The sequence below is a fragment of the Anomaloglossus baeobatrachus genome, unplaced genomic scaffold (assembly GCF_048569485.1).
Source record: "Anomaloglossus baeobatrachus isolate aAnoBae1 unplaced genomic scaffold, aAnoBae1.hap1 Scaffold_2733, whole genome shotgun sequence".
Taxonomy (NCBI): Eukaryota; Metazoa; Chordata; class Amphibia; order Anura; family Aromobatidae; genus Anomaloglossus; species Anomaloglossus baeobatrachus.
In genome coordinates, this window is record NW_027442233.1 from 11,779 (window position 1) to 155,957 (window position 144,179).

The 144,179-nt window shown below is 47.8% G+C and overlaps 2 protein-coding genes and 3 long non-coding RNA genes across 5 annotated transcripts; 3 read left to right on the forward strand and 2 right to left on the reverse strand.

Annotated features, from left to right (window-relative positions):
* Nucleotides 1–10,474: 10,474 nt before the first annotated feature.
* On the reverse strand, nt 10,475–15,774 carry LOC142265222 (uncharacterized). The gene is made up of 2 exons (XM_075332275.1): nt 15,699–15,774; nt 10,475–12,144 (listed from the first exon to the last, which is right to left on the reverse strand). Exon 2 carries the CDS (start codon nt 11,912–11,914, stop codon nt 10,541–10,543), a length of 1,374 nt encoding a protein of 457 aa, XP_075188390.1. The 5' UTR covers nt 11,915–12,144; nt 15,699–15,774; the 3' UTR covers nt 10,475–10,540.
* Nucleotides 15,775–36,792: 21,018 nt separating this feature from the next.
* On the forward strand, nt 36,793–98,508 carry LOC142265226 (uncharacterized). Its single transcript, XM_075332276.1, has 5 exons — nt 36,793–36,853; nt 48,482–48,579; nt 48,776–48,866; nt 50,531–51,772; nt 95,900–98,508. Exons 1-5 carry the CDS (start codon nt 36,793–36,795, stop codon nt 96,364–96,366), a joined length of 1,959 nt encoding a protein of 652 aa, XP_075188391.1. The 3' UTR covers nt 96,367–98,508.
* Nucleotides 79,782–86,191, forward strand: LOC142265225 (uncharacterized). The gene is made up of 3 exons (XR_012731578.1): nt 79,782–79,870; nt 85,740–85,889; nt 86,019–86,191. It is a non-coding gene; the product is annotated as an uncharacterized LOC142265225 (long non-coding RNA).
* A 17,266-nt stretch (nt 98,509–115,774) lies between the features above and the next one.
* Nucleotides 115,775–117,600, forward strand: LOC142265224 (uncharacterized). Its single transcript, XR_012731577.1, has 4 exons — nt 115,775–115,980; nt 116,078–116,223; nt 116,342–116,485; nt 116,977–117,600. It is a non-coding gene; the product is annotated as an uncharacterized LOC142265224 (long non-coding RNA).
* Nucleotides 117,601–138,244: 20,644 nt separating this feature from the next.
* Nucleotides 138,245–140,866, reverse strand: LOC142265223 (uncharacterized). Its single transcript, XR_012731576.1, has 2 exons — nt 140,764–140,866; nt 138,245–138,890 (listed from the first exon to the last, which is right to left on the reverse strand). It is a non-coding gene; the product is annotated as an uncharacterized LOC142265223 (long non-coding RNA).
* Between the last annotated feature and the right edge of the window lie 3,313 nt (nt 140,867–144,179).

Sequence of the window (144,179 nt, forward strand, 5' to 3'; positions counted from 1 at the left end):
GATGCCGCTGAAGAACCCACGTTGAGATACAAACAATGGAAGGAAGAAAAGGGTTAATCTCCTGCGCTGCCAAACCAGTCCAAATGATGTAGATAAAATGTGATTTATTAGTCAATGCGTTTCAAAGCCCTCAGAGGCTTCTTCATCAGGACAATCATATACAGGTAAAAGGCACACATTTTATATATTGTGAGGTAGCACGGTCGGCTGCGCAGCAGAAGACACGGGATCCAGGCATTAAGGTTCACAGCACACGGTTTAATGTCCAAACAAAAGTCCACAGCAATATACATGTGCCTCTCAGCAGAGGACTCAGGGAGTTCTGTTCACTCCCTCACACCCGGCACACCTGCCCTCGTTCCTGTTTCCATTTAACCCTTCCTTCAGCCTGTAGGGAAACAGTATTAACCCTAGAGTGGATTTACTTTCTATCATGGAGTGAGCACAACCGGGGCGAGACATACCGGCCTTCATAGATAACCCCGGTCACAGTCTCACATACCCCCCCCTCAGTTCAAGCGTGCGGGGTTGAACTCCCGCCATCAAACACGGGCCACGGGACAAGGCATCGGCGTTGCCCTGCAACCCACCGGCCCTATGTTCAACCGTAAACCGGAAGTTCTGCAGAGAAAGGAACCACCGGGTAACCCGGGCATTCCGTTCCTTGGCGGACCTCATCCAGACCAGTGGAGAGTGATCCGTCACCAAGCGAAACTGCCGTCCCAGCAGGTAATAGCGTAGGGACTCCAAGGCCCACTTGATCGCCAGGCACTCCTTCTCCACTACGCTATAATTCCGCTCGGGAGGGGTGAGCTTCCTACTTAAGAAGGTGACGGGGTGTTCCTCCCCCTGAACCACCTGAGACAACACTGCCCCCAGGCCGACCTCTGAGGCGTCAGTCTGTACTATGAACTCCTTCCGGAAATCAGGGTGTACAAGAACGGGCTGTCCGCACAGGACCCCCTTCAGGGCCCGGAAGGAGTCCTCGGCCTGCGGAGTCCAGCGCACCATGACGGACTTCTTGCCTTTGAGAAGGTCCGTCAAGGGGGCTGATAGTCCCGCAAAATCCTTTACAAACCTCCTGTGGTACCCCACGATACCCAGGAAGGCCCTAACCTGCTTCGTGGTCAGGGGTCTAGGCCACTTCTGGATCGCCTCAACCTTGTTAATTTGGGGCTTAATCACTCCTTGGCCTATCACGTAGCCCAAGTAGCGGGCTTCCGTGAGTCCCAACGCACATTTCTTGGGATTGGCTGTCAATCCGGCTGTTCGAAGCGCGTCCACCACCGCTTGTACCTGTTCCAAGTGGGTCTGCCAATCGGAGCTGTAAATAATGATGTCATCAAAGTACGCTGATGCATACGCCTGGTGGGGTTCCAGCACTAAGTCCATCAACCTCTGGAACGTGGCCGGAGCGCCATGTAACCCAAAAGGCAAGACAACATAGTGGAAGAGACCCTCCGGCGTAACAAAAGCGGTTTTCTCCTTGGCGGACTCCGTCAGTGGCACCTGCCAGTACCCCTTGGTCAGGTCGAGCGTGGTAAAATATCGCGCCTGTCCCAACCTATCAATCAGCTCATCCACCCGGGGCATGGGGTAGAGATCGAACTTGGATATTTCGTTCAATCTCCTAAAGTCATTGCAGAACCTTAAGGAGCCATCGGGTTTTGGTATTAGGACAATCGGACTAGCCCATTCACTCCGGGATTTTTCGATGACCCCCAGGCGTAACATTGTCTTTACTTCCTCCGATATGGCTTGTCGTCGAGCCTCTGGTACCCAGTATGACTTCAGGCGTACCTTCAGGTGGGGCTCGGTGACAATATCATGTCGTATCAGACTGATCCTACCGGGCAGCTCGGAGAAGACATCGGGGTTCTGCTGAACCAACCGTCTGGCCTCTCGCCTCTGAGTCTTGGTGAGGGCTTCTCCAATCCTTACTTCCGGTTCATCCTCTCCGGAGGTCGCTGGAGCCGGAGGTGAACGACCCGAAGAGGAGGGAGATGGGGAAAAAACAGCCATCAGGCTTTCCCGTTCCTGCCAAGGTTTTAATAGGTTGACATGGTATATTTGTTCAGGTTTCCGCCTACCGGGCTGCAATACTTTATAGTTAACCACCCCGACTCTTTCCTTTATCTCGTAGGGGCCTTGCCACTGAGCCAGGAATTTACTCTCCGCCGTGGGGATTAATACCAACACCCGATCCCCGGGTTTAAAGGTCCGCACGGTGGCTTGTCTATTGTAGCGGCCGCTTTGCGCGGCCTGAGCCTCCTGTAAATGCTCCTTCACAATTGGCATGACCGCGCTTATGCGGTTCTGCATTCCTAAAATGTGTTCAATCACACTTTTATGGGGGGTGGGCTCTTGCTCCCATGTTTCCTTTGCCAGGTCCAACAATCCCCGGGGATGTCGCCCGTATAACAATTCAAAAGGCGAAAACCCCGTGGATGCCTGTGGCACCTCACGGATGGCAAACATCAAATAGGGAAGCATCATATCCCAGTCTTTCCCGTCTTTTGAAATCACCCTTTTGAGCATGGTTTTCAGGGTTTTATTGAAACGCTCAACTAAACCGTCCGTTTGAGGATGATACACAGACGTACGCAACTGCTTGATCTGGAGTAGCCGGCATAGCTCTTTGGTCACTTTAGACATGAATGGGGTCCCCTGATCCGTAAGGATCTCCTTGGGCAACCCCACCCGGCAGAACACAGCAAACAACTCCCGAGCTATAAGCTTTGCTGCAGTATGTCTGAGAGGTATCGCCTCGGGATACCGGGTGGCATAGTCAACGATCACTAGGATGTGTTGGTGCCCTCGAGCGGACTTTACGAGGGGCCCCACCAGATCCATCCCTATCCGTTCAAAAGGGACTTCTATAATGGGTAACGGTACCAACGGACTGCGAAAATGGGTCAGGGGTGCGGTAAGCTGACACTCCGGGCAGGTTTCGCAGAACCATTTTACCTCCCCAAAGACCCCGGGCCAATAGAACCTTTGCAATATTCGCTCCTGCATTTTCTTGACCCCTAGGTGGCCACTCATCAGGTGTTTATGAGCCAAGTCGAGGACCCGCCGGCGATGCGGCTGGGGCACCACCAACTGCTCTACCCCTACGCCCCGTATTTCATCTACCCGGTAGAGTAAATCCTGCTTAAGAGCGAAATGGGGGTACCTTACCTGGGCACCGGGCAGCTGTGCCACCCCGTCAATTACTGTCACCCGACTCCGGGCATGTATTAATGTAGGGTCCTGGAGTTGGGCTGTCCCAAACGTATCCGGGGACACCTCCAACTCCGGATTGTAGGGCTCAGGTCCCGGACTGACCAATATCTGAGGAGACTTAGGGGGTCCCTTCCATAAAGTCCAAAAATAGGGCAGATCCCTTCCTAGGATCACGTCATAGGGAAGAGTGTTAAGAAGTCCCACCTCATGTTGCACCTGACCGCAAGGTGCTGTGATGGTGACAATCCCCGTGGGATAGTCTCGGCGGTCCCCATGTATGCAAACCACCCCCACGGTACGTCCTGTGGCCTTTACTTTAGCCCTCAAGGTGGATCGCACCAGGGTCACTAAGCTTCCGGAATCCAACAATCCTGTAACCGGACATCCATTCACCTGTATTTGGCACAAGTGGGGCTCAGTCTCTGGGGAGACCAGGTCAGCGGTACACACCACCTGAGCATACATTGAACCCTGCCGGGTAACCCCACAATCCATGGGCTCCGTGGTGAGTGGACACTGGGCTTCCATATGTCCCACCCGCTGGCACCGCCAACATCTAATGGGGATGGAAACCCCCTTGACGGGTTGTCGTTTAGGGTACAGAACCTTCCGGACCTCCGGAATGGTGGGCACGGCCTCAGACGGGACGGTAGGGGACTCCTGCACCGTTGTCAGCGGTGGGTCCTTGGCCCTAGGCTTTGAGGGGCCGGACCGACGGGCGGTACGCAAAGTCTCAGTGTCCCGTATCAAGTCCTGCGTAGCCACATGCCGCTCTACCAGGGACACTAATTGGTCCAGGGTACTCGGGTCACCCTGTCCTACCCACCGTTGAACGGTGACGGGTAAAGTGCGCACAAAACGATCCACTACTACCCTTTCCACCATTTGCGCCGGGCTCAGAGTGACAGGCTGCAACCACTTTTTTACAAGATGCAACAAGTCATAGGCCTGGGAGCATACGGGTTTGGCTTCCTCATAGAACCACTGATTTACCCGCTGAGCCCGTACATAGGTATTCACCCCCAACCGAGCCAGTATTTCGGCTTTCAGGGTCACATAGTCAATGGCGTCCCCGGTACAGAGGTCCAGGTACGCTTTTTGGGGTTCCCCTGTCAGATAGGGCGACAATACCTCAGCCCACTGGGGGGTCGGCAGCTTTTCCAGATCGGCCACCCGCTCAAACACCGCCAGGAACGCTTCCACATCATCCCCCGGGGTCATCTTTTGCAACGCTTGTCTCACCGCTTTCCGGACGCTGCCGTCGTCACCCGGCCCCGGGGTTGTTGCTGCCGGTCCGGCACGGATCGACTTGGCCAGGAGAATCATCTGTTCTTGATGTCTTTGTTCCTGCAATTGCAAGGCTTGCTGCTGACGTGTATTGGCCTGAACCAGCTGTTCTTGGTGCCTTTTGTCCTGCATTTGCAAGGATTGCTGCTGACGTTCCAACGCCCGGAGCAGGTGTGCATTGGTCTGTTGCTGCTGTGCATTAGCCTCTTGCAGCTGTGCATTAGTCTGTTGCTGCTGCTTTAGTATGTCCTCCATGGCGTCGCCGGGTTTGGGCTGTAGTACAACCGCTCGAATCCAGGACATGTGCTACTGGGTCACCAGGGATGGATGCTTCACCTCACCGGCTGTCATGCCCGCATTCTCCACCATATGTGAGGTAGCACGGTCGGCTGCGCAGCAGAAGACACGGGATCCAGGCATTAAGGTTCACAGCACACGGTTTAATGTCCAAACAAAAGTCCACAGCAATATACATGTGCCTCTCAGCAGAGGACTCAGGGAGTTCTGTTCACTCCCTCACACCCGGCACACCTGCCCTCGTTCCTGTTTCCATTTAACCCTTCCTTCAGCCTGTAGGGAAACAGTATTAACCCTAGAGTGGATTTACTTTCTATCATGGAGTGAGCACAACCGGGGCGAGACATACCGGCCGTCATAGATAACCCCGGTCACAGTCTCACAATATATATATATATATATATATATATATATATATAGTAAATGAGGGTGGGCGGGTGTTCATAATGATCAGAGAAAAAAGAATCAAATGACATGTTACAGAAAAATAACACAAATGTATTAATAATTCTCAGAAAACCACTGTAAAGAGATACAATGTGATAAACACCAAATAAATAATATAGATAAATACAAATCAGTGGGGATCAGAACCCCAGAATAAAAAGGGAAAAAGGACGAGTGTATTTATCCATTACCCATAGGAGCCACCAGAGAAGATCGATGTTATAATCCAAATCGCTCGTAATCATGAAAAACAACATTGTGAATACAAGAGCAGAAATTAGTGCAAATACAAATTAATAGTTCTTATAAATACACATATTCGCTAAAATCAGCCATTTAGCTCCAGCAACAGCTTCTTTTCTCATTCTCCTCACTCTGAACTTGTTAATAGTAAAAAAAACAAAACCTATAGATTTGCTCGGGACAACAATATCTGATAAAAAATAATATAAAAACCACTAATTAACATCAGATAAAATGTATCAACAAACATGAAGCAAAAATAAAAAAGGGGAAAACACCATGAGGAGAGTGTATGAGAACTCCCCAAACTGTGAAGTCAGTCCCTTAGAGGTGGTATAGGAAGCAATGAGCCCAGGACCAGTGAAGGGCTACACCCGGTCAGGAGGGTGATAAAGAATAGGAACCAACGCAATTAACCCCCAGTGGTCCTCTATTCAGATAGAAAGAAAAAACAGCTCCAACACAGTAATAAAACCATCACAGCAGGAAACATTCTGGAGGAGGGAACCAAATAAAGGTAAGAGATACATAGACCCTGTGTAGCCCCTGTGTATACATCCATCATTAATCCATAAGTAGTAAGGCAGGATGATCATTGAATGCATCAGAACTGTTGTATTAATATTTAATGGGGTAGCTTGTGGAGTCAGTTGTGCACAATCACGTGGATTTAAAAGGGATAAATCTCATATGATTATCTACTGATGAAGAGAATGCAAAATCATATAAAATAAAACAAATAGTAGTACCCACCCTCAAAGAGACAGAATAAATACTATTAAGACCAATAAAAGGTAATAGTATCAAAAATAAATAGTATCTATGTATTTATTAAATTGGTTGGTAAAAATATCCATATATTGTTTAATATCATGTAATGATAAATCATTAAAAAGTTAAAAGATGTAACAATAGAATCCAGCATTCAGTCCAGGGCGGGGGAGGGACAAGAACCACTATTAGATTTCCACATGGAGAATAGATAAAGGACTTACATATATTAATTAGTTAAAATAATTAATTAAACAGATCCGTGACTTCATTCAGACCCAATGGATTCAAAGTCTTCAATTTATGGATCCAGAAAGTTTCCTTCCGATTCAAAGTCTGAATACGGTTAGGAGCTTCCACTAGGATTTACTAATTTGGGGTGATCCTGAACTTTACTGTCTTATTGAGAACCAGAGTACAATGCCTCGAGAGTCCATGGAGCAAAAACCCTTTGGCAATATTGTGCCTATGAGAATTAAGCCTCCGATGTAGGGGTTGTGTCGTCCAACCTATATACTGTTTACCACATTCACAGTCTATCAGGTAGATCATAAAACTTGATTAGCAATTGAGGTGTTGTTTAACTGGATAACCCAAAAATGTATCAACAGGCGAACAAAAAGTGTTCCTGTTGTGACAAATGGATTTGCAGCACATGCATCGCGGTCATATATTTGTATGATCCCCCTGTTCTAATAACTGGTCCACTCCTGTCACCCCCAACCTTTAACCTGCTGGGGGCCAAAAGATTGTGAAGTGTTGGTGCTCTTCTAAACATAACTGCAGGAAACCTGGGAAACATTTTACCCAATATTGGGTCATTAGTCAAAATGCCCCAGTGTTTTTGGAGAATGTTCTTTATTTTTATGCTGTCAGAACAATATGAAGTGACAAAATTGTTTCTGTGGGAATACTCACAATCAGACAGTTTTGTATGTAATTAAATCCCCCGGCTTCAATTTGCTAGAACCAACAAAAGCTTTCTTGATTATCCTTTTGGGTTATTGGTTGTCCAAACACCTCTCAGAAAGGATCTTGGACTGTCACAAAATCAGCATGCAGGGTACAATTTTTTCTTATTCGCTTAACCTGATTGGATGGTATGTTGCGCATCCATTTATAGTAGTGCCCACTATTATAGTGAACATAACTGTTAGCATCAACCTCTTTAAAAAACGTCTTGGTCAGAATGTAATTCCCATCGTGAAAAATGGTAAGATCTAGGAAGTCTACACTCAAGATTCGTGACAATTTTAAGTCCCAATTGTTGTCATCTATTGCAGATAAATATCGATATTACTGGCAGAGTTGTCCCAAATAATAAAAAGGTCATCAATGTACCATTTATATTGCACAATGTGACCTGATAAATCATTGTTAAAGATAAAAATAAACTCGAAGGTGGTCATAAACAAATTTGCATACGTAGGTGCCACTTTTGAGCCCATTGCGGTCCCTAGTGTCTGTTGGTACATGTTATCAATGAATGTGAAGTACTTATTATTTAGAATTAATGACATGCCTTGCAAAATAAACAGTTTCTGTATTGGAGGAATCCTGTCATCCGTTTCCAGAAGAAAAATCAAAGCATAATAAACCCAAATTGTCTGGAATATTAGAATAGAGAGCAGAGACATCCATGGAGAAGAAAACAAAAGAATCTTTCCATGGAATGTAATTAACCAAGCCTATAAGTTGGGTAGAATCCCTTAGATAACTGTCCATTCTATTAACATGGGGCTGCACTATATAGTCGATGTATGACGCTAAATTGGATGTTACGGAACCGATCCCTGAGGTTATCGGACGACCCGGAGGTTTGGATAAATCTTTGTGTATTTTTCTTAGATGGTAGAAAAATGCCTCAGTAGGGATAACTACCGTGAGGAATTTTTTCTCTGTCTTACGATATTAGAGACGATGGCTCCTTTAATCATGTTGTTATATTCTAAAACGGCTAGTTGATAATCCTTTTGTGTCACCCGCCGGTAATTTGTGGCTTCGGATAGGATTCTGAAAGCCTCTGCTATACAGTCTGATTTAATCTGTAGGACAGCCCCCCTTTATCTGCTGGTCTGATGATGATATCATTATTCCCTTTTAGGGAGTTTAATGCCCTCTTTTCAGATCTGGATAAGTTATAAGGAATATTTCCGCATTGGCTTTTTAACAGGTTGAAATCCTGAAGCACCATTTCACAGAATGTGTGTAAATTGTGTCTTTTACTTTCCGCAGGATAAAAATTAGAGGTCCTTCTAAGGTCAGTGTGTAAGAATTGATTGGTGACTGAATCACCTAAAAGTGCACTATTTGATGTCGCCCTACCCGCCATAATGGTATAGTGTCTCTGCAGAGTCAATTTTCTAATAGATGTCCGTAGATCGGTAAATAAATCAAATTATTTTATAATAAAAGTGGGAGAAAAAGAAAGGCCCTTATTAAGTAAAGACATTTCAGCAGTAGTAGGGTTATAATCTGAAAGATGAAATATATTATTTGTCTTATTTCAGCATCCAGCAGATGAACTTTTTTCCATTTTTATCTTTGTTTTGGCTCCAGTTCTGGTCCCTATGTAACACTTCTTCTTTTTACCGACTTGGGAGTTAGATAATTGGTTATCACATTGTTCTGACCGGGGGTGGCCTTGGGTCAAAAAAGCACCAATGTTGCAGCATTAGTGGAATTATCAATAGTGATAAGTTTATTATGATCAGGTAGTGTAGAGGATTAACCAGGGGTTGCAGTAAAATCCTCTATATTATCAGGCATGGTGAGATCAAGCAAATCAAATTAAGTATTGTTACATGTATTAGATACTAGAGGGTTAATATTTCGATCAGATGCCAGAGGCTGAAGGGCGCTTTACACGCAGCGACATCGCTAGCGATGTTGCTCGTGAAAGCACCTGCCCCCGTCGTTTGTGTGTCACAGGCAAATTGCTGCCCGTGGCGCACAATATTTCTAGGCCCCGTCAGACGTACATACTTTCCGAGTGACGTCGCTGTGGGCAGCGAACAACCTTTTCGCTAAGGGGGAAGTTCGTGCGCTGTCATAGCGACGTCACACAGCGGCCGACCAATAGAAGCGGAGGGGCGGAAAACAGTCGCATTAATGACATGCCCACCTCGTTGCCGGAGGACGCAGGTAAGCTGTTGTTCGTCGTTCCCGAGGTGTCACACGTAGCGATGTGTGCTGCCTCAGGAACGACGAACAACAAACGTCCACAACGACCAACGAGATTTTGAAAATGAACGTGTCAATGATCAACGATAAGGTATTTTTGATCGTTAACACTTGCTCGGAGCTGTTACACGCAACGACGCTAATGACGCCGGATGTGCGTCATGAATTCCGTGACCCCGACGACATATCGTTAGATATGTCGTTGCGTGTAACGGGGCCTTTAGATACAGAGTCAACTATTCCAATCTCCTTAAAGGAGCTGGAGTTAGCTGACATCAAAGAAACCACAGATCTCTCTTTCCTCAATTTATCGATTTGCATCTCAATGATAGCCAAATCCTGTTGTGTATTAGTGTTGAATTTGTCTGTATTGGTATCAAAAACCTTATTAACATCCGAGGACAGAGTATTTGCCCCCATAAGCGTTGTATTAGTAGTGATAGGAGCAATAGAAGAAATCTGTATTTTAATAACCTCAATAGAAGGAGGAAGAGATGAGTATTTCTCATGGACTGTAGGTGGGGTAGTGGTCCATACAGGAGGGGTCGCTTGGTCAATGTTTTGTGAACTATTGTCTCTCCAACACTGGCTAGCAGTGGGGAAGACACACTAGGATCAGCAGAATTTGACCTAAGGCTATGTGCGCACAGTGCGTTTTTCGCGGCGTTTTTGCGCATTTTTCGGGTGCGTTTTTGGCCTCAAAACTGCAGGACTTTGCTTCCCCAGCAAAGTCTATGAGTTTTCATTTTTGCTGTCCGCACACAGTTCTTTCCTGCGTTTTTCTGTGTTTTCCGCCCATGCAATGCATTGGAAAAACGCAGCAAAACGCAGAGATCAAAAACGCAGCAAAACGCAGCCAAAAACGCACAAAATCGCGGAAAAAACGCATGCGTTTTTTGATGCGTTTTTTCGACGCAGGTGCGTTTTTGTGCGTTTTTAGCGGCCAAAAACGCACAAAAACGCAGCGTCAAAAAGACGCAGTGTGCGAACCTAGCCTAATGCTGCTGAATTGCTGAAATCTAGTCTGCTTATATTTACTGCAAGTGAAACCCCTTGAATGGTTAGAACCACTCACGGTGGAGCCTTTTCACACAGGATTCTCCCCTTTGTGAATTTTGTGATGTCTAACAAGGTCTGATTTCTGAATAAAACATTTTTCACACTCTGAACATGAAAATGGCTTGTCCCCGGTGTGAAATCTTTGATGCCCAACAAGTTCTGATTTCCGAATAAAACATTTCCCACACTCTGAACATGAAAATGGCTTTTCCCGTGTGTGAATTTTCTTATGCGAAACAAGGTTTGATTTCTGACTAAAACCTTTCCCACACTCTGAACATGAAAATGGTTTCTCCCCTTTGTGAATTTTCTGATGTCTAACAAGGTCTGATTTCTGACTAAAACCTTTCCCACACTCTGAACATGAAAATGGCTTCTCCCCTGTGTGAATTTTCTGATGTCTAACAAGGTCTGATTTCTGACTAAAACCTTTCCCACACTCTGAACATGAAAATGGCTTCTCCCCGGTGTGAAATCTTTGATGCCCAACAAGCTCTGATTTCTGAATAAAACCTTTCCCACACTCTGAACATGAAAATGGCTTCTCCCCTATGTGAATTTTCTGATGTCTAACAAGGTCTGATTTCTGACTAAAACCTTTCCCACACTCTGAACATGAAAATGGCTTCTCCCCGGTGTGAAATCTTTGATGCCCAACAAGCTCTGCTTTCTGAATAAAACCTTTCCCACACTCTGAACATGAAAATGGCTTCTCCCCTGTGTGAATTTTCTGATGTCTAACAAGGTGTGATCTCTGAATAAAACCTTTCCCACACTCTGAACATGAAAATGGCTTCTCCCCTGTGTGAAGTCTTTGATGCCGGACAAGTTCTGATTTGCAATTAAAACATTTCCCACATTCTGAACATGAAAATGGCTTCTCTCCTGTGTGATTTTTCTGATGTGTAAAAAGGTGTGATTTCTGAATAAAACATTTCCCACACTCTGAACATGAAAATGGTTTCTCCCCTGTGTGAGATCTTTGATGCATAACAAGTTCTGATTTCCGAATAAAACATTTCCCACACTCTGAACATGAAAATGATTTCTCCCCTGTGTGAGATCTTTGATGCCTAACAAAATCTGATTTCTGGTTGAAACATTTCCCACATTCTGAACATAAAAATGGCTTCTCCCCTGTGTGAAATCTTTGATGCCGGACAAGTTCTGATTTCCAATTAAAACAATTCCCACACTCTGAACATGAAAATAGCTTCTTCCCAGTCTGATATTTTTGATAATCAATAAGGTTTGATTTTCGAGCAAAACATTTCTCACATTGAGGAAATGAAAACGGATTTTCATGTGTCTGAACTTTTTGAAGGTTAACAAGATGTGAATTCTTGGTAAAACATTTCCCACATTTTGAACATGAAAATGGTTTCTCCTTTGTATGAGCCATTTCATGTTCCACATCCCTTCCGTAAGTTTCATTTTGCGGACAATTCTGTGATAAATCGGAATTTTGGACTTGTTTGAAAAGATAAGATGATAAAGCTTTCCGAGGAAGGACTGGAGTTATATCTGGGACAGCAGCATGCTCTTCATACGTATCATGTGTGATACTTTTACCATCTGTTTTAAATTCTGAAGATACTTGATTTCCATCTGAACTCCCAATACAGTCATTGGCTAAAAATAAACACAATGTTATTATTTTTTAATGATATGATCCTGAAAGTACATTTACTTTTTAAACCAGAACATCATAAATTAAATTAGGAAAAAATGTATTCTGAATCTGTTGTCCAATTTCGACATCTAAAGGCCCCGTTACACGCAACGACATCGCTAACGAGATATCGCTGGGGTTACGGAATTCGTGACGGACATCTAGCCTCGTTATCGACGTCGTTGCGTGTGACACTTACGAGCGACCGCTAACGATCCCAAATACTCACCAAATCGTTGATTGTTGAGACGTCGTTCATTTTCAAAATATCGTTGCTCGTTCTGGATGCAGGTTGTTCGTCGTTCCTGAGGCAGCAAACATCGCTACGTGTGACACACCGGGAACGACGAACAAAAGCGTTCCTGCGTCCTCCGGCAACGAGGTGGGAGTGTCGTTCTTGCGGCTGCTCTCTGCCCCTCTGCTTCTATTGGTGGCCTGCTGTGTGACGTCGCTGACTCAACACGAACCGCCGCCTTAAAAAACAGGTTGTTTGCCGGCCACAGCGACGCCGTTAGGAAGGTAAGTTCGTGTGACGCTTACCTGCGATATTGTTCGCCCTGGCAGCGATTTACCCGTGACACACAAACGACAGGCGCGGGTGCTATCGCTAGCGACATTGCTAGCGATGTTGCAGTGTGTAACGCGGCCTTAAGAGTTACATCTTTGTTAATGCGGATCTCCCATTCCTAGCACCAGTTCTCTGGAATGTGCTACAGTAAATAATCTGATTGATTGTCACAATGTGACCACAGGATAATGAGGGACAGGAGGCTCCTATACTGTCTCTCACGCTAGGGGACCCTAAGCTATTGCTAACTTCTGCATTACCCCTGAAGATGGAGATACCAGAGTCCCATACATTACTATTCTCCTGACCAGATCTAATCTGTTATCCTCCCCAGGAAGGAAGGGGCAGTAGTATGATGGAAACACAGATTCCTACTCCACACTGATGAGGGGCAAATACCCCGAAACGGCTGTCTGTGGATGGATACCATGTTTGGCATAGGTGGTCTCCTTGACTGGAGACTGCTCTTCCCGTGGTTGTTCCTTCCCGGTGAAAGACCTGGCTAGTTTCCTGCCAGCGTTGAGACATGTGATGGTGTCTCCGCAGGCCTTCTTGCTTTGGAAACACAGATTAAGACAGACAGGACATATTGCAAACTCACAGAAATAAACAGTGAAAGACAAAAGAGAAAAGCAAGGGCAGCAATAAAAAGAGAACAACAGCAGCTCACAGCAATAATGCACAACAACTACCTGTAAGTCTGGATCACAACACCTCACCAGACCAGTATAGGTAAATTATAGCTGGCATTAATGAAATAGCCCAGCCAGCATATACAGAAAGGGAGAGAATGATACTGGCTCCCCTACAGCATGTGATCAAAGACATTAACAAGCAGCCTAGCAGAGAATAACTCTTGCTAGACTGCCCAAGCCTGTGGTTTGATGCCTGCGTCTCCCTGCGCTGCTCACAGACATCAGAGAAGTTAACATGTAGAGTACTAGAATCTATAATTTCCACAGATCCTGACGCCGCCATGACAGTTGTTAAAACCTGCAAAAATCTCCTTGTAACATTGATCCACAGCATAGACAATTTAAAGAGATTTTTTTAGAAGACTAATATAATAGTTACAGACAGATGACGGATATTTAATAGGTTTGTCCGGGATTGTAAAATTGATGGCCTTTCCTTGGGCTTTGTAACTAAAACAGGTAGCAGGGTCTTGCTGTCTGTGCAGATAAAGATTAGGGCTCTAATTCATGAATACCAGCGATGGACTTTGAAAAATGACGTCAGGGACTGGAGTGAAATCTCTCTCAAAGGGAACACCGCAGTTTGTTATGAATTAGAGAAGCGTTAGCTTCACACCCTTCTTCTCGCCAACCTACAAAAGTCGCACAATTCCAATTTACTCTCCCTTTCCCCTAATACCAGTCCTGCATGCCAGCTTGTGTCCTGGTCAGTTTAGACTCCTGCAATTAAGAGACCTTTGGTTACATCATGTCACATGACTTTGAAGTCCTCAAAGGTTCTTAAACAATCAACCTTAGAATACAACTGATAAGGTCCCTAAGAGCAGGGCCGGCGTCAGCACGCGGCATACCCGGAGAGCCGGGGGGACCCACTCGGCCTCGTCAGTTCTGGTGCCCCTTGGCCGGGGCCCCCTCGCCTTAGTTCTGCTGCCCCCGGGCCGATGTCCGGGGACCGCAGTCCTCGGCAGGAATCTGCAGCGCCGTCCCTTTAAGGCGCGCAGACTTCCTGGTTTGAACTTCATCTGTGGGCGGAGCTACCGACCGGCCTGCTCAGTCCCACAGATGAAGGAGTTGCAGTGCCAGCCAGCGACCCCCAGCACAGCGCGTCTCTCCGGCGCTGTGTGGGCCCCCTCTCCACCGCTGTGTGGGCCCCCTCTCCACCGCTGTGTGGGCCCCCTCTCCACCGCTGTGTGGGCCCCCTCTCCACAGCTGTGTGGGCCTCCTCTCCACCGTGACCTGAGCGGTATGTGCCCTCCCCGCCCCCCGATTTATGGGCCCTGGTGAGCTGTATGGGCTTCTCCCCCCTTAGGTGTATGCCCTGCCCCCCCCAGTGCTGTATGTGCTGGCCCCTGGAGCTGTGTGTGGGCCCCCAAGAGCCACGTGTGTGTCTGTATGTATGCAGCAGAGCTATGTGTGTATGTATGTAGCAGAGCTATGTGTGTATGTATGTAGCAGATTCCTGTATGTATGTAGCAGAGCTATGTATGTATGTATGTAGCAGAGCTATGTGTGTATGTATGTAGCAGAGCTATGTGTGTACGTATGTAGCAGAGCTATGTGTGTATGTATGTAGCAGAGCTATGCGTGTATGTAGCAGAGCTATGCGTGTATGTAGCAGAGCTATGCGTGTATGTAGCAGAGCTATGCGTGTATGTATGCAGCAGAGCTATGTGTGTATGTATCTAGCAGAGTTGTGTTGTGTGTGTCTGTATGCATGTATGATGTGTATCTATGTATGTCAGTGTATATGACTGTATAGATATGTCAGTTCTAGACGTATTTTTGTGAGTTTGTCTTTAAATATGTATATGTATATGTATGTGTGTGTCTGCGTGTGGATGGGGCCCACCGGGACTCTTCCGCCCAGGGCCCACAAAAACCTGGAGCCGGCCCTGCCTAAGAGAGTGGGGTTCCTGAGAAATTGCACAATTTGAGTCCTTCCAATGCTGGCCCTGACTGTAACTAGGGTTTTTTTTTTGAATAGGGCTTATAATTCAAGCATTCTCCAAAAATCCCATAAAATCGTGCTAGGTCTTATTTTCGGTGTAGGTCGTCTCTTCGGGGAAACAGGGTATTCATGAACCCTCTGCAGGTCTTTGAGTTGCCATCATAACAACATAGAGAAGGCACTAGAAACAAACAGCAGAAGAAGCAGAAGCAAAGAAAATACAGCTGAAAAACCCCAGAGCAGAAAGCCTAAAAATGCAAACACAAAATTAGTGCATAAAGTGCATGAGTAGATATCTCTTACTGGATAGAGCTGGAGGAAACACATCCTGAGGAACATCGGGATCTTCTTGTTTACAGTCCTGTGGGAGAAGAGGACGGGGACATCTCTCTGGTGTTGTCCTCTTACTGGATAGAACTGGAGGAAACACATACAGGGACTGAATTCATTCCTTACATACAGATAATTATAGGCCGTGTGTATTTAGTCCTGTCTATTACCTGGTGATGTGAGGGGCTGGGGAACCTCCATCATGACGTCCTTGTACAGATCTTTGTGTCCTTCTAAATACTCCCACTCCTCCATGGAGAAATAGACGGTGACATCCTGACACCTTATAGGAACCTGACACATACAATGATACCGTCACCCCCGATCCCTTCATAGCGTTACTGTATAATGTCCCAGCATTCCCAGCAGTGTCACCTCTCCAGTCAGCAGCTCAATCATCTTGTAGGTGAGTTCTAGGATCTTCTGGTCATTGATGTCCTCATGTATCGGGGGGTGAGGTGGAGGCCCCGTGATTGGGCTCAGGGGTCTTCCCCATCCCTCAGACACAGGGGTCTGACAGCGCTCACTAGAGGTCTTCTTCACTACTGTGTAATCCTGGTTATGGAGAGACACAGTAATAAATCTCACTCCAGACATTTCCAGAGTCCTCACCTCTCCAGTTCTGTCCATCTGTTATTCCCATAGATAAGAATGATGTAATGTGACGTCATCAGAATCTCTCACCTCTCCAGTAAGCCGGAAGAGGATCTCTAGGGTGAGGTGTAATATCCTCTCCGCCATCTTGTCCCTGTCCATATCCATCCTTCACGGGGCAATCAGGAGAATTCTCTTCTATAGAAGATCTCCACTGAGAGGATCCGATATTGTAGGGACCTGAATGGGGAGAAGATGACGATGTAACATCATAAAGAATCCGCTGTAATAATACAATTACTGGAGATAATAAGGGGAAACATATAATGAGAACATTCTGGGGGAATATTATGGTATGTGGGGCAAAAAGGGGCCGAGGACCGAGGGCAGAAAGGGGCCGAGGACCGAGGGCAGAAAGGGGCCGAGGACCGAGGGCAGAAAGGGGCCGAGGACCGAGGGCAGAATGGGGCCGAGGACTGAGGGCAGAAAAGTGCCGAGGACATAAAAGGGCCGAGGACCGAGGACCGAGGGCAGAAAGGGGCCGAGGACCAAGGGCAGAAAGGGGCCGAGGACCGAGGGCAGAAAGGAGCCGAGGACTGAGGGCAGAAAGGAGCCGAGGACTGAGGGCAGAAAGGAGCCGAGGACTGAGGGCAGAAAGGAGCCGAGGACTGAGGGCAGAAAGGGGCCGAGGACTGAGGGCAGAAAGGGGCCGAGGACTGAGGTCAGAAAGGGGCCGAGGACTGAGAGCAGAAAAAGGCCAAGGACTGAGGGCAGAAAGGGGCCGAGGACTGAGGGCAGAAAGGAGCCGAGGACTGAGGGCAGAAAGGAGCCGAGGACTGAGGGCAGAAAGGAGCCTAGGACTGAGGGCAGAAAGGGGCCGAGGACTGAGGGCAGAAAGGGGCCGAGGACTGAGGGCAGAAAGGGGCCGAGGACTGAGGGCAGAAAGGGGCCGAGGACTGAGGTCAGAAAGGGGCCGAGGACTGAGAGCAGAAAAAGGCCGAGGACTGAGGGCAGAAAGGGGACGAGGACTGAGGGCAGAAAGGAGCCAAGGACTGAGGGCAGAAAGGGGCCGAGGACTGAGGGCAGAAAGGGGCCGAGGACTGAGGGCAGAAAGGAGCCTAGGACTGAGGGCAGAAAGGGGCCGAGGACTGAGGGCAGAAAGGGGCCGAGGACTGAGGGCAGAAAGGGGCCGAGGACTGAGGGCAGAAAGGGGCCGAGGACTGAGGGCAGAAAGGGGCCGAGGACTGAGAGCAGAAAAAGGCCGAGGACTGAGGGCAGAAAGGGGACGAGGACTGAGGGCAGAAAGGAGCCAAGGACTGAGGGCAGAAAGGGGCCGAGGACTGAGGGCAGAAAGGGGCCGAGGACTGAGGGCAGAAAGGGGCCGAGGACTGAGGGCAGAAAGGGGCCGAGGACTGAGGTCAGAAAGGGGACAAGGACTGAGGGCAGAAAGGGGTCGAGGACCGAGGGCAGAAAGGGGTCGAGGACCGAGGGCAGAAAGGGGCCGAGGACTGAGGGCAGAAAGGGGCGAGGACTGAGGGCAGAAAGGGGCGAGGACTGAGGGCAGAAAGGGGCCGAGGACTGAGGGCAGAAAGGGGCCGAGGACTGAGGGCAGAAAGGGGCCGAGGACTGAAGGCAGACGGGTTTCCTCACTTCCGGCCTCTCATAGTTGGGGCGTCTGTATCTATCAGAGGAAAAGGAACAAAAACCTCACGATTCATAGAAATCAGCGAGAGAAAAATACCAAGAAAGTCTCAGAGCTGAAGGGGTTAATGCCGCCTGCCCCAGTAATGGAGACTCTGCACCTACCTCCACCTGCAGAGCCGCACACTAGATATATAATACCCTGCACCTACCTCCACCTGCAGAGCCCCACACTAGATATATAATACCCTGCACCTACCTCCACCTGCAGAGCCGCACACTAGATATATAATACCCTGCACCTACCTCCACCTGCAGAGCCGCACACTAGATATATAATACCCTGCACCTACCTCCACCTGCAGAGCCGCACACTAGATATATAATACCCTGCACCTACCTCCACCTGCAGAGCCGCACACTAGATATATAATACCCTGCACCTACCTCCACCTGCAGAGCCGCACACTAGATATATAATAACCTGCACCTACCTCCACCTGCAGAGCCGCACACTAGATATATAATAACCTGCACCTACCTCCTCCTGCAGAGCCGCACACTAGATATATAATACCCTGCACCTACCTCCACCTGCAGAGCCGCACACTAGATATATAATACCCTGCACCTACCTCCACCTGCAGAGCCGCACACTAGATATATAATACCCTGCACCTACCTCCTCCTGCAGAGCCGCACACTAGATATATAATACCCTGCACCTACCTCCTCCTGCAGAGCCGCACACTAGATATATAATACCCTGCACCTACCTCCACCTGCAGAGCCGCACACTAGATATATAATACCCTGCACCTACCTCCACCTGCAGAGCCGCGCACTAGATATATAATACCCTGCACCTACCTCCACCTGCAGAGCCGCGCACTAGATATATAATACCCTGCACCTACCTCCACCTGCAGAGCCGCGCACTAGATATATAATACCCTGCACCTACCTCCACCTGCAGAGCCGCGCACTAGATATATAATAACCTGCACCTACCTCCACCTGCAGAGCCGCACACTAGATATATAATAACCTGCACCTACCTCCACCTGCAGAGCCCCACACTAGATATATAATACCCTGCACCTACCTCCACCTGCAGAGCCGCACACTAGATATATAATACCCTGCACCTACCTCCACCTGCAGAGCCGCACAATAGATATATAATACCCTGCACCTACCTCCACCTGCAGAGCCGCACACTAGATATATAATACCCTGCACCTACCTCCACCTGCAGAGCCGCACAATAGATATATAATACCCTGCACCTACCTCCACCTGCAGAGCCGCACACTAGATATATAATACCCTGCACCTACCTCCACCTGCAGAGCCGCACACTAGATATATAATACCCTGCACCTACCTCCACCTGCAGAGCCGCACACTAGATATATAATACCCTGCCCCTACCTCCACCTGCAGAGCCGCACACTAGATATATAATACCCTGCCCCTACCTCCACCTGCAGAGCCGCACACTAGATATATAATACCCTGCACCTACCTCCACCTGCAGAGCCGCACACTAGATATATAATACCCTGCACCTACCTCCACCTGCAGAGCCGCACACCAGATATATAATACCCTGCACCTACCTCCACCTGCAGAGCCGCACACCAGATATATAATACCCTGCACCTACCTCCACCTGCAGAGCCGCACACCAGATATATAATACCCTGCACCTACCTCCACCTGCAGAGCCGCACACCAGATATATAATACCCTGCACCTACCTCCTCCTGCAGAGCCGCACACTAGATATATAATACCCTGCACCTACCTCCACCTGCAGAGCCGCACACTAGATATATAATACCCTGCACCTACCTCCACCTGCAGAGCCGCACACTAGATAAATAATACCCTGCACCTACCTCCAGCTGCAGAGCCGCACACTAGATATATAATACCCTGCACCTACCTCCACCTGCAGAGCCGCACACTAGATATATAATACCCTGCACCTACCTCCACCTGCAGAGCCGCACACTAGATATATAATACCCTGCACCTACCTCCACCTGCAGAGCCGCACACTAGATATATAATACCCTGCACCTACCTCCACCTGCAGAGCCGCACACTAGATAAATAATACCCTGCACCTACCTCCACCTGCAGAGCCGCACACTAGATATATAATACCCTGCACCTACCTCCACCTGCAGAGCCGCACACTAGATATATAATACCCTGCACCTACCTCCACCTGCAGAGCCGCGCACTAGATATATAATACCCTGCACCTACCTCCACCTGCAGAGCCGCGCACTAGATATATAATACCCTGCACCTACCTCCACCTGCAGAGCCGCACACTAGATATATAATACCCTGCACCTGCCTCCACCTGCAGAGCCGCGCACTAGATATATAATACCCTGCACCTACCTCCACCTGCAGAGCCGCACACTAGATATATAATACCCTGCACCTACCTCCACCTGCAGAGCCGCACACTAGATATATAATACCCTGCACCTACCTCCACCTGCAGAGCCGCACACTAGATATATAATACCCTGCACCTACCTCCACCTGCAGAGCCGCACACTAGATATATAATACTCTGCACCTACCTCCACCTGCAGAGCCGCACACCAGATATATAATACCCTGCACCTACCTCCACCTGCAGAGCCGCACACTAGATATATAATACCCTGCACCTACCTCCACCTGCAGAGCCGCACACTAGATATATAATACCCTGCACCTACCTCCACCTGCAGAGCCGCACACTAGATATATGGCTGCTCTGTGCTTACAGGACCTGTGATGATGTCACATGGAGGGGAGGAGTCAGGGGTCACATGATCAGCTCCTCAGTGTATGCAGGACTCTGCTGTGCTGGTTGTCATGGTGCTGGATGAGGGGAAGTTTATGTGTGGGGTCAGGAGGGGTTTACAGTGTGGATGTAGCAGAGCCGCGTGTGTACGAGGTGTACGGAGTGGAGTCGTGTGTGTACAAGGTGTACGGAGCAGAGTCGTGTGTGTACGAGGTGTACGGAGCGGAGCCGTGTGTACGAGGTGTACGGAGCGGAGCCGTGTGTGTACGAGGTGTATGGAGCGGAGCCGTGTGTGTACGAGGTGTACGGAGCGGAGCCGTGTGTGTACGAGGTGTACGGAGCGGAGCCGCGTGTGTACGAGGTGTACGGAGCGGAGCCATGTGTGAACGAGGTGTACGGAGCAGAGCCGTGTGTGTACGAGGTGTACGGAGCGGAGCCGTGTGTGTACGAGGTGTACGGAGCAGAGCCGTGTGTGTACGAGGTGTACAGAGCGGAGCCGTGTGAGTACGAGGTGTATGGAGCGGAGCCGTGTGTGTATGAGGTGTACGGAGCGGAGTCGTGTGTGTCCGAGGTGTACGGAGCGGAGCCGTGTGTGTATGAGGTGTACGGAGCGGAGCCGCGTGTGTACGAGGTGTACGGAGCGGAGCCATGTGTGAACGAGGTGTACGGAGCAGAGCCGTGTGTGTACGAGGTGTACGGAGCGGAGCCGTGTGTGTACGAGGTGTACGGAGCAGAGCCGTGTGTGTCCGAGGTGTACGGAGCGGAGCCGCGTGTGTACGAGGTGTACGGAGCGGAGCCGTGTGTGTACGAGGTGTACGGAGCGGAGCCGCGTGTGTACGAGGTGTACGGAGCGGAGCCATGTGTGAACGAGGTGTACGGAGCAGAGCCGTGTGTGTACGAGGTGTACGGAGCAGAGCCGTGTGTGTACGAGGTGTACGGAGCAGAGCCGTGTGTGTACGAGGTGTACGGAGCGGAGTCGTGTGTGTCCGAGGTGTACGGAGCAGAGTCGTGTGTGTCCGATGTGTACGGAGCGGAGCCGTGTGTGTACGAGGTGTACGGAGCGGAGCCGTGTGTGTACGAGGTGTACGGAGCGGAGCCGTGTGTGTACGAGGTGTACGGAGCGGAGCCGTGTGTGTACGAGGTGTACGGAGCGGAGCCGTGTGTGTCCGAGGTGTACGGAGCGGAGCCGTGTGTGTCCGAGGTGTACGGAGCGGAGCCGTGTGTGTCCGAGGTGTACGGAGCGGAGCCGTGTGTGTACGAGGTGTACCGAGCGGAGCCGTCCGTGTGTGTACGAGGAGTACCGAGCGGAGCCGTGTGTGTACGAGGTGTACGGAGCGGAGTCGGTGTGTGTCCGAGGTGTACGGAGCGGAGCCGTGTGTGTACGAGGTGTACGGAGCGGAGCCGTGTGTGTCCGAGGTGTACCGAGCGGAGCCGTGTGTGTACGAGGTTGTACCGAGCGGAGCCGTGTGTGTACGAGGTGTACGGAGCGGAGCCGTGTGTGTACGAGGTGTACGGAGCGGAGCCGTGTGTGTACGAGGTGTACGGAGCGGAGCCATGTGTGTCCGAGGTGTACGGAGCGGAGCCATGTGTGTCCGAGGTGTACGGGAGCGGAGCCATGTGTGTACGGAGCGGAGCCGTGTGTGTATGACGTGTTAGGGCCCTGAACTCCTGAAAGTGAGGGAATGCTCCGCTCTGTTCTGCACATGTATTTATCTATACACACGCATAGAGGTTACTGGGGACATAGACATAACTGGCAGCATTCACATTACTGGGAGGCATAGACGTTACGGGGGATAGACATTACCGGGGGGGCATACACATTATAGGGGTGGGGGCATACAGCTCTAGGGGGGCATATGCAACTCTGAAGAGCCCCTACAGCTGAGGTGGGGGGCACATACAGCTCTGGGCCCTGGTGATGCTCCTTGGACACAGCGCTGCGGCTTCACTCGCACAGCTTCGCCTATAGATGATCTTCTATGCAGTGCATGCAGTATTCAGCTGAACGCTGGGTGTAAGTGCCGAGTTTACAGGGTCGGCAGCCAAATAAGTGCAGCCTGTGGCCTGAGCACTGCGGTCCCCGAATCTCCACCCGAGGACCACAGAACTGATCACCGCCCCCTGATGACCGTGAGTGGCCCCCGGGTGTCCAGAGCCCCGGACCCTGAATGTATGGTATAGATTTATTGATGATGTATTTTGCATATGGAGGGGCTGGAGAACTATTACAATTTATGGATTACATCAATAATATATGGGATGAGGTAAACGTTCCTGCATCTTATGGTGTAACACAAATCCACTATCTAGATCCCCGGTTATTAATAATCAGGAGGGAAACTGGTTACTGACATGTATAAGAAACCCACGGAAGGAGCAGGGGTCTCCATGTCTCTAGAGCCCATTCTTATTCCAGAAGGAAAGCCATTCCCAAGCCCAAATATGTAAGAATTAAGAGAACAGTTACGGGTCCAGTTTTATGGATGATACGGGGAACAAGTTTATTAAAGGGGTGGTTCACCCATATTTTTTATTGTCTAGATCGATATTATATTGAGAAACAATGTTTCTCTCAAATACCTTGTGTTGGCAATAGTGCCTGTGAGAGGCGCTAGTGCAGACCGCTGTTCCCCGTCCAGTGACGTACCCGTCAAATGCTGCCACGTCACATCCGTGCAGCCGGCTACAGTCTTCCAGACCCTGAGCTGTGAGCGGTGTTTCACTGCTGTCACAGCCCATCTGCTCCCTCCTCACTCCTAGCACGGCTCATCTCCTACTCCCCCCTCCCTCCTAGCACAGCACGGCGCATCTCCTGCTCCCCCCCCTCCCTCCTAGCACAGCACGGCGCATCTCCTGCTCCCCCCCTCCTCCTCCCTCCTAGCACAGCACGGCGCATCTCCTACTCCCCCCTCCCTCCTAGCACAGCACGGCGCATCTCCTGCTCCCCCCCCTCCCTCCTCCCTCCTAGCACAGCACGGCGCATCTCCTGCTCCCCCCTCACTCCTCCCTCCTAGCACAGCACGGCGCATCTCCTACTCCCCTTCCTCCTAGCACAGCACGGCGCATCTCCTACTCCCCCTCCCTCCTAGCACAGCACGGCGCATCTCCTGCTCCCCCCTCCCTCCTCCCTCCTAGCACAGCACGGCGCATCTCTGCTCCCCCCTCACTCCTCCCTCCTAGCACAGCACGGCGCATCTCCTGCTCCCCCCCTCACTCCTCCCTCCTAGCACAGCACGGCGCATCTCCCTGCTCCCCCCTCCCTCCTCCCTCCTAGCACAGCACGGCGCATCTCCTGCTCCCCCCTCCCTCCTCCCTCCTAGCACAGCACGGCGCATCTCCTGCTCCCCCCCTCCCTCCTCCCTCCTAGCACAGCACGGCGCGTCTGCTGCTCCCCCCTCCCTCCTCCTAGCACAGCACGGCGCGTCTCCTGCTCCCCTCCTCCCTCCCTCCCTCCTCCCTCCTAGCACAGCACGGCGCGTCTCCTGCTCCCCCCTCCCTCCTCGCAGAACGCTGCAAGCAAGAGACGTGCTGTGAGGGAGGAGGGAGGAGGAGCAGGGAGCAGATGGGCTCAGAATGTAGCCGGCTGCCCGGATGTGACGAGGCAGCATTGGACGGGTACGTCACTGGACGGGGAGCAGCGGGTCTGCAATAGCGCCTCTCACAGGCACTATTGACAACACAAGGTATTTGAGAGAAACATTGTTTCTCAATATAATATCGATCTAGACAATAAAAAATATGGGTGAACCACCTCTTTAAGAGGTTATCCTCTGCATCTACTACACAACCCAGACAGTCTGAAGACAGCTCCAATGAATGCGAGGAGATTAGGAATAGAAAAGCTTTTGTTCTGAATTTTACTCCGATACATTGCAGAATTGATGAATTATTAAACACATTGGAACATTCTGCATCAATCACATCCTGAAATACTATTTATGCACAATTTCCTGCTGTTTTGTAATAAAACAAACTACCTACTATTCGTGATAAGCTTGTAGGGGCCGATATTGGAGCAAAAAAATGGGAAAAAAAGGACTTTTCCCTGTTTCAGTTGCTGACGATGCAACAATGTAATTAGAGGAGAATGATTCTCACATCTCCACAGTGGAAAACGTATAAAGTCCGGGCCCCTATATGTTGGTGAGACGACGCAGCATGTAGGAGCCGCATTAATGAACAGAGATGTGGGAATGTGTCGTCACCATTGTCCCTTCATTTCAAAGAAAAAAAAAATCATTTTATTTATCAACTTAAAGGGAACCTGTCAGCAGATTTGTGGCCTATAACCTGTGGCCTCCATCAGTAGTCTCTTATATACAGCATTCTAACCAGCATTATTATCAAAAATGAACATGCACTGCGTGAACATAGCCTCAGTTTTCATATATATATATATATATATATATATATATATATATATATATATATATATATATATATAATCTATATATGAAAACTAAGGCTATGTTCACACAGTGCATGTTCATTTTTGGTGCATTTTTGAGGTCACAGAGATGCACCTAAATGCAGCATTTGCTTCTCCCAGCAAAGTGAGATTTCTATTTTGCTGTCCACACTGGGCATCTTTTGTTGGCTGCAAAGAGGTTGTAGTAAGGGATTAGTAACTAGAGCAGAATAACAAACTAATCAGATTTCCAGGACACAATTGTTGCAAAAAAACTGCAATAAAATTAGATGTGGCTCTTCTGGAACAAAATTCTACCAATAAAATACATTTTCTAACATAATTTAGTAATCAGCTTAACAAAATAAAACATATAGTGGCAAAATATCTACCAAATTTATAGTAGGATGAAATCCCAGAGAAAATACTCAACCAGGGTCTAAGTTTGTTGCCAAAAGAGCCAAATCTTTAAGAGACGTTTTGTCTCCCAGGTTATTTTGCAATATATCAGCACCAAATAAAACCTGGTTACACCTAGCTGGTTTTTATAAATGTGGAGGAAATCAATGTTCAATTTGCCAAATTGCGTATGTCGCGGGCGGCGGAGCGTTGCGCTCGCTAACGCTCGGGTCTGGCGCTGCTGCTGCTGCTCGGTGGCTCGAGCGGTGGGGCCGGATCCGGGGACTCGAGCGGCGGTCCTTGCCCATGAGTGAAAAGGGGGTTGGTTTGTTTGGGGATTTAGTCCGTGACGCCACCCACGGGTTGTGGTGAAGATGGGCACCACCGCTGCTGGTGACGGGGATCCCGGGAGCGATGGCAGGGAGCAGCTGGGATGTTGTTTTCCCCCTCCATGGGTAGGGGTTGGTGGTCCCGGGGCCCAGTGGTGTGACGGGGAAGCAGGGTTGGTGAGGTGCAGGGTCGCAGGGACAGCGCGGCGCGGTGCTGGATGGCACTGGTGTACTCACTCAGCAACAGATGCACAAAGTCTCTGGTAAACCAAACGGCTGGATGGATGGGTCCCGCAGCCGGCTGCAGTGTCTCTCCCCGGACAGGGGATGGTGGCTGTCTTTCCCTGCACCTGTGTAATGTTTTGGCTCCGATGGCTTCCCAACGGTAGCCCGCTCCCCGGCGTATAGGTGCCGGAGGAGCCCGTTTTGCCCGCAGGCGCTGGCCCTTGGATCTTTAGCCTGTGGCAGTGGCTGTATATCCTCTCGGTGCGGATGGTTGCCTTCTAACGGGTCTTTGGTTGTTAGGAAACCCCTGAGGTTCCGGTCACTAACGGATTTGACCTTTGTCGGCGGCTCCAAGCCTGGTCGGGGTCCGCAAGCCCTGCCTGTGTGTGCTGGCTTCACTTTGCTCCCCGATTCGGTACCGGTGGGCCACCGCCCGACCCCGGTCCTACGGTTCCGCGTCGATTCACCTCTCCTGCAGACGACCACCACCGTCTACCAACCTTGCTGTCAGTGCCTGGGCTCCAACCCAGACACCAGCAGTAGCTCCTTTCACTTCAATTTCCTGAACTTAACTGACTACTGTTCCTGCCTCCAGGACTGTGAACTCCTCAGTGGGTGGGGCCAACCGCCTGGCTCCACCCCACCTGGTGTGGACATCAGCCCCTGGAGGGAGGCAACAAGGGTTTTGTGTCTGACTAGTGTTACTGTCTGGGGGTGGCTGGGGATGGGGGTGTGTGTGTGTCTTACCTGTGATGACCTGGCTAGTCCTGGGCGCCACACATACAAAACGCAAGGCTTTATGAATTTAAAATCAAAAGTTTCATCAATCATGAAACGACATACGTCATCTATATAATCATGTGTACCTGCTGTAATCTTTTATATGTAGGATGTACGATCAGACGGCTTAAATTAGAATGACCGAACACATTACTGACATTAGAAAAAATAAACACACTAATACAGTTAGGTCCAGAAATATTTGGACAGTGACACAAGTTTTGTTATTTTAGCTGTTTACAAAAACATGTTCAGAAATACAATTATATATATATAATATGGGCTGAAAATGCACACTCCCAGCTGCAATATGAGAGTTTTCACATCCAAATCGGAGAAAGGGTTTAGGAATCATAGCTCTGTAATGCATAGCCTCCTCTTTTTCAAGGGACCAAAAGTAATTGGACAAGGGACTCTAAGGGCTGCAATTAACTCTGAAGGCGTCTCCCTCGTTAACCTGTAATCAATGAAGTAGTTAAAAGGTCTGGGGTTGATTACAGGTGTGTGGTTTTGCATTTGGAAGCTGTTGCTGTGACCAGACAACATGCGGTCTAAGGAACTCTCAATTGAGGTGAAGCAGAACATCCTGAGGCTGAAAAAAAGAAAAAATCCATCAGAGAGATAGCAGACATGCTTGGAGTAGCAAAATCAACAGTCGGGTACATTCTGAGAAAAAAGGAATTGACTGGTGAGCTTGGGAACTCAAAAAGGCCTGGGCGTCCACGGATGACAACAGTGGTGGATGATCGCCGCATACTTTCTTTGGTGAAGAAGAACCCGTTCACAACATCAACTGAAGTCCAGAACACTCTCAGTGAAGTAGGTGTATCTGTCTCTAAGTCAACAGTAAAGAGAAGACTCCATGAAAGTAAATACAAAGGGTTCACATCTAGATGCAAACCATTCATCAATTCCAAAAATAGACAGGCCAGAGTTACATTTGCTGAAAAACACCTCATGAAGCCAGCTCAGTTCTGGAAAAGTATTCTATGGACAGATGAGACAAAGATCAACCTGTACCAGAATGATGGGAAGAAAAAAGTTTGGAGAAGAAAGGGAACAGCACATGATCCAAGGCACACCACATCCTCTGTAAAACATGGTGGAGGCAACGTGATGGCATGGGCATGCATGGCTTTCAATGGCACTGGGTCACTTGTGTTTATTGATGACATAACAGCAGACAAGAGTAGCCGGATGAATTCTGAAGTGTACCGGGATATACTTTCAGCCCAGATTCAGCCAAATGCCGCAAAGTTGATCGGATGGCGCTTCATAGTACAGATGGACAATGACCCCACACGGCTCTGCTCCGTACACCTTGTACACACACGGCTCTGCTCCGTACACCTCGTACACACGCAGCTCCGCTCCGTACACCTCGTACACACGCGGCTCCGCTCCGTACACCTCGTACACACGCGGCTCCGCTCCGTACACCTCGTACACGCGCGGCTCCGCTCCGTACACCTCGTACACGCGCGGCTCCGCTCCGTACACCTCGTACACGCGCGGCTCCGCTCCGTACACCTCGTACACGCGCGGCTCCGCTCCGTACACCTCGTACACGCGCGGCTCCGCTCCGTACACCTCGTACACGCGCGGCTCCGCTCCGTACACCTCGTACACGCGCGGCTCCGCTCCGTACACCTCGTACACGCACGGCTCCGCTCCGTACACCTCGTACACGCGCGGCTCCGCTCCGTACACCTCGTACACGCACGGCTCCGCTCCGTACACCTCGTACACACGCGGCTCCACTTCATACACCTCGTACACACGCGACTCCACTTCATACACCTCGTACACGCGCGGCTCCGCTCCGTACACCGCGTACACGCGCGGCTCCGCTCCGTACACCGCGTACACGCGCGGCTCCGCTCCGTACACCTCGTACACGCGCGGCTCCGCTCCGTACACCTCGTACACGCACGGCTCCGCTCCGTACACCTCGTACACGCACGGCTCCGCTCCGTACACCTCGTACACGCACGGCTCCGCTCCGTACACCTCGTACACGCACGGCTCCGCTCCGTACACCTCGTACACACGCGGCTCCACTTAATACACCTCGTACACACACGGCTCTGCTCCGTACACCTCGTACACACACGGCTCTGCTCCGTACACCTCGTACACACACGGCTCTGCTACATCCACACTGTAAACCCCTCCTGACCCCACACATAAACTTCCCCTCATCCAGCACCATGACAACCAGCACAGCAGAGTCCTGCATACACTGAGGAGCTGATCATGTGACCCCTGACTCCTCCCCTCCATGTGACATCATCACAGGTCCTGTAAGCACAGAGCAGCCATATATCTAGTGTGCGGCTCTGCAGGTGGAGGTAGGTGCAGGGTATTATATATCTAGTGTGCGGCTCTGCAGGTGGAGGTAGGTGCAGGGTATTATATATCTGGTGTGCGGCTCTGCAGGTGGAGGTAGGTGCAGGGTATTATATATCTAGTGTGCGGCTCTGCAGGTGGAGGTGGGTGCAGGGTATTATATATCTAGTGTGCGGCTCTGCAGGTGGAGGTAGGTGCAGGTTATTATATATCTAGTGTGCGGCTCTGCAGGTGGAGGTAGGTGCAGGGTATTATATATCTAGTGTGCGGCTCTGCAGGTGGAGGTAGGTGCAGGGTATTATATATCTAGTGTGCGGCTCTGCAGGTGGAGGTAGGTGCAGGTTATTATATATCTAGTGTGCGGCTCTGCAGGAGGAGGTAGGTGCAGGGTATTATATATCTAGTGTGCGGCTCTGCAGGAGGAGGTAGGTGCAGGGTATTATATATCTAGTGTGCGGCTCTGCAGGTGGAGGTAGGTGCAGGTTATTATATATCTAGTGTGCGGCTCTGCAGGTGGAGGTAGGTGCAGGGTATTATATATCTAGTGTGCGGCTCTGCAGGTGGAGGTAGGTGCAGGGTATTATATATCTAGTGTGCGGCTCTGCAGGTGGAGGTAGGTGCAGGGTATTATATATCTAGTGTGCGGCTCTGCAGGTGGAGGTAGGTGCAGGGTATTATATATCTAGTGTGCGGCTCTGCAGGTGGAGGTAGGTGCAGGGTATTATATATCTAGTGTGCGGCTCTGCAGGTGGAGGTAGGTGCAGGGTATTATATATCTAGTGTGCGGCTCTGCAGGTGGAGGTAGGTGCAGGGTATTATATATCTAGTGTGCGGCTCTGCAGGTGGAGGTAGGTGCAGGGTATTATATATCTAGTGTGCGGCTCTGCAGGTGGAGGTAGGTGCAGGGTATTATATATCTAGTGTGCGGCTCTGCAGGAGGAGGTAGGTGCAGGGTATTATATATCTAGTGTGCGGCTCTGCAGGTGGAGGTAGGTGCAGGGTATTATATATCTAGTGTGCGGCTCTGCAGGTGGAGGTAGGTGCAGGGTATTATATATCTAGTGTGCGGCTCTGCAGGTGGAGGTAGGTGCAGGGTATTATATATCTAGTGTGCGGCTCTGCAGGTGGAGGTAGGTGCAGGGTATTATATATCTAGTGTGCGGCTCTGCAGGTGGAGGTAGGTGCAGGGTATTATATATCTAGTGTGCGGCTCTGCAGGTGGAGGTAGGTGCAGGGTATTATATATCTAGTGTGCGGCTCTGCAGGTGGAGGTAGGTGCGGGGTATTATATATCTAGTGTGCGGCTCTGCAGGTGGAGGTAGGTGCGGGGTATTATATATCTAGTGTGCGGCTCTGCAGGTGGAGGTAGGTGCGGGGTATTATATATCTAGTGTGCGGCTCTGCAGGTGGAGGTAGGTGCGGGGTATTATATATCTAGTGTGCGGCTCTGCAGGTGGAGGTAGGTGCGGGGTATTATATATCTAGTGTGCGGCTCTGCAGGTGGAGGTAGGTGCGGGGTATTATATATCTAGTGTGCGGCTCTGCAGGTGGAGGTAGGTGCGGGGTATTATATATCTAGTGTGCGGCTTTGCAGGTGGAGGTAGGTGCAGGGTATTATATATCTAGTGTGCGGCTCTGCAGGTGGAGGTAGGTGCAGGGTATTATATATCTGGTGTGCGGCTCTGCAGGTGGAGGTAGGTGCAGGGTATTATATATCTAGTGTGCGGCTCTGCAGGTGGAGGTAGGTGCAGGGTATTATATATCTAGTGTGCGGCTCTGCAGGTGGAGGTAGGTGCAGGGTATTATATATCTGTGTGCGGCTCTGCAGGTGGAGGTAGGTGCAGGGTATTATATATCTAGTGTGCGGCTCTGCAGGTGGAGGTAGGTGCAGGGTATTATATATCTAGTGTGCGGCTCTGCAGGTGGAGGTAGGTGCAGGGTATTATATATCTAGTGTGCGGCTCTGCAGGTGGAGGTAGGTGCAAGGTATTATATATCTAGTGTGCGGCTCTGCAGGTGGAGGTAGGTGCAGGGTATTATATATCTAGTGTGCGGCTCTGCAGGTGGAGGTAGGTGCAGGGTATTATATATCTAGTATGCGGCTCTGCAGGTGGAGGCAGGTGCAGGGTATTATATATCTAATGTGCGGCTCTGCAGGTGGAGGCAGGTGCAGGGTATTATATATCTAGTGTGCGGCTCTGCAGGTGGAGGTAGGTGCAGGGTATTATATATCTAGTGTGCGGCTCTGCAGGTGGAGGTAGGTGCAGGGTATTATATATCTAGTGTGCGGCTCTGCAGGTGGAGGTAGGTGCAGGGTATTATATATCTAGTGTGCGGCTCTGCAGGTGGAGGTAGGTGCAGGGTATTATATATCTAGTGTGCGGCTCTGCAGGTGGAGGCAGGTGCAGGGTATTATATATCTAGTGTGCGGCTCTGCAGGTGGAGGCAGGTGCAGGGTATTATATATCTAGTGTGCGGCTCTGCAGGTGGAGGTAGGTGCAGGGTATTATATATCTAGTGTGCGGCTCTGCAGGTGGAGGTAGGTGCAGGGTATTATATATCTAGTGTGCGGCTCTGCAGGTGGAGGTAGGTGCAGGGTATTATATATCTAGTGTGCGGCTCTGCAGGTGGAGGTAGGTGCAGGGTATTATATATCTAGTGTGCGGCTCTGCAGGTGGAGGTAGGTGCAGGGTATTATATATCTAGTGTGCGGCTCTGCAGGTGGAGGTAGGTGCAGGGCAGGGCCGGCTCCAGGTTATTGTGGGCCCCGGGCGGAAGAGTCCCAGTGGGCCCCATCCACACGCAGACACACACATACGTACACATACATATACATATTTAAAGACAAACTCACAAAAATACGTATAGAACTGACATCAATACAGTCATATACACTGACATACATAGATACACATCATACATGCATACAGACACACACAGCTCTGCTGCATACATACACACATAGCTCTGCTGCATACATACACACATAGCTCTGCTGCATACATACACACATAGCTCTGCTATATACATACACACATAGCTCTGCTATATACATACACACATAGCTCTGCTACATACATACACACATAGCTCTGCTACATACATACACAGCTCTGCTACATACATACACATAGCTCTGCTGCATACATACACATAGCTCTGCTGCATACATACACACATAGCTCTGCTGCATACATACACAGCTCTGCTGCATACATACACAGCTCTGCTGCATACATACACAGCTCTTCTGCATACATACACACATGGCTCTGCTGCATACATACACACATGGCTCTGCTGCATACATACACACATGGCTCTGCTGCATACATACACACATGGCTCTGCTGCATACATACACACATGGCTCTGCTGCATACATACACACATGGCTCTGCTGCATACATACACACATGGCTCTGCTGCATACATACACACATGGCTCTGCTGCATACATACACACATGGCTCTGCTCCATACATACACACATGGCTCTGCTCCATACATACACACATGGCTCTGCTACATACATACACACATAGCTCTGCTACATACATACACACATAGCTCTGCTACATACATACACACATAGCTCTGCTACATACATACACACAGCTGTGCTCACCAGGGCCCATAAATCGGGGAACGGGGAGGGCACATACCGCTCAGGTCACGGTGGAGAGGGGGCCCACACAGCGCCGGAGAGAAGAGCTGTGCTGGGGGTCGCTGGCTGGCACTGCAACTCTTTCATCTGTGGGACTGAACAGGCCGGTCGGTAGCTCCGCCCACAGATGAAGTTCAAACCAGGAAGTCTGCGCGCCTTAAAGGGACGGCGCTGCAGATTCCTGCCGAGGACTGCGGTCCCCGGAACTCGGCCCGGGGGCAGCAGAACTAAGGCGAGGGGGCCCCCGGCCAAGGGGCACCAGAACTGACGAGGCCGAGTGGGCCCCCCGGCTCTCCAGGGCCCCGGCATTTGCCCGGGTATGCCGCGTGCTGACGCCGGCCCTGGTGCAGGGTCTCTGTTATTTTGGGGTCATCATTATCATTAACCCCTTCATTTCTCAGCTATTTTCACCTTTAACCAGTTCAGGACCAGTTTCCTGCTATTCCTGACCGGCTCATTTACATTCAGTTTAACCCCTTAAGAATGGAGCCAGTTTTGTACTTCATGACTCAGCCATTTTTTGAAATTCTGACTAGTGTCACTTTGACAAGTTTCGAGAGGTAACGCCAAAAAGTGGACCCCACGGTTTGTTCCCCACTTTCTCTTGAGCGCGGTGATACCCCACATGTGGTCAGAAACCTCTGTTTGGACAAATGGAAGGGCTCGGAATGAAAGGAGCAATATTAGAATTGTGTTAAGCAAATTTTCCTGAAATTGATTGCGGGTCCCATGTAGCATTTGTAGGGCCCCTAAGATAACTAAACAGCAGAAACCCCCCACAAGTGACCCCATTCTGGATACTTGACCCCTCGAGGAACTTCTCTAGATGATTTGTGAGCACTTTTAATCCCCGGAGGCTTCACAGAATTTTATAACGTTGAGTCGTGAAAATAAAAAAAAATACATTTTAACCACAAAATTGTTACTTCATCCAGATAGCTTTTACAGTGTAACCTTGGTTAACGAGAACATTCCGTGCTGAGAGTGTGCTTGTTAACCAAGTTACTCATTCAGCAAAGCAAGATTTCCTATAGGAAATCATTGCAATGCAGACAATTCATCCCACAACTTGTTAAATGTCCCATCCTGGTCACCTAGTGTGCCATTCCACACACTTACAAACACACACACACACACATATTATGCTCACCTTACCTTCCATTCCATCGCTGGCCTCCTGGATCTTGCAATTCGCAGGTACAGGCTGTGTATCGGGTAACCATCGCGACGAGGGAGGAACTTCCGCTGCCAGAGCGCTGATGTCAAAGGCAGGAGCCGCTTGCCTCTGTCTGGTCAGCGCGTTGCCTTTGAGTAGCGGCTGACAGCGGAAGTTCATCCCTCGTCGCGATGGTTACCCGATACACATCCTGTAGCGGCGAACTACAAGAACCATGAGGCTGGTGATGCAACGGAAGGTAAGGTGAGCATAATATGTGTGTGTGCATGCGTGTTTTTGTGTGTTTGTTTGTGTTTGTGCGGACGGCAAGAGCGGGTTGGATGTACGGAACCGGAGGTGTGCGCTGTGAGTATTTTGCTTGTAAGGCAAAGCTTGCTTATAAACTGAGTTACAAATGTACAGCAAGCTTTGCTCATTAAGCAAAGTACTCGCTAACTGGGTTACTTGTTCAGCGAGGTTCCACTGTATTCACAAGGGTAACAGGAAAAATGCAGCATAAAATTTATTGTGCAATATTTCCTGAGTATGCAGATACCTCATATGTGATGGAAACATGGCAGGGCTCGGAAGGGAAGGAGCGCCATTTGACTGTAAAATTTGCTGAATCATTAGAAAACTCCATGTCGCGTTTGAAGAGCCCTTGAGATACCTATACATTAGAGCTCCCCATATGTGACCCCATTCTAAAAACTAAACCCCTCAAGGATTTTATCCAGGGGTATATTGAGCATTTTGAACCCACAGGTACTTCACAGAATTTGATAACCTTAGCTCATCATATTGAAAATTTTATTTTTTTTTTAACAAAAATGTTGCTTCAGCACCCAAATTTCTCACTTTTTCAAGAGGACACACCAAAAAGTGGACCCCCACAGTTTGTTATACAAATATTTAAGAGCTCAGTGATACCCCACATGTGGCCAGAAAATCTCTGTTTGGACAAACAGGAGGGCTCGGAAGAGAAGCAGCACTATGTGAATTTTGGAAAAGTTGAAATAAATTGCGGGCACCATGTTGCATTTGCAGGGCCCCCTAAGGTACCTATACAGCAGAAACCCCTACAAGTGACCCCATTTTGGACACTAGACCACTCAAGAATTTTATTCAGGGGTATAGTGAGCAGGTAGATCACAAAAATGTTGCTATAGTGCCAAATTTCTCACTTTTAGGCTGTGTCCCCACGATTCGTTGAAATAAATAAAATAAATCTTTATTTTTATTTAGCGCTAACATATTCCGCAGCACTTTACATACATCAGGAACACTGTCCCCATTGGGGCTCACAATCTAAATTCCCTATCTGTATGACTTTGAAGTGTGGAAGGAAACCGGAGTACCCGGAGGAAACCCACGCAAACATGGGGAGAACATACAAACTCCTTACAGATGTTGTCAATGGTGGGATTCGAACCCAGGACCCCAGCGTTGCAAGACTGCAGTGCTAACCACTGAGCCACCTTGCCGCCCATACACTGCATCTAGGACGCAGTGTCAGCCATTCTGCGCAGATGCCAGTGTTGTGCACACGAGAATGCAGCTGTTCGTGCCCACAATCCGGGTTCAGGCCACTGCGGACTTTATTCTCCCTGCGAAGAACACTCTCATCTCCACAGCATAAATTGACATCCTGTGTCTCAGGAAGCCGCACCGCTGGTCAGTTTATGCTGCAGAGAAAAGAAGCACAGTGCTCAGGAGATTTCTAAACATCCCGCTACTGCGCTTGTACTGCACATCATCGCAGTCAAAACACTCTGCGGCCAAACTGCTGCAAGTCCTGATCGTGGGCACATAGCCTAATAAGCTGGGATGGATGGATGGATGGCTAGATAAATAGATGTCAAACACATATATAATGTCCCATCCCCCTTCATGTTCTAAGCTGGCACTCTTTAGTAACTTTCATGTGGCACTAAATGGTGTTTATCCTTGTATTTAGCCCCCCCAAAAAAAAAAAAACAAAACAAACAGCTAGGGTAAAGCAGACAGCTGTAGCCTGCAGACAAGCGCTGGCAGCTTCATCTTGGCTGGTAATCCAAAATGGAGGTGTCTCCATGCTGTTTTTTTTAATTACTTATAAATAATTAAAAAAAAAAGTGGGGTCCCCCCAAATTGGATTACCAACCAAGGTAAAGTGGACAGCTGTGGTCTGGTATTCTCAGGGTGGAAAAACGCATGGTTATTTGGCCCTTTCCAGCCTAAAAATAGCAGGCCGCAGCCGCCCAGAAGTGGCGCATCCGTTAGATGCGCTAATCCTGACACTTCGCACGTCTCTTCCCGTTGCCCTGGTGTGGTGGCAAATGGGGTAATAAATGGGGTTGTTGGGGTTAGGGTTAATGATGTCAATGGCGTCTTTTAGATACCCGACAGCACAAACCTAGTCAGTAGTAAAAAAAAAAAGATTCTCTCACATTCCCTCCATCAATTTTTTGAAAAGAGAAAAAAATCTGGTCCACCGTAATCCATTTTGGAGGTCCCACGACGACTCTGGACCTTCCACAATATGGGGGCACACTCAGAGAACGTATCCCCCTTTTTCTGGAAGTGCAAACCCTCCATGTGAGGAGTGTGGTTGTAGAGATGCTGCACTCACACTCCTCGGGTCCACAGCACAGCAGTGTGAGCTGCAGTAAGCTCAGTGTCACTACTAGCAGGGAGTCGGCTGAGAGACGCTCTGCACATGTGGCCAGGATCTTCTGAGAAGGAAGAGGAGGGATCGTGGGAGATCGTCACTGCAGAAGGTAAGTGGAAACCGGGGACTGACAGGGGGTGACCTGGCAGAACCTGGGGAGAACTTTGATGTCGCATCTAACATGTCAGATGCAACAGAACTCAGAGGAGGATGAGCGCAGCGTGCACGTTGGCCATTTTAAATGAGCGGGTGGGACTGGAGGGGCACTTTGGCCACTCTGGAGAACCGAGGGAGGTGACTTATCTCCCTACTGACATGATTGACTATGCCAGGTGGAAGATAAATCATTTTTTTCGGCCTCAATCGTGATCTTCAGGGTTTGCGTTATCCCCGGTAGCTGAAACCATGGAGATTTTCCGATGCTGGGGGGCGGTGTACACGTTATTTCTTGCTGCCGTTTTAAAACTGCGGATCAGAATAAGTACCTTTCTCTGCCGCCGTTTTAATCCGGAAGGCTATGTGTCCAGGGGAGAATGTTGCTGCGGATTTTTCTGCATCAAAATCCGCGGCTTTCCCGCAAAATCCGCACCTTTTCAAAGGTGCGGATTTGCCGTGGATTTACCGCAAAATTGCCGCGGATTTTGGTGCGGATTTTTTTTTTTTTTTCCCAATTCTAAAGCCAAAATCCGGATCAAAATCCGCAACAATAATTGACATGTTGCAGATTTTTCCGGATCAAAATCCGCACCAAATCCGCCGCGGAAAAATCCGCAGCATGGGCACAGCATTTCCAAAAAGCCATAGAAATGGCTGGGAAGTGCCGCTGCTGCAGATTTTCGGGAAATCCGCGGCTTTACCACGAGAAATCCGCGGCAAAATCCGCGCATTTTCCGCAGCGTGGGCACATAGCCTTAGGCTGTCAAAGGGGTTAAAGATCTGTGAAAATCTTATTCCTTGTTCGGACGTTCAACTAAATGTTGCATCTTTTCCTGTGATTTCCTCGGCTTCATTTTCTGTCGTCGTCTTTATTGTTTCTTTGCTTTCATGATCATGCTGAAGTCGGTTTCTTATTCAGCAATTTTTTTTATTTTTTTTTTAACATTTTTTAGCAACAAAAATAAAACATGACAACAATATAATCCCCTGCAGTGCGGAGCCCGGATGTAAATACACTGAAAAGCACCAAAAATGATAAAACTGGCACAAAAATGGGCATCAAAGTGGCTCCGAAGAGCGTTATAGAAAGGGTTAAATGTCCTTGGGCCACTGATCTATATAGGTAAAACCATAATAATGTGAGAATAGACTGAAATCAGAGAACAATGGCGGCTTTCCCTTTGTGATTACAAATTAATGCCAGAAACCCATTTACATCAGCCGGAAGAGAACTTTACAGAACACCAGTTACTCATTCACATCTGTAAAATTGGCGATTTGCTCACTTTGCTGCCAGTTCTGATGCCCAGAACCCATTTGGGCCGGGCTGGAGTGACCTGAATCTGATGCGAGACATCACTATATAATGGTGGTGTGAGATCAGTGACCCAAGGTCATTTAACCCTTTCATAAACACCCTTCGGTGCCCACTTTGATGCCCATTTTTGTGCCAGTTTTATAGTTTTTGTAGCTGCTGATAAGTATATTCACATCCGGGCTCCTCGCTGTATTGTACTTTATTATTGTGATTTTTTTACGTTTGTTGTTAAACCTGTAAAGAGAAAAAACAGAAAAAAATCCAAATAAGAAACAATCTTCAGCCCCGAATAAGAAACTGACCAATAAGAAACCAACTTCAGCATCGAGTTGTTATTGCTGATGTCGAGCGATACTGGTGGGAAAATGAGGGAAATGTCTGTTATTACCACATATATACCCTGCCCCCCACAGTGACTGACAGCCGCTCAGCATTAGAGCCTGCTGTCAGTCAGTGCTAAGAGCACGTATACAACCACTGATCACTGTATACTCAGCAATGACTAAAACCTCATCGGGGCCATCCCTATGACTGAAAGCCGGACACTGTCATATTATATGTCTATGACCACATGTAAATATTTCTTAGCTATTTTGTAATACTTATTATTTTGTATATATGGCTGATTTTTACCTGGTCTGGGCTAAAAACAGAGATTTGGATTCACAGTGGTATTTTCCTATTTTTCACATATTCCAATGAGGGGGGGTCAGTTCCGTATTTAAGTATTTTTAATGTCCTTCTTAGCAGTGACCACATGACATCTGTGTGCGGGGAGGAGGCACAGAGAGCTCTTTCTACCTTGAAAATAAGACCTACCCGGAAAATAAGCCCTAGTAGGATTTTTGGGGCTTTTTTTGACTATACTGTAATTGAAATATAAACCCTACTCTAAAAATAAGCCTTAAGCCTGCTTTACACGTTTCAATTAAACGTGCGATCGCATTTGCGATCGCACCCGCCCTCGTCGTTTGTGCGGTACGGGCAATTTGTTGCCCGTGTCGCACAATGCTGTAACCCCCGTCACACGTACTTACCTTCCATACGACCTCTCTGTAGGCGGCGAACATCCACTTCCTGAAGGGGGAGGGACGTTCAGCGTCACAGCGACGTCACACAGCGGCCGTCAAATAGAAGCGGAGGGGCGGAGATGAGCAGGATGTAAACATCCCGCCCACCTCCTTCCTTCAGCATTGCCGACGGCCGCAGGTAAGCTGTCTTCATCGCTCCTAGGGTGTCACACAGAGCCATGTGTGCTGCCTCGGGAATATTGAACAACCGGACGTTCAAATTTTAGAAAATGAACGACGTGTATGCAATCAACGTTTTTGCGTACAATCGCAGTGTCGCGGGCGGGGAGCAGGGTGTCAACACTGCGCTCACCCCACTGCTCGGGTCCGGCGGTTGCTGCTCTGTGGTCGCTCGAGCGGTGGGCCGGATCTCGGGGGTTCTCGACCGGCACTCCTCGCCCGTGAGTGAAAGGGGGATTTGTTGGTTGGTGGGGGATTGGATTAATGTCCGTGACGCCACCCACGGTTGTGGTGATTGAATAGACACCACCGCTGCTCTGTATGGGGATCCCGGGGAGCGATGACAGGGGGCAGCAAAGTTGTTGGTTCTCCCATCCGTGGGTAGGGGGTGGTCGTCCCGGGGCCCAGTGATGAGTTGGGGGATGAGGGATGACGGGACCGGTGCAGGGCTTGGTGGGGTGCAGGGACGCGGGGGCAGCGCTGTGCCTCATGGCACTGTGGTACTCACTCAGCCTGAGACAGTGACACAGTTCTCGGTAAAACACACGGCTGGAAAGACGGTTCCCACGGACGGCTGCTGTTGCTTTTCCCCAGTAGTTGACGGTGACTGTCCCTTTTCCTGCACCTAAGTCTATGTTGGTAGCGATGGGTTCCCACCGGTAACCCGCTCCCCGGCTTGGATATGTGCCGGAGGAGCCCCTCTTTGCCCGCAGGCGCTGGCCCTGAGAAACTGGTGCCCTGGCGGTGGCGGTGTCTCTCTCTAACGGTTGGACTGTTGCCTTCAATCGGGACTTGGTTGTTGGGAGACCCGGAGGTCCCCTTCACTGACGGATTTGGCAAATTCTCGGCGACTCCTAGCCTTGCTGGGATCCGAAAGGCCCCTGCCACTGGTGCTGGCTTCTCTTCGTATACCGCTCCGGTTCCGCCGGGCCACCACCCGACCGCGGTCCTTTCGGCAACCTCCAAGTAGCCTCTCCTGCAGACGGTCACCGCCGTCTGCTGACCTTGCTGTTCTCAGTCCGGGGCACACACCCGGACCAACTTCAGGCTTTCTCAACTGTCCCTTTCTCTTCCACCTTTACTCCTCTCTCTTGCTCCTCTACCACTTCACTCTTCACTCTTACTCTCCCTAAACTGATCTGCTGGTTTTCCCGCCTCCAGGACTGTGAACTCCTCGGTGGGTGGAGCCAACCGCCTGGCCCACCCCCTGGTGTGGACATCAGCCCCTGGAGGAAGGCAACAAGGATTTCTGTGTAGCTTTGGTGTACCTATCTGGGGTGTAGGGTGTGATGGTGTCATGACCTGTGAGCCCTGGCTTGCCCAGGGCGTCACAGCAGTCGCACGTAGGTGTCACACGCAACTACAACACTAACGATGCCGGATGTGCGTCACTTACGACGTGACCCCGCCGACACATCGTTAGATATATTGTAGCGTGTACAGCCCGCTTTAGTAGCGTTTCCATAGGGAAGTGTCCAAGCCTCTAAAAAAGTTAAAGAATACAGCAGGACTCTTCATCAAAGAAAGCAGACATCCCCAAAAGAAAGCAGACCGACCACCCAAAAACAAAAATCGAACTTACCAGACCCCAAACAATTACAGATGGCAAGTACCGATGGTGGATGGGCTCTCACACAGAGATCTGTGTCGCTGTCGGGTCCCTCACCGTTCCAGCTGTATTGCACCGCAGAGCTGTGTATACAGTGACAGAGAAGGCAGAGGCAGTAATAAACCGTCTGTGCCTTATGTAGAGATGGACGGATTTCCTCTCCTGTGCAACATGTTTGCGTATAGATGCTCTGCTATGTAATGACATTGTAGAACATCACTGCAGAGTAGGAGTCAGATGATCCCCATGTTTAACCCCTTCACCCCCGGCCGATTTTTCGGGGGTTTTTATTGTTTTTTTCGCTCCCCCTGAGAGACGTAACTTTTTTTATTTTTCAGTCAATTTTGCCATGTGGGGCTTGATTTTTTTTGCGGAACAAGTTTTACTCCTGAAACCATGAGTTTTACCATATAATTTACTGGGACACAGCAAAAAAATTCCAAATGCAGAAAAATTACAAAAAAAGTGTGATTGCACGATTGTTTTTGAGATATTTTATTCTCTGTGTGTTCACTACATAGAAAATCTGATGTGTCGCTGTGATGCCTGATGTCGGTACAAGGTCGTAGACATCAAACATGGATAGATTTACTTTTATCTAAGGGGTTAAAAAAATCAGAAGTTTCTCTAAAAAAACTGGCGCACATTTTGCGCCATTTTCTACAACCCATAGCATTCTCATGATCTATCGCCCAGTGACGGCTTATTTTTTGTGTCTCAAGCAGAAGTTTTTAATGGTACTGTTTTTTGCGCAGATACTACAGTTTGATCGCCTGTTATCGCATTTTGCAAAATTTACGGCGACCAAAATATGTAATTTTAGCATTTGGCATTCTTTTGGCACTATGTTGTTTATTAATTAGGTTAATTGATTTTATATTTTGTTAGATCAGGCATTTCTGAACGCGGCAATACCAAATGTGTGTATATTTTTAATTTTTTTAACCGTTTAATTGTCAATGGGGTGAAAGGAGCGTGATTTCAACTTATAGGTTTCGTTTTTTTTTAATTTTTGAAAACTTTTTTTTAACTTTTTTTTTTTTATTTTACTAGTTGCCCTAGGGGGCTATAAGGATCAGCAGTCTGCTTATTTATTTCTCCCGATCAGAGCAGCACCGGTCAGATTGGGAAAAATACTCATCTCCTGTATCCTGCAGTACTTGGCTGCTTGTTACAGGACCTAAGTCATGTGAGCTACAGAAGTCGTCATTAGAGATGAGCGAACCGGTCGCGGTTCGGCTCGAGGTCGGTTCGCCGAACGGAGGTCCCGTTCGAGTTCGGTTCGTCGAACGTTCGACGACCCGAATTCGAACCGCATAGGAAACTATGGCAGGCATTCACAAACACATGAAAACACCTAGAAAACACCCTCAAAGGTGTCCAAAAGGTGACAAACAACTCACAACACAACACAAACACATGGGAAAGTGACAAGGACATATACTCATGCGAAAACAAAAGAGCTGGACAAGGAAAAAGAGGAGGAGACACAGATATATGAGTATATGCAAGCAAACATCGATGCCATTACTGTGCAACTTGAGCCCTGGTCATTTTAGGCTTCCAATCTGGATAAATTGCCTGAGCTTGCCACGTACGCCTTGGGGATCTTGTCGTGTCCTGCAGCCAGTGTTCACTCGGAACCTGTCTTCAGTGCTGCTGGGGGTCTGCTGGCAGATAAGCACACGTGTCTGTCCACTGACAATGTGGACATGGCTCTCAGAGGACTTTTCTTCCCCTGGGTCATCCAGGGGACGGGAAAGGCACGCGTATTTTTGAGAGTGCTTAATGCAAAGCATTTTTTTCTTTTTCAAAAGGGGGGTCAACTGATGCCAGTCAAGTGGGGTGTGTGTGGCCCAATTAGTGGCAACGAGGGAAACTGTGGTTGGAGTCCCCTCGCTGTGTTTCTAAAAGAACCAAGATGAACAAGTCATGGCTCTCAGAGGACTTTTCTTCCCCTGGGTCATCCAGGGGACGGGAAAGGCACGCGTATTTTTGAGAGTGCTTCATGCAAAGCATCTTTTTCTTTTTCAAAAGGGGGGTCAAGTGATGCCAGTCAAGTGGGGTGTGTGTGGCCCAATTAGTGGCAACGAGGGAGACTGTGGTTGGAGTCCCCTCGCTGTGTTTGTAAAAGAACTAAGATGAACAAGTCATGGCTCTTAGAGGACTTTTCTTCCCCTGGGTCATCCAGGGGACGGGAAAGGCACGCGTATTTTTGAGAGTGCTTCATTGAAAGCATCTTTTTCTTTTTCAAAAGGGGGGTCAACTGATGCCAGTCAAGTGGGGTGTGTGTGGCCCAATTAGTGGCAACGAGGGAGACTGTGGTTGGAGTCCCCTCGCTGTGTTTTACATGATTTTCGAAGGGCATGACATGCCTAATAGGTTGAGTTTCATCATCTGCAACTTGTTGGCAACAGAAAGGCTGCCTTTACACCCTTTTGAGACCGAGGATTTTCGAGACCTTATGCCCATTGCAGTGCCCCAAAAGTTGATGGCCAGTCGTCACTCCTTCTCCAAGAAAGGCGTGCCCGCGCTACCACAGCAGGTCGCACACAACCTCACCGATTCCTTGAGAAATGCTGTGTGTGACAGGGTGCATTTCACCACAGATACTTGGACCAGTAAGCATGGACAGGAGAGTTACATGTTGCTGACTGGGCACTGGGTAACTATGGTGAGAGATGGAGAAGGGTTTGCTGTACAAGTCTTGCCGTCCCCACGACTTGTGTGTCAATCCTTCCTCTGTATGTACAAGTTCCTCCACTGCTTCTGCCTCCTTAACCTCGTGTGGGTCCTCCACCTCGGCCCAAACCCTGTGTGGTCAGGCCACCCTTCCTTGTAACTGCGCCCAAGGAATCCCACACACCTCCTTACTATGCTGGCAGCAGAGCTCAAGGCCATCAGGCAGTCAAATGTTTACTTTGAAATGTAGGGGAAATGTGAGACACTGCTGAGGAATTGTGGACGGTTAGCTCTGGAGAGTGAGACCGAGTTTCATCAATGGTTGTCTACACTCAACCAGCAGTCAGGGAAGGTCGGGTGCGACAATGATGCAAACCAGTCTGCGACCCTTCTTCAGGGCAATGTGACACACGTGCCTTGTGTGGCTCACGTGTTGAACCTGGTTGTCCAGCAATTTTTAAAACACTATCCCGGCCTACGTGGCCTTCTGCAGAGGGCACGGTGTAACGCCTGCTTGGATCGACACACTCAGATGGGCTGTAAAGGATAGGCTAGAGGCAAGCCACTCACCAAGCTGGACACCCAGAACCCTGAAACCCTTTAACCCCTATACAGTGATTTGGAATTACACAGGGCCCTAGTTGATCAATACCTGTGGAAGGCTGCAGTTCCAGAGAATAGTAGTCATGCAGGGTCAAAAACATTAATTGAGGAATAGGAACAGAATGGGATGGCCAGGACTTAATCAGAAAACAAGCAGAGGTGAAATGCGGATCGGCCAACGAGGTACATAAACAGCAAGCAGGAAAACACCTCACCAGTCATCGTCTGACCATCAATAATGAGATGACAAGTCAAAGGGGCGGGCCTCTGCAAGCCATTTGGGAGTGGCCTGGCCACATCGTCAGGACACCTGATGCCCTGTGGTCTATATGGGCCCCCCCACATCAGGGGCAGGGCCAAAGAGTTCATTACCGGACCTAGTCTCTGATGCAGTAAGTGCCTGAGCATGGTCAGTTGCATGAAATAGAGTCTCTGAAAAAAGACTATCAGCTTAAGCATGGTGTCTAGGCACAAAACAGGACTTAGACACGGCACGGAATGCAAGTACCTGTGCAAAGAGGCTTTTCACACTAAGTGTGGGAGCATGCGCTGTATCCCGAAATGGAGACTTAGCCTCAGGAATGGCACAGTCAGGCTGAGCATACTCACTAGGCGAAACACTGTAGTTAGGCTGCAGCTGGGGTAAATCGGCGCACGCATGCGCACTAGCTGCCTCTCCACACTTACACGTGGAGGAGAAATTGCTCTTCGGGTGTGGACTTGGAGATGCTGTCAATGAACAGAAGGAAAAGCTAAAGGAAGCCTCACTTTCTATCCCTCCGAATTATCAAATGCAGCAATGAATTTCCTGAGTTTGCTATAACATTAGCGTAGCAAAATGTGCATGAGGGTGTCCTGCACAGGTGCTAGAAATAGCTTGGCACCAGTGGGACAATAATGGTGATGGGCGAGGGATAAACAGCCGGCCCGCATGATCACCCCTGGCAACTGCAGCCTGGAGTGATCATGTGCTGCTGTATTCACTGCCCCCGAACATCATCATCAGTGCGGGGGGCAGTAAATCAGTACACATTACTCACCGTTCCTCTGCAGCATCACGATCTGCTCCTGTCTGTGCCGGTCAGCTGACTTGCGTGGAGACTAGCGGCGCGCATAGCGATGACGTCATCGCTGTGCGCACGTGTCCACACGCAGCCGCCGGCACAGACAGGAGGAGATTGCGATGCTGCAGGGGAACGGGGACGGCTCCACTCAGCGGCGCAGCCACTGACATAGACGGTAAGAGGAGCGGTGCTGCAGGGAGTGAGGTGAGGTAAGGTCAGTATGAACGTTTATTTTTTTTTGCCACAGGATGCGGCCATACACCAGGATAGGGGTTTATTATGAGCAGCATGGGGAGTATATGAGCAGCATGGGGAGTATATGAACAGCATGGGGAGTATATGAGCAGGATAGGGGTTTATTATGAGCAGCATGGGGAGTATATGAGCAGGATGGGGAGTATATGAGCAGGATGGGGAGTATATGAGCAGCTTGGGGAGTATATGAGCAGCTTGGGGAGTATATGAGCAGGATGGGGAGTATATGAGCAGCATGGGGAGTATATGAGCAGCATGGGGAGTATATGAGCAGCATGGGGAGTATATGAGCAGCATGGGGAGTATATGAGCAGCATGGGGAGTATATGAGCAGGATGGGGAGTATAGGAGCAGGATGGGGAGTATAGGAGCAGGATGGGGAGTATAGGAGCAGGATGGGGAGTATAGGAGCAGGATGGGGAGTATAGGAGCAGGATGGGGAGTATAGGAGCAGGATGGGGAGTATATGAGCAGGATGGGGAGTATATGAGCACCATGGGGAGTATATGAGCAGCATGGGGAGTATATGAGCAGCATGGGGAGTATATGAGCAGGCTGGGGTGTATATGAGCAGGCTGGGGTGTATATGAGCAGGCTGGGGAGTATATGAGCAGGCTGGGGAGTATATGAGCAGGCTGGGGAGTATATGAGCAGGCTGGGGAGTATATGAGCAGGCTGGGGAGTATATGAGCAGCATGGGGAGTATATGAGCAGCATGGGGAGTATATGAGCAGGCTGGGGAGTATATGAGCAGGCTGGGGAGTATATGAGCAGCTTGGGGAGTATATGAGCAGCATGGGGAGTATATGAGCAGCTTGGGGAGTATATGAGCAGCATGGGGAGTATATGAGCAGGCTGGGGGGTATATGAGCAGCATGGGGAGTAAATGAGCAGTGTAATGCTGCCACCAGGGGGAGCCAGAGCTCTGTAGCATAATACACTACACAGAACAATGAGAACCAGGAAGTGAATTCACAGCGTTCTCATGCATTACCTCAAAGCACAGCTGAGAAGCAGAGCTGCAGAGCATGCAAGGAATAGTCACACAGGCTGGGTCAAACACCGTACGGGCAGAAGCAGGACCGGAGGGACGAGCAAAAGCGGAGTCAAAGTCAGGCCAAGGTCAGTACCGTAGGAAGCAACCGAGTGGGGAAATAGGAGAGGGGACAGAGGACAGGAGGGATGACCAGGGGACAGAACACAGACAAGGGCACGGGGGCACAGGAACAGACAGATCAGGATATCACTCACAGGACCAGCAATCACAGGCAAAGCAGTGCTAAGCTTATAGCCGGCACTGATTCACTGGAAATGCCAGCTTTTAAGGCATCCAGGGTCTGGAAGTGAGGCTCGAGAGAAGGCTCCGCCCCCTAGCCATGTGGACAGGGAGGCGAACCATGACAAGCAGGCTGGGGAGTATATGAGCAGGCTGGGGGGTATATGAGCAGCATGGGGAGTATATGAGCAGCATGGGGAGTATATGAGCAGCATGGGGAGAATATGAGCAGCATGGGGAGAATATGAGCAGCATGGGGAGTATATGAGCAGCATGGGGAGTATATGAGCAGCATGGGGAGTATATGAGCAGCATGGGGAGTATATGAGCAGCATGGGGAGTATATGAGCAGCATGGGGAGTATATGAGCAGCATGGGGAGTATATGAGCAGCTTGGGGAGTATATGAGCAGCATCGGGAGTATATGGGGAGTATATGAGCAGGACATTACCCCATAACAGTGTCAGCAGCAGATCCTCGCACCATAAGTGTGTCATGACCACATTTTTTGCTTGAGCTTTTATTTTCCTATTTTCCTCCTCTAAAACCAGGGTGCGTCTTATGGTCCGGTGTGTCTTATAGTCCGAAAAATATGGTTATGTACTACTTTTATCTGTCGGTTTTACTATTTACATATCACATTTCATGTTGAATTTTTTTCCCTACCCAAATGATATCTCACTTCCCTTATTATAATAATAATAATAATAATATTTATTCATTTATATCACTTATCTCCATTAATTTTACATATCGGCTCATCTCTTTACCATTCAGGGCCTTATAATATTGGAGCCTCTCAGTGGAGATCTTCTATAGAAGAGAATTCTCCTGATTGCCCCGTGAAGGATGGATATGGACAGGGACAAGATGGCGGAGAGGATATTACACCTCACCCTAGAGATCCTCTTCCGGCTTACTGGAGAGGTGAGAGATTCTGATGACGTCACATTACATCATTCTTATCTATGGGAATAACAGATGGACAGAACTGGAGAGGTGAGGACTCTGGAAATGTCTGGAGTGAGATTTATTACTGTGTCTCTCCATAACCAGGATTACACAGTAGTGAAGAAGACCTCTAGTGAGCGCTGTCAGGCCCCTGTGTCTGAGGGATGGGGAAGACCCCTGAGCCCAATCACGGGGCCTCCACCTCACCCCCCGATACATGAGGACATCAATGACCAGAAGATCCTAGAACTCACCTACAAGATGATTGAGCTGCTGACTGGAGAGGTGACACTGCTGGGAATGCTGGGACATTATACAGTAACGCTATGAAGGGATCGGGGGTGACGGTATCCTTGTATGTGTCAGGTTCCTATAAGGTGTCAGGACGTCACCGTCTATTTCTCCATGGAGGAGTGGGAGTATTTAGAAGGACACAAAGATCTGTACAAGGACGTCATGATGGAGGATCCCCAGCCCCTCACATCACCAGGTAATAGACAGAACAAAATACACGCGGCCTATAATTATCTGTATGTAAGGAATGAATTCAGTCCCTGTATGTGTCTCCTCCAGTTCTATCCAGTAAGAGGACAACACCAGAGAGATGTCCCCGTCCTCTTCTCCCACAGGACTGTAAACAAGAAGACCCCGATGTTCCTCAGGATCATCAGGTAGATGGAGAGAAGGAGCCATGAAATCTCCCTATGATGTGTAGACGGCTGTGAAGGTCTTGTGCTCAGTCTTGTTTTATCCTTCAGTATTATATGTGTTATACTTGTGTAATGAGAGCGGTGGAGATGGCAGGATTAGAGCTGATCATAGATGGGACTTCTCCTCTGTCTTTGACTTTTACAATATTTGTTTCAGGGGGAAGATCTGCCCCATATTAATACTACAGAGACATATGTGAGGGGTGATGAGCGGAGTAAAGAGGAGATTCCTACAGATAACCGCCCAGGTGAGTAGTGACCACTAAATGCAGAGAAGTCACAGATTCTTCTCCGTCACCGGCTGTGGCTGCTTTATCAGGGTTGTAGTCCGGCCATATCAAATGGCCACCATTCTTCTGCTAGACCACCACATGCTCCTCCACCCAAAACTGTCCCCATTATTTTGGGCATTGGACGTTCTTCTGTTGTAGTGAGATCTGTATCAGCCAGATCTTAGGATGGATCCTACCTGTATCACCTGAAATTAGAAGACATTGACCCTTAGCTGCCCAGATCTTTAATCTGTAAAGCCAAATGACAGCGTACGTAGAAAGTGCAGACAACTTAGAAAATCATGGGAAGAAGAATCTAATCTGTATGGTGGACCCCTAAGAGAAAGCGGAGGGTAATGATGCTGGTGACCTCCTAGATTCTTAGTTTGGTGCCATGTTCTCCAGGTGAATAAAGATTGATTGCTCTCAGTGGGAGAAACAAAATAATAATCTTGTAGTTGATGAAGAGACCTCAGTTGTCTGGAAAGCTTGCTTTGTAACATCATTTATTTTATTTTTGCTCTCCATTAATAAGTATCATAACTACAAGATTCCTATTGTTTCTACCACTGAGAGCAATGACTCCATCTTCCTAGAATCTCGGCCTCTTATTGATAGATCTTCCTTCTCTCCCTTCTGATGAATGTGCTGATAGGGGCGTTTATATCCAAAGTTGGGCACAGGGTAACTGTAACATATGAGGGAGGTTAGAATTACCCCACAGTGGGTACATAGAGACCGGGCAGCCCACACACAGGTTTTCTAAAATTTAACACCTTCACCCCTGGGGAATTTTAGTTTTTCACCCTTTAACTTCCAAGAAGCATAGCTTTTTTATTTTTCCGTCAACATAGACATATCAGGGATTTTTTTTTTTGCCTGATGAGTTGTGCTTTTGAACTACACTATTCATTTTATCAGATAGTGTACTGAAAAATGGGGAAAAAATTCCAAGTGCAGTGAAATTGCAAAAAAAAAGTGCAATTACACGATTGTTTTTTATTTACCATGTTCATTATAAGTTCACATGTTCAGCCTCTAATGGTGAGAATAGGCCTGTGCTGAGAGGTAGCCACCAGATGCTATGCCAAAGAGTCTTTGTACTGTGTTGGCTGACCGCAGGGTTCTACGATTGGATACTGACAGTCACAGATGTGGTCGGGTGCAGACGGGATGGCTGGTGTAAGCAGGTGCAGCAGATATAGTAGGCAGAGCTGGTATAGATAGATGCAGGAGGTATGGCAGACACAGCTGGTATAGATAGATGCAGCATCTAGAGTGGATGCTAGGAAACAAACACGTGTTAACACACACAGCATACGACTCAGCAAGCAGCACGGTAACTGACAACTATCAACGCATCTCTAAGGATAGACCACATTGCCCAAGCACGTCCCATAGGGGGAGGATGCCTTAAATACCTATTACCTCTTAACCATAGGTTGGGAGGAACTTCCGGGTTAGGTGTACGCTGGCCCTTTACGAATATATGAGCGTGAGCTAAGCGCAGTCCTAGGAGACCTACCCTGGGAAAAGGTGCAGGACAGTGCGGGGACGCTGGTAACAGCGTTACAACCTATTTTATAAAATATATCTTTAAATTTGTATATATTATTGAAGATAACTTTTATTCTTGACAGATGACTGTACCAGGAGATTAGAGGCACAACTGACATCTTCAATTTTTAAATCAGATGACCTTGATATCATACAAGATATAACTGAAGTGAATGACTCTATTCCAGATATATCATCTTCCCTTTACAGCAAAGATTTATTATCTGATTTTATTAAACAAGTCCTACCTTCTGATTCATCACAGACTATTAAGAAATATAAATGTCACAAAAGCAGCATTAAAAATAAAAGTGCTCTTACAGCAAATAAGCCATTTTCAACTTCAGAATATCAAAAAATTAATAACAAAAATGACACAGAGGAGAAAAGAATTTCTTCAGAATCTGTTAGTTACCAGATAACTCACACAGGGGAAAAGCCATTTGCATGTTTAGAATGTGGGAAATGTTTTGGCAATAAATCACATTTTGTTACACATCAGAGAACTCACACAGGGGAGAAACCATATTTATGTTCAGAATGTGGGAAATGTTTTGCACATAAAACAACTCTTGTTACACATCAGAGAACTCACACAGGGGAGAAGCCTTTTTCATGTTCAGAATGCAGGAAATGTTTTGCAGATCAATCATGTTTTGTTAAACATCAGAGAACTCACACAGGGGAGAAGCCTTTTTCATGTTCAGAATGTGGGAGAAGTTTTACCCAAACATCAAGCCTTGCAAGTCACCAAAGAATTCACACAGGGGAGAAGCCTTTTTCATGTTCAGAATGTGGGAGATATTTTAACCTAAAATCAAAACTTCTTACACACCAGACAATTCACACAGGGGAGAAGCCTTTTCCATGTTCAGAATGTGGGAAATATTTTGCATATCAATCAGATCTTGTTAGACATCAGAAAACTCACACAGGGGAGAAGCCTTTTTCATGTTCAGAATGTAGGAAATGTTTTGCAAATCAATCAGGTCTTGTTAGACATCAGAGAACTCACACAGGGGAGAAGCTTTTTTCATGTTCAGAATGTGGGCGATATTTTGACCGAAAATCAAATTTTCTTAGACACCAGACAATTCACAAAGGGGAGAAGCCTTTTTCATGTTCAGAATGTGGGAAATGTTTTGCAAATCAATCAGGTCTTGTTAAACATCAGAGAACTCACACAGGGGAGAAGCCTTTTTCATGTTCAGAATGTGGGAAATGTTTTGCAGATCAATCAGATTTTGTTAGACATCAGAGAACTCACACAGGGGAGAAGCCTTTTTCATGTTCAGAGTGTGGGAGACGTTTTACACAAACATCAAGTCTTGAAAGACACAAAAGAATTCACACAGGGGAGAAACTCTTGACATAGGTAGAATGAGGGAAATATTTTGCACACAAATGGATTCTTTTTAAACATCACAAAACTTAAAAGTGTAGAAGTCATTATTATACCTAGATGGTCATAAATGTTTTACTTGAAAATTATAATTTGTTCACCTCTAAGAAAAATTCACATGGGTTACTTGAAGCCTTTTGAAGTAGAGGTAATTAAACATCTAATGCAATATTTGACCTCCCTACTATCTCCTCTTCTTGGTATTGGTGGAGAAGGTGGGGTGAATGGAATCATTTTTTTTTTTTTTTTAAATATTTCTGTTACATTCTTAGAAACCCATATCCCTTATTTAAGTCTTGCTAATTGGGAAGAGAGTGGCATTTCTAAATTGGCGGCTATTTATAGAGTCTCAGTTAACGTCCTTTTTGGAGATGGTTGAGAAATTTTGATTACATTGAAGCTGTCTTTATCAATACCTCCAAGTGAGACATCTTAGTACTAGATCTGATATTGGGTACAATTCACCTCCTCTCGATCTACATAGACTTTTTCAAAAGAGGAATATAATATTAAAGGGGTCTCAATGTTATATAGTTTTTTAAGCTCCCCATTGGAAGATGTGAAGTTGTTATACATGATAAAATGGGAGCAAGAGCTGAAAACATTCTTCCCTCAACAATGGTGGGCCGCCTCGGAATAGACTTATAGGACCTCCGCTTGTATAAATCACCTAGAACAAATTATATAAATTCATACAAGGTGGTATCTGTTTTCAGGCAAAATGGCTCTGATGAACCCTGATTACTTCCCTTTCTGTTGGACAGCTTGTCTTTAGAAAGGCTCGCTGGGGCATGTATGGTGGTCATGTCCTAAAGTTATGGTATTTTGGGAGCAGATGTTTGATCTAATTTCATCTGTAAATGGTCTTCGTGTAATTATGGATGATCCACTGGCAATCCTGAATGTAGGACTTGATAACTTCCCCATAAATGTGAAACCTGTTATTGCTGATATACTTACCTCGGCCAGACGATGTCAGGCTATAAAGTGGAAACTCCCTTCAGTTCCCTCGGTTGAGGAGCTTGTCAGGAAAATTAATCCTTATTTTCATTTTGAGTTTATACTTGCCCATAATGTAGGGAGAAGAAAATGAATTCCGAAAAATTGGGGCATTTTCATTACATGCTATTTGTCCCACGGGATTTTGATGTATTTGTATTATTGACTCCTACCTATAGAATAGACCGAATTGGTGTTCTTCCCCTTCCCCCTTTCTTTTTTTTCATCTTTTTTTTCTTTTCCTTTTTCCTTATTTTGCTTTGTGGTGGTTGTTAATATTATCGTAGTGTTACTTCGATTGTGATATGTATCGATTGTTTTGTGAAAAATTGAAATAAAATATATATTGGAAAAAAAATTCACATGTAGAGAAAATATAAATGTGACAAATTGAACAAGAAAACACAAACGTGACAGTAAAAGTAAACGAACGGAAAGCACATTAGAAGTTACATTAGAATTATACATGCAGTTTCTAATAGACGTCTGTTTTCTAAAAATCAAATAAAGCAATATTCCATGTGCATCGAACATTTCACATTGTTATATTGTTATTTTCCTATCGCCACGACAGCACCCACTTGAGAGAGGGGTCCGCCCTTCAGGATGGGAAACCTACAGATAAAAAAGGGCGGTCCCTCTCCCTCATCAGTTGTTTTCCTGTCATGATGGATCGGAACCTATAGGTACCTGGGCATCAGTAGTGTCCGTGCGGTGTCTGCGGGAATGGCGGAGTTCTGGGTCTGGAGGCACGGTCGTAGGAGCTCCCATGGTGGACTTCGCCCTCCTAGTGTTCCTGCGTTGGTTGTTTCTGGTCCGGCTGAGGGCGCCAGGGGAACCACGTCTGCGGGAGGATAAGTGCTGCTTCCCTCATGGCTACCCGGTGACTGCGCGCGGTTCCTGAAATGCGGTGCGCGGTCGGGCAAGGTGCACTCCCTACTGTGTCGCACGTGTGTCTGTACTGACACTTCCGAGTTGCACACGGCCATGCACGCGCGGGGAGGGTGACCCGGATGTGCCTGGCTGCGCACCTGCACGCTGGTTGGTCACCAAAGCTGTAACTTGGAAGTGTTTGTGAGCACTTCCGGGGTATCTGATCCGGAGGAAGAGACGCTGGAGGGGGCTGTGGGGTCCTCCATCTTAAAAATTAAGTTGAACCCTGACAGAGTGGTGCTTGCTCCAACCCTCTCCAGCTATGGACAGCATGCAATCACCCCCATCCCGGGATACTACTCTGGAACCATCCCAAGTTCCATCCAAGCGAAAGAGCAGCAGTGCAGATAGTCACTGCAGAGGTATTACTACAGGTCGCAAGAGGAAGGAGGATCATGAAAATCTCGGTTCTCAACCCTCTAGAGTCGGCCAGACAATCACCTCGTCTCCGTCTCTAGCTCCGGTATCCGTCTTTCTTGCTATGGGTGAGTGATCTTCGTGAAAGTACTCCAATAGCTAATGTCCCCCTTCTTGTCTATAACTGTGTTTAGGTACATAAGAAGTGTTCCGCCGAGCAGAAAAATAAAGAATGGCCCTTGTGTGCCCGAATATTACCCAATTCTTATCAAAAAAGACTTTGTGAGCCCTGTATCAAGCAGACTGTATGGGAAGAAGCCCCTACATCCTATCCCCAGCAGCAGATCTTAGGGAACTTATCCACACCAAAGTTCAGTCATCTTTAAAATCGTTAAAGGGGTCAAAAAAACATAGGAAACAAATTACTCGCCCCGATTCATCCTCAGCCCTTAGTTCGGAAACCAGGTCGAACGTTTCTTCCTCTGATAGTTCTTCCTTCTCAGATGAAGCAGGGAAATCGTGCTTTCCTCTGGAGTGGATGGATGGCCTTTTCAGGGCTGTTCGCTCCACCATGGGGATTCAGGATACCAAACCTACTAAGTCCACTGAGGATACTAAGTTCGCAGGATTATCCCAATAGAAATGTAAATCTTTCCCAGTGAACGATACGATTAAAGCCCTAATCAGGAAGGAGTGGCAGAAGCAGGATAATAGGGGCTTTCTTCCATCCTCTTCTAAAACACGATATCCCTTTGATGATGATGATGATGATGACCTCTCTCAATGGTGTAAAGTGCCTAAAGTGGATGTGGCAGTTGCAAAATCTTCTAAGAAATCAGCACTTCCATTTAAAGATATGGGTTTCCTGAAGGATGCCCTTGACAGGAAATCTGATACTTACCTGAAAAGAACTTGGGAAGCCTCGGCCGCAGCACTAAAGCCTGCCATTTCTGCAACTTGCACGGCTAGGTCACTGTCAATATGGGTAGACCAGTTAGAAAAGCAAATTAAATCTGGTTCTTCTAGAGAAAAGTTACTCTTGTCCATCCCACTCCTGAAGGACGCCGCGACCTACCTTGCTGACGCCTCTGCTGATTCCGTACGTTTGGCGGCCCGATCTGCGGGATCTTCTAATGCTGCTCGATCCGCACTGTGGTTAAAATCATGGAAGGGGGACACGTCTTCAAAGACAAAATTGTGCACACTGCCTTGTCAGGGTGAGTTTATTTTTGGGCCTGAGTTAGACGACATTCTCACTAAAGCTGGGTATAATAAGAAGGCGTTCCCTAACACATACTTTCCTACCTGTAGGAAATCCTACAAAAAGTGTCAAATACAGCCCATCAGGTCAGAGCGCCGGGAAAAATATGACCCTCGCACGTCAGGTTCCAAGGGTTACCTGTTTGGTGACGCATCATTCAGGGGAAAACAACATAAACAGTAACATTGACCTCCCTGTGGGAGGTAGACTCCGCTTCTACAGTACCATCTGGAAGACCATTATATGTAGCTCCTTCATCATCAATGTCATCTTTGAAGGTCTTCATTTAGAATTTACTTCCATACCTCCACAATCCTTTGTTTTAACCCCTACTAGGAAAACGTCAGAACAACATACTGCTTTAGTGACTGAAGTCCTCACTCTCTTTACAAAACGGGTCCTAGTTGAGGTCCCTGCCCATCAACGGGGCCAAGGTTTCTACTCTCCTCTTTTTCTGGTTACAAAGCCAGATGGCTCTTATAGAACAATAATCAATCTGAAAAAACTGATCCTCTCCTTAAAATATCGACCATTTAAGATGGAATCAATCCAGTCAGTCACGAAACTCCTTTTCCCCAATTGATACATGTCAGTCTTAGACTTAAAAGATGCGTACTATTACATTCCTGTCCACCCACATCATCAACAATATTTAAGGGTAGCTGTCTTGATAAATAAATCAATAAGACATTCTCAATTTGTAGCAATGCCCTTCAGAGTTTCACTGGCTCCTCGAATTTTCACAAAGATTATGGCAGAAGTCACAGCACATTTAAGGGAACGTCAGACCTTGATAATACCTTATTTAGATGATCTCCTGATAGTGGGTAAAACGGCGGGTGAACGTACAGCTTGCCTCAATCACACTATGTTTACCCTTCAACGACTTGGATGGATTCTGAATCTAAAAAAATCCAAGCTAACCCCGACCACCTTTCATTCTTTTCTAGGCATGTTACTGGACTCTCGTCAACAACGTTGTTCTCTACCAGACGAAAAAATCCAGAGAAAAATTCTACACATACAGGTCTATCCGTACATATCCCTAAGGGACGGCATGTCCTTATTAGGCTCCATGACGTCCTGTATCCCTGCAGTTCCCTGGGCACTACTCCATACCAGGACTCTACAATGGGAGGTCTTGTCGGCAGCAAAAACTCTACGTGGCGCTCTCAAGTCCAGTCTGATTCTGACCAGAGCAGCACAGGATTCCCTTGTTTGGTGGATGACAGAGACCAACCTGACCACCGGAAAACTGCGGCACATTCATCTCACCAATATAGTGACGACAGACGCCAGCCCTTGGGGGTGGGGGGCTCACTTGGGGGACACTATAGCACAAGGTCTCTGGTCTCACCATGAAAGGCACACTTCTTCCAACTTCAAGGAACTACTGGCGGTCGAACAGGCGCTAGTGCAGTTCCTTCCTCTCCTACAACAGACCCATGTTCGAATCCTCTCCGACAACCAGACAGTAGTTTCCTATATCAACCACCAGGAAGGTACACGGTCTGGTTCTCTCGTGACAACGGCTGCCAGGATTTTGACTCTCACCGGACAACGACAGAGCAGATTTTCTGAGCTGCCACACTCTCCATCAAGGGGAATGGAAATTGAACTGAGAAGTGTTTCTTCAGATTGTTCACTGGTGGGGCCGTCCAGTGATAGATTTGTTTGCCACCAAGGGAAACAAACAAATGGAGCAATTCTGTTCTCTAAACAAAACAGACAATCCGACTGTTGTAGATGCCCTGCAGCTACCCTGGACTTTCAGCCTAGCATATGCCTTTCCCCCGATGATTCTGCTTCCGGTAGTTCTCAGGAAATTCAGAGAAGAACAGGCAAGGGTCATTATGATAGCGCCCTTTTGGCCCAGGCGTTCTTGGTTCTCCCTTCTCACGAGCATGTCGGTTACAGACCCCTGGGTTCTCCCATCCAGACCGAATCTACTATCCCAAGGGCCTATCCATCATCCCCATGTCAAGGGCTTGAACTTGACTCCATGAACTTTGAAAGGGAGTTGTTAGCCGCACATGGTTTTTCCCAATAATTGATTAATACCCTTCTTCACACTACGAAACCGGTGACGACCAGACAATATAGTTGAGTCTGGAGAAAATTTCTTGAATTTTCTCCTAACTACTCTCCAGAGGTAGTTCTTATCTCATCTATATTGAAGTTTCTCCAATCTGGTCGAGACATGGATCTTTCCCTGAATACACTCAAAGCTCTAGGGGCCCTCTACAATTCTAACATAGCTGGTAATCGATGGGTCATGCATTTTGTTAAGTCATGTGAATGCAGACAGCTGGTTCATATTCCCAATCCTCCCTCTTGGGACCTCAATCTGGTGTTAGACGCCCTGACAGGGCCCCCCTTTGAGCCCCTGCAGTCAGCTTCGGATAAACTAATTTCCTTAAAAACCTGTCTGCTGGTCGCCTTAACCTCTGCTCGCCGCATTAGCAATATCCAGGCTCTATCCATTGATCCTCCGTATCTGCAGGTCTTTCCTGACAAAATTATTCTTAAAACAGACCCTACTTACTTGCCTAAGGTAGCTTCCCATTTTCACAGAAGTCAGGAGATTATTTTGCCTTCATTTTTTCCTAATCCGGTCAAACCTGAGGAATGTACCATACTTTGGATGTCCGTAACATCTTACTTGAGTACATTGCTAGAACAGCCTCCTGTAGACACCTTAGGTCTTTGTTCATATCCTTTCAAGGCCATAGGAAAGGGTGTCAGGTGACAAAAAGCACATTAGCAAGATGGGTGAGGGAGGCAATATCTCTGGCATATACAGCTAAAGAAGAACCATTGCCACATAGTGTGAGAGCTCATTCTACTCGAGCACTGGCATCTTCCTGGGCTGAGAAGGCAGATGTCTCTATCACTCACATATGTAAGGCTGCTACTTGGTCCTCGCCTTCCACATTCTATAATCACTATAAATTGGACCTACCCTCTGCTTCAGACCTTACTTTCGGAAGATCAGTTCTACAAGTGGTGGTCTCTCCCTAGGTGGCGGTATCTCTGAAAGTCTCTCAAGTGGGTGCTGTCGTGGTAATAGGAAAAGACTAAATTACTTACTGGTAATGAGATTTTTCGGAGGCCACGACAGCACCTGCACACCTCACCCTTATAAATTTACTCACCCCCTTGGTGGATGTGGTCCTTCTTGCTTCTTTTATTTTTGTGTCATACAAATCCACTGCGGTTCCTCTCACATGCTCTGAAAACCAACTGATGAGGGAGAGGGACCGCCCTTTTTTATCTGTAGGTTTCCTGTTCTGAAGGGGATGATCCCTCTCTCAAGTGGGTGCTGTCATGGACTCCGGAAAATCCCATTACCGGTAAGTAATTTAGTCTATATTCACTATATGGACAAGAGTATTGCAACCCTCCCCCAAAAATACCCAACATTCCTCCTCCCTCTTCTTCCTAACTGCCTATCTCAGCGATCTGCCATTTATTACAGTTAGGGGTACTTTACACGTTGCCACATCGCTACTGATATATCGTCGGGGTCACGTCGTTGGTGATGCACATCCGGCGTCGGTAGCGACATCGCAATGTGTAAATCCTAGGAGCGACGATGAACGAGCGTAAAAGTAAAAAATCGCTGATCTGTGTCACGTCGTTCATTTCCATAATGTCGCCCCTGCTGCTGATACAATGTTGTTTGTCGTTCCTGCAGCACCACACATCGCTGTGTGTGAAGCCGCAGGACCGACAAACCTCTCCTTACCTGCGTCCCGCCGCCAATGCGGAAGGAAGGAGGTGGGCGGGATGTTGTGTCCTGCTCATCTCCGCCCCTCCGCTTCTATTGGCCGACCGCTTCGTGACGTCACGGTGACGCCGAACGCACCTCCCCCTTGAAGGAGGGATTGTTCGGCAGTCACCGCGACGTCGCTGACAAGGTATGTGCGTGTGAAGCAGCCGTAGCGATAATGTTCGCTATGGCAGCAATCACAAGATATTGCATGTGCGACGGGGGAGGGTACTATCGCGCTCGTCCCCTTACTTTCAGCGCACAATCTCCATGTCTGAACAATGTCTGTAACTTCTCTATACTACAATAATAAACATGTTCATATTACAAATTACTATTTCCATCTACGATCCATTCCTTCTTTGTGGGAACATCTGATGTGATCGAGTTTGACAAAATAATCAGTGATTATCTATACAGAGACGCCATGTACAGAAATATTAGGTCTACAGCAACATCACATATGTTATACAGAAGAATAGCGCTGTCTCCATAGCTCTTTATACAGTGACTTATAGATCAGACAAGCTCCTCATATTTCGGCAGTTTCTATTTTCCTCAGAAGCTTTTTATATGAATAAGATCAGTGAGTCTCGTTATACCGAGTAGAGAAGCTCCAGGGTGTTATGAACCGGCGCCGCCATAGCCGCAAGCAGCCTGCTGCAGTTCCGGCTGCGCCCAGGCGCCGGCTGCCGTTCTTGGCTGTGCCTCGGGTCGTCCAGTTGGCTGCTCCTTCCACCACGTCTAAGTGTGGAGAGGCGGCTAGTGCGCATGCGTGCGCCGATTTACCCCAGCCAGAGTCTAAGCCCGTTTTTTTGCCTAGTGAGCATGCTCAGCCTGATTGTGTTATGTCTGAGACGAAGTCCTCAATTCAGGCTACTGAGCATGCTCCCACAATTAACCCTAACAGCCTCTTTGCACAGGTACTTGGACTTCGTGCTGTGTCTAAGTTCTGGGATGTGCATATTGAGCATGCTCAAACTGATAGTCTGATTTCTGAGCCTGTTGCTCAGGCTACTGAGCATGCTCAGGCACTTGATGCATCAGAGGCTAGGTCCGGTAAGGACCTCACTGAGCATGTCCGTGAGGTGGCAGGCCCTGATAGGGCAGAGAGTGTCAGGTGTCCCGATGACGTGGCAACTCCGGACTGGTTCGCAGAGGCCCGCCCCTATAATCTGGCACCTCACCATTGGTCGTCAGACGATGACTGGTGAAGTGTTTGGGGCGTGGCTGCCATGAGGTCATCAATGACGTGGCGGTTCCGGATAGGTCGCATGTGACATCACTGATGACATGGCACTCTGCTATTGGACCTTGGTGGTTCCACCCTGGGTTTGGGGCGGACCCAGGTTATAAAAGGGGCTGGAGACAACATGGAGGTGCGCAGTCTTCATTTAGAGTTCTTGGTGGCATAAGCCTTGTTGGAAGCGGTAGGTAGGGTTAGGCGAACGGTGCCTGTCACGCCAAGATTCGTGCCTCAGCACATGAGGGTCAGGCGCCGTGCTTCCTTGCTACCATTCCTGTTGTGCTAGAACAGTCCAGTGGCGTTAACTGAGCTGCGGCTGCTGCATCACCTGTTCAGTTGTGCCCCCTACGCACACAGACAGAATACCTGTTGCGTCACCTGTCCGAGTGTGCCCTCTACGCACACAGACAGTGTACCTGCTGCGCCACCTGTCCGGTTGTGCCCTCTACGCTCACGGACAGCGCACCCCAGAACCCCTGTGAAGTTAAAGGGTGTTCCTGGATTGGGTGTGTGAACCCTATTATCCTCGACTTCCCAGTCAAATGCTACTGGTGTGACTACCTGGTCTGACGTGTCCTTTACACACGTGGCCAGTCGAGTGGTGGCCAGAAACGCTAATCGGAGGACCGCTCGGCCTGACGTGTCTTACACACGTGGCCGACAGGGCGCTGTCGCAGCGGTTTTCTCGGTCAACGCTAACTGGTTACCATCCGACCTGACGTGTTGTTACGCACGTGGTCGGAGTAGCGTCCGCTCCACCGAAACGCTAACTGGGTTGTCGTCCGGTCTGACGTGTGCCTACACACGTGACCGGTTCCTTGAGTTATCTCAGAGCCATCCAGCTCTATAGTCTCCGCCTAACCCACAGGGTGCCAGCAGCTCCATTACCATCTGGAGCACGGTGGGCCCCGACTGGCGATTGGGATATATACCCCTGGTCCTAATCTGCCGGTCCCCCCGTAACACAGGGACAAAGACCTCGTCTTGTACTGACACGCTGGAAGCCCGAAGTCTCCAGCCCCGGGGCCCAGATTCTCTCATTTTTGGATCCAGTGTTTCTTTTAGAATAAATCCCCTTCTCATACCATCCTGTAGTAATGACTTTGTCAATCACGTTTTGTCGGAGGGTCGTCTGAATCCATCTAAATGTTATCAATTTATGTGTAAGAAACAATAATCGTCCTACCACAGTTTTCCCACGCGTGTCCAGTGTCAGTTCCTCTATATTCCCCTATATAAATCCTTGGTGTCTCCGACCAAACCTGCTGATTAGGATTTTACAATCGTAATAACTTTACTCCAAAAAAGTATTTATAATCCGCAGCCTGTGTATAAGATCCGCAGCCTGTCTATAAGATCAGGGTTTCATTTTAGATCACAATTACACATAATTTCTATCACACAATGATTTTTTTCTTTACACTTTTGTAACGACCGTTGCAGGTTCAGGTCTCCAAAGGAAAAGGAGGCAGAAGAAATATCTCAGGAGGTATAAATATATGGAATACAAATATAACATACAAAGGTTAGCGTGTAACACAAGGTCTGTATGAAGAAGAGACGGGGACAGCAAACATCAGAGTAATAATGTCTACCATGGGACAAAGCTATATAGACCCATCATAATATGCACATATATACACCCAGAATAAATGAAGGAAAGGTAGAAGCAGAGTGGAATATATACAGCAGTAAGGGTATGTGCGCACGTTGCTTTTTACCTGCTTTTTACCTGCTTTTTTGCTGCTTTTTCTTCTGCGCTGTTTAATGCCAAAATGGATGTGTTCTTCTATTCAAGCAAAGTCTATGGGAATTTGGGTTTCTTGTTCACACTATGTTGTTCAAAATGCTGCCTTTTTGTGGCAGAACTTTGGTCAAAAACTCAGCTTTGCAGTGCAAAACCCAAATGGCAAAAACAATTGACATGTTGCTTCTTTGAAAAGCTGAGTTTTTGACCAAAGTTCTGCCTCAAAAAGGCAGCATTTTGAACAACATAGTGTGAACAAGAAACCCAAATTCCCATAGACTTTGCTTGAATAGAAGAACACATCCATTTTGGCATTAAACAGCGCAGAAGAAAAAGCAGCAAAAAAGCAGGTAAAAAGCAGGTAAAAAGCAACGTGCGCACATACCCTAATACTAAAGTTATAGATACTTTTATGTGTATAACTATCCACTAAGTATTAGAGTATGTATAAAGTATGCAGGAGGAATAGAGAGGAGCGTACAATATACTGTATTTTTCGGACCATAAGACGCCCTTTTTTCCCCCCAAATGTTGGGGGAAAGTGGGGGCTGCGTCTAATGGTCTGAATGTAGGGCATGGCTGAGGGGAATGAGGGTGCTGCGGTGGAGCGGGTCATCGAGGGCACGAGCAGGCAGCAGCAGCGCCTGCCATGACCACATGGGCCCGCTCATTACATATGCACGCCCATCCTCCCGCCCATCTCTCAGCGCTGAAGCCAGGGCTGATAGGTGGGAGGGATGATGGGCGGGGACGCGCGCATAATTAACAGCCGGCCGTGATCACCCCTGGCAACTACAGCCTGGAGTGATCATGCTCGGCTGTATTCACTGCTCCCCGCACATCATCATCAGCGCGGGGTGCAGTAAATCAATGTACTCACCGTTCCCCTGCAGCACAGCGATGTCCTCCAGTCTGACGGCCGTGCTGTGTGGACTGGAGACTAGCGGGGCTCACAGCGATGACGTCATCACTGTGCGCACGTGTGTCTTCACAGCCGCGCCAGCAGACTGGTGGACATCGCAGTGCTGCAGGGAACGTGGCCGGCTCAACACAGCACTGCCGGCACAGACAGGAGGAGGAGCGACGCTGCGTGGAACGAGGAAAGGTGCGTGTAAACGTTTATTTATTTTTTGTGTGTGCCGCAGGATGGGGGTATATGAGCAGGATGATGGGGGTATATGAACAGGATGATGGCATATAGCAGGATGATTGGAGTATATGAACAGGATGATGGCATATAGCAGGATGATGGGGGTATATGAGCAGGATGATGGGGGTATATGAGCAGGATGATGGTGTATATAGCAGGATGGGATCACATACCAGGATGGCAGTATATAGCAAGATGGGGCTATACCAGGATGAGGGACATAAATATATACACAAGGCAGGAGGATCATTACCAGGATGGGGTATCTTAGTAGAGAATTTGGGGACATTACCCCCATAATAGTGTCAGCAACAGATCCTCGCCCCATAACAATGTGTCATGACCACATTTTTTGCTTAAAATTTTATTTTCCTATTTTCCTTCTCTAAAACCACTGTGCATCTTATGGTCCGGTGCGTCTTATAGTCCGAAAAATACGGTACTAATGTAAAGAGTCCATAGACGAAGATCTAACCATACATTGCACCAAAGAACATGGAGAGATCCCTAATCTATATGGTGTCATAGTAGTAATCCCTATAATGCAGAGTAGAAAGGCAATTTCCAGCACAATCTGTGCTGCAATAAAACCAAAGGTTTATTCCAGGGATTAAAATTTTAGCAAGATCCATTTTAAAGCCGACATGTTTCGGGCAAGGTGTGACCTTACTCATAGCACAAACAGAAAATGGAAGGACTCATTTATATACAAATATATTAAGTGTAAAAAAACCCACAGCCCAATCATTGCATAGGATGAATTGACCAATTGTACACATTCCCAACTACGTAGGGTTAACCAAACCAGGTGTTGTCACGCTGTACTCTAAGATGTACAATAGCAGTACAGCGCAGTAATGTGGGACTGCGAGGATTCCTGAAACTATCTGAGAAGGTAGTTAGCTGGTAAACCACTAGGGGGCGTAAAAGTGGAGGAAACGTATGAGCAGGGAATTCCCTAGCAGAGGTAATACTAGTCAAGCTCACCAGATGGCAGTAGAATCGTCAGAAAGCCGTGTCACAGCATGAGGTCTTGTAAGTACACAAGGGCAAAGTCTAAACATAGTCAGAGGGAAGCAAATAGTCATCATCAAACGGCAACTTCCTATACCAGTGATGGCGAACCTATGGCACGCGTGCCACCAGGGGCACGCGTGCCACCAGGGGCACGCAGAGCCCATTCTGCTGGTACGCGTGCTGTCGCCTGATCCTGCCACTTTGATCTGCTGGTGCAGTCGCGCCGGCAGATCAAAGCTGTGTTGGAGTGGAGGGACATTTCTCCTCGCTCTGACACTCCTCCTCTCCCAGGCCGCAGGTCTGTTGCCTAGGAGACGGACGAGCGTCAGTGAGCGGCGCCGGTGTAATGACGTCTTCTGGCCGCGTGGGAACTGAGGACCCAGCAGCGCGCAGCGGGGGAGCGTGTGCAGGAAGGTGAGTTATGTGTTGCTTTTTTTTTATATATATATATACTGTAACTTGTGTGCAGCTGTGCCAAGGTGGGGATGAGGGGGCCACTGCCAGCATGGGGGGAGAACATACATACCAGCATGGGGGAGAACACATGTCAGCATGGGGGGGAGAACACATGCCAGCATGGGGGGAGAACACACATGCCAACATTGGGCTGGGGAACACACATGCCAGCATGGGGGGAAGGGGAACATACATGCCAGCATGGGGGGGGGGACATGCATGCCAGAATGGGGAAAACATGCATGCCAGGATGGGGGAAAACATGCATGCCAGGATGGGGGGAAACATGCATGCCAGGATGGGGGGAAACATGCATGCCAGGATGGGGGAAACATGCATGCCAGAATGGGGAGAAACATGCATGCCAGAATAGAGGAAACATACATGCCAGGATGGGGAAAACATAGATGCCAGGATGGGTAAACAAACATGCCAGGATGGGGAAAAATGCATGCCAGGATGGAGAAACATATATGCCAAGGTGGAGGAAACATGCATGCCAGGATGGAGGAAACATGCCACGATAGGGTACATTTACCAGGAAGGGGAACATTTACCAGGATGGGGAACATGTTAAGATGGGGAATATTTACCAGGATGGGGAACATTTACCAGGAAGGGGAACATGCCAGGAAGGTGGACATTTACCAGGATGGGGTACATGCTAGGAAGGGGGACGTTTACCTGGATGGGGGTACATTAACCAGGATTGGGAACATTTACCAGGATGGAGGACATTTACCAGGAATAGGGTACATGTCAGGATGGGGGATCATTTACAAGGATGGGCAATATGTCAGGATGGGGTACATTTGCCAGCATGGGGGAACATGCCAGAATGGGGTACATTTACCAGGATGGGGAACATTTACCAGGATGAGGTATATTTACCAGGATGGGGCCATGATGGGGACAAATATACCAGAATGTAGGAAATATATATCAGGATGGGGGACATGTTTACCAAGAAATGGCCCAGGAAGGGGGACATAACTACACAATGAAAGGGAAGGGGATCAACTCGTACTTCTTTATGGGATTTCAAGATGTTCAGACTTTGAAATGTAGATGTGGATTACAGGGTGACATCTGATTGCATTCCATGCTAAAATCTCTCTCTAATATGCTGCATTTTTTTCCAGAAAGATCAATCCAACTGCTGTGGCTGGAAAGGGCAGGGGCTCAGCTTCAATGTGTGGTAAGCATACCTGAGCGTGATGCCCCCTGCTGAAGAGAAGAGAAGACTGCAAAGGTAAGATTAAAATCAATTATTTACATGATAGGATTGGTTGGCACTTTGGAAAAAAAAGAAGGATTTTTGTGTACTCACCGTAAAATCTCTTTCTCTGAGTCTTCATTGGGGGACACAGGACCATGGGTGTATGCTGTTGTGACTAGGAGGCTGACACTAAGTAGACATAAAAATAGTTAGCTCCTCCCTAGCAGTGTACACCCTGAGCCGGAGGCGGATCTATGCCAGTTTAGTGTACAAGCAGTAGTAGGAGAAACCTGAACAACCATAACTAATCAAGGTAATAAACAAGAAAACACACAGTATCTTATCTAAACCTATACTGTATATCAATATAGAAATATACAAAATATAAATAAGCCGGGTACCGAAAACAACGTGTTCCCATAAGGAACCAGTAACATCCGGCAAACTAAGAGCAACCCAATATCCAAACAGGGTGGGTGCTGTGTCCCCCAATGAAGACTCAGAGAAAGAGATTTTACGGTGAGTACACAAAAATCCTTTATTATTTCATTGGGGGACACAGGACCATGGGACGTCCAAACGCAGTCCCTGGGTGGGTAAAGGAGCAATCACACAGATTCATGACCACTCCAAAACTCTGTAAGAATGCTCGGTGCAAAATTATACCGCCTTATCAGTGTGCGACAGCCATCTGCTGTATCTTGTAAAACCCTGGGAAAGGTATGAAGGCTTGACCACGTGGCGGCTATGCGAACTTGTACGGTTGACGCTTGGCGTCTGATTGACCAAGACGCCCCAATTGCACAGGTGGAATGGCTGTTACACCCCTCGGAGGAGACCTGTCTCTAGTCCTGTAGGTCTCTGATATGGTCGGCAGGATTCAACTTGCAATGGTAGCCTATGACGCCGGCATTCCCCTCCTAGGCCCAGTAGACAGGACGAATAGGCCGTCTGAGGTGCAGAAGGGTGCGGGTCTCGAAACGTAACTCCTAAAAGATCGCACTAGATCCAGTGTAAGCCGTGACCTTTCCAAGGATCGAGTGGATGGCTGGACCGAAGGATGGAGACACAATCTCCTCATTCAGACCCTGCTTGCGGTGGGAAAGCAGGAGATGGGCGCAGATCAACCTTGTCTTGGTGGAAAAACAAGAAAAATGACCGGCATGAGAGGGCTGCCAGTGCAGACCTTCTTCTGATTGAAGTGGCTGTCACCAACAAATCTACCCTCCCGGATAGGCGTGACATTGAGGATTCCTTTTTTAGAGGTTTGAACTGGGCTAATTGAAGAGACCCTAGCACCAGATTAAGGTCCCATGGTTCTAGCGGGGAACGATCTGGCGGTGACAGAAGGGCGACTCCCTGGATGAACTTCCAGACTTGTGGCCGAGATGCTAGATTTCTCTGGAAAAAAACAGATAGACCCGACACCTGCCCTTTGAGGGTTACTAGCGAGAGACCCGTCCGTAAGCCTGACTGAGGGAAGGCCAGTAACACAGGGAGCGACAGAACCGGTGGAGATGAGTTGCCGTTGACCTCACACTATTGAAAGAAGGCCTTTCAAGTGCGGTAGTAGATGTTTGAAGACGGAGGCGTCTAAGCTCTGACCATAGTCTGTACCACCTGTGGGGTAAAGGCTGCCTGGGTTAGTAGCCAGGATTCAACAGCCGTGCGGTCAAATTGAGAACCCCTGAATCTTGAAGGGCGAGAGGACTTTGCGACAGCAGGTTCAGACGATCTGGGAGCAACCATGGGGTGTCTGAAGAACAGCGTGAGCTCTGCGAACAACGCTTGCCTGGGCCAATCCATGGCAATGAGAGTCACTGGGATGCCTTCTGCTTTGATTTCCTTGATGACTCTTGGTATCAGTGGAAACGGGGAGGATGAAGGGGAACCTGAACTGCTTCCATGGACGTATGAAAAAAACGTCGATTACTGGCGTTCGCCGGTCGTGGTAAAGGGAGGCAAACCGTGAGACTTGATTGTTGAACCGAGAGGCCATCAGGTCCACATCCGGAATCCTTCATCTGAGGCCGATCCATTCGAACGCCGCATTGCTGAGGGATCAAGCCTGCCACCAGGCCTTGCCTGCTGATGAAATCTGCTGTCCAATTCTCCACGGCGGGGAAATGTACTGTGGAAAAAACTGGAGTGATGAGGCTATGCCCACTGTAAGATCTTATTCACCTATGTCATCGCCATGACGCTCTTTGTTCCGCCCAGGTGATTGATGTATGCCACTGCTGTGGCGATGTTCGACTGGATCCTGGATGGCGATTCCTGTATGAGGGGCTGAAAATTCTGTAGGGCTCGGAGAAAGTCTCTGATCCCTAAAAAAAAATTGATAGGCAGGTGGCTCCCAAGGGAGGGCCATCGACCGTGGGCTCTGTGTTTCGGAACACCGCTCCCCAGTCAGAAGACTGGCATCGGTGGTGACTGCCTGCCAGTGTACTGGTATGGAAGACCTTCCCCTGGACCGATGAGGGCCGCTGGTCCAACATAGAAGCAAGCGGCGGGTTCCCGGAGACAATTGGGTCCTGCGATTCAAGGTGGATAGAGAAAAATTGACCCATCTGTTCGGCCGAGTCAGCTGAAGGAGACGAAGGTGGCAGCGGGCGAACGGAACCGCCTCTATTGTCGCCCCTATCCGACTGAGGATTCAACGCCTGGGAGTGACGGAGGATCTGGAGGTCTCTTCGGAGGGAGACGATCTTCACTAGCGGAAAGGACCCGCGTCTTTGGATGGTATCAAACTCCATGCCTAGACATGTAATTCCGCTGGCCGGGGTCAGAGAGGGCTCCTTCCGAATTGATGAGCTAGCCGAGTCGGGATAGGATGTCGATGGTGACCTGAACACTTAGGAGACAGTCGTCAAAAGAAGACCCCCTGATCACCAAGACGTCCCGGGACGGAATCACCAAAAATGATCTTCTGCTATTGCGAAACGCAGGAACATCTGTGCTGTTGGGAACTTCGGGATGTGTGTCCTGTATGTCCAACGATATAATTGATGCAAACTCTAATATGTAACCTGAGTCCGGCATCTCTCCGACCCAAGCGTCCGTGAACAGAGTCCGCCAGACGTGATTGGAATGAGACGGGCGCCCCCCTTCACCTGATCTACGCCCGGCGCGCGACGACCTCAAGACATCTAGCGGGGTAGTGCTGTGATCCGGATGTCGTCCTTGATGGCTGGCGTGGCTTAGAACGCCGGGAAGGGCATGTCTTGAAGGACAGAATCTTCCTGTTCCTCTGTCTTACAGGCTCTGAGTCAGATCGCCCGACAGGTGGCCACCGTAATGCTAGCCGCTTGCGCTGCGCGTTAGGCTGCTGACAGAGACGCGTAGAGCATGAACTCATCCGCTAGAGCAATCTGTTAGCAATGCTGTGAACTCCGGACTAATCGATCCCGCGCGAAGACCGCTGTTGAAGTTACCGGCCCAGGACATCATGGATCCTGCCAGTCAGATGGCGGCGAAAGCAGGAGGAGTACCGTGCCCGCTGTCTGAAGAGCTGAACGGGCAAATCTCTCTGTATTTCGATCCGTGGCGTCTCGGAGCGATGCCCTGAGCGGGAGAGACAGTACTGGGAGATGGCAGGCGGGAAACAGGAGTGTCGACCACAGGCGAGCCTGCCCATTTCTTCCTGAGAGCCCCAGGGAAGCGGTAATGTAAATCAAGCGACTTACCATTGTTGAATATCTTGATCGGTTGTCGCCTGTGCTTGCATAGAATTTCAGCAAATTGCCTGTGTGCCCGCTTAACCTGTATGGAAGAGACATGCGAGCACTGGGTAGCCACAGAGTCCGGCTGGAGCTTTCGCGTATGACTTAACGCTTAGACCAGACTATCCACCATACCTCTGACCTCGGCCGTCTGATCTGGATCCAGCAGCGCGGCTGCATCCGACTCTTCTCCTGAAAAGAGGGTCGGTCGGTTCCGAGGACGAGTGGTACTCGGGCCCTGGAGGTGATAGAGACCTCTGGGAGGCACTTGAGAGGAGGCCCAGCAGGTCCACTTCTGTGCTCCAGTAGTAGGGTCTGGATCAGACCGACTGTTGTCCAGAGCCAGCTGGACCGGGGGAGCATGGTCGGGCGTAGGGAGCGACTGCAACGCCTGCGCGATGGTCAGAGATGCCCTTGGAAGGGAGTGCACAGACTGGGACCGAGGGGTCTACCACTCCGGGGGAGGGAGCGCAGTGGAGCTCCGGTTGTCCTATAATGCTGCAGTAGCGACAGCGACGGGGATGCTGGCAATCTGCATGGCAGTTGGTCTGGGGAGCAAGCCGAGCGGGGGGCGAGGACTGGCTTAGGAGCATTTTCCTTGCAGGCTGTGCATGCAGAGTCCGCTATAAAGGGGCCCGGCTTGGATGGGTGATTAGGTTTAACCATTGCTTAGGGAACCCACTAGTGACGTTAGGGAGGAGACAGGAGATAGAGGAAAAAATAAGAAAAAAATCAGGAAAGAAGATATAGTCTGTTCCTAAGGAGGAGCAGCACTCACCCAGGTCCTGTGTCCTTCCCAGGTCAGCAGAGGTCTGAGAAAACTGCGGAGACAGCAGTGCTGAAGGAAAGCGCGGCCCTTCATTCTTTTTTTTTTTTTTTTTGGAGGGCGTGCAGGGGGAGGTAGGCCGAAGCCGGGGACTAGATTAGTGGGCGACCCGCCGGGAGTGCAGCGCTGAGCGCAAAGGAGTCTTACTTGCGTCCTGCCGGCGTCGCTGCGATCCTCGGCCCCATCTTGCCAGCTGGTGTGTTGCTGTACGCTGGGGGAGCTGGGGAAAACTGCTGAGCGCTCCTGTGCTGCAGTGACCACGATCCCCAGTCTGGGCCCAGTGTAGAAGTGAACGCTGGGGTGGCCTAGTGTTGCAGAGCGCTCCTGCGCTGCAGCTGCGATCCTCTACCTGTGTCCTATATTGCAGGGGACGCTGGGGAGGATGGGGGCGTGCCAGAGGACTGAGCTGGCTGTCTCCGGGCAGGAGAAGCGGGGGGCGTGGCCGGAAAAGTGCGCGCGCAAACGGGGGCGGAGCGCTCCGGCCGGAGGTAGGCCCGAAGCGTGGAGAAGATCCTACCTGCGTCCCGGCGGTGTCGCTCTGATCCTCGGCCCCATCCTTGCCTGCTGCGGCTGCCGGTGAGTCCAGTCTGCCCCTGGGAGACACCAGGGGATAATGCTGGGGAGCTGTGGGGAACACTGCAGAGCGCTCCTGCGCTGCAGTGACCGGATCCTCTGCCTGGGCCCAGGGTAGAAGGAAAAACGCTGGGGGAGGCCTGGTGCTGCTGAGCGCTCCTGCGCTGCAGAGCCTGCGATCCTGTCACCGGGTCCTGGATGGGGAAGCCACGGGTTGTAGAGATTCAACACCGCCTCTGTGACGCCCTGGGCAAGCCAGGGGTCACAGGTCACAACACCACACGCACCCCACATTCCCTGCAGGTACACCTAAGTCAAACAAAAATCCTTGTTGCCTTCCTCCAGGGGCTGATGTCCACACCAGGGGGGTGGGCCAGGCGGTTGGCTCCGCCCACCGAGGAGTACACAGCCCTGGAGGCGGGAAGAACCAGGCAGAACAGAGTCCAGCTAGGGAAGTGAAGGAGTAAACAGTGAAGTGGTAAAGGAGGACAGTAAGAGTGGCGACAGAAAAGAAACAGTTAAGAAAGCCTGAAGTTGGTCCGGGTGTGTGCCCCGGACTGGGACAGCAAAGTCAGCAAACGGCGGTGATAGTCTGCAGGGGGACTGTTTGGAGGTTGCTGGAAGGACCGCGGACGGGTGGTGACCCGGCGGTACTGGAGCAGTATACGAAGAACAGTCAGCACCAGGGCAGGGGCCTTTCGGATCCCGGCAAGGCTAGGAGTCGCCATAATTTGCCAAATCCGTCAGTGAAGGGGACCTCTGTCTCCTAACAACCAAGTCCCGATTGAAGGCAACAGCCCGACCGTGAAGGGGAGACACCGCCACCGCCAGGGCACCAGTTTCCCAGGGCCAGCGTCTGCGGGCAAAGTAGGGCTCCTTCGGCCCAGATTGAAGCCGAGGAGTGGGTAACCGGTGGGGACCCATCGCTACCAAGAGACTTTACATAGGTGCAGGGAAGAGACCGTCACCGCTAACTGCAGGGAACCGCAGCACCGTAACCGTCCGAGGGACCCGTCCAACCAGCCGTTTGTTTACCGAGAACTGTGTCGTGTTTACTGGCTGAGTGAGTACCTCCGTGCCGTGCGGCACAGCGCTGCCCCTGCGCCCCTGCACCTCCACAGGCCCCATACCCGCCTGTCCACCATACCAACCCCATCACTGGGCCCCGGGAGCACCAAAACCCCTACCCACGGAGGGGCAAATCAACAACTGGCTGCTCCATACCATCACTCCCGGGCTCCCCAGACAGAGCAGCGGTGGTGTTCACTTAATCACCACAACCGTGGGTGGCGTCATGGACAATAAACTTTCCCAAAACCCAATCCCCTTTCACTCACGGGCGAGGAGCGCCGCTCGAGTCCCCGGGATCCGGCCCATCGCTCGAGCCACCGAGCAGCGGCAGCAGCAGGCCGCAGCAGCCGCAGCGGCAGCCGGACCCGAGCAGTGGGAGAGCGCGGCGTCCCCTCCTCCGCCCGCGACAACTTGGCGTCACGAACAGGATCTTACCGCTCTGCCGTCTGGTAGAGGTGCGCCTTGTTACCGCCGGAGGTGTCCGGCCGAAAAATTTCAGAAGCCGCCATCTTTGGCGCGAAGAGTTCCCGCTCGAGCGTCTTCTCGAGTAGCAGAGGCGCGAAGGCCGAAACCCCGCCCCGATAGAGGAGGGGCCGGAAAGAGGCTAAGGGGGACGAAATGGCGGCTGGCCGCATGTGAGCGCGGCTATAGAAGCAGGGACGCCAGGACCCTGCGGCCATTGACTGGTTCCTGGAAGAGGCAGCTGCTAAAGATGCTGAGTCCGACCGACAACACGGTGGTCCCCGCACCTGGCCCCGCAGCGTGGGTGGAAGTCCGGACCGTCCAGCTAAGCAGCCGTCTGCAGGTCAAGATGCAGCTCCTCATGGAGGAGTGGGAGGCCGACATGGCGGAAGTGGTGGCGGCCATACGGAGACGCGAGGTGGAGGGAGTCTTGGAAGGGAGGGTAAGTGACCCACGCCCCTGTGCCCCTAGTGGGTCGGTCATCGCGGCTGAGGGACCCGGTCCATACCCGCTCGCCCTGCTACCTCACCCGCTACCCGTGTTGGCTGCTGCTGCCCCGCCACTAGGCCCGCTACCACCACCACCGGTAGCGGTACCCTGCCAATCCGCCCCGGCGGACCGACCTGCAGCAGAAGCTCGTGACCGCCCTGATCCGCTTCCATGGAAGAAGCCGAAGGCTGAAGCCGTCAGCAAAGATGCACCGGAGGCACGGCGGGGATGCAGCTGCCAGGAGGCAGAGCAGGCCATGTCACAGCGGGGTTCCTCATTACTGAAGGTGCCGGTTGTAGCCGACACGGAGGGACTCTGGCTGGGCCCGTCCCCCGCACACGCTGAACCGGAGCAAGCAGGGAGTGCTCCCGGCTGGGAGCGGCGGCAACAGCAGCTGCGCAGGGAGATCGATGCCCGAGAGGGGTGTAGGGCGGATGTGCATGCCCGCATGAAGATCCATTAATATCTCTAAGAAATGGGACGTGTCCTTGAGATACGAGGGAGTCAAGGGGATGAATGGTGAGAGGATTTTCTCTACCGTGCGGGCCAACGGAGAGAGGACCGAGTCCGTTGAAGCCACTATGGGTCTGCCAGGGGGTCGAGTGAGATGTTTGTGGACTTTCGGGAGTGTGTAGAAAACTGGGGTAATCGGATGTGGGTTGCTGAGAAAGTCCCTTAATTTCTGATCAATGACACCTCGTTCAAAGTGAAGTTGGGCTGTGGTTTTGATTAGAGAGGAAATATCTGATGTTGGATTACGGGAGACTGGTTCATAGGTAGATTCATCTGACAATTGTCCGAGGATCTCTGAAATGTAGTACTGTCGGTCAAGGACAACAATGGCTCCTCCCTTGTCTGCTGGCTTAATGATAACCGTCTGATTATCCCTCAGGTTGTTAAGAGCCCTGGATTCATCTATTGACAAGTTGTTTCTAATGTGAAATGTGCCAGAATGAATCTGTTTGTTCAAATTCTCAATGTCATGGGAAACCAACGAGACAAAGGTTTCGACCGGATGATATGATCTAGGGGGCATGAAGGAACTCTGTGATTTAAGTTGTAGGGACTTAAGTGAAAAGCAAGGGGGAGTAGCAGATGAGGCCATATCAGCATTGTTAACATGATCAACAGTATTAACATTATCAAAGTGCACTTTCAACCGTACAGATCGGAAAAAATGATCAAGCTCCTTTTGCACAGAAAAGGTATCATATGTTGGGATAGGGCTAAATGAGAGCCCTTTCTGCAGGAGCAAGTGCTCAGCAGGTGACAGGTTATACGAAGAAATGTTATAGACTAGGTTTGTATTACCTGTGACCTGGTCCATACCCGGTCCTCCCGGTAGTTGCGGTTGCCGCCTGTGCCCCCTCCTCGTCTTCTTATGGGGGGCCGTCGCTGGCCTAAAAAACCGGGCTGTTGACGCTGGGGACGGGTGTCGAAGTCCGAACTCCCGGATGATGAATAGCCTGTGTAACGAGAAGGACGTCGTGAGAAGAAGGAGGAGGACTCCCCTGAGCGCCATCTATAGACGGTCCCCTGGGAATAGTCCTCCTGATCCCTGAGAAATTTATTGCGCTTTTTTGCCTCTAGAGTCCTCCTGAAGTTGGAAATGTAATCGTCGGTTTCTTTCTTAAGTTGTTCGAGGTCTGTAACTGATAGAACTTGTTTCAATTGGGCTTCAGTTACTGAGATACTAGTAGACAGTTGGTCGACTTCTTTCTGCAGGAAGTCGATCGTTAAAGTGATGATGTCCATTGAACATTTATTTAAAATTGCTTCGAACTTGTCGCAGTATTCATTGTTGTCTGCAAAAATTGTTGGTCTTAATGTGACCCGTAGGCCCCTTGGGATACGTTTGGTCCGATGGTACTCGGCAAGAGTGGTCAGGTGGAGATCCAGGGAAGCGTGTTTCTGCAGCACCTTCTCAAGGTCCCTTTTCTTGGTTTCCTCCGCTGGTATGTTGAGAAAAGAGCAGGGCTTCGTGACCCTTGATACTATACTGTTTGTCTCATCTTCATTGTACGAAAATGTGGTGAAACTGGATTGCGACATGGGCAGATCCAAAAACGCCTTGTTGGGGAAATGAGGGAGCTAGGTCAAATAAGTTAAGTAATGAAGAAATGAAGACCTCGCTTCACCTCTTGTAGGTGCTCAGGAGGAAAATAAACTGTCATTGGAGGTTAACTCCGGCACACTACCAATTTCCCATAAGTCAAAAAATGAAGAATACAGTGGTTGGATGTCAAAATCCTTTTCTCTTATTTTATTAGTGCCAAAAATGTGAAAAAAAGTGCTGTACAATTGTCCGCCAGGAATCAACGTTTCGGCTAGCAAGCCTTCATCAGGTCGGACAGGCTGAATACATTATTTACAAGTGAAAAAACAAAACAAAAGAAAAGAAATAAATTAATTGCAATAAATGAATGCATTAATCAAAGTACAGAAGGCAAAACTGGAAAATCAGAGACCATAAGTAATGACAAAATCATAGAGACAAGGGTACAACGTATGCAATTGGAACATTGGGAATACTGCATATATAAGTACATAGAACCTATTAGATATGGTGGCAATGTAACAGGGTAGAAGTGAGACACAGGTGCTGTGGAGTGACTGCGCAGCGAACATGGTAAGGACGCTCACCTTGACTTATAATGAGATGGCAACCTGGTACATATGCAGGGTAGCTGCAGGAATACAGAGCCCTCCGTGTGGAGATAGCTAAAGGGAAAAAGTAAAAAGGGTGAGCGAAAATGCATTTGCAGAAGAAAAGCAAGGAAAGGAAGACAAGATCAGAAGGTAGTACTTGCTCTGACATACCCTGTATCAAAACAGTGAGATCCCTGGGTAATGTCAGTATGTGGGATCCTAAGAGGTTAATGGATCATGTTTTGGGAGGTCTGAAACAGAGAACATGAAACTTATCTATTAAGGTAAGAGAACGAGGAGTAACCCATTAGGTTGGGTAATATGGTATTATTCATTGATAGGTATTTCCATTAAGAAGAGGTGAAGTGTTGGTTACCTCGGTGGTCAACTGTACCTCTTGAGGGTCTCAATATACTAAGCAGGGGTGGCGACCATGTGTGTCCCAGGGAGATAGCAGCTCCTGCAGTGTGATGTCAATATCTAAGGTTCAAGCAGGGAACCAGGTTAACGTAACTACTGTTGCTATGTAAAGATAGTGGGTAGAATAAGTGAGGTGGAGTAAAATGCAATGTTACCTATTAGTTCTGGTAGTATAGCCTGGAGAAGAATCAATGCGGCTCAAAGTATATCAGTCATTAAATTATACGGAAAAAGAGCAGTTCCCGTGGTATGGAGTAAGGGTCCCAGGCTCACGTTTAGGAGTCAGGATGGTGTGCCTGATTGAGAATCTGGGGTATCAGAGGAGATAACATGGAAGGTAATATTGTCGATAGTATAGGGTAAAAAGCAAGCAAAAACGACACTAAGCAAAAAACTAGTGATGGGTAGCTCCTGAACGAGCCGGCTCTAAGAGCCGGCTCTTCATAGTGAATCATATGAGTCGGCTCCTGGCAGGGAGCCAATTGAAATGTAAAGGGCTCTTTGCCAGTTCCGTTCCACAGTTAGTCCCCTCTTGCCCCGCCACTCCCGGCAGTAGTCACTCTGGTCTTATCCAGGAGACTGAGAATGCAGCTCCTCCTGCTGCCGCACATAGCACTGACTCACAGCCCCGCCCCCTCCAATCTGTGACAAGCAAGCAGCAGTCAGGTGTGACGCCCTGGACAAGCCAGGGGTCACAGGTAACTACACCACCACACCCTACACCCCGGTTAGGCACACCTAAGCTAGACCCCAAAATCCTTGTTGCCTTCCTCCAGGGGCTGATGTTCACACCAGGGGGTGGGCCAGGTGGTTGGTCCCGCCCACCGAGGAGTTCACAGTCCTGGAGGCGGGAAAAGAGAGCAGATTAGTTTGGACAGTGAAAGTGTGAGGAGCAAGGTGGTAGTGGAACAACTAACTGACAGCGTCCGGGTGTGTGGCCCGGACAGAGACAGCAAGGTTAGCAGACGGCGGTGACCGTCTGCAGGAGTGGCCTATCAGAGTTACCGTAAGGACCGTGGACGGGCGGTGGCCCGGCGGTCCCGGACCGGTACACAAGGAGAAGCCAGCACCATTGGCAGGGGCCTTTCGGACCCCGGCAAGGCTTGAAGTCGCCGTGAATTTGCCAAATCCGTCAGTGAAGGGGACCTCCTGGGTTTCCAAACAACTAAGTCCCGATTGAAGGCAACAGTCCAACCAAGTGAGAGGGACACCACCACCGCCAAGGCATCAGTTCCTCAGGGCCAGCGCCTGCGGGCAAAGAGGGGCTCCTCCGGCCCATATCCAAGCCGGGGAGCGGGTTACCGGTGGGAACCCATTGGAACCAACAGCAGTACTAGGTGCAGGGAAAGGACAGTCACCGTTAACCTACCGGGGAAAAGCAACAGCAGCCGTCCGTGGGACCCGTCTTTCCAGCCGTGTGTTTTACCGAGAACTGTGTCATCGTCTCAGGCTGAGTGAGTACCACCGTGCCGTGCGGCACAGCGCTGCCCCCACGACCCTGCACCTCGCCAGGCCCCCGCAACCCGCCTGCCACCGTCCGTCCTTACCCCATCACCGGGCCCCGGGACAACCAACCCTACCCACGGAGGGGAGAACTAACAACACAGCTGCTCCCTGTCACCGCTCCCGGGATCCCCATACAGTGCAGTGGTGGTGTCAACCCTATCACCACAACCGTGGGTGGCGTCACGGACAATAACCAAATCCCCACCATCAATCAACCCCTTTCACTCACGGGCGAAGAGCGCTGCTCGAGTCCCCGGGATCCGGCACACTGCTCGAGCCACCACCGAGCAGCAGCCGGACTCGAGCAGTGGGAGAGCGCTGCGTCCCCTCCTCCGCCCGCGACACAGGCAGTCAGGCACTTTATTAAAGGAACACTGACATCTGGATTTAGCCTGATTCTAGTTATTTACCGCCAGCTTGTAAATCCTCGCTGAGCGAGGGAGAAACAGCGGATGTAAATGTGCGTCCCTTGTTCTCTCCCATTCACTTGAATGGAAGAGAACAAATGATCCAGCGATGCATATGGGCAGGGCAGATAAGGATCTCCTCTGCAAACATCCCATCGCTGGATCGAGCATCACTGGATCGCAGGCTCGGGTGCTGCAGCGACTGTGTAAATGCACCATTAGCTACTGAAGCTTGGAATGGTTCTGTTGTTTCTGGTGAATGACCTCCCAGCAGCCCCTGTTACATGATAGCAGTGCCAATCTGAGGGACCACCTTCATGCACAGAACTAGTCCTATACAAGGCAGTGCAGCCTCTCACATCACATCCCATTCTGCATACAATTGCCAGTAGTGTTGAGCTAATTGAATTGCACTTGTTTGATTTCTGCACTTTTTTTATCAAACATTTCTCGTTTTGTGCGGTGCTGGCAATTTCCAACACTTTGTGCGGTCCAATTTGAATGTTTAAATTAAACCGCATTGTGAATATACGCGATACTGCGGCTAAAATCGCTAATATTCGCTATTTTAGCGGCCGCATTGTGTTTATTCGCAATGTGGTTCAATACTGACCTGTACAAAAATGGCTCTCGGCTCAGGACAACTTCCATGGAAACCCATGTAAACAGTTCCATAGGTTTTTATGGAATACCAGCAGGATTGAAGCAGAATTTTTAAAATAAGTATATGGAGAATATATCTATTATAAAAAGTTCTCTTCAATTAATGGCACTTGCCCATGTGATCCTACCCCTTTACTGACATTATATTAGTGATGGCAGAAGACATTGGTCCTTGATGGGACACCAAAAAAACAGTCTTTTCCAAAACAGATAATAACAGAGGAAATAAACTGCATCCGTCCATCCAGGCTATGGCACTTAGTTTATCCAATGGGCCCTAGAGACACTTTTCGGCGCCTTCACACTTTGTGGATTTGCAGCGGAGTTTCTGCAGATCATCAGCGTGGAAATTCCATGGCATTTACAGAAGCCGACAGCGGCAATGGCTTTATCCAAAACACATTCTCACTTCATGGAAAACTTCAGAATGTGACGTGAGGTGTGAAACTGGCTTCAGCAGCGTCACTATGTGCAGAGTATCCGATATGCCACATTCATTGCAGTCAATGGACGGGGGAATTCCGCAGCAGATTCCTTCTCTAAATCCGCCTGGATGCAGAGGCCACATCTGACGCTGCAGATTTGCTGCAGACTGTTTGCAGCAGACACAGCCCACAGTGAACTCGCCACGTGTGAATGGGGCTCTACAATGTGGCGCTGAGGATTAGGAGCTTGTTGCTATTTTGCATGTTCATTTTGTGTTTGTTAAAGTTTTTACAGCAAATAATATAAAATCTGGATATTCTGGAAACTATTCTGTTTTATGTCATAAATTGGCACGTGTAGATTTTTACTAAAAGGTACAATCATGGGTTACAACATACCAGAATTTAGCTTCAAATTTAAAGCCAAAGGTAATAGGAAATGAAGAGCCGTTTCCAGAGCCAAAAGCCCGGCTCACCAAAAAACCGCATTTTACCCATCACTACTGAGGAGCTGACCATGTGACCCTGACTCCTCCCCTCCATGTGACATCATCACAGGTCCTGGAAGCACAGAGCAGCCACATGTATACTGTGCGGCTGTTACGCTAGATGCGGGGGTTGGGAAGCACCAAGCGAACAGCAAAAAGGAAGGTAACGGAAACCCTGTGTCTAGGGAAACTAAACTAGACTAAACCTACTGCTGGGCCCTGGGTCCTCACCACCATAGATAGGTTCCTCACCTCTGCCCCGAGCCGCATACCTGACCCTAGCTATAACTACTGCTGGTCCCTGGGCCCTCACCACCATAGATAGGTTCCTCACCTCTGCCCCGAGCCGGATACCTGACCCTAGCTATAACTACTGCTGGTCCCTGGGTCCTCACCACCATAGATAGGTTCCGCACCTCTGCCCCGAGCCGGATACCTGACCCTAGCTATAACTACCGCTGGTCCCTGGGCCCTCACCACCATAGATAGGTTCCTCACCTCTGCTCCGAGCCGGATACCTGACCCTAGCTATAACTACTGCTGGTCCCTGGGTCCTCACCACCATAGATAGGTTCCTCACCTCTGCCCCGAGCCGGATACCTGACCCTAGCTATAACTACTGCTGGTCCCTGGGTCCTCACCACCATAGATAGGTTCCGCACCTCTGCCCCGAGCCGGATACCTGACCCTAGCTATAACTACCGCTGGTCCCTGGGCCCTCACCACCATAGATAGGTTCCTCACCTCTGCTCCGAGCCGGATACCTGACCCTAGCTATAACTACTGCTGGTCCTGGGTGCTCACCACCATAGATAGGTTCCGCACCTCTGCCCCGAGCCGGATACCTGACCCTAGCTATAACTACTGCTGGTCCCTGGGCCCTCACCACCATAGATAGGTTCCGCACCTCTGCCCCGAGCCGGATACCTGACCCTAGATATAACTACTGCTGGTCCCTGGGCCCTCACCACCATAGATAGGTTCCTCACCTCTGCCCCGAGCCGGATACCTGACCCTAGCTATAACTACTGCTGGTCCCTGGGCCCTCACCACCATAGATAGGTTCCTCACCTCTGCCCCGAGCCGGATACCTGACCCTAGCTATAACTACTGCTGGTCCCTGGGCCCTCACCACCATAGATAGGTTCCTCACCTCTGCCCCGAGCCGGATACCTGACCCTAGCTATAACTACTGCTGGTCCCTGGGCCCTCACCACCATACATAGGTTCCTCACCTCTGCCCCGAGCCGGATACCTGACCCTAGCTATAACTACTGCTGCTCCCTGGGCCCTCACCACCATAGATAGGTTCCGCACCTCTGCCCCGAGCCGGACACCTGACCCTAGCTATAACTACTGCTGGTCCCTGGGCCCTCACCACCATAGATAGGTTCCGCACCTCTGCCCCGAGCCGGATACCTGACCCTAGCTATAACTACTGCTGGTTCCTGGGCCCTCACCACCATAGATAGGTTCCTCACCTCTGCCCCGAGCCGGATACCTGACCCTAGCTATAACTACTGCTGGTTCCTGGGCCCTCACCACCATAGATAGGTTCCTCACCTCTGCCCCGAGCCGGATACCTGACCCTAGCTATAACTACTGCTGGTCCCTGGACCCTCACCACCATAGATAGGTTCCGCACCTCTGCCCCGAGCCGGATACCTGACCCTAGCTATAACTACTGCTGGTCCCTGGACCCTCACCACCATAGATAGGTTCCGCACCTCTGCCCCGAGCCGGATACCTGACCCTAGCTATAACTACTGCTGGTCCCTGGGCCCTCACCACCATAGATAGGTTCCGCACCTCTGCCCCGAGCCGGATACCTGACCCTAGCTATAACTACTGCTGGTCCCTGGGTCCTCACCACCATAGATAGGTTCCGCACCTCTGCCCCGAGCCGGACACCTGACCCTAGATATAACTACTGCTGGTCCCTGGGCCCTCACCACCATAGATAGGTTCCTCACCTCTGCCCCGAGCCGGATACCTGACCCTAGCTATAACTACTGCTGGTCCCTGGGTCCTCACCACCATAGAGAGGTTCCGCACCTCTGCCCCGAGCCGGATACCTGACCCTAGCTATAACTACTGCTGGTCCCTGGGTCCTCACCACCATAGAGAGGTTCCGCACCTCTGCGCCGAGCCGGATACCTGACCCTAGCTATAACTACTGCTGGTCCCTGGGTCCTCACCACCATAGATAGGTTCCGCACCTCTGCCCCGAGCCGGATACCTGACCCTAGCTATAACTACTGCTGGTCCCTGGGTCCTCACCACCATAGATAGGTTCCGCACCTCTGCGCCGAGCCGGATACCTGACCCTAGCTATAACTACTGCTGGTCCCTGGGTCCTCACCACCATAGATAGGTTCCGCACCTCTGCCCCGAGCCGGATACCTGACCCTAGCTATAACTACTGCTGGTCCCTGGGCCCTCACCACCATAGATAGGTTCCTCACCTCTGCCCCGAGCCGAATACCTGACCCTAGCTATAACTACTGCTGGTCCCTGGGTCCTCACCACCATAGATAGGTTCCTCACCTCTGCGCCGAGCCGGATACCTGACCCTAGCTATAACTACTGCTGGTCCCTGGGTCCTCACCACCATAGATAGGTTCCGCACCTCTGCGCCGAGCCGGATACCTGACCCTAGCTATAACTACTGCTGGTCCCTGGGTCCTCACCACCATAGATAGGTTCCGCACCTCTGCCCCGAGCCGGATACCTGACCCTAGCTATAACTACTGCTGGTCCCTGGGTCCTCACCACCATAGATAGGTTCCGCACCTCTGCCCCGAGCCGGATACCTGACCCTAGCTATAACTACTGCTGGTCCCTGGGCCCTCACCACCATAGATAGGTTCCTCACCTCTGCCCCGAGCCGAATACCTGACCCTAGCTATAACTACTGCTGGTCCCTGGGTCCTCACCACCATAGATAGGTTCCTCACCTCTGCGCCGAGCCGGATACCTGACCCTAGCTATAACTACTGCTGGTCCCTGGGTCCTCACCACCATAGATAGGTTCCGCACCTCTGCGCCGAGCCGGATACCTGACCCTAGCTATAACTACTGCTGGTCCCTGGGTCCTCACCACCATAGATAGGTTCCTCACCTCTGCGCCGAGCCGGATACCTGACCCTAGATATAACTACTGCTGGTCCCTGGGTCCTCACCACCATAGATAGGTTCCGCACCTCTGCCCCGAGCCGGATACCTGACCCTAGCTATAACTACTGCTGGTCCCTGGGTCCTCACCACCATAGAGAGGTTCCGCACCTCTGCCCCGAGCCGGATACCTGACCCTAGCTATAACTACTGCTGGTCCCTGGGTCCTCACCACCATAGAGAGGTTCCGCACCTCTGCGCCGAGCCGGATACCTGACCCTAGCTATAACTACTGCTGGTCCCTGGGTCCTCACCACCATAGATAGGTTCCGCACCTCTGCCCCGAGCCGGATACCTGACCCTAGCTATAACTACTGCTGGTCCCTGGGTCCTCACCACCATAGATAGGTTCCGCACCTCTGCGCCGAGCCGGATACCTGACCCTAGCTATAACTACTGCTGGTCCCTGGGTCCTCACCACCATAGATAGGTTCCGCACCTCTGCCCCGAGCCGGATACCTGACCCTAGCTATAACTACTGCTGGTCCCTGGGCCCTCACCACCATAGATAGGTTCCTCACCTCTGCCCCGAGCCGAATACCTGACCCTAGCTATAACTACTGCTGGTCCCTGGGTCCTCACCACCATAGATAGGTTCCGCACCTCTGCCCCGAGCCGGATACCTGACCCTAGCTATAACTACTGCTGGTCCCTGGGCCCTCACCACCATAGATAGGTTCCTCACCTCTGCGCCGAGCCGGATACCTGACCCTAGCTATAACTACTGCTGGTCCCTGGGTCCTCACCACCATAGAGAGGTTTCGCACCTCTGCGCCGAGCCGGATACCTGACCCTAGCTATAACTACTGCTGGTCCCTGGGTCCTCACCACCATAGATAGGTTCCGCACCTCTGCGCCGAGCCGGATACCTGACCCTAGCTATAACTACTGCTGGTCCCTGGGTCCTCACCACCATAGATAGGTTCCGCACCTCTGCCCCGAGCCGGATACCTGACCCTAGCTATAACTACTGCTGGTCCCTGGGCCCTCACCACCATAGATAGGTTCCTCACCTCTGCCCCGAGCCGAATACCTGACCCTAGCTATAACTACTGCTTGTCCCTGGGTCCTCACCACCATAGATAGGTTCCTCACCTCTGCGCCGAGCCGGATACCTGACCCTAGCTATAACTACTGCTGGTCCCTGGGTCCTCACCACCATAGATAGGTTCCGCACCTCTGCGCCGAGCCGGATACCTGATCCTAGCTATAACTACTGCTGGTCCCTGGGTCCTCACCACCATAGATAGGTTCCGCACCTCTGCGCCGAGCCGGATACCTGACCCTAGATATAACTACTGCTGGTCCCTGGGTCCTCACCACCATAGATAGGTTCCGCACCTCTGCCCCGAGCCGGATACCTGACCCTAGCTATAACTACTGCGGGGTCCTCACCACCATAGATAGGTTCCTCACCTCTGCGCCGAGCCGGATACCTGACCCTAGCTATAACTACTGCTGGTCCCTGGGTCCTCACCACCATAGATAGGTTCCGCACCTCTGCGCCGAGCCGGATACCTGACCCTAGCTATAACTACTGCTGGTCCCTGGGTCCTCACCACCATAGATAGGTTCCTCACCTCTGCGCCGAGCCGGATACCTGACCCTAGATATAACTACTGCTGGTCCCTGGGCCCTCACCACCATAGATAGGTTCTGCACCTCTGCTCCGAGCCGGATACCTGACCCTAGCTATAACTACTGCGGGGCCCTAAATAGGGAAAGGGTGGGATGAACTCTTCATCAACCCCACTAAACACGACACAGGAAAATGCATGAACTACTTATCTACAGGTGACACAGGTAGAAGTTCAGCAGCGATACCACAGAGGAGTACAAGCCACCTGCTTACAACCAAGGCTTGAATGAACTAAAAATATCACCAGCATGAGTCCAAGGAAGTAACGGGTATTTATGCACCCAGACAATGCTGATGATCTGGTGTAAGGCGAGCTCCTGCTGGGTCCAAAAGGGGGAGAGAAATCCAGCAGGAAATTAATACTGACAGCAGGAACAATGGAAAGTCAGGGAGCATTCTGCGCAGCCAGATGCTGTGACCTTCTATAGCCAGAAACCACATGACTGTTACTTGTGACAGCGGCTCTGCAGGTGGAGGTGTGTGGAAATTCCCCATTATTGGTCACAGGTGACATTAACCCCTTCAGCGCTGTGACTTTCTTGGAGTTTTTCTCTCACTGATTTCTATGAATTGTGAGGTTTTTGTTCCTTTTCCTCTGATAGATACAGACACCCAAACTATGAGAGGCCGGAAGTGAGGAAACCCGTCTGCCCTCAGTCCTCAGCCCCTTTCTACCCTCGGTCCTCGGCCCCTTTGTGCCCTCGATCCTCGGCCCCTTTGTGCCCTCGATCCTCGGCCCCTTTGTGCCCTCGGTCCTCGGCCCCTTTTGTGCCCTCGGTCCTCGGCCCCTTTTGTGCCCTCGGTCCTCGGCCCCTTTTGTGCCCTCGGTCCTCGGCCCCTTTCTGCCCTCAGTCCTCGGCCCCTTTCTGCCCTCGGTCCTCGGCCCCTTTGTGCCCTCGGTCCTCGGCCCCTTTCTGCCCTCGGTCCCTTTCTGCCCTCGGTCCTCGGCTCCTTTCTGCCCTCGGTTCCTTTCTGCCCTCGGTCCTCGGCTCCTTTCTGCTCTCGGTCCTTGGCCCCTTTCTATCCTCGGTTCTCGGACCCTTTCTGTCCTCGGTTCTCGGCCCCTTTCTGCCCTCAATCTTCGGCCCCTTTTTGTCCCCCCACAGTATAATGTTCCCCCAGAATGTTCTCATTATATGTTTCCCTTTATTCTCTCCAGTAATTGTATTATTACAGCGGATTCTTTATGATGTTACATCGTCATCATCTCCCCATTCAGGTCCTTACAATATCAGATCCTCTCAGTGGAGATCTTCTATAGAAGAGAATTCTCCTGGTTGCCCCGTGAAGGATGGATATAGACAGGGACAAGATGGCGGAGAGGATATTATATCTCACCCTAGAGATCCTCTTCCGGCTTACTGGAGAGGTGAGAGATTCTGATGACGTCACATAACATCATTCTTATCTATGGGAATAACAGATGGACAGAACTGGAGAGGTGAGGACTCTGGAAATGTCTGGAGTGAGATTTATTACTGTGTCTCTCCATAACCAGGATTACACAGTAGTGAAGAAGACCTCTAGTGAACGCTGTCAGGCCCCTGTGTCTGAGGGATGGGGAAGACCCCTGAGCCCAATCACGGGGCCTCCACCTCACCCCCCAATACATGAGGACATCAATGACCAGAAGATCCTAGAACTCACCTACAAGATGATTGAGCTGCTGACTGGAGAGGTGACACTGCTGGGAATGCTGGGACATTATACAGTAACGCTATGAAGGGATCGGGGGTGACGGTATCATTGTATGTGTCAGGTTCCTATAAGGTGTCAGGACGTCACCGTCTATTTCTCCATGGAGGAGTGGGAGTATTTAGAAGGACACAAAGATCTGTACAAGGACGTCATGATGGAGGATCCCCAGCCCCTCACATCACCAGGTAATAGACAGGACTAAATACACACGGCCTATAATTATCTGTATGTAAGGAATGAATTCAGTCCCTGTATGTGTCTCCTCCAGGTCTATCAAGTAAGGGGACAACACCAGAGAGATGTCCCCGTCCTCTTCTCCCACAGGACTGTAAACAAGAAGACCCCGATGTTCCTCAGGATCATCAGGTAGATGGAGAGAAGGTGCCATGAAATCTTCCTATGATGTGTAGATGGCTGTGAAGGTCTTGTGCTCAGTCTTGTTTTATCCTCCAGTATTATATGTGTTATACTTGTGTAATGAGAGTGGTGGAGATGGCAGGATTAGAGCTGATCATAGATAGGACTTTTCCTTGTCTGTGACTTTTACAATATTTGTTTCAGGGGGAAGATCTGCCCCATATTAATACTACAGAGACATATGTGAGGGTTGATGAGCGGAGTAAATTGGAGATTCCTACAGATAACCGCCCAGGTGAGTAGTGACCACTAAATGCAGTGAAGTCACAGATTCTTCTCAGTCACCGGCTGTGACTGCTTTATCAGGGTTGTCGTCCAGCCATATTAAATGGTCACCATTCTGCTGCTAGACCACCACATGCTGCTCCACCCAAAACTGTCCCCATTATTTTGGGCATTGGACGCCCTTCTGTTGGAGTGAGATCTGTATCAGGCAGATCTTACAGGTAGGATCCACCCTACCCTGAAATTAGAAGATGTTGACCCTTTGCTGCCCAGATCTCTAATCTGTAAAAGCCAAATGACAGTGTACGCAGAATGTGCAGACAACTTAGAAATCATGGGAAGAAGTATCTAATCAGTATGGTGGACACCTATGAGAAAGCGGAGGGTAATGATGCTGGTGACATCGTAGATTCTTAGTTTGGTGCCGTGTTCACCAGGTGAATAAAGATTGATTGTTCTCATTGGGAGAAACAAAATAATAATCTTGTAGTTGATGAGACCTCAGTAGTCTGGAAAGCTTGCTTTGTAACATAATTTATTATATCTTTATCCGCCATTAATAAGTATCATAACTACAAGATTCTTATTGTTTCTCCACTGAGAGCAATGAATCCATCTTCCTAGAATCTCGGCATCTTATTGATGGATCTTCCTTCTCTCCCTTCTGATGAATGTTCTGATAGGGGCGTTTTTATCCAAAGTTCAGCACAGGGTAAAGGCCACTTCACACATAACGAGATCGCTAACGACATCGTTGTTACGTCACAGTTTCTGTGACGAAACAACGACTTCACCAGCGATCTCGTTATGTTTGACATGCACCAACGATCCGCCCCCTGCTGTGAGATCGTTGGTCGTTTCTGAATGTCCTGGGCCATTTTTGGCTTGTTGGAGTCCTGTTGGGCCGGATGGATCTGTATGTTTGACACCTACCAGCTATCTCATTAATGACCTAGATGAGAACTTAACGTGTGATACGTAGACGTGTAGTTGCGTCACCTTTTCTGCGCCCACTCTGCACCGATTAGTTGGGCAGAGAACAGTACTGCGTTCTGATTGGGTATCGCTTCATGCTTCGTTCCTTTTTGAGCCTTGCTTTGAGGATAGAACCTGCGACTACACCCAGATTCATTGGTACTTTGTTCCCGATTGCTTGCTTGCTTTTCGGATTGAAGCTGAAGTCGCAGGTTCTATCCTCAAAGCAAGGCTCAAAAAGGGACAAAGGATGAAGTGATACAAAGTTGCGTTCTAGGCCGGCCGCCTAATCAGAACGCAGTATTGGCCAGCAATCGGAGCGGAGGGGTGTGGAAAAGGCAACGCATATGCACGCCTACGTGGCTTACAGCGTCAAACACTACGCCCCTATTCGAGGTCAGAATCGTTACATAGCTGCTGTGTGACAGGGTCCCATCGACCAACGAGATTGTTATACAGGTCGCTACATCGTTACTAAAGTTGTTGGGAAAATGACTGTGTGACATCTCACCAACGATCTCACCAACGATTTAACAACGATCCGGAAACTGTGACGTAGTAACGATCTCGTTAACTATCTCGTTATGTGTGACTGGACCTTAACTGTAACATATGAGGGATGTTAGGATTATCCCACAGTGGGTACATGGAGGGGGAGTTGGAAGTTTCGCCCTCAACATTTCATCCCCAGCAGTTCGCCCCCAGGTACACTTCGCACCCGAACATTTCACCCCCAGCATTTCGCCCCCAGGATGTTTTGCCCCCGGATGTTTTGCCCCCAGATGTTTTGCCCCCAGCAGTTCGCCCCCGGATGTTTCGCCCCCAGCAGTTCTCCCCCAGGATGTTTCGCCCATTTCGCCAACAGCAGTTCGCCCATGGATATTTCGCACCCAGCTTTTTGCCCCCAGATGTTTCGGCCACAAATTAGGCAGGGAGTTTCGGCCTTGTGTTTTAGCCCTAAGACCTCTTTCACAGTAGGTACTTACCCAAGTGCTAAGCACTGGAAAATCGCTAAGAAGATTGCCAATTTTGAATATATAAGTCAATGGCTAGAAAAGCGAGGTGTTGTTTCGGCCAGCTCTTTTTTTTTTATTTTATTACAGGAGCTATTTTTGAGCACTTAGCGTTCATCAATAGTCTGTATCTTAAGGGTCATTACCGAGAGCGCTCACAAAAGCGCTCTCAAAAATGACAGTAAAGCAAGTGCTTTGGAGTTCTAAAACAGTGTGCTTTCACACTTCCGCTACATATGCACTACAGGCCGCCCGTTCGCTTCTGTAATGCCGCCGTTACGCTAACCTGCAGCTGAACGAAAAGAAGAAAATGCTCTTCTTTTTGTTCTGACACTGATAACGGAATGCGGCATTATGAAAGCGAACGGGCGACTGCAGATCGCGGAACCCAGCCGTTCACTTCTATAGGCAATGCAAGCGGAATGCCAGCATTCCACCAGCATTGCCCCGGGGTCAGCTGGATGTCAGATCCAGAGCGAAGTGACCTCTGCCGGCCCCAAACACAAGTGTGAAACCACTCTAAAATTAAAGTGTGCAAGAGGCCTAAAATCAAAACAATTTTGAACTTTTACCTGGCTCAGCACTGACCTGCTTTGTTGCAAGTTTTGTTGCAGATATACCAAGTAGCAGGTCAGATGTCCTGCAAGTTACATTAGACTAGCTTTTATTCCATCTGTACATCAGAATATAGCAGTGTCTGAAATCTCCACAAAGAGAGAAGTGTACTGTCACAAAAAAAATCAGTCAGCTTCCACAGCAATTCACTTTCTACAACTATGAATTCAGTTCTGTTATGTTGACCCCTAAATAGGTCCCAACTGTTGCCAGCGATGACCGAATGTGGAGAGGGTCCCAGTCACCCCCTCAGCTTCTTTCAACCTTAATGAGATACAGACAGAGACTGGTATCTGCACATAAAGCAAGAGTGCGCGCTCTGAACTGAATTGAAGTTTATTACACATACAGGTTTTTATCAAGCTAATTTGGGCGTAGCTGTTTCGTATGCATAAGGGTAAATTTCGTTTCTCTGCAAAGAGTAGTTCATAGTTTTGATAATTAATTTGTCCTGGGCTCTTGCCCACCCATCTAGAGCGTAGATGGGTCAGTTTGTATTTTTGGAAATGGTGTGGGTGACTATCTACTCAAGTTTAGTTAACTCTTTCCTCACAATCCCCCCTTTGGCATGCGTGATGGGACTGGATCCTATTGAGAAGCTGGAATAGCAGGCTGGTCACCGGATGCTGTCCAAGCCGCGGGTTGCCTGGGGTTGTGAAGTCTTCAAATCCACATCCGTCCTCTGGGTAATGAGCCTGCATACCTCCCGACAAGAGTCCCATAGAATCACTTTGGCGTATTATGATGTGAAAGAGTAGAAAAGAGTATATGTTAAAAATTTCATATTGGCGCTGAATAATTACTATCTTTGCATTTTTTCACGCAGCAGGAAAACAGAGCCATTAACAATTTAAATACTACATAGGCCACTAATAGACAGAGTAGCACTTGGAATACTGATTGTAGTATCCCCATTAACCATCCTCCTATTCCCTTAAACCAGTTTGCGGAGTTGAACATTGAAAATGTATCGCTCCACCATGCATCCGAGCTCCTGATCATGTTTTGATGGCCACTTCCTGGTAAACATGTCCCCCATTCTGATATATATTTCCTACATTCTGGTATATTTGTCCCCATCATGGCCCCATCCTGGTAAATATACCTCATCCTGGTAAATGTCCTCCATCCTGGTAAATGTTCCCAATCCTGGTTAATTTACCCCCATCCAGGTAAATGTCCCCCTTCCTAGCATGTACCCCTTCCTGGTAAATGTTCCCCTTCCTGGTAAATGTACCCTATCGTGGCATGTTTCCTCCATCCTGGCATGCATGTTTCCTCCATCCTGGCATGCATGTTTCCTCCATCCTGGCATGCATGTTTCCTCCATCCTGGCATGCATGTTTCCTCCATCCTGGCATGCATGTTTCCTCCATCCTGACATGCATGTTTCCTCCATCCTGGCATGCATGTTTCCTCCATCCTGGCATGCATGTTTCCTCCATCCTGGCATGCATGTTTCCTCCATCCTGGCATGCATGTTTCCTCCATCCTGGCATGCATGTTTCCTCCATCCTGGCATGCATGTTTCCTCCATCCTGGCATGCATGTTTCCTCCATCCTGGCATGCATGTTTCCTCCATCCTGGCATGCATGTTTCCTCCATCCTGGCATGCATGTTTCCTCCATTCTGGCATGCATGTTTCCTCCATCCTGGCATGCATGTTTCCTCCATCCTGGCATGCATGTTTCCCCTCCATCCTGGCATGCATGTTTCCCCTCCATCCTGGCATGCATGTTTCCCCTCCATCCTGGCATGCATGTTTCCCCCCCATCCTGGCATGCATGTTTCCCCCCCCCCGGCATGCATGTTTCCCCCCCCCCCCATCCTGGCATGCATGTTTCCCCCCCATCCTGGCATGCATGTTTCCCCCCCATCCTGGCATGCATGTTTCCTCCATCCTGGCATGCATGTTTCCTCCATCCTGGCATGCATGTTTCCTCCATATTGGCATGCATGTTTCCCCATCCTGGCATGCATTGTTCCCCATCCTGGCATGCATGTCATCCCCCCCATGCTGGCATATGCGGTCCCCCACCCCATGCTGGCATGTGCGTACCCCCACCCCATGCTGGCATGTGCGTACCCCCACCCCATGCTGTCATGTACGTTCCCCCGCCCCCACCCCATGCTGGCATGTGTTTCCCCCCCCCCCCCCCTCACGCTGGCACTGGGCCCCCCATCCCCACCTTGGCACAGCCGCACACGCGTTATAAAAAAAAAACCAAAAAAAACCCACACAACTCACCTTCCTGCACCTGCTCCCCCGCTGCGCGCCGCTGGGTCCTCAGTTCCCACGTGGCCAGAAGACGTCATTACGCCAGCGCCGCTCGCTGACGCTCCTCCATCTCCTAGGCAACACACCTGCAGCCTGGGGGAGGAGGAGTGTCAGAGCGAGGAGAAATGTCTCCTCCACTCCAACACAGTTTTGATCTGCCGGTGCGACTGCACCAGCAGATCAAACCGGCAGGATCAGGCGACAGCACGCGTGCCAGCAGAATGGGCTCTTCGTGCCCCTGGTGGCACGCGTGTCATAGGTTCGCCATCACTGTCCTAGAGGTACCCTTCTTCCTTTACAGTCTATCTTAGGAGATCATCCTGCATTGGCCCAACATGTCTTTGAATACATTCAGCAAAAACACTTTCTTCAGGCTTGTAGATAAAACTGTCTTTTAGCGCCCTCTCTCAGGGTTCGAGGAACTGTGTATTGCCCCTTCAATGCCGTCACACACTATCTCGATCATCTATGCGCTTTTGACTGCGGAGCTATAGGGAACTAGCCCCCCGCCCACCTCCCCCCTCCTATTGTAGGGCCTGGAGAGCCCTACAATATTGTTGGGAGCTGGAGCTCAATAGCACGTTTACACTAAACCAATGTGATGTGTTTCTTTTTGTCTCACAAATTTATAATGGCAACAAAATCTCAAAAGACGAGCTTCAACATTGCCTCTAGGTGGTACCGTGATCCAGTGGCCTTGCAGAGGTGGTTCCCAGGGGTGTCTAGTCTGTGCTTGAAATGTGAATTGGAGGAGGGGACGATGACCCACATCTGGTTGTCGTGTCAGATTCTGAAAGCCTTCTAGAAGGGTGTGCTCAAGGTGGTGAAAGCTGTAACAGATGTCTCAGTACCAGCCTCACCAGAGGCGGTGCTCCTCTTCATGTTCCCAATGTCGAAGGTGGCATATAAAAAATCTATATTACGACATATGCTACAAGAAGGCAAAACAAGAATTCCCCCATCATTGGCGATCCACTGAACCCCCCTCCCCCCACTCGAGGAATGGTTTTCAGAAATCTCCCTGTCCCATCGTATGGAGACATTGGTAGCCCAGTCTCATCAGGAGTAGTGTTCTGTTGCAACCAAATGGTTTCATTGGGAGGCCTTCCTCTCCTCTCCAGTGTAACAGACGGTACTAAGATAGCGGAGAAATAAGTGCCCTGATTTCTATGCCCCTATTGGCGGTTCCCTGTATTAATGTCAGTAGATTCCCATGCTCAGAGTTCCTCTATCCCTTTTTCTTTCTTTCTAGGTTTGATCCCTCCCTTCTTTCTTCACTCTTTTTTTCTTCTAATTCTCTTTCCTTGCAAGTTATCTCTAAAAGGTTTATGTCTATTTTCATTCACTCAACTTTGTATATTCATAAAGGCTTCATGCAACATGTAAATGAGTGTTTGCTTTCTTTGAAAATCAATAAAAATGTATAAAAATGCATGAAAATACGCTACGTGGGCACATAGCCTAATACTGCAGGACACTTCATTATAGAGAGCAGACACCCCACAAAAGAGAGAAGAAAGAAGACCCACAATCAAACTCAATAAATGCCAAACGGGAGGATCTGCAGTGGAACGTACAGACACATCAGCTCTCTCACACACACACACACACACACACACACACACACACACTCACACCACATCCGGCGATACTGATTGCATCTGGCCGGCAGACAGTCCTGAGACGCAGTGAAGCGTGAGGACCTGTGGTGGAACACATGGAGGACCCACAGGTCCTTGTGTGTTGCCCAGGGAATGGGGTACTCAGTCCCGGGAGGTGTATCACTGGGGAATGTCACTTTGGTGGCCGTTGGCTGGTCCCGTGCCCTGGGGGCTTTTTAAAAGGGGAATATTTACAGGGAAAATTAGTCATTAGCGTGGCGCCACCTGCGGGTTGCAGTTAGGACGATGGAACCGCCGCTGCTGGGTTGGCTATCCCTAGGGCTGGTGGCAATGGCAGCTGTGGTGGTAGGCCCTCCGCAGGTAGGGCTCAGCCCAGGGAGCTATATGGTAGACGCGCCGGAGTAAAGGAGGCCACACCGGGGTTGTAATTCACAGTCTACTCACTCTTGGACCCTTGAACAGCTGGTTCAGGTCCCTGTATTTCCAGTGCCAGCTTGATGACTCATTTGCTCTGTTCCCGGCACCCTCACTGTGTTTTGGGTCCCCGTACCTTGAAGCGTTTTGGGGGCCAACTGTCCCTTATTGTGCCAGTCTCCTTGTCCATATGGCGGGCAGTGTGGATCCTGTAGGGCTGGTCTGTGTCCTGAACCCTGATCCTTGCTTTACTGCTGGTGCCCCTGGATCTGTGGGTCAGTGATGTCCGTAAAGGTCCCCTCACTGTGCAGGTATTTGCCAGGCCGTATGAAACTATCTCCTGACCTAGGGATCTGTGTCCCGTCGGTGCTCTGGTCCTAGCGGTACTCTAGTGTACCCGCCCAGGCAACCACTCTCCTGTGCCCCCGGGTCACTGTTACATGACCCAGCTCAAGGCACCTCACTCTCCTTCACTGTGCACTACTGTTCTGTCTTGTCCACTCCCACCAGGCTGTCTAGTCGCCTGGTCTGGCTCCGCCCTCTAGGTGGCCATTCCCCAGTGTCAGACTAGTCCAGGCCCCCTGGTGTGTCGTGGAAACTAGGATTTTAGTGTGTGTGTGTGTGTGTGTGGATGTTACAGGCACTGGTGTTCCAGGTTTAGGGGGTAGGCCCTGCATCCTTGTGAAGATGCAGTATCTAGTAGTGCCCTGAGTGGCTCAGGGGCGCTACACTTGCGCACCATTGCACTGCGTCCCAGGATTCTCTGCTTGCCAGAAGCAATCAGTATCTCTGGATGAGGTGAATGTGCGTGTGTGCGCGCGATGTGTGTATGTGAGTGTCTGCCAGAGCAGGGAAGGACCACACGGAGCATACCTGCTGGGAGCACATGCTGAAGATCACAAGAGGACCTGGGAGCCACGCAGACGTCCGGAATCTGAAAAGTATAATTCTCATGGGAAGCTGGGGGTCTGTTTTTTGTTTGTTTTTTTTTAGTTTTTTTTTTGGGGGGGTGGGGGGGATTTCCCCAACGGAGAATAAGCCGTAAGATGGAAATGAGCCCTAGTGCATTTTTCAGGGCAAAGACAAATATAACAGTGTCATATTTTTGGGAAAACATGGTATTTTGACTCTACAAGCAGTTTCTGGAAATTAGCATGGAGTAGATGTTGCATAGTGAAAATAGTAAATATGTCATTTTATTGCCCAATACATAGTGCCCAGGTTGTGCTCCAGGAGACACGCGAACTGTAAATATTTATGTGGTTTCTTCCCTGTGGAAATGACAAACATGTGGATACTAACAGTGTTTGGGCCACTGCAAGGCTGAGAAACATCAAAGACATTTGGCTTTGAGATGACAGATTTTGCTGGATAGGATTATGAGGCCATATCTCTTTTCAATAGTCTTTCCGATACAACCAATGTGAAAACACTCTGTTTTTCCACTGATGGAATAGTAGTTTTTTGGTAAAAATTTGGCCTAGAAAACATTATTTGGTGGATTATTATTTCAATATTTGGGAGGCAAAATTAACAAAAAGGGTTGAACATCATGGTCTACTGGTTCCTGCTCTGACGTCCACTGTTAGATTGTGAATGATTTTTGTTTCAGTAAATTATCATACTTTGCTAAATAACTCACAATTTCTTCAGCTATTTTACAAATTATATACTTACATTTTTTTATATATTATTAAAAACAATTTTTATTCTTGCCAGATGTTTGTACCAGGGGATCAGAAACACAACTGACATCTTCAACTTTTACATCAGATGACCTTAACATCATACAAGATATAACTGAAGTGAATGCCATTATTCCAGATATACCATCTTCCCTTCACAGCAAAGATCTAGCATCTGATTGTTTTAAACAAGTCTTACCTTCTGATTCATCACAGACTATTAAGAAAAATGAATGTGGCAAAAGGATCATTATAAATCAAGGTGCTCTTACAGCAAAGAAGCCATTTTTAACTATAGAATTTAAAAAAATCCATCAAAAAATTCACACATGGGATATAGGAGTTTCTTCAGAGTCTGTTAGTTACCAGAGAACTCACACAGGGGAGAAGAAATATTCATGTTCAGAATGTGGGAAATGTTATTTACAGAAATCAGTTTTTGTTGGACATCAGAGAACTCACACGGGGGAGAAGCCATTTTCATGTTCAAAATGTGGGAAACATTTTACCTGGAAATCAAATCTTGTTAATCATGAAAAAATTCACACAGGTGAAAAGCCATATTCATGTACAGAATGTGGGAAATGTTTTAGAGATAAGTCACGTCTTGTTGCTCACCAGAAACTTCACACAGGGGAAAAGCCTTTTTGTTGTTCAGAATGTGGAAAATGTTTTGCAGGTAAATCAAATCTTGCCACACATCACAGAACTCACACAGGGGAGAAGCCATATTCATGTTCAGAATGTGGGAAATGTTTTACAACTAGATCACAAGTTGTTAGACACCAGAGACTTCACACAGGTGAGAAGCCATACTCCTGTTCAGAATGTGGGAAATGTTTTAAACAGAAATGTCATCTTGTTATTCACCAAGAAATTCACACAGTGAAGAAGCCATTTTAACCCCTTCACGACTGGCCAATTTTGCATTTTCCGTTTTGGTTTTTTTTTCGCGATTCTTTTTCCGATAGTCGTAACTTTTTTATTTTTCAGTCAAAATGGTCATGTGAGGTCTCTTTTTTGCAGAATAAGTAGTATTTTTAAATAAAACCATAAGTTTTACCATGTAGTGTACTGGAAAACGGAAAATAAATTCCAAATGCGGAAAAATTGCAAAAAAAGTGCAATAGCATTATTGTTTTTGAGATATTTTATTCACACTGTTTACTATATGGTAACACTGATGTGTCGGTGTGATGCCTTAGGTAGGTGCGAGTTCGTAGACACCAAACATATATAGCTTTACTTTTATCTAAGGGGTTAAAAAAAAAATCTAAAGTTTGTTCGAAAAAAGTGGTGTACGTTTTATGCCATATTCCGTGACCCGTAGCGTTCTCAATTTTTGGGATCTATGGCTCAGTTACTGCTTATTTTGTGCGTCTCAGGCTGACGTTTTTAACGGTACTACTTTTGCACAGATGCTACGTTTTGATTGCCTGTTATTGCATTTAGCGCAAAATTTGTAGCGACCAAACAATTTAATCTTGGCGTTTGGAATTTTTTGCCCGCTACACAGTTTACCGATCAGATTAAGTGATTTTATATTTTGATAGATCGTGCGTTTCTGAACACAGTGATACGAAATGTGTGTATAATTTTTTTTTTTACCCCTTAATTTTCAAAGGGGCGAAAGGAAGGTGATTTAATTATTTAGGTTTTTTTTATTTTTTTAAACTTATTTTATTTTACTAGGTCCCCTAGGGGACTCTATGAATCAGCAATCTGATCACTTCCATATCTGCTGCTCACAGCTACACAGCTGTGAACACCGGATATGCTCATTTCCTGTCTCACCCAGCCCTCGGCCGGGTGAAACAGTAAGTGAGTCACGTGAGCTACAGAAGTCATCAAATGACCCAATGACAACGACTGGAAGTCACATGATCACGTCACGTGACTTCCGTTATCGGTAGTGAGTTAAATTTTTATCACGATTATAATGATGTCACTTATTGACATCGCCTTTGAAGGGATTAAACTGCATGGGCGGATAACAATTCCGCTCGTGCCTAGCAGGCACACATCTCAGCCATATAAATCAATGGCGGCAGCAGCGGGAGATTAACAATATGACCACTGGGACGTTAAAGGGTTAATGTTCAGAATCTGGGAAATATTTTGCAAATAAATCAAATCTTCTCACACATTACAGAACTCACACAGGGGAAAACACTTTTCATGTTTAGAATGTGAGAAATATTTTACACACATCTTTGTGAAGATCAAAAAATTCCTACTGGTAGAAGCCATTATCAGACCTACAAGTTTAGAAATATTTTACTTGAAAATTGTAATTTGTTGACCAGTAAGAAAAATTCATATGGGGAGAAAACATATATTTGACAAACTGCAGAAGTAAACACAAAAGAGATAGTCAAAGTAAAGGCAAGTAAGTAAACAAGAAAGGAAAAGCGCGTTAGAAGTTACATTAGGATTAAAATATATATACAGTTACTAATAGACGTTTGTACATGTGTGGTCACTATAAAGGACTGGCACATGACTTATTTCTTCCAAAGACAATACTAAGGAGTAGGGGGCACCCACTGCGAGTGGAAGAAAAGCGATTCCGACAGCTAAACAGGAAAGGGTTCTTTACAGTTAGAGCAGTCAGACTGTGGAATGACCACAAGAGGTAGTAATGGCAGATACTATAACAGCTTTTAAAAAAGGGCTGGATGATTTCCTCAGTACACACAACATTGTTGGTTATAAATGACTTAGTGACCAAATGTAGAACTGGTGGAGGAAGGTTGAACTAGATGGACCAAGGTCTTTTTTCAACCTTAGTAACTATGTAAGTAACTATGTTTTCTAAAAATCAAATAAAAATCCATATTCCATGTGCATTGAACATTTCACATTGTTATATATTTATATATTCAGTATACGGACAAGAGTATTACAACCTTTCCCAAAACTACCCAACATTCCTCCTCCCTCTTCTTCCTAACTCCCAATCTCAGCGATCTGCCATTCATTACAGTTACTTTCAGCGCACAATCTCCATGTCTGAACAATGTCTGTAACGTCTCTATACTACAATAATAAACATATTACAAATTACTATTTCCATCAACGATCCATTCCTTCTTTGTGGGAACATCTGATGTGATCAAGTTTCTAAAATCACTTTTCGCTAAGTTTAGTAGTTTTCTCATAATCATCGGGAACTGACTCCCTTCTCTATTCCATAATACACAGATTATAGGTTCTAAAGGGACTATTATTTTAAATACTTACTAAATTATCCCAATAACAGAAAGCACAAGAGAGAGGTGTTCAATGCCGCGCCAATAGATCACTTCAGAAGATGTTCAGATCAGTGTCACTTTATTGTCATTCAGGTCGACGCGTTTCTGGAGCATCTGCCCCCTTCATCAGGACCACCAGGAATAGAAATAACATCCAATCTGTCCAGGTTAGACAGTACATACAATATATAGACACAGTGACGTCATAGGAATGATAAGGCCGTAATTTAGGTTGATGCAATCTAATCATGCATCCCTCTTAAACTGTCTGCAGTCCAAATTATGAGTCACTCGTGGTAGCATGCATAACCACTCTTTCACACACCAGAGACGTGCTCAGATATGAATAGAAAGTAAGACTGATTTATTTCCGGAAGTTGTACAAATATATATAACCTTATTGGCTAGGTGCCAAGAATACGTAACACGTCTCCTATTGGATAAAGTAGAACAGCTTATTCTGTGATATACAATTTACTGTAATGTGCTTGGTTCCTCATTTATATTAAGCAATGTCAGCATGATTCACTGGTCACAAGAATAGCCCAGACTGCCTGTCTGAGTCTTATGCCAAGAGATATGTGGGGTACAGTTCAAACATCATTTTAAATCCTGTTCTTTATGGATATCTCCATGTAACAATGATATACTCATAATAATTCATAATCTTGTCCTTAACAGTCCCCCCTTTGGAGATAGCCAAAAAGTCTTTCCTTACTTTTCCCGAGTCTATTGATCTGTCCTAATGCCGATGGTTACCTCACTCACATACGAGATACCCCATCCCTTGTGGATGAATCTTCCCACCCAACAGACTATGCATAGGAAGCCAGATCCTGACCGTATTCTCTAGACTGTCCTCATGGCTATATTCCGCTGGCACACGTTATTCAGGAAGGGGGAACGTGGCAGTAGTCCTCTAATGGGCTAATATTTATCAGGGTTGGTTTCACTCAAAGTCTCATGCTCCTCAGTCCTCAGGCGGTAATGGTGGGACATCAAAGGTGGGATGTAGAGTCGTCTTCTGGTCCACATGCTTAGATATCATCGTCCTGGCACAAAGTATCGGGTAGAAGAGGGAAGACAGCCATCTCCTGGTCTCAGGCAGGTCCGACATCTCTTTGTAGTGGAATGCATGGATCTTCGTCCGAAAGAAAAAGAGTGAGAGAAGAGAGAGAGAAAGAGAGAGAGAAAGATTGAGAAGAGAGGGAGAGAGAGAGAGGAAAAGAGAAAAGAGAGAGGAAAAGAGAGAGGAAAAGAGGAGAGAGAAAAAGAAAAGAGAGAGAAATCTAGATCTGGTTGGATCTGGAGGAGAAAACTCAAAAACGTGTATTAGGCACATGTTTAAACAAACAACAAGCTTAGTTGAAGTATCTGGGGGTACTTCTAAACAGGATTTCATAGGGTCTCAACCTAGTGATCCCTGCTGGGGTGTGTCTGACACTGAACAATGCAAGCGAAGACTCTCATGCCCTTGCCTTCTACACTGCCCCATCCTCCCAACCTTCCCTCTATTCTGTGGCTGGTATGGGGTGTGTAGAGTCAGTTCTGTGTCTAAGGCCTGCCATATCTCTTTGGCTGGCAGTGAAAGCAGGTCACTAGCCACTTCCTATGGTCTCCGGGAGCCCACAGCTGCACCCTATCTCAGTCCTCTTCTTCTTCTGAGACCTGCTCTTGTAGGGTCAGGACAACGTTTTCTCAAGACTTTTCATCCTTCCTTTCTTCTTCACATCTGGGTCATTCGAAAAGCACAGATTGACTGACTGTTTCTCTCGTAAGTGGTCTTGGGGCTTCTTTGGATGTTCTGTCAGTGAGGGCACTTCTTACTGCTTCCCTTGACTCCTCCAATGTAGGCCTCAACCCTGCTCACCGCGACTCTGTCTGGCAATAGCAAAGCTTCCATCCGTTCTTCTATGGCCTCATGGCGGCGTACAGTTCCATTGGCAGTGATCAAGTCTCTTGTCCTCCACAGAGTAGATGCTGGCTGCCATCTTGCAGGCTTCAGCGAGAGCACATACATCTGCTTCTTCACAGACAGGCATGTGGGTAGCGACTGCTCTATCAGCACAGCGTCTTCTGCTACCAGCACCATACCCATGTGGAACCGTCTTCTTGATGCACATCTTGATCCATCCGCAAAGGTGTTAAATCAGGGTCCAAAGGTGTTAAGTCAGGGTATCGAATCCAGAGTTTCAGCTATGCCAGAGTCGACTACCTCTTCCACCAAGGTGTCAGAGGTGGGACACTCCCCCCTTGGAAGAGGGAGAAGTTCAGCAGGATTAAGGACCCCACACCAGGAGATGGTGACTTTGTCAGGGAGCAGTGATGTCATACGGGCACTGATCTTCAACTGGTGCTTTAGGTAGGTGTTCAATCTGGCTGAGTAGTGTTCAAAGGGCTGCTGTCTTCCTCCATGGCAAACGGGTAGAATGACTTCTGGGCTGGAGATGACATGATGATACTCTTCAGGTGACTGTAACTGTAACTCAGGTGACTGTGACTGCTGCACCTCTGTATGTGGGGTGATCTTGTAAGCTGTTAGATTCATCTCCATACGTCTTGCCATTTGAAGGAGGGTGTCTTGGTCTTTACCAGCTGTAGTTGTTTGCATATGGGCTCTCAGAGAACTGATACAAAGGACTATACCCAGGTTTGTAAGAAAGAGCAATGAGTGTAACTTTGGGGTCAGGAGAACACTGAAATTCTAAAAACTAAGATCCCCTAAAACCCCGGGGAAAGAGAAAAGAGCACAAGAGGGTTTGGAAACTACCAAGCAGCACCCCCTGACTACATATACACAACTAGGAAAAAGCAGTGGAGTGTATCTACTCTACCTCTCCTGTGCTGACCCTGTAACTGGGGGCCCTGCACTCTCCCTCATCCCGACGGTAGACCTGATGGTGGTCAGGGTCGGGCCTCCAGCGTATCCCTCTCTCCTGTCAGACCCTGCAAACTAAGACACAAAGGATTACTGGGTGCTGTCAACGAAAACTCTAATATATGTCAACTCCTGATGATCAATGTCCCCTTGGGACCACATGAACCTCCACCCTCTCTATCAGGGAACTCTTGTGCAAGCTACCGGCAGGATAACATACAAGTGAAAATATCTCAAAACCAGGCTAAGCATCAACTGCCATAGGCAGAAAAATATTCACTGTCCACCAGGACTAATAGTGAGCAGTCTATATGGTCTACTAAATTGTATAACATACAGCAAAAACAAACATGCAAAAGTGAAGGGAAAAGGTTTCCACAGGACTATCAGCAATAACCTCTGCTAAGGTTCATTAGTGGGAAAAACTGCATATATGACCAAAAATGGAGTGTGTGTTTCAGGTCCCTGTCTCCCCCCTCTGCAGTCCCTGCTATGTCCGCAATAAACAGAGCAGTGACTTTGGCTGCATAAACAAAAATGGGGAACTGGGTGTCGGCTGGACTAAAATGGCGTCTAAAAATGAACTATGTAGTGTCTGAGTTAAAACGTCCACTAAAGATAATTACCGATAAGAAACAGCCGCTAAAAGAGGAAGTAGGTGTTGGCCAAAAATGGCGTCTGAAGAGTCCTGGGAGGGAGTGACATGTATTGTGACATTTACATTCAGGAGGTATTCAATCTGTCACCGGGAATATGGATTATATAGGGACCCCTGGGCTGACCCTGTAACTAGGGACCCTGTACTCGCCCTCATCTCGACGGTAGACCTGATGGTGGTCAGGGCCGAGCCTCCAGCGTATCCCTATCTCCTGTCAGACCCTGCAATAATATCCCCATACCATACCCCACCCAGGGCTGAGTAAAACACTGAGTGACAGAAAGAAATCTACATTCAGAACAGAAAATAATGGGGTGGGCTTACGTGGACACAGTGCTCCACAGACAGGTAAAATACACATAGTGCAGTTGCTAGATTCAGAATTACTCGTCAATTCTCATCTAGAATTCTCCATTTCAACATACGTGTGTAATTTACAACTAAACTTCACAGAATTTCATTCACAGGACTGAAATGGAAACTAACACTTCCCTGTTTTTTTTTTCTTTCCTTTCAACTCTCCTACGGTGTTTCACACCAAAAACTGCGTACATTATACATAAAACATCTTCCAGTGTCACTTGGGTGATAAGGTACACGCACCCTCACTGTAAACCTGCAAACCTGGCTTCATTACTGGCCAGAAAGAATCCCCAGCTTTAATCTGGGTGAAAACATCTTTCAGGGAAAACTATATATGAGATATTATGTCAGAGAGAGAATTCACGATATACATACACCTCCATGAGAACGGTCTATCGAATACTCAATAATTCCGATTAAGACCAAAGTTTAGGGGTCTTCCTCAATGTATTCAATTCTAGGTAAGAATACATTGACATCCACTAAAACAAGACCAGTGAGTACGCATACAACGTTCAACTCACTGCTTAGCAGGAAAACCGTACCAGGTAACAGTCAGGGCTCTTTCACCCACTTTTTCCTTAACACTGCACCTGTACATCAGGTCCAAGGTATCAAACATCAATTATTGATGACACGTCACTCATAGGTGTATATATCTCAGTGTTCCTTCACAAGGACTGCAGCCTCTTGAGGCTTCCATGTCACATATTTAGGGCGTTCTTGTCTGGGACTATCGGAATAATGGTGCGATGCCATGTGTGGCCTGACGTCCTCAAATAAGGACAGCACCTGTGGTTTACCTCTACTAGGGACAGTGTTGGTGGTGGGGTGGATCATTGTTAAATCATTGTCATCTTCCTGCCCCCCCTCGGTGTCTTCTGTTGCCCCAGCAACAAATAGGCCAGTGGCCTTGGGACTGAAGATGGCTGGAAAAGGGAACTAGGTGCGGCCCAACCTGAAATGACGTCTGGGCAGGCTAGGGAGGGCGTTTGGTGGGCAGGGGGACAAACTACACAAGTCCAACCCTCTGAGGATGACATATAGGGTGGTGGGCATTGCTTTCTAATGGGCTTGGCCACTTCCTGAGGAGCCATTTTCTGAGCTGGTGCAATATAGAAATATCTACCATCTCTATCCCATTCCTCTTTCCAGGCCAATCTTTTAACGTCCTTTGACGTTCTATACCATGCTTCAGCATCCATAAGGAGATCTTTATCTTTCAAGATCCCTCGCTTGTTTAACAAAACATCTTTCTATTCCTTCTCGTTCGCTTACTAATTCTTCTGCCGTTAACTTGACAGGTGTGGACTGATTAGACCCCATGCTTCAAGGGTATACGACCCAAAACTAACACTTCAATCTGGATGTCTGCTATGCCGTAATCCACTTCCTCTTCTGGACCATAGACTATACACATCCACAGAATACACAGAATTTCTACCTCAGTCCACAAACCACAACACAAACGAGCTGTCTTACCAGGAAGGTGTGTCACGTGGGTGATAAAAACCAAATTCACCCTCACTATCTCTTACTTCATGTACTAGTAACCTCTGTTCACACTATATACACCTTATTCTAACGGTCCGTCCAGAACATCAATAATACTGTTTAAAACCAAAGTCACGGGATTCTGCCAATGTTCCTTCTACCTAGGATCGTAGAGAACATCAAATTCCACCGGATACAGTCAGGGTCTTACCATGACGCTGTACCGGCCAAAACCAATCCCCCTATTGTCTCCTCTCTGTGGAAGACGCACCAGGATTCTGCCAATGTTTCTCCTACCTAGGATCGCGGAGAGAACATCAAATTCCACCAAGTACAGTCAGGACTCTTACCATGACACTGTATTGGCCAAAACCAATCCCCCTTTTGATTTATCAATTACTGACTATCGACCGGACACGTCACACACGAGTATATACAATATATACCAGCTTCAATATCTCAAAATACATTCCCGTGACACAACTTCCTCTTTTTGCGTAAACCAGTAAGTACGAACAAAGTACATAGAACTTCCTCTTTTTCGCAACCAGCCTCGCTGCAAACAGTGATTAGAGCGATACCAGCAGCGATACCACCTGCTGCAAATAGACAGACATCTCAACAGGTAGACACAGGGCAACACAATGACATAACAATAAGGACACTATATACACCATCCAGGTGGCTGATCTCACCTGCAGATATAACCATATATATTCATATATGCAGCGTATATAACAACTTCCTCATTTTCCCTTGCAGTTAAGTCAGAAAAATAAAACACAGAACTTCTGCTTTTCTCCTAGAGCAGACAAAAACCACATTACATTTCATGTGATTTACAATTTATACAGACAGCTTAAGGTGAACCTGACCACCTTGGTGTGGGATCTCTTAGGACGGCTTATCTCATGCGAGATGGCGGTCATTAGGTGTCTAGACTGGGACAGCCCAACCCCCCCTTCGAAATGCAAGTACACGCATGAGGTTTGCAAGGTGAGATTATACAAATTTTCTCACCTGCGTTTGGAGTGTGCACCTCCACCTCTCGCGTAATTGCCTTTCGACTGAAGGTGTCAGCACGGCCGTCCGCCATCCAGAGCTCCGTCCTAAGGTTCGTTGGGCGCCAAATGATAAGGCCGTAATTTAGGTTGATGCAATCTAATCATGCATCCCTCTTAAACTCTCTGCAGTCCAAATTATGAGTCACTCGTGGTAGCATGCATAACCACTCTTTCACACACCAGAGACGTGCTCAGATATGAATAGAAAGTAAGACTGATTTATTTCCGGAAGTTGTACAAATATATATAACCTTATTGGCTAGGTGCCAAGAATACGTAACACGTCTCCTATTGGATAAAGTAGAACAGCTTATTCTGTGATATACAATTTACTGTAATGTGCTTGGTTCCTCATTTATATTAAGCAATGTCAGCATGATTCACTGGTCACAAGAATAGCCCAGACTGCCTGTCTGAGTCTTATGCCAAGAGATATGTGGGGTACAGTTCAAACATCATTTTAAATCCTGTTCTTTATGGATATCTCCATGTAACAATGATATACTCATAATAATTCATAATCTTGTCCATAACAGGAACATCCCTCAAAAAGAAAAAAATGAGCGGGAAAGGATGCCACGTTGCAAGTTGTGACGTCCTATATACCCTTAAAAAAGAAAAAGATTCTCTTTTTCTTTTTGTATGAATAAAAAATAGTTTTGTCCTTTTTATAAGGGAATATGTCTTAATTATCAACCAATATATGTTTTGCAAAGGTGATTTTGTGTACTTTTATGTTAAGGGTATATAGGACGTCACAACTTGCAACGTGGCATCCTTTCCCGCTCATTTTTTTCTTTTTGAGGGATGTTCCTATGACGTCACTGTGTCTATATATTGTATGTACTGTCTAACCTGGACAGATTGGATGTTATTTCTATTCCTGGTGGTCCTGATGAAGGGGGCAGATGCTCCAGAAATGCGTCGACCTGAATGACAATAAAGTGACACTGATCTGAACATCTTCTGAAGTGATCTATTGGCGCGGCATTGAACACCTCTCTCTTGTGCTTTCTGTTATCTACCGGTTTTGGTGGCTGCAGCCCTGGATCTTTGATATATGCGATGATAGTAGTTGTGGCTTCTCACAACTACAATTGGTGAGTAGGTTTACTCCCCCGCCCCACCCCTCACATATTGGGGTAAGACCCTATTGCGCTTGTTTTCCACAGCTGTTTTCTCTAAATTATCCCAATAACCTGACACCCAAAATTTGGACTTTAAAGAGAATGTCATCAGGATTTTATACCCCAATGTAATGACCTGTATACCAAGTGACGGTTATTTTGAATAACTACTTTCTAGTAGAAATTATTTTTTTTTTTTAGAGAAATCCATAGTTGAAATTGTCTGCTAATGAATTACAAGTGCAGTGGGCAGGGGCTGCACTTCCGGCTCTATATACCTATAATTGACCTGTAGTATAGTGTTGTGCACCAGAATATAATCCAAAATTGGAATTTAATAAAAAATGTTTTCTTCTATAGTCACACCAATCAAGGGCTCATGAGCGGGTAGGGCTGCAATTTAAGTGCTGGCTGCAAAGCAAGTGCATATAATAATAGAATACAATATCATATTTGGGATAACTGTGTAACTGTTTAAGTTATCTGGGGTATTATATATCTGCAATATCTCTGTTACTGTGAAAGGTAAACAAAAGGAGGACGTCTTGTGATTTGTGTCAGGTGATTCATTATTTGCATTGCTAGCTGCTTAGAGAATTACAAATGCCGGTCACACCAAGCGAGGGCTGCTGAGCCTTTTAAGGTTGCAATTTAAGTGCTGGCTACAAACTAAAGGCCGCTTTACACGCTGCGACATCGCTCAAGCGAACTCGTTGGGGTCACGGAATTTGTTCCGCACATCCAGTCACTTTAGCGATGCCGTTGCATGTGACACCTTTGAGCGATTTTGCATCGTTGCAAAAAAGTGCAAAATCGCTCATCGGTGACATGGGGGTCCATTCTCTAATATCGTTGCTGCAGCAGTAATGAAGTTGTTCCTCGTTCCTGCGGCAGCACACATCGGTACGTGTGACACCGCAGGAACGAGGAACTTCTCCTTACCTGCCTCCCGCCCGCAATGCGGAAGGAAGGAGGTGGGCGAAATGTTACATCCCACTCATCTCTGCCCCTCCGCTTCTATTGGGCGCCGGATCAGTGACGCAGCTGTGACGTCGCTGTGACGCTGAACGAACCGCCCCCTTAGAAAGGAGGCGGTTCACCGGTCACAGCGACGTCGCAGGGCAGGTAAGTAGTGTGACGGGTCTGGGCGATGTTGTGCGCCACGGGCAGCCATTTGCCCATGTCGCACAACCGATGGGGGCGGGTACCCACGCTAGCGATATCGGTCACGATATCCCAGCGTGTAAAGCGGCCTTTAGTATATAACACAGTTGAACACAATATCATAGTTTGACACAAGCATAGTTTGATGTTACTTTTTATAGTTTTCCATTGTTTTTATCTGTTCTGTTTATCCCCATTTAGTATGTGCTCGATGGATAATGCTACCACATGTGCGTCTTGTGAGATGTTGCATGCCTTGAACAGCCATTCAAGGGTGAATATGTCTGCGCCCGATGTCAGTGTCTTATATATTTGGAAGCCCAGGTAACTGATCTAAATATGCAGCTCACAACACTCAGGAGCATTGCAAACCTGGAGAGGAGTTTAGAGCTCACTGAGCTTTCTCTGGCTGGGGTCAGTATTATGGAGGAGGGTGAAGGTGGGGAAGTTCAAGACCCAGAAGTAGGTAGCTGGGTAACAGAAGAAGAGGAAGGGGAAAAAGTGTCAGGAAGCAGTAGTAAGGGGTACATATGTCTCGTCAAAAAGAAATCTGACAGGTGCCCCGCCCCTATCTAAGTGTATTAAACACACCCCCTTCCCTAACATTCCAAGTGCTATCTGATTTCTACATTCCCTGTATGTTATAGGCTTTTGATTAGGAATTTGATACTGCAATCCTGATAGTGTAAATGATTAGGATCACACCATTTTATTCACTGATTATGATACAGAAATCTGATTTAGTGTAATTGATTGGAATCTTGCCATTTTATTCACTGAGGTTTTGATGCAGAAGTCATTCTGATAGTGTAATTGATTTGATTGGGCATATTATGTATATGGCCAATTATACTATTACGCGTCTTATGCTATAAAGCAATTCTTATAACACTAATTCTGATAGTGTAAAGCATTTCTTATAGCACCCATGTAGAAAGTTTGTGTTTATATTGTGTATAAAATGAAAGACAGACACAATATCAAAATGTAAAAAGTTTATTGCTCAGAATTTAATTACATTCAGTTGCACATTACAGCTTTACCAACACGACAAGTTTCTTACCATTACAATAAGTGTATCAAACCTGTTCATATAGATACAAAGAGGACCTCATATCTGATCACAACCATCTTCACATACTTCACACACCCTTGCCAATACAATGAGACTCTCGCTCTCAAAGCTGCTCATAGCCAGATGCCATACATATGTTGTCTTTTTGAAACAGAGAAATATCTATAGCTGCTTATAGATAAACCCATTTAATCAACATATATTAACTTTATTAAGACATGATCAATGATCACTTCTGACTACTTGGCATAGGGGCATACAAAGCTGCTTCTAAAGGCATCCTGAATTGATCGAATGCTCAAGTAAAAGAGACGCGACAAAATCAGACACAATATTGTCATTTGCTTTTAAATCATTACTAAAGCATTGTAATATTTTATTGAATGACACTCCCCGCGCTATATGGTACAAAACGTAAACACAGTAATGTCTAGATACTTTGCTAAATGTGTCCTAAATCTGAATGGATTGAAAAGGATATAGTTCACTGTTTCTATTTAAGAAGGTTACAAACTCGTCAGGAAATAAAACACTTGTCGGTGAACACCCGTAACTGTCAAAGAATATTGCCTTCTTATCATCCCAAAGTACAATCAATATACAATGTCTCCCACTTTGACCGGAACTGTCTGTATTCACAATGTAGGCAGCGGGTCTCTGGGTCACTCTATATGCCGGTAGCAAATCACACAGAAACACACCAGCAAATATGCATTCTGTATAACGATCAGACTTCAACAGGTTTGTGAGATGGAAGTTATCCATAATTAGATGTAATCAAATAATACTTCACTTCTGTGGTTGATTTGAAGTATAGTTGTGTTGAGGGCATATACTATCATATTTACAGTATGCGGGGTAGGTAGCACAAACCGCACTTCAGCATGCAGGTTACTCGATTTAACGAGTGAGAAACGACCACCAGGCTTTTGATTTGGTGATAAATCAAATGCAAACAATGTGAACCCGGCCATAAATTCTTCACGATCTATCGCCAGAGCATGATGAGATTTAAAACATCCAGAAACATGCGTCAAAGACATAAATTCGTGGATGGCTAAAGCATCATTGAAATTAGGTTGGGAAGTTTTTATTGTACGACCCGTTAAAGGCTTCATTCTCTACAAAGCCCAATATAACAGTTTTTGGAATTTGTCCCAAGAAGAGGTTCTCGTGGTTTGTAATTCGCGTGCCGGCTGGAATACTGTATACTTTCATGCAGGCCCTATCAATAGCATATTTGGCTGTCGCGGATAGTAGGTCCTGACTGTGACCTAAACGTACCGCTGGAGAGACTTGCATGCTCTTCACATAGAGAGACGCTTGTAAGATCTGCACTTTTTATACGGTTCCACATCACCAGACATCAAACAGAAAGTGTCCTTATTTCTCGACAACTTGATCTTGAAGTCAAGCCCATTCAGTATGAGCTTCGGTTGATTAAATACATCTCCAAAAATTGGCCCCAATAGATCCACAGGCTTAGAGTGCTCGGTTATACGCGCTCTTTTGACAAATCCAGCATTTAGACCATCCAAGGCCTGATCATTATGATGCCCCGCACTGTCTTTATAGAACAATCCAGAGGTAAACTGAGTCGATAGTGTTTGCGAGCTGTAATTTAAGAGTTTCAATGTACGCTCTATAGCTGTAGAGGTTATCTGACTGCGAGATTAGGCGATCCCCCAGAGTGCTATCAACCTGATTAAACAATGTTGTCAGGGGGTAATTTATAAATGCAACACGCACACAGATAGCCGTATTATCTTGTTTCATGATACGGCAATTTATATACAGTAGGGTATTGTTCCGATCATAATAATATTCACCGCTTCCCGATATGAAAAATTCCAGGGGGCATTGTCTGACAGAGCCGCAACAGGTTGTACTTCTACAAAAAGCGATTTGTCGATACTTGTCTGCGTAGGGGGAATGACAAAAATATCCAGTTCAGATTTTGTGCACTCTACAGAAGCATCATGTACGAAAGCCATTCTAGTTGATTAGAAGATGTTGTCCACAGAGTGTCTTAAGCGGGCTTTACACGCTACGATATTTCTAGCAATTGCTAGCGATATTGTATGCAAAAGCACCCGCCGCTGTCGTGCATGCGATATTGTGTGATCACTGCCGCAGCGAACATTCTCGCTACGGCAGCGTCACACGCACTTACCTGGTCGGCGGCGTCACTAAGCGGCCGGCCAATCAAAGCGGAGGGGCGGAGATGAGTGGGACGAACATCCGGCCCACCTCTTTCCTTCCTCATTGTGGGCGGGACGCAGGTAAGGTAAGGTTCCTCGCTCCTGCGGTGTCACACACAGCGATGTGTGCTGCCGCAGGAATGAGGAACAACATCTATAAACAACCATTAACAATTTTTGGTTTTAGGACGACCTCTCCATGGTGAACGATTTTCACCACTTTGGAGGATGTTTAAGGTCGTTGGTAAGTGTTACATGCTGCAATACCGTTAATGACGCCAGATGTGCGTCACTAACGACGTGACCCCGACGATAAAACATTAACGATATCGTAGCGTGTAAAGCCCCCTTTATTCTTTTCTGACAGTTTTGTCTCTTGGTGGGTCTTTTATTCATTAGCATTGAGGGCTGTGAATAGCGCACACATCTTTTTCTTTTTTTGTTGTTTTTTAGCAACATAAACTATGCCGGAGCCCTCCTGTGGGTGTGTGTTTATTCGATTCATTACAGCTGATGAGAGGTATGTGACCGCATCTTTAGCAATGTTTTTGACAGCCATCTTTACATGAGGCTTTACTATTTCCAGTCCTCTCCTGAATAATGGTACGGCTCTTCTAAAAAGGCTTCTTAAAATTCCGTCAAGACTGGCACCATACATGTACTCATCACCGCGAAAAACCTGTAATCCATGACCCGATTGCGCTATGTAATATCTGGCATAGATGGTGGGGTCACCATATACCCTCTGAGACACCATTTTTCTGTGTCAACACCTCCGCGGTCTGAGATGCAATCGAACAATACTTTTTCCGTACTTGAATTTAACAGGGGTGCCCTGATCTGATAATATAGAGATTGTCACAGAATCAAAATGTTGTTTTCAAAGGGGTACATAATCGGGTCTTGTGTACTGAATGGTGACAATTTCACTGCTCTTACCAGCTACCTGAACAGTTCTCAGAAGTTGCACGTAGCTGTCACCTACAAGCTGATGTTGAATTATATCTGTGTACACATATAATGTATAAAATCCGTCTTTTATATCTGCATACGACTTCTTCTGTTCCAGACGTGTGTAATCTACAGAGGCCTCAATAAAGGGTTGTAGGCCTAAAATACGTGATAGTTTCGGGCCTGGAGCAAATTGTATCGTTGCTGAGTCTGGCAACACTTCTCTTTACCTCATCGTATCAAAGTTTAAAACCATCGGGTGCCACCTTCAAAACATCAATACACTCATTAATGGCTCTTATGAGATCAGTAATGTTTGAATAAAATCCTGATTTCAAATAAAATTCTTTAGATATATCACCGCGGCGTGCTATAAAGAAATTTCCGTCATTCTGCTCAAACGTATACCATGTATGCGGATATTGAATCTCGGTGAGTGCAACTTCAAACGGACCAGAAAGCTGTACAGGTTTTGCCAATTTGATGGTATAATTTGATATCGTGTTTTTGGGGTACATTTTAGAAGAAGCATTACACGGTAGTGTTTATATAAAATGAGCCCTCCTCCATGATTTATACGTCCGTCAGCTGGTCTTCTGTAATCCAACTGTTAAATGTTGTTGTTAGACCAGCCATTTCACTAGAAAATACGGTGACCTGCTAATATGTTTTTTTCTTAAAATCTTTTCAATTTTGTAGATGCGATGCTCATCCAAAAGTATTTTTTTATTTCTTCTTTATAAAATGAACCACTGATTTCTTTTCCGTTTAAATCAGCAATTTTATAGAGGGGTTTTTTAAATTTGGTGTTGATGGCCGTAATAACAAATATTTCATCCGTGTACGTTTGTTCATGCACCTTAATGAAGATACCTTTATATCATGACACTCTCACATAACCACCGATTTTTAAAGACGGTTTAATAGGCTTAGCACTGACACTAGAAGCGTAAATATTTTTCCAGATTTGTACAAGTAAAATATATCTTTGTACCGTGTTAACCAGTAGGGATAAAAAAAATTGTTTAAAAGAACTGAGAGTCCTCAGTGGTTGATACCTTTTAATGGCTAACTGAAAAGATGGTAATAATTGCAAGCTTTCGAGACTACTCAGGTCTCTTCATCAGGCATGGTATAACACAAAATCTGAAGAGTCACATATTTATACACAACAGGACTGTTGTGTATAAATATGTAACTCTTCAGATTTTGTGTTATACCATGCCTGATGAAGAGACCTGAGTAGTCTCGAAAGCTTGCAATTATTACCATCTTTCCAGATTTGTAGTGAGTTACGCTTTGTCACATCAACAGGTCTACATCGAATTGTAGTATGATAGCTATGATTATAGCTATACACCAGATCAGGTAAAATTTCAATATACCGAAGGCGCGATTCACACGTCAGTGAAAAACACTGATGTGCTTCACTGACGTGTAAAACACGCACATGTTCCTCCATGTTCCGTGATTCACGGCACACGTGGGTTGTCCATGTGCAATCCGTGATTGCATATGGACATTACTCAACTGCCTTCGCTCCTGCTGTCCATGGTGCTGAACTCATCGGCTCTCCAGCGTCCGCCCACCGCTTTCAGCAGCTACTTCCTGGTCAGCTATTCCTGCTCATGAATATTCATGAGCCAGGCAGGAGCTGCCGAGAGCGGAGGCTGCACAGCGAATCACAGGCACGGTAAGTTAAAAATATTTAATATTTAATATGTCCATGATTTTCTGGTACATGTTTCACGGATCACACACGGATCACACCATAGTGTGGTTCGTGGGTCATCAGTGATACCAGAAAAAAACGGACTTGTCTCCGTGCAGAATCACGGCTACGGGTGTACACTGCACGGAGACACATTCAGTGAAAAATCACTGATGTGTGAGCAGACCCATTGATTATAATGGGTCTGCGTATGTCAGTGATTCTGGTACGTATAAAAAAAAAACACATACGTACCAGAATCACTGACGTGTGAAGGGGGCTAAAAGGTGTTATGTTTCGTGAGATAGCGCCACATTTGTGTTTTTAATGTACGATTAAATCGCTCTACCAAGGCTGCTTTTACAATATTGCTTGTAAAAAATTGATGAATTCTATATATTTTACATACACGTTTCAGGGCGTTATTCATAAATTCTTTGCCACGATCCATCTGTAATTTCTTTGGTATGCGTTGATCATTTTCAAATATTATTTCGAGGGATCTTGCAACAGTTGTTCCGTTCTTGTTTAGTAAGGCCACGCAAATTTTGATAAGATATCTATAACTGTAAGAATATATCTTATACCATCATTTTCACGGGAATAATCAATCATGCTGACAAAGTCAGCCTGCCACTGTGTATCAATATCTCACACAATAACCTTATTTGTTAAAAATCTTTTTCTCACTGGTTTGTGTAAAGTATATGCATCTTGATTATTCAGCCAATTAAGCACCTCTGTCTTTTTAATACGTTGATTGCGTGCTACACGGAATAGATTTTCAGCACCGCCACAGGAACCAACATTTTTAGGGTCGAAATACTGTTTTTGTAATATTTTTTCACAACGCCGAGACCCCATGACTGAATAAATAAAAGTTATGTGATGCGAATCAAGACCCGAATGTCTCTATCAGAAATTCAGCAGTATAAATGATATTAAAAGTGTGTTCGAATATAAATATTCCTTGAAAAATATATTTTCTTTTATTGACTTTAATATTTTATTAACTTTGATATCTCATTATTGCTCTTTGTTAGCATTTCATTACCATTTTATATCTTTTTATAGACTACCAATATCTTTTTATTAAGTTTGGATAGTGTGAGCTAGCGTAATTGGGCGTTACAGAGGTGGCATGGGCTGTTCGTATGGGCTTATACAGAGGTGTGTGCTCTGCTGGAAGGTGTATATACAGTATATATACAGCCTTAGGCCATGTGCCCACGGGGGAAAGTGTCCTGCGGTTATGTCCGCAGGAGATTCCGCAGGAGCTCCCAGAAAACCGCAGCACAACTTTGTCTGTTTCAATGCAGCAGTTTATTTGCGGAATGTCGTGCGGATATCCTGCGGGCATTCTACATTGAGGATACAGTACCATGACTTCAGCACTGCATCCTCAATGCAGAACAAGTGCTGCAGTGATCAAGGGAGTTCATACTTACCTCCATCACACAGCACTTCTCTCCGGCATCTGTCAGTGTCTCTACACTGTGCAGGAGAAGGTGGGTGGGCCTGAACTAGCTCTGGCTGTCACATGACCGGAGCTCGTGCAGGCCCCGCCCACCTCCTCCTTCCTGCTCATGGATCCACCGCGCTCCAGCCTCCTGTGCACCGAGGGAAAGCCGGGTGTCTGCTATTAAGGCATGTAAGTATGGGACCATCTGCAGGTAAATCCGCAGGAATTATTGACATGCTGTTATGTGCGGCTGCGGGATATCCGCAACATATTCCGCAGTCGCACATTCCGCAACGTGGACACAGACACTCCCCATGTCCCATAGGATAACATGGAGAGTGTCTGTACATGCTAAAACCTGCGGATTTATCTGGAAAATCCAGATAAAGCCGCAGGTTTTCCGTGGAAAAATCCACAGAAGCAATCTCCCGTGGGCACATGGCCTTAAAGTAGCACTAGCCAAACTACCTTGCAGAAGAACTCTAGCTGACAAGACAAAGGTGAAACCATCAGGCCTAAAAAGTGAGTATTAACTTATTTAACTTTTAGCGCCTAATATTGTAACCATTTGTCCTTATTAAGTCTATATAGTTGCGACATTAATTCCAGCGATGTTTAATGTAACAGTATTTATATTTATAACAGTAGTAGTTGTAATTCGTAGGACGTAAAATGTAGTTTATTTATAATTTAGTCATATATTCAATATATTAGTTAATAATTGTTCTCATTTAATTTGCACAATTGTTTATACTGTCTGGGGGTGTTTGTGTTCTCCTGCATTATTTAATTATCATCCCATAGTATGGTTTCTAGTGGTTTGATGTTTGGTGTGTTTAACATTACACTAGTTATGTAATTGGTAATAATTTAGATGATGTAGAACAACATTTGGATCTATTTAATCTATCCAACAGTCTAATATATTGCATAGGTACAACGTCAACATTATAGATATATGACTGTTTATTATATAGCATATAAAGTGTATTTGTCCTTTGGTATAGATTTGCATGAAATACTATGGAAAATTCACACAGGCTTAATATTTTAGATGGAAGTTCAATATTTTATGGATGAATTTGATGATAGCCTTCCCAATGCCCAACAATTTGGTATGTATTATTCTGAATATAACTGTAAATGTTACATCATCCTGGTTGAAAACTGGCATAGTATACTACTTTTATATGTATCTCTTTCTTGTTTAAGATGACACTTTATGGACTGCAGTGCTTCCGATGTATTTTTACGTGCTATAAGTGATGATGTTGGTGCTGATGCGGGTGCAGCGGTGGTAACTGATGCTAATACTAGCCTGTGAGCAAGCGGGACTAATTTACAGCAGACTATGTGCGGTAAGCTGCATATATAGCTATATATTTATATATGTGTGGTGGAGTAAATACTAATTCATTATGCATCTGTCGGGTTTGCTTTGAATATTATTTTTATATTATTTCTTCCTTTCTTAAGATGACTTTATGGATTTTGATCTTGACCCTCTGTTATTAAGCGCTATGGAGTGTGATGCTAGCAACATGACTGTGGCAGGGGCACGGACTGGTGCTAATTCTAGTGCTGCTACAAGCAATATTAATTTACTACAGGCTATCGCCGGTAAGTTGTGTATGTATATGTGTATATATGTATGTGTATATACATACATACATACATACATACTAAATTTTATACAGATGTTTTGCATCCGGACTACGGGACTGGCACCCATCAGACTCCTACACCAGCTAAAAAACGTGGCACGCCACTACACCTGATCCCAGCGAATAGAAAATGTAATGAGTACTCAGTAATGGTCGTGGGCAAAAGAAATGAATTTTTGCCACAGACTAATGGTTATACATTTTATACATAGACCATAAACTGATGTGGAAGAAAAGCTTATTTTCAAAAGAAAATACACCCACCTCCCCTAGGAAAGCCAGTATTCCCACAACAGCAGCCGCTGCTGCAGCAACTAATATGGTGACATCAACTATCACTTCACCGCCTCACAGCTGTATGTATTTAGATATTTGTATACAGTCTTTATACATGCAATCTTCACATTGTTTCACGTTTCTGACACAACTATAACTCTTTTCTTTTAGCTACACACGCTGTCCAGAAAAAAACAGCTAGTGCGGTTCTACAACCACTAGCGGAGCATGATGCTAACAGTACTACAGTGCGAGTCGAAGTACACGCGACTAACAGCAGTGTGTGAACACATCCTCTATCACCGCTTTGTGTGGAAGGACAAGAAGGAAGCGCTGTGCCAGCCAAACATCGTGAAAAGACATGTCCAATACCGATGCCCCGTAAATTCGAGCAACGCTTAATCAAGACCGCAACAACACCATTACCCACAATAACACAGAGCACAACCACGATTGACCTGATACAAGCAGAATGTGTTGCGCCAACAACACAGAGCATACCAACAACTCACAAGACTCAAGCGGATCGGGAAGCACTCGATAGAGAAATCGACCAGTTAGCTGATGGTAAGACTGTGCGTCATGATTTTAATATTGTGAAGCCCTTGAAGAGGCGACGTTCAGGAAATAGTAAAAGTAAAAAACAAAAACTTAACGCAGCGGAAACATGCATAGGTTCCATTGGTTGGTACGGAGAAGAAATTAAAATGGCGGCAAAGTACGTTGAATACAGAAATGTACGTTGCCAGATTTTTTTCTGTGATTCCTATGATAGGTTATTATCAGCACCCCCAACACGTGAAAATGTTGCCGAGCTACATGCTTTCACAAAGCAGTATGGAGATGTACCATCTGATGATTCAAATAAATCGATGTGACTAAAAATTGTTGGATATGGAATGCATAAATTGCCTAAAATTACGTTACATAGGTCTAATAGGTCTAGAGTTATAAAACGAGCTGTAAAGCTATTAATGAATGCTAGACACTCACTAGCGGTGAGAAGGTGCAAAGAGGCCACAATAACTACACAAGATCCACAGGCCCCGATAAACCACCCGAACCAGTCTTTACCATCCCAAAATATAGCTGTAGATGACAGCAACATTGCGTTTCCAAGTTCACAAAGTGACTCACATATTGAAACACATGCTGAAAGTGTACATGATCATGTTGGCGCTGGTGATGTTGCTGATAATGCTGAAGGTAGTAATGTACAGGGCGTTAATGCTAGTGGCGACAATGTATGGGTCACTGGTAATCCTGTCGTTTTACACTATTTTTATCACCATGAAAGACAGCTCCGCAATTTCAACACACGCATGCATAGCGGTCATTTTAAATTTGTAAATTTAGAGCGAAATACATTCATTTGTAGAGGCCCTGAATGTTGTCCATGATTCCATTCAATCATTACTGGACAGAATCATCAGAGACATTGAGCCTGGTGACTTTGTTCAGTTAAGACTTGAAGGCGGTGACACCTTAGACCATGGGTCCCCAATTCCAGTCCTCAAGGCCGCCAACAGTGCATGTTTTCAGGATTTCCTTAGTATTGCACAGGTGATAATTTAATCACCTGCACAGTTGATAATTCCAACACCCATGCAATGCTAAGGAAATCCTGAAAACATGCACTGTTGGCGGCCCTCGAGGACTGGAGTTGGGGAACCCTGCCTTAGACTCTATTTTCACTACAAAACAAACACGGGAGGATTTTAGTTCTGAATCATTTTTAAATTCTGTTGCTCGTGCTCTGCAAAGTAATGCAGAATGCATAGCATCCAATTCCCTGAAATTACTCCTGACAATTATTAAAAACAGATGCGGGGGTGTGAAAAGATGGTTGAAATCTATAGCGAGCAGCCAGATCATTAAACAAAAGAGACGCTGGCTATACAACTTTAACAACTACAGCACAAATCAGTGTGTTGCTGTTAGCGTGTGTGCACTGATGGCTGTCACAGACGTCAGAGACGTCGTTTTATTGAGCCGCGCTAAAAGCATACACACAGCCCTGAGCATCCCCGAGAGTCAGCTAGTAAGCTTTAGCGATATTGCAGTTTTTGAGAATCATCTGGACGTCACAATTAAAGTGCTGTACTACAGTCAGGGTGATTGGCGTTACTTTCAAACAGATAATATGTGACGCCCTGACAAAACCAGGTAGTCACAGATGACTGTACCCCCCCACCAAGGGGTACAGGAATCTCCTCCTCCTTGGGAATTAACACCACACATCACACACAGGGGAACATCAGCCACAAATCCTAGTCACCCCCCCATGACACACTGGACAAACCAGTGGGCGGGACCAGGTGGATGGGAACGCCCACCTAGGGGTCTTGAGGTGACAGGGGGTGGGAACAGTCAGTCAGTGGAGTCTGGAAGCTCAGTCGGTGAAGTGTGGAGGTTGGAGTTGAGTGGAAGTCAGAGTGCAGTGGGGTCAGGGTTGGAGCCCTGGGATCACGGGAGGACCGACTAGGTGGCAGACGGCTCTGTAGGGCCATAGAAGACCGCGACTTGGTCGCGGAAAACCCGAAGTGGACCGGGGCAGGGTCGTAGCTCGCCAGTACCGACGGAGGGAATCCGATCCAGAGACCGTGCACGGGCGGGGTACCTGGACCCTAAGACGAGGCAAGCTTCAAGCCCCTTGTTAATTGACCAGCAGGACAAGGTACCAGGCCTTGTTCCCGAGGAGAGAAGCCCAGATGGGCTGCCGGTCTGCTCTAACACGGGAGACAGGGTGTCCGCCAAGAACCCACTGAAGTCCCACGGGTCAGCGTCTGCGGGCAACGGCTCCCTCTGAGTCCAAAGATGCAGGGGAGCGGATTTTTCCCGTTCCAAGCGGGGTTAATCCACACACCAAAAGACACAAGTGCAGGAGGAAGGGCCCCTACATTGTCAACCCCTGTTTTCGGGACCAGCACACCCCTCCAGAGGCAACCGGCATCCGGCCTTGGTTTACAGTACGTACTCTGTGTGGATCATTCATAATTGTGAGTACACCGGTGTCACCCGGTCCAACCTGCCGACAAACTCCCCAGCCCTGCTTCTTACCCACACCTGGCCCCGGGACTACAGACAACCCCTACCCGTGGAGGGGGAACCACCTTGCTGCCCCCCCTACATGACCGGCCCCGGACGGCGGCCCTGAGAGACAGCGGCGGTGCCACCATCCCATCACCGCAACCCTCGGGTGGTGTCACCGACAATCTCCCCTGTAAATACCCCCTCTTTCACTATGTGTGTGGATGGGCGGTTGCGCGAGCCCCGGGTCCGGTCACCACTCGAGCCCCAGACACGATCCCGGACCCAAGCGCCACTCGAGCAGCCCTGGTTGCCGCAGCAGAGGCGGCACCTGTCCGCGACAACACAAAACCTGGCGTCACGAACAGGGTTCTTACCCCATCAGTAGATGCCGTGTGCCTTGCTTTGAAATCCGTGAAACGTTCCAAAATTTTGGACTGCCACCATCTTGCCCGCCATCTTTGGCGCCAAAACAACAATAGCATCATCTTCCCCAAAAAAGGCGCGAAGCTGATGCTCCGCCCCCTTAGAACGCGGGCGGAAGCTGGTGACTCCCAAGACAGGAAGCGCAAAGGACAGTGGGTCCCGCGAGACTGCTGTTGAAAACCAAGGGGGAAAGAACGGAAAGATGTCGGCGCCCAATAGTGATGGTGGAGCCGCGGCTCCCGCTGCCGTACAGGATGACTGAGACGCAGCAGGACCCGCTCCGGTCGCAAGAGCGGCGGACCCCGCAATCCCGGCAGTCACGCAAGTCATGCCGATTACTTTGCCTTATGTGCCCGGTGCCGCCTGGATGCCCCAGTATGATGGCCGCCCTGACGCCCTGCAGGTCTTCCAAAAAAAAATATGTACTGTCCTCGACATGTATGCAATGACCGGCAGGCAGCGTGCGTCCGTGGTGCTCGGACAGCTGACAGGCGCAGCCGAGCAGGAGGTTGAGAAATGGACTGATGAGGATTGGGCCTCTGTACCCACCATATTTGATAAGCTACAAGTTGCCTTCGAAACCTGTACGGAGGCGGAGCTACGAATTAACTTTTATAACTGCAAGCAGTGTCCCCAGGACAGCATCTGGGACTACGCTCTGAGACTACAAACCGCTCTGCATACCCTAAGACTCGTTGATCCGATCAACGAGCCGGAGAGCAACAAAATGCTGGTAGAACAGTTCTTGCAGGGGCTGGGGTCGGCAGAGGACTGCAAACAGCTGCGGCTGTGGGCCCTGGAACATCCAGACATAGACTTTGCAGTTCTAAAGGAAAGAGCCATAAAGGCTCTGCAGGCCCCTGAAACCAGTGACCCTACATCATCATCCTGGCCGGCAGGCACCTCCCACTTGCTGGTGAAGCCCCCTCTCCTGCCTTTACCAGCGCCTGCAGTGCCCACAGACCCCCCAGGAATTCCCAGTGATCTGACTTCCCAAGTTCAGCAGCTGAGCCAAGGACGTCGCCAGGATCCTCGAGGCCATGCAGCTAAAGCCAAAGCCCAAGCCACCGGAGAAGATCCAGCTCACCGACAGCCCTGAAGACGTCCCCTGGATGCAAAGACGAAACAACAACCGGTATGGACAAACCGTTGGTTACAGGTGCAACCAGACTGGCCATTATCCCGTCGGTGCCCTTTGAACGGGCCACCCCTGAGACCAAGGGCTAATCCTTAGGAATAGACCAACAAGGCCCAGCTGATTGGTTGGAGCGGTATGTCAGAGGCTGCCCCATCATCTCCCTTACCGTGGATGGGATCCCGACGTTCCCGCTCCTGGACACCGGCTCACAGGTAACGACTACCTCAAGTATTGTACAAGTGCTACTGGTCTGATGCTGACCTTTCCCCACCAGATTCTGGCCTGACTATCATTGCAGCCAATGGACTCCTTATGACCCAAGTGGGGTTCAAGGAAGTGACTCTTAAGGTGGGAAGGTTGGAGTTAGAACACCAAGGACTCATAGTGGTGCAGAAGGACCCAAGTGACCGTAACCCGAAAATGGTCATAGGGATCAATGTAATTGAGAATTGCATGGGGGAAGCAGCTTCAGCAGCTGTCTGCAACCGCAGGAGTGGGCTGGCAGAGGGCTTTGCAACGTGAGATCTGGGCCCCTTCTGCAGCGGCAACAGGTGAACCTGTCTGGTGGAGAGACAGTGTGCGAGTGATGGATGCATCACCTCTTGTTGTGCTTCTGCGGAGTGAGATGATGATTTGGTGTAGGGCAGCTGTAGGTACCCAAGGACAGGATTATCAGGCAGTGGTGGAGCCCCTGCCTTCAGAACACTGGCCCACAGTTTTGGCAGCCAGAGGGGTGATTGATGTCCGGAAGGGGAGAGTGCCTGTGAGAGTGATGAATTGCAGAGAGGAGGAGGTTAGGCTACCTAGATATGCCACTATTTCCAAGCTGTTCACAGTAGACACACATGCCATCCAAGCAGCAGCCCCCACTAAGCCTACACCCCTACCACAGTCAGTGAAGACTCACCAAGCCAGTCAGAGGAGTGGTGTGAGGAATTACATGTAGGCACTGACTCCACACCTCCACACCACAAGCAGGGGATCTACAGGGTAGTACAAGACTACGAACAGGTCTTCAGAAAACACCCATTCGATTTTGGGAGGATCAAAGGGGTCCAGCATCACATTCCCACAGGTGCACATCCACCCATCGAGGAGAGGTATAGGCCAATACCACCTGCAAATTACCAGTGTGCCAAAGACATGTTGAGGAACATGAAGGAGGCAGGGGTAATCCGAGATAGCTGTAGCCCTGTAGCTGTAACTATAAATTGTATATGATTGATGCTAATGGTTCATATTTCTAATTGAGGGGTGGGGTGCGTGATTATGGGGTCCTGTGTGTGGTTATGCCGGCATTGTCCTTCGTACTAGTCATGTGGGAGGGCTTCTCGTTTGAAGCTTGTGAACTTTCCGTAATCTGCGCAGACGCAATGAGGTAATTCCCACGGTCTGAACTCTATTAACCCCCACACATGCGCGGTGTGGTTCTCTCCCACGGACCTGAACTCCTGTTCCCCTCACGCATGCGCACTCCTGCTTTGCTCTGGCACTCGCTTTCTGAACCTTCACAGCTAGAATCATTATACTAAGGAATACAAATATATGGTGCACATCAACACTCCCCACCAATAACTAATATTATTTAATTCAATTAAAATTCATTATTTCAACATTCCTTTTTGTTTTTAAAACTGAAGAAATGTTCATTAATTACTTTCCTCCATGGATTTTTCTTCATTGCTTCCTGAGCAGCTTCATCTGTATTTGCACAACATGAAAACCCGCAGGCGCACCGCCACCTCCATGGCTTCTAACTGGGTCTGTTTAGGGCCCTTATACAAAAAGAAATTTTTTAAATGTTCACCCATATTGCTTTTTTTGCTTATATGAACTCCTTCTAGTTCGTTAACCTCATATGTACGATTGCCGCACGCGATCTCTGCACACACACTGTATATAATGTCTGCACTACTATATGAAACCTCTCAACACTTCTTACCCGTAAGGGCTTTCCTGCTCGTGGTCTCTGAACATTCGCACTGCATATCAATTTTTACACAACCCGTCACTATACACACGCAATTTTTTATTTTTCTTCAGTTTTCGCCTTTTCCCTTTTGAGAAATAATACATGATTGTGAGATTCAAAATTTTTAATTATTTTTCTTTTTTTTTTTTCTATCTCTGTAATATCATCATCAATTTAGTTTTTCAACACAACCTCTCCCATTTTTTAACACAATAAATACCATAACCTTTCTTCTCTCCCCATTGTTTATCATGATCCCCTATATAGGGCTGTGGATAGAGCTTCCAGCCAGTGCATTACTACGATCCCCAGTAAATTCCACAGTTCTAGACTCTCAGCATTCTGTTATATTTCCAAGAAATATTTTTGTATTATTCTTTTTCTCTTTTTTCTTTTTGTTTTGTAATTTCTATATTGTTGCGATATTTGTTACACGTCCAGGACTTTTAAGTTGTCTTTTAATACATTATGTTTTAAATCTTGTTGCCGTTATATGATAAGTCGATTGTTGTAAAATAATGAGTTATGAATATTTATTCCATAACATCTCTACATACATTCTTATAATGTATGTATAGTAATCACAGGCCTTAGCTTGTATGAAGTGTGTTTGTGAGGTTGGAGAACTTCTAGCTAGCATCTGACATGATTAAATCAAACCTGGCTGACAACTCAGTGCTATTTTTCTATGTGGTTTTGATAAGGCCTTAATTTAGGTTGATGCCATTCAGTCGTGCATCCCTCTTAAACTGTCTGCAGTCCAAATTATGAGTCACCCATGGTAGCATGCATAACCACTCTCTTTCACTCACACTAGAGACGTACTCAGATATGAATAGAAAGCAAGACTCCTTTATTCCGGAAGTTTGTACAGATATTTAACCGGACTTCTTGGCTAGGTGCCAAGAATACGTAACACGTCTCCTATTGGATAAAGTAGAACAGCTTATTCTGTGATATACAATTTACTGTAATGTGCTTGGTTCCTCATTTATATTAAGCAATGTCAGTATGATTCACTCGTCACATGAATAGCCCAGACTGTCTGAGTTTTATGTCCAAATGCAGAACTAGGTGGGGGTACACAGTCTGAAACAGCATCTTAAATCCTGTTCTTTATGGATATCTCCATATAATTCTTATATACTCATAATCTTGTCCATAACAGTTTCTTAGCGATGGACTGGAATTAGCATTGAAGCCCTTCTAAGCATTACTTTAGGTCAAAGGTCAACTAGCCTCAAAGCCTTCTATACATTCTTTAGGTGAAAGGTCAACTAGCTGGTTTTGGAAAACCTGTTCTGCGCAGGACACTACGTGTGCAGATTTAGGACCACGTGACAATGACTTAATGCATGGGCTAAAACTGAGAATGAGTTATATTAGGTTTTTGAAGACATGTTTAAAGCCATGTAAAGACACAAGTGAGGAAAGGAGGGTGTGTTGAAATGTATTTTAGCTTGACCACATTTCATAGAGTTTGGAATGCGGACCATTCTCAACCAGATGGAAGACTGCCTGCATAACATCACAGCTATGTAAGATAATGGACTCTTTCTCTATCTTTTTCTCTCTTAACTCAATTCTAACTAAAGCCAAGCATTATTTTCCTGTAATGATTTTTTAACCTTTATTGAATAAACCCACATATGGTTTGCACCTATATTTCTCTTCAATCATTATATACTGGCTAAGCATAATATACGTCAAATCCTATTTTTAACAATTGTCCCGCCAGTATTTGACATACAGCGGCCGATCCTCTGACGTATCTGTATGTATGTATGTATATATATATATATATATTTATATATATATATATATATGTTCTTTCCTCTGTAGTAGACTGTTGATTTTTCCTTGATGTCCTGATGAAGGAGACTGAGTTCTCTGAAACGCGTCGACCTGAATAACAGCATAAGAAGATGAAATAATCAACATCTGATTTTCTGGTGATAGCGCGGCATACACCCGATCTTTCCCCCGTTACGTCTGAATTCGCTTTCGCTTCCACCATCCTTTATGTGCATTTAGGAGTTGTGACTGGCACAACCCTTATAGGTTAATGAAATTACCAGGTAAGGTAACAGATAAGCCAAGGTAAGACCCTGTCCTGCGCTTCTATCCACAGTATTTCCTACGTACACTGTGATGTTTAGGCAGAGACTGAGTGAGTTGCGTGATGAGCGGTGAAGTCTGAAGTCACCTGAGGTCAAGTTACCTGCTGTCACAAGTGTGGGACCGTGGGAACCTCCAGCTGTGGCCACGGCTAACCTGAGTGACGTCACCACTGATCGCTGCTCAGTTTCTGCCTGAACCTCACAGCGGGTGGTCATGTGCCATGATCACGTGCTGTGACTACATGTAGCAGAGCTTGAATCGTTGTGTAATCTCGTGTGGATTATGTTGGACTTGCACAGGTGTTTTGGGGATTAATAAAGTGGTAAAAGCGGGTATCCGCTACATACACTGTGTACACATGGCTCCGCTACATATACATTGTGCACCCCCGGCTCCGCTACATACACAGCTCCACTACTACACATAGCACTGTTCAATACACATCGTACACATGCGGCTCTGCTCCATATACGTCGTACACACATTTTCAGCAAATTGTGATCAAGACCGATCAGGTCCAAATGTTTTTTTTTCTAAAGTCGCTCAATAAATCTTCTCCTCACCTGAACTCATCAATAAAGAATTCAATTTAGCAAAGATTGAAATGAATTTGAAGGGGTCACAAACATACGCAACAGGGGTCACATACATACGCAACAGTGGTTTTCTATAACCGTCCACTGACACCGCACCTCATCCAGTGTGTGCACGCCAATATAGGACTACACTGAGGAGCTGATCATGTGACCCCTGACTCCTCCCCTCCATGTGACATCATCACAGGTCCTGTAAGCACAGAGCAGCCATATATCTAGGGTCGTGGCTAAATCCCAGTGGCTAGAAGGACCTGGTCCCTCTGCCCACTGGGAAATAGCCTACTCTATAGAGAGAAAGCTAAATCCCAGTAGGCTAAAGGACCAGGTCCCTCCTTCCACTGGGATTTAGCTTTCTCTATCCAGAGTCGGCTATTTCCCAGTGGGCAGAGGGACCAGGTCCTTCTAGCCACTGGGATTTAGCCTGCTCTCTATGAGAAAGCTAATTCCTAGTGGGCTAAAGGACCAGGTCCTAATGAGTGTTTTAATATGCTTTTTAGTGGGAAAAAAGGACCAGGTCCTTCTGCCCACTGGGATTTAGCCTGCTCTCTATGAGAAAGCTAATTCCTAGTGGGCTAAAGGAACAGGTCCTAATGAGTGTTTTAATACGACTTTTAGTGGGAAAAATGACCAGGTCCTTCTGCCCACTGGGATTTAGCCTGCTCTACATAAGAAAGCTAAATCCTAGTGGGCTAAAGGACCAGGTCTTAATGAGTGTTTTAATACAACTCGTAATGGGGAAAAAAGGACCAGGTCCTTCTGCCAACTGGGATTTAGCCTGCTCTGTATGAGAAAGCTAATTCCTAGTGGGCTAAAGGACCAGGTTCTAATGAGTGTTTTAATACGATTTTTAGTGGGAAAAAAGGACCAGGTCCTTCTGCCCACCGGGATTTAGCCTGCTCTCTATGAGAAAGCTAATTCCTAGTGGGCTAAAGGACCAGGTCCTAATGAGTGTTTTAATACGATTTTTAGTGGGAAAAAAGGACCAGGTCCTTCTGCCCACTGGGATTTAGCCTGCTCTCTATGAGAAAGCTAATTCCTAGTGGGCTAAAGGACCAGGTCCTAATGAGTGTTTTAATACGATTTTTAGTGGGAAAAAAGGACCAGGTCCTTCTGCCCACTGGGATTTAGCCTGCTCTCTATGAGAAAGCTAATTCCTAGTGGGCTAAAGGACCAGGTCCTAATGAGTGTTTTAATACGATTTTTAGTGGGAAAAAAGGACCAGGTCCTTCTGCCCACTGGGATTTAGCCTGCTCTCTATGAGAAAGCTAATTCCTAGTGGGCTAAAGGACCAGGTCCTAATGAGTGTTTTAATACGATTTTTAGTGGGAAAAATGACCAGGTCCTTCTGCCCACTGGGATTTAGCCTGCTCTACATAAGAAAGCTAAATCCTAGTGGGCTAAAGGACCAGGTCTTAATGAGTGTTTTAATACAACTCGTAATGGGGAAAAAAGGACCAGGTCCTTCTGCCAACTGGGATTTAGCCTGCTCTGTATGAGAAAGCTAATTCCTAGTGGGCTAAAGGACCAGGTTCTAATGAGTGTTTTAATATGATTTTTAGTGGGAAAAAAGGACCAGGTCCTTCTGCCCACTGGGATTTAGCCTGCTCTCTATGAGAAAGCTAATTCCTAGTGGGCTAAAGGACCAGGTCCTAATGAGTGTTTTAATACGATTTTTAGTGGGAAAAAAGGACCAGGTCCTTCTGCCCACTGGGATTTAGCCTGCTCTCTATGAGAAAGCTAATTCCTAGTGGGCTAAAGGACCAGGTCCTAATGAGTGTTTTAATACGATTTTTAGTGGGAAAAAAGGACCAGGTCCTTCTGCCCACTGGGATTTAGCCTGCTCTCTATGAGAAAGCTAATTCCTAGTGGGCTAAAGGACCAGGTCCTAATGAGTGTTTTAATACGATTTTTAGTGGGAAAAAAGGACCAGGTCCTTCTGCCCACTGGGATTTAGCCTGCGCTCTATGAGAAAGCTAATTCCTAGTGGGCTAAAGGACCAGGTCCTAATGAGTGTTTTAATATGCTTTTTAGTGGGAAAAAAGGACCAGGTCCTTCTGCCCACTGGGATTTAGCCTGCTCTCTATGAGAAAGCTAATTCCTAGTGGGCTAAAGGAACAGGTCCTAATGAGTGTTTTAATACGACTTTTAGTGGGAAAAATGACCAGGTCCTTCTGCCCACTGGGATTTAGCCTGCTCTACATAAGAAAGCTAAATCCTAGTGGGCTAAAGGACCAGGTCTTAATGAGTGTTTTAATACAACTCGTAATGGGGAAAAAAGGACCAGGTCCTTCTGCCAACTGGGATTTAGCCTGCTCTACATAAGAAAGCTAAATCCTAGTGGGCTAAAGGACCAGGTCTTAATGAGTGTTTTAATACAACTCGTAATGGGGAAAAAAGGACCAGGTCCTTCTGCCAACTGGGATTTAGCCTGCTCTGTATGAGAAATCTAATTCCTAGTGGGCTAAAGGACCAGGTCCTAATGAGTGTTTTAATACGATTTTTAGTGGGAAAAAAGGACCAGGTCCTTCTGCCCAATGGGATTTAGCCTGCTCTCTATGAGAAAGCTAATTCCTAGTGGGCTAAAGGACCAGGTCCTAATGAGTGTTTTAATACGATTTTTAGTGGGAAAAAAGGACCAGGTCCTTCTGCCCACTGGGATTTAGCCTGCTCTCTATGAGAAAGCTAATTCCTAGTGGGCTAAAGGACCAGGTCCTAATGAGTGTTTTAATACGATTTTTAGTGGGAAAAAAGGACCAGGTCCTTCTGCCCACTGGGATTTAGCCTGCGCTCTATGAGAAAGCTAATTCCTAGTGGGCTAAAGGACCAGGTCCTAATGAGTGTTTTAATATGCTTTTTAGTGGGAAAAAAGGACCAGGTCCTTCTGCCCACTGGGATTTAGCCTGCTCTCTATGAGAAAGCTAATTCCTAGTGGGCTAAAGGAACAGGTCCTAATGAGTGTTTTAATACGACTTTTAGTGGGAAAAATGACCAGGTCCTTCTGCCCACTGGGATTTAGCCTGCTCTACATAAGAAAGCTAAATCCTAGTGGGCTAAAGGACCAGGTCTTAATGAGTGTTTTAATACAACTCGTAATGGGGAAAAAAGGACCAGGTCCTTCTGCCAACTGGGATTTAGCCTGCTCTCTATGAGAAAGCTAATTCCTAGTGGGCTAAAGGACCAGGTCCTAATGAGTGTTTTAATACGATTTTTAGTGGGAAAAAAGGACCAGGTCCTTCTGCCCACTGGGATTTAGCCTGCTCTCTATGAGAAAGCTAATTCCTAGTGGGCTAAAGGACCAGGTCCTAATGAGTGTTTTAATACGATTGTTAGTGGGAAAAAAGGACCAGGTCCTTCTGCCCACTGGGATTTAGCCTGCGCTCTATGAGAAAGCTAATTCCTAGTGGGCTAAAGGACCAGGTCCTAATGAGTGTTTTAATATGCTTTTTAGTGGGAAAAAAGGACCAGGTCCTTCTGCCCACTGGGATTTAGCCTGCTCTCTATGAGAAAGCTAATTCCTAGTGGGCTAAAGGACCAGGTCCTAATGAGTGTTTTAATACGATTTTTAGTGGGAAAAAAGGACCAGGTCCTTCTGCCCACTGGGATTTAGCCTGCTCTCTATGAGAAAGCTAATTCCTAGTGGGCTAAAGGACCAGGTCCTAATGAGTGTTTTAATACGATTTTTAGTGGGAAAAAAGGACCAGGTCCTTCTGCCCACTGGGATTTAGCCTGCTCTCTATGAGAAAGCTAATTCCTAGTGGGCTAAAGGACCAGGTCCTAATGAGTGTTTTAATACGATTTTTAGTGGGAAAAAAGGACCAGGTCCTTCTGCCCACTGGGATTTAGCCTGCTCTCTATGAGAAAGCTAATTCCTAGTGGGCTAAAGGACCAGGTCCTAATGAGTGTTTTAATACGATTTTTAGTGGGAAAAAAGGACCAGGTCCTTCTGCCCACTGGGATTTAGCCTGCGCTCTATGAGAAAGCTAATTCCTAGTGGGCTAAAGGACCAGGTCCTAATGAGTGTTTTAATATGCTTTTTAGTGGGAAAAAAGGACCAGGTCCTTCTGCCCACTGGGATTTAGCCTGCTCTCTATGAGAAAGCTAATTCCTAGTGGGCTAAAGGACCAGGTCCTAATGAGTGTTTTAATACGATTTTTAGTGGGAAAAAAGGACCAGGTCCTTCTGCCCACTGGGATTTAGCCTGCTCTCTATGAGAAAGCTAATTCCTAGTGGGCTAAAGGACCAGGTCCTAATGAGTGTTTTAATACGATTTTTAGTGGGAAAAAAGGACCAGGTCCTTCTGCCCACTGGGATTTAGCCTGCGCTCTATGAGAAAGCTAATTCCTAGTGGGCTAAAGGACCAGGTCCTAATGAGTGTTTTAATATGCTTTTTAGTGGGAAAAAAGGACCAGGTCCTTCTGCCCACTGGGATTTAGCCTGCTCTCTATGAGAAAGCTAATTCCTAGTGGGCTAAAGGACCAGGTCCTAATGAGTGTTTTAATACGATTTTTAGTGGGAAAAAAGGACCAGGTCCTTCTGCCCACCGGGATTTAGCCTGCTCTCTATGAGAAAGCTAATTCCTAGTGGGCTAAAGGACCAGGTCCTAATGAGTGTTTTAATACGATTTTTAGTGGGAAAAAAGGACCAGGTCCTTCTGCCCACTGGGATTTAGCCTGCGCTCTATGAGAAAGCTAATTCCTAGTGGGCTAAAGGACCAGGTCCTAATGAGTGTTTTAATATGCTTTTTAGTGGGAAAAAAGGACCAGGTCCTTCTGCCCACTGGGATTTAGCCTGCTCTCTATGAGAAAGCTAATTCCTAGTGGGCTAAAGGAACAGGTCCTAATGAGTGTTTTAATACGACTTTTAGTGGGAAAAATGACCAGGTCCTTCTGCCCACCGGGATTTAGCCTGCTCTACATAAGAAAGCTAAATCCTAGTGGGCTAAAGGACCAGGTCTTAATGAGTGTTTTAATACAACTCGTAATGGGGAAAAAAGGACCAGGTCCTTCTGCCAACTGGGATTTAGCCTGCTCTGTATGAGAAAGCTAATTCCTAGTGGGCTAAAGGACCAGGTTCTAATGAGTGTTTTAATACGATTTTTAGTGGGAAAAAAGGACCAGGTCCTTCTGCCCACTGGGATTTAGCCTGCTCTCTATGAGAAAGCTAATTCCTAGTGGGCTAAAGGACCAGGTCCTAATGAGTGTTTTAATACAATTTTTAGTGGGTAAAAAGGACCAGGTCCTTCTAGCCACTGGGATTTAGCCTGCTCTCTATGAGAAAGCTAATTCCTAGTGGGCTAAAGGACCAGGTCCTAATGAGTGTTTTAATACGATTTTTAGTGGGAAAAAAGGACCAGGTCCTTCTGCCCACTGGGATTTAGCCTGCTCTCTATGAGAAAGCTAATTCCTAGTGGGCTAAAGGACCAGGTCCTAATGAGTGTTTTAATACGACTTTTAGTGGGAAAAATGACCAGGTCCTTCTGCCCACCGGGATTTAGCCTGCTCTACATAAGAAAGCTAAATCCTAGTGGGCTAAAGGACCAGGTCTTAATGAGTGTTTTAATACAACTCGTAATGGGGAAAAAAGGACCAGGTCCTTCTGCCAACTGGGATTTAGCCTGCTCTGTATGAGAAAGCTAATTCCTAGTGGGCTAAAGGACCAGGTTCTAATGAGTGTTTTAATACGATTTTTAGTGGGGAAAAAGGACCGGGTCCTTCTGCCCCCTGGGATTTAGGCTGCTCTGTATGAGAAAGCTAATTCCTAGTGGGCTAAAGGACCAGGTCCTAATGAGTGTTTTAATACGACTTTTAGTGGGAAAAAAGGACCAGGTCCTTCTGCCCACTGGGATTTAGCCTGCTCTACATAAGAAAGCTAATTCCTAGTGGGCTAAAGAACCTGGTCCTAATGAGTGTTTTAATACAACTCGTAATGGAGAAAAAAGGACCAGGTCCTTCTGCCAACTGGGATTTATCCTGCTCTCTATGAGATAGCTAATTCCTAGTGGGCTAAAGGACCAGGTCCCAATAACTGTTTTAATACAAGACTCAGTGATCTAATGGACCAGGTCCTTCTGCCCACTAGGATTTAGCCTGCTCTCTATGAAAATGCTAAACTCTAGTGGGCTAAAGGACCAGGTCCCTAGGGGCGTTTTTAAAATGGACACACTTGGCTAAAAACCATGTTATCATGCCAATTGGGATTTATTTTACTGTATCTGTAGATTATGTGCAGTAGAATCATAGAAAGTTATAGTTGGACGGGACCTCCAGGGTCATCAGGTTCAACTCCCTGCTCAAAGCAAGATTCACTATATCATCCCACACAGGTGTCTGTCCAGTCTCCTTTTTACGTCTTCCCTTGAAGGGGAACTCACTACCTCTTGTAGTTCCAGTCATTGATCACCCTCACTGTCAAAAGGTTTTTATTCCAAAATCTAATCTGTGACGCTTCCCAATCAGTTTCATTCCATTGCTTCTATTCTTTCCTTGTCCTTGTCAACCCTAGTTCGACAGCCTTTGAGATATTTGCAGACGGCTATTAAGATTCCTCTCCGTTTTCTTTTTTTCAAGCTAAACATTCCCAAATCCTGTAACCATTCCTCATCGGACAGTTTATAGACCGGTCACCATTCTGGCTGCTCTTCTGTGAACTTGCTCCAATTTGTTGATGTCTTTTTTTAAGACGTGGTGCTCAGAATTGCAGATGAGGTCTGACCAAAGAGGAGTAGAGGGTGATAATTACTTCACGTGATCGATGGCTGGACCATATATGACAAGCTTTTCTCCCCCCATTCACCTTTTGTGTCTCCCCTATTTCCTCATAGAATGTAAGCTTACGAGCAGGGCCCTCACTCCTCCTGGTATCTTAATTTTGTTATTTTGTATTCTCATATTGTCTGTACATGTCCCCTCTGAATTGTAAAGCGCTGTGGAATATGTTGGCGCTATAGAAATAAAACTTATTATTATCTGTGCTTCTGTTAATACATTGCAAAATTGTGCTTGTCTTTTTTGCTGCTGCATCACACTGTTGACTCATGTTCAGTCTGTCATCTATCAGTATGCGATTAGTATATTAGTGGTACTAGATTTGAAAGTGTTCACATTTTTTTCACATAGATTAAGTGATATGGAAGACTACAAAGTAAGCTCTTAGGTTGCATGTACAGCAGCTGACGCAGTGTCAGCCCGCCTGTGGAAATGTGAGTGTGCTCTGCAGGAGAATGCAGCAGTCCGCGCCTACTATCAGGGTTCAGTGTGCTACCTACTTTTGCTTTTTTCTCCCTATGGAGAACATTCTGGCCACAGGAACATAAATTGACATGCTGCAGCTTGGAAAGCCGCGCCACATGTAAGTTTACGGAGCAGAGAAAAGAAGCATCGTGGGCAAGAGATTTCTATAAATCCATCCACTGTGCTTGTACTGTAGAACGCAGCATTCTGTATGCAAACAAACACGCTACTTCCAAAACGTTGCAAACACTGACTGTGCAAATACACTGTGTGCAGAATTATTAGGCAAATGAGTATTTTGATCACATGATACTTTTTATACATGTTGTCCTACTCCAAGCTATATAGGCTTGAGAGCCAACTGCCAATTAAGTAAATCAGGTGATGTGCATCTCTGTAATGAGGAGGGGTCTGGTGTAATGACATTAACACCCTATATAAGGTGTGCTTAATTATTAGGCAACTTCCTTTCCTTTGGCAAAATGGGTCAGAAGAGAGATTTGACGGTCTTTGAAAAGTCCATAATTGTGAGAGGTCTTTCAGAGGGATGCAGCAGTCTTGAAACTGACAAACTTTTGAAGCGTGATCACCGAACAATCAAGCGTTTCATGTCAAATAGCCAACAGGGTCGCAAGAAGCGTGTTAGGCAAAAACGGTGCAAAATAACTGCCCATGAATTGATGAAAATCAAGCGTAAAGCTGCCAAGATGCCATTTGCCACCAGTTTGGCCATATTTCAGAGCTGCAACGTTACTGGAGTATCAAAAAGCACAAGGTGTGCCATACTCAGGGACATGGACAAGGTAAGGAAGGCTGAAAAACCACCACCTCTGACCAAGAAACATAAGATAAAACGTCAAGACTGGGCCAAGAAATATCTTAAGACTGTTTTTTCAAAGGTTTTATGGACTGATGAAATGAGTGTCACTCTTGATGGGCCAGATGGATGGGCCAGATGCTGGATCAGTAAAGGGCAGAGAGCTCTACTCCGACTCAGACGCCAGCAAGGTGGAGATGGGGAACTGGTATGGGTTGGTATCATCAAAGATGAACTTGTGGGACCTTTTCGAATTGAGGATGGAGTGAAGCTCAACTCCCAGACTTACTGCCAGTTTCTGGAAGACAACTCCAAGCAGTGGTACAGGAAGAAGTCGGTATCGTTCAAGAAAAACATGATTTTCATGCAGGACATTGCTCCATCACATGCATTCAACTACTCCACAGCGTGGCTGAACAGTAAAGATCTAAAAGATGAAAAAAATAATGACATGGCCCCCTTGTTCACCTGATCTGAACCCCATAACCTGTGGTCCCTCATAAAATGTTAGATCTACAGGGAGGGAAAACAGTGCACCTCTCGGAACAGTGTCTGGGAGGCTGTGGTGGCTGCTGCATGCAATGTGGATCGTAAACAGATCGAGCAACTGACAGCATCTATGGATGGTCGGCTGCTTAGTGTCATCATAAAGAAAGGTGGCTATATTGGTCACTCATTTTTTGGGGTTTTGTTTTTGCATGTCAGAAATGTTTATTTCTAAATTTTGTGCAGTTATATTGGTTTACCTGGTGAAAATAAACAAGTGAGATGGGAATATATTTGGTTTTTATTAAGTTGCCTAATAATTCTGCACAGTAATAGTTACCTGCACAAACAGATCTCCTCCTAAGATAGCCAAATCTAAAAAAAAACCCCACTCCAACTGCCAAAAATATTAAGCTTTGATATTTATGAGTCTTTTGGGTTGATTGAGAACATAGTTGTTGATCAATAATAAAAAAAATCCTCTAAAATACAACTTGCCTAATAATTCTGCACGCGGTGTAAATGTACACCCCCAAACCAGATTGAGCACCATCTTCACTGCGGTGATGTTCTATGCTGTTTGGCTGTGACATCACGTCAACATTGCTGCAGCCAATCACAGATCTCCGTGGCTCATCCGATGTAGCTGGAACGAGTTGCTGAGGTCAGTGATTGGCTGGAAGAGACCAATGTCTCGATGAAGACACTTCTGAACCTTACTAAAGTTTCTTGTTGTGTTACACATGGAGTCGAAGGAAAGAAAAAAAATTAATGAGTAGTTAATCAGGATAAGACCTTTAGTTGCAGGGCGCCCTTTGCAGATGTTTTTTTTCTTTCAACTCACTATTACAAACTTTGCTATGTAAGGTTTATTCCCTTTAAAGTGGTTATTTTATGAAATAAATCTATTCCCAATGATGTACATGCTGCCATATTCATCATATAGGTGAAATGTGTCTGACCGCAGCTTGTAATGTATTCCATGTAATAGGGCGGTCGTTCAATGCTTCATAACTTCTGTCAGGGGCCATCAATCACTAGTGAGTAACGTTATGCCAGGTAATACAATGAAGAGCTAAGGATGTGGTGCGGTAGAGACCGTTCTCATACCTCCTGTCCATCTGCCGCACATTACACACCGGCCAGGTAATACAATGAAGAGCTAAGGATGTGGTGCGGTCAGAGGCCGTTCTCATACCTCCTGTCCGTCTGCCACACATTACACACCGGCCAGGTAATACAATGAAGAGCTAAGGCTGTGGTGCGGTCAGAGGCCGTTCTCATACCTCCTGTCCGTCTGCCACACATTACACACCGGCCAGGTAATACAATGAAGAGCTAAGGCTGTGGTGCGGTCAGAGGCCGTTCTCATACCTCCTGTCCGTCTGCCACACATTACACACCGGCCAGGTAATACAATGAAGAGCTGAGGATGTGGTGCGGTCAGAGGCCGTTCTCACACCTCCTGTCCATCTGCCACACATTACACACCAGCCAGGTAATAAAATGAAGAGGTAAGGCTGTGGTGCGGTCAGAGGCCGCTCTCATACCTCCTGTCCATCTGCCACACATTACACACCGGCCAGGTAATAAAATGAAGAGCTGAGGATGTGGTGCGGTCAGAGGCCGTTCTCATACCTCCTGTCCATCTGCCACACATTACACACCAGCCAGGTAATACAATGAAGAGCTAAGGCTGTGGTGCGGTCAGAGGCCGTTCTCACACCTCCTGTCCATCTGCCACACATTACACACCGGCCAGGTAATATAATGAAGAGCTAAGGATGTGGTGCGGTCAGAGGCCGTTCTCACACCTCCTGTCCATCTGCCACACATTACACACCGGCCAGGTAATATAATGAAGAGCTGAGGCTGTGGTGCGGTTAGAGGCCGTTCTCACACCTCCTGTCCATCTGCCACACATTACACACCGGCCAGGTAATATAATGAAGAGCTGAGGATGTGGTGCGGTAGAGGCCGTTCTCACTCCTCCTGTCCATCTGCCACACATTACACACCGGCCAGGTAATATAATGAAGAGCTAAGGATGTGGTGCGGTAGAGGCCGTTCTCATACCTCCTGTCCGTCTGCCACACATTACACACTGGCCAGGTAATATAATGAAGAGCTGAGGATGTGGTGCGGTCAGAGGCCGTTCTCGTACCTCCTGTCCGTCTGCCACACATTACACACCGGCCAGGTAATATAATGAAGAGCTAAGGCTGTGGTGCGGTCAGAGGCCGTTCTCACACCTCCTGTCCATCTGCCACACATTACACACCAGCCAGGTAATATAATGAAGAGGTAAGGCTGTGGTGCGGTCAGAGGCCGTTCTCATACCTCCTGTCCGTCTGCCACACATTACACACCGGCCAGGTAATACAATGAAGAGCTAAGGATGTGGTGCGGTCAGAGGCCGTTCTCATACCTCCTGTCCGTCTGCCACACATTACACACCAGCCAGGTAATAAAATGAAGAGGTAAGGCTGTGGTGCGGTCAGAGGCCGTTCTCACACCTCCTGTCCATCTGCCACACATTACACACCAGCCAGGTAATAAAATGAAGAGGTAAGGCTGTGGTGCGGTCAGAGGCTGTTCTCATACCTCCTGTCCATCTGCCACACATTACACACCGGCCAGGTAATATAATGAAGAGGTAAGGCTGTGGTGCGGTCAGAGGCCGTTCTCACACCTCCTGTCCGTCTGCCACACATTACACAGCGGCCACTGTCACAGGTCTGGAAAGTTAACGAACAGAAATTCCATCTTTAGGCCCTGTGCGCATGCTGCGTATTTTGCCACGTTTTTTGGTGGTTTGTTGCCCAAAACTGCATGCATTGTCTTCCCCAGCAAAGTCTATGAGAATTCAGACAGGCTGTGCACACGTCGCTTCTTTGTTCCTTGCAGTTTTTATGGAAGGAAAAAGCAGCAGCATGTCACTTCTTTCTGTGTTTTGGAGGACTGGCAGATCAATCCCCCGCTGGCTCCAGGTCAGTGGGGGATTGATCCCCAGTGTCTGGTCAGATGCTGGTCCCCATAAAAAGTCTATGGGGAACAGAATCCGGCACAAAGCATTAGGAGCAAGCACTTCATACTCACCGATCACCGGCGCGGCTGTCACACTGCTCCTGCGGCCTCTCATTCTTCTTCCTGGGCCGCTCATTAGGCTCATACATATTCACGGCTTCCCCTGCCCACTGGTGGCTGTGATTGGTTGCAGTCAGATGTACCCCCACACTGACTGACAGCTGTCTGACTGCAACCAATCACAGCCGCCGGTGCGTCTATATTGTACAGTAAAATAACAGTGTGCAGTCCCCTCAATTTTGATACCCAGCTAAGGTAAAGCCTCACAACTGGTGGCTGGTATTCTCAGACTGGGGAGGCCTATGGTTATTAGGCTGCCCCCCCCCAGCCTAAAAATATCAGCCTGCAGCCTCCCGGATTGCTGCATCCATTAGATGTGACAATCCCAGCACTTTACCTGGATCATCTTGATTGCCCTGGTGTAGTGGTAATCGGGGTAATAAGGAGTTAATAGCAGTCCACACCTGCCACTAAGTCCTAAATTAGTGATGGTAGCATCTATGAGACCCCATAGAAGAGAGGAAATCCAGAAACAGCTTAATTAAAAGAAACTTTATTAAAGACAGTGGGAAAAAAAGGACACCCTGTCCATCACCACGTCTCACACAGATGACTGCTCTTACATGACAATATCAAAGTGAATGCGGCCACTTATAAAACCCACACAACCTCTGAGGGGGGAACAAACACCGTCACTGAATCATCAAATCACCAAGACACGAGCAAATGACAACTTACAATGATAGAAGATTACAAGAAGCATCAATACAACATTATATAAGTACACCCCATATAATACACAGTACAGAGAATATATAAGTACACCCCATATAATACACAGTACAGAGAATATACACAGAGAAGCATCAATACAAACATTATATAAGTACACCCCATATAATACACAGCACAGAGAATATATAAGTACACCCCATATAATACACAGTACAGAGAATATATAAGTACACCCCATATAATATACAGTACAGGGAATATATAAGTACACCCCATATAATACACAGCACAGAGAATATATAAGTACACCCCATATAATACACAGTGCAGAGAATGTATACAGAGAGATATCCTTTTATGTCACTTGTGGGATTCTCTCCAATAGATGAAACCTTCATATTCAGTGGATGAGGAAGAATTCTCTGTGGAGCCGACATTGCCCCGAACTCTATAAAGAAAAATGACCAATAATTAGTAATAATAATAATAATAATAATAATAATAATGCCACAAATTCCCATAAACTGTGTATAATGAATGCGCTGATAATCACCTGCTAATAAACCCATCAGTATCAGTCACAGATCATTGTGGAATTCAGCCCTTTGTGATCTCTGGCTCCAGCTTTAATATCCAATGGCCTTCCCTTATATACAGTGACCGCTCCAATCCCCTCCTCCTGGATCTATCCCCCCGCTCCATGCCTCTAACGGGAAAAGACAACAGGGACGCCGGGTGCTGCTCTGCGACTCCCCCACAGACAGAGCATTGCATCCCCCCCCCCTTCCCCCAGGCAGAGCATCGCACCCTCTCTCTCTCTCCCCCCCTTCCCCCAGGCAGAGCATCGCACCCTCTCTCTCCCCCCCTTCCCCCAGGCAGAGCATCGCACCCTCTCTCTCTCCCCCCCTTCCCCCAGGCAGAGCATCGCACCCTCTCTCTCTCCCCCCCTTCCCCCAGGCAGAGCATCGCACCCTCTCTCTCTCCCCCCCTTCCCCCAGGCAGAGCATCGCACCCTCTCTCCCCCCCTTCCCCCAGGCAGAGCATCGCACCCTCTCTCCCCCCTTCCCCCAGGCAGAGCATCGCACCCTCTCCCCCCTTCCCCCAGGCAGAGCATCGCACCCTCTCTCTCTCCCCCCCCTTCCCCCAGGCAGAGCATCGCACCCTCTCTCTCTCCCCCTTCCCACAAGCAGAGCATCGCACCCTCTCTCTCCCAATTCCCACAGGCAGAGCATCGCACCCTCTCTCTCCCCCCCCCCTTCCCACAGGCAGAGCATCGCACCCTCTCTCCCCCCCTTCCCCCAGGCAGAGCATCGCACCCTCTCTCTCTCTCTCCCCCCCTTCCCCCAGGCAGAGCATCGCACCCTCTCTCTCTCCCCCTTCCCACAAGCAGAGCATCGCACCCTCTCTCTCCCAATTCCCACAGGCAGAGCATCGCACCCTCTCTCTCCCCCCCCCCCCTTCCCACAGTCAGAGCATCGCACCCTCTCTTCCCCCCCTCACAGTCAGAGCATCGCACCCTCTCTTCCCCCCCCTCACAGTCAGAGCATCGCACGCTCTCTTCCCCCCCCTCACAGTCAGAGCATCGCACCCTCTCTTCCCCCCCCCCCCTCACTGTCAGAGCATCGCACCCTCTCTTCCCTTCACAGTCAGAGCATCGCACCCTCTCTTCCCTTCACAGTCAGAGCATCGCACCCTCTCTTCCCTTCACAGTCAGAGCATCGCACCCTCTCTTTCCCCCCCCCCCCCCCTCACGGTCAGAGCATCGCACCCTCTCTTCCCCCCTTCACGGTCAGAGCATCGCACCCTCTCTTCCCCCCCCTCACAGTAAGAGCATCGCACCCTCTCTTCCCCCCCCCCCACGGTCAGAGCATCGCACCCTCTCTTCCCCCCCCCACGGTCAGAGCATCGCACCCTCTCCCCCCCCCCCTCACGGTCAGAGCATCGCACCCTCTCCCCCCCCCCCCCCCCCCTCACGGTCAGAGCATCGCACCCTCTCCCCCCCCCCCCCCCCCTCACGGTCAGAGCATCGCACCCTCTCCCCCCCCCCCCCCTCACGGTCAGAGCATCGCACCCTCTCCCCCCCCCCCCCCTCACGGTCAGAGCATCGCACCCTCTCTTCCCCCCCCCCGGTCAGAGCATCGCACCCTCTCAACCCCCACCCCCCGGTCAGAGCATCGCACCCTCTCTTCCTCTGCATCGCACCCCCCACAGATAGAGCATTACACCTACTGCTGCACACTATTGCACCCAGAGACAGTGACCTACAATCCCTTTTTATTTCCCCCTGAAGCTCATACATGATAAGCTCCATCAGATATTACCTCCTGTTACATCACACCCAGGGCTGGAAACAGCAGAAACAGGGAAGAGGGGAAACATCCTGCTGCTTGTACAGCAACTGCGCACTGACTGCCGGGAACTACAGGCTCCTCCCACACAAGAGGCCGGTCACATGGGCGTGACGTCACCAGAGGTCCTTCTGGCCACTGGGATCTAGACTCTACCATATATCTAGTGTGCGGCTCTGCAGGAGGAGGTAGGTGCAGGGTATTATATATCTAGTGTGCGGCTCTGCAGGTGGAGGTAGGTGCAGGTTATTATATATCTAGTGTGCGGCTCTGCAGGAGGAGGTAGGTGCAGGGTATTATATATCTAGTGTGCGGCTCTGCAGGTGGAGGTAGGTGCAGGGTATTATATATCTAGTGTGCGGCTCTGCAGGTGGAGGTAGGTGCAGGTTATTATATATCTAGTGTGCGGCTCTGCAGGTGGAGGTAGGTGCAGGATATTATATATCTAGTGTGCGGCTCTGCAGGTGGAGGTAGGTGCAGGGTATTATATATCTAGTGTGCGGCTCTGCAGGTGGAGGTAGGTGCAGGGTATTATATATCTAGTGTGCGGCTCTGCAGGTGGAGGTAGGTGCAGGGTATTATATATCTAGTGTGCGGCTCTGCAGGTGGAGGTAGGTGCAGGGTATTATATATCTAGTGTGCGGCTCTGCAGGTGGAGGTAGGTGCAGGGTATTATATATCTAGTGTGCGGCTCTGCAGGTGGAGGTAGGTGCAGGGTATTATATATCTAGTGTGCGGCTCTGCAGGTGGAGGTAGGTGCAGGTTATTATATATCTAGTGTGCGGCTCTGCAGGTGGAGGTAGGTGCAGGGTATTATATATCTAGTGTGCGGCTCTGCAGGTGGAGGTAGGTGCAGGGTATTATATATCTAGTGTGCGGCTCTGCAGGTGGAGGTAGGTGCAGGGTATTATATATCTAGTGTGCGGCTCTGCAGGTGGAGGTAGGTGCAGGGTATTATATATCTAGTGTGCGGCTCTGCAGGTGGAGGTAGGTGCAGGTTATTATATATCTAGTGTGCGGCTCTGCAGGAGGAGGTAGGTGCAGGGTATTATATATCTAGTGTGCGGCTCTGCAGGTGGAGGTAGGTGCAGGGTATTATATATCTAGTGTGCGGCTCTGCAGGTGGAGGTAGGTGCAGGTTATTATATATCTAGTGTGTGGCTCTGCAGGAGGAGGTAGGTGCAGGGTATTATATATCTAGTGTGCGGCTCTGCAGGAGGAGGTAGGTGCAGGGTATTATATATCTAGTGTGTGGCTCTGCAGGTGGAGGTAGGTGCAGGTTATTATATATCTAGTGTGCGGCTCTGCAGGAGGAGGTAGGTGCAGGGTATTATATATCTAGTGTGCGGCTCTGCAGGTGGAGGTAGGTGCAGGGTATTATATATCTAGTGTGCGGCTCTGCAGGTGGAGGTAGGTGCAGGTTATTATATATCTAGTGTGCGGCTCTGCAGGAGGAGGTAGGTGCAGGGTATTATATATCTAGTGTGCGGCTCTGCAGGTGGAGGTAGGTGCAGGTTATTATATATCTAGTGTGTGGCTCTGCAGGTGGAGGTAGGTGCAGGGTATTATATATCTAGTGTGCGGCTCTGCAGGTGGAGGTAGGTGCAGGTTATTATATATCTAGTGTGCGGCTCTGCAGGAGGAGGTAGGTGCAGGGTATTATATATCTAGTGTGCGGCTCTGCAGGTGGAGGTAGGTGCAGGTTATTATATATCTAGTGTGTGGCTCTGCAGGTGGAGGTAGGTGCAGGGTATTATATATCTAGTGTGCGGCTCTGCAGGTGGAGGTAGGTGCAGGTTATTATATATCTAGTGTGCGGCTCTGCAGGAGGAGGTAGGTGCAGGGTATTATATATCTAGTGTGCGGCTCTGCAGGTGGAGGTAGGTGCAGGGTATTATATATCTAGTGTGCGGCTCTGCAGGAGGAGGTAGGTGCAGGGTATTATATATCTAGTGTGCGGCTCTGCAGGAGGAGGTAGGTGCAGGGTATTATATATCTAGTGTGCGGCTCTGCAGGTGGAGGTAGGTGCAGGGTATTATATATCTAGTGTGCGGCTCTGCAGGTGGAGGTAGGTGCAGGGTATTATATATCTAGTGTGCGGCTCTGCAGGTGGAGGTAGGTGCAGGGTATTATATATCTAGTGTGCGGCTCTGCAGGTGGAGGTAGGTGCAGGGTATTATATATCTAGTGTGCGGCTCTGCAGGTGGAGGTAGGTGCAGGTTATTATATATCTAGTGTGCGGCTCTGCAGGTGGAGGTAGGTGCAGGGTATTATATATCTAGTGTGCGGCTCTGCAGGTGGAGGTAGGTGCAGGGTATTATATATCTAGTGTGCGGCTCTGCAGGAGGAGGTAGGTGCAGGGTATTATATATCTAGTGTGCGGCTCTGCAGGTGGAGGTAGGTGCAGGGTATTATATATCTAGTGTGCGGCTCTGCAGGTGGAGGTAGGTGCAGGGTATTATATATCTAGTGTGCGGCTCTGCAGGTGGAGGTAGGTGCAGGGTATTATATATCTAGTGTGCGGCTCTGCAGGTGGAGGTAGGTGCAGGGTATTATATATCTAGTGTGCGGCTCTGCAGGTGGAGGTAGGTGCAGGGTATTATATATCTAGTGTGCGGCTCTGCAGGTGGAGGTAGGTGCAGGCTATTATATATCTAGTGTGCGGCTCTGCAGGTGGAGGTAGGTGCAGGCTATTATATATCTAGTGTGCGGCTCTGCAGGTGGAGGTAGGTGCAGGCTATTATATATCTAGTGTGCGGCTCTGCAGGTGGAGGTAGGTGCAGGGTATTATATATCTAGTGTGCGGCTCTGCAGGTGGAGGTAGGTGCAGGGTATTATATATCTAGTGTGCGGCTCTGCAGGTGGAGGTAGGTGCAGGGTATTATATATCTAGTGTGCGGCTCTGCAGGTGGAGGTAGGTGCAGGGTATTATATATCTAGTGTGCGGCTCTGCAGGTGGAGGTAGGTGCAGGGTATTATATATCTAGTGTGCGGCTCTGCAGGTGGAGGTAGGTGCAGGGTATTATATATCTAGTGTGCGGCTCTGCAGGTGGAGGTAGGTGCAGGGTATTATATATCTAGTGTGCGGCTCTGCAGGTGGAGGTAGGTGCAGGGTATTATATATCTAGTGTGCGGCTCTGCAGGTGGAGGTAGGTGCAGGGTATTATATATCTAGTGTGCGGCTCTGCAGGTGGAGGTAGGTGCAGGGTATTATATATCTAGTGTGCGGCTCTGCAGGTGGAGGTAGGTGCAGGGTATTATATATCTAGTGTGCGGCTCTGCAGGTGGAGGTAGGTGCAGGGTATTATATATCTAGTGTGCGGCTCTGCAGGTGGAGGTAGGTGCAGGGTATTATATATCTAGTGTGCGGCTCTGCAGGTGGAGGTAGG

Coding starts and splice junctions, on each gene's coding strand:
- LOC142265226 (XM_075332276.1), top strand. CDS start 36,793: ATGTGGCCAGGATCTTCTGAGAAGGAAGAGGAGGGATCGTGGGAGATC. Junction 48,580..48,775: donor ATGTTCCTCAGGATCATCAG/GTAGATGGAGAG, acceptor TATTTGTTTCAG/GGGGAAGATCTGCCCCATAT. Junction 48,867..50,530: donor TCCTACAGATAACCGCCCAG/GTGAGTAGTGAC, acceptor TATTCTTGACAG/ATGACTGTACCAGGAGATTA.
- LOC142265222 (XM_075332275.1), bottom strand. CDS start 11,914: ATGGCTCATACAAAGGAGAAACCATTTTCATGTTCAAAATGTGGGAAA.